The sequence below is a fragment of the Asterias rubens genome, chromosome 20 (assembly GCF_902459465.1).
Source record: "Asterias rubens chromosome 20, eAstRub1.3, whole genome shotgun sequence".
Lineage (NCBI taxonomy): Eukaryota > Metazoa > Echinodermata > Asteroidea > Forcipulatida > Asteriidae > Asterias > Asterias rubens.
Window position 1 is genome coordinate 6,389,793 of NC_047081.1, and position 144,179 is coordinate 6,533,971.

The 144,179-nt window shown below is 39.7% G+C and overlaps 3 protein-coding genes across 5 annotated transcripts; 2 read left to right on the forward strand and 1 right to left on the reverse strand.

Annotated features, from left to right (window-relative positions):
* Nucleotides 1–3,385: 3,385 nt before the first annotated feature.
* LOC117303743 (Golgi-specific brefeldin A-resistance guanine nucleotide exchange factor 1-like) lies at nucleotides 3,386–55,392 on the forward strand. 3 transcript variants are annotated; one of them, XM_033788059.1, is made up of 35 exons: nucleotides 3,386–3,513; nucleotides 7,512–7,834; nucleotides 9,757–9,823; nucleotides 21,669–21,800; nucleotides 22,457–22,575; nucleotides 23,421–23,529; nucleotides 25,403–25,506; nucleotides 25,866–26,309; nucleotides 27,270–27,441; nucleotides 30,150–30,234; nucleotides 31,385–31,520; nucleotides 32,619–32,810; nucleotides 33,571–33,672; nucleotides 34,094–34,451; nucleotides 36,590–36,714; nucleotides 37,599–37,801; nucleotides 38,423–38,546; nucleotides 39,364–39,489; nucleotides 40,407–40,489; nucleotides 41,208–41,444; nucleotides 42,066–42,165; nucleotides 42,701–42,942; nucleotides 43,720–43,843; nucleotides 44,324–44,511; nucleotides 45,498–45,651; nucleotides 46,074–46,305; nucleotides 47,185–47,339; nucleotides 48,538–48,769; nucleotides 49,777–49,973; nucleotides 50,806–50,953; nucleotides 51,413–51,645; nucleotides 52,181–52,294; nucleotides 52,589–52,769; nucleotides 53,838–53,954; nucleotides 54,354–55,392. In XM_033788059.1, the coding sequence occupies exons 2-35, from the start codon at nucleotides 7,706–7,708 to the stop codon at nucleotides 54,656–54,658; spliced, it is 5,769 nt and encodes a 1,922-aa protein (XP_033643950.1). In that variant the 5' UTR covers nucleotides 3,386–3,513; nucleotides 7,512–7,705; the 3' UTR covers nucleotides 54,659–55,392. The 3 variants fall into 3 exon arrangements, with proteins under 3 accessions (XP_033643950.1, XP_033643952.1, XP_033643953.1); XM_033788061.1 differs by having other exon boundaries at nucleotides 27,273–27,441; XM_033788062.1 differs by lacking the exons at nucleotides 3,386–3,513; nucleotides 7,512–7,834; nucleotides 9,757–9,823; ... (1 more) ...; nucleotides 22,457–22,575; nucleotides 23,421–23,529 and adding an exon at nucleotides 23,677–23,723.
* A 5,184-nt stretch (nucleotides 55,393–60,576) lies between these two features.
* LOC117304117 lies at nucleotides 60,577–64,904 on the forward strand. The gene is made up of 3 exons (XM_033788618.1): nucleotides 60,577–60,717; nucleotides 60,948–61,019; nucleotides 63,842–64,904. Exons 1-3 carry the CDS (start codon nucleotides 60,621–60,623, stop codon nucleotides 63,943–63,945), a joined length of 273 nt encoding a protein of 90 aa, XP_033644509.1. The 5' UTR covers nucleotides 60,577–60,620; the 3' UTR covers nucleotides 63,946–64,904.
* Nucleotides 64,905–64,982: 78 nt separating this feature from the next.
* LOC117303978 (carbohydrate sulfotransferase 14-like) lies at nucleotides 64,983–66,501 on the reverse strand. Its single transcript, XM_033788448.1, has one exon. The coding sequence runs from the start codon at nucleotides 66,499–66,501 to the stop codon at nucleotides 65,680–65,682; it is 822 nt and encodes a 273-aa protein (XP_033644339.1). The 3' UTR covers nucleotides 64,983–65,679.
* Nucleotides 66,502–144,179: the final 77,678 nt, after the last annotated feature.

Consider the following 144,179-nt stretch of genomic DNA (forward strand, 5'->3'; position numbering starts at 1 on the left):
ATGAAAATTGTCACACGAGTTGTGTGCTTTCAGATGTTTGATTTCGAGACCTCAAAATTCTAAATCTGAGGTTTCGAAATCAAATTCGTGGAAAATTACTTCTTTCTCGTAAACTACTTTACTTTACTTCAGATGGAGCCGTTTCTCACAATGTTTTATACTATCAACCTCTCCCTACTACTCATTACCAAGATAGGTTTTATGCTAACAATTATTTTGAGTATTTACCAATAGTGTCCACTGCCTTTAAGGCTTTACGTTTCATTCATTATGCCCGTTATTGGCCGCTAGCAAAAAATGATTCATCATAACTTGAAATATGCCTTAAATTCCGATATCTGAGAGGGGAGCACAAAACCCTTCATAGGCCTTATAGATTGCATCAGAGAGACATGCAAAATAATTATTTTCCCGGTCCCTTAAGCGGGCCCGGACCGCGCCGTAAAGGCTTAACTCGGTCACATGCTCACACTTTGAAAGATTTGCCCCCAAACAAAATGTGTGACATTTCTTCGCACCTGAAGATGCTCTTAACCCAAAAGGTATACGGCTGCTCACATTTTAAAGGCTTTTTGTTCTGTTTAATTCATGATTATGCCTGTTATTGGCCTAAGATTGCACCATCCACAGAGCATATTTCACGGGCCCTTGAGCGGACCTGGACTCCACGCCGCAAAAGACCCCCCCTAAAACTTCTTGTGGATCCATCCTTGATGATGCTGGTCATTATTGGGATGCAACGCTGACTGAGCATTAAATGCAGAAATAATAAGGATACGAAGCTAAAATTATACTAATACACTACAGCAAACAAACGGTGCATCAAAACTTGAAAAAGGCCTTAATTCGAACATCTGAGAGTGGGCACATCACCCCTCAGACTTTGCTGCACAAGAGAGCATCTACACAGCCAAACATTTTCCCCGGGCACTTAAAGCGGGCCCGGACCCCACGTCGTAAATATGATGACTTTCCCCCATTTTTCAAGACAGACAGACAGACAGACAGACAGACTGACGCCCATGAAACCCACAATATATTTGAAGTAAGTTTTGGGGGGACATTGGACCCCTCATGCACAATCTGCGGTTTCGGTGTTTTAACTCTTGGGGACACCCATGATCAACAGGCGTTTAGGTCGGCCCTACCAGACGCTTAATGAAAACTGCTGAGCAGCAGCAGCAGCAAGTCAGTTTATGCAGGGAGGATGGTTTATGGGTGCACCCCACCAAATAATCTCCCATAGCACGCAGTGCAAAATGCTGAAAATACACGAAAAATACTTAAAAGTCTCACAGCTTTTAACTTGAAATGGAAAATTATTGATTGACTCTTGAACTTTTATTCTCTGCTCAATTTTATATGGGGAGTCTCTGGGCCCGTCGAGTTATTCCCCCTCCAAGTAAAAACACCCCTTCACAGGTCTAATTTTCAAAACGTCCGAGCATCAATCTTGAAAAATATCCCTACACCTCTCAGCAAATAGGACCATTTATTTCAGGGCCTATGTCATCCAAAATACCTCAAGCTGGAAGTCAATAACCCCCAGGTCACAGTTGGGCAACATTTTTACACTGAAACACTTTCTGGGGCTCTCAAACTTGTCTAATATAGAATATTTTCAGGGCCTACACAATATTAGTTTGCTCGACGCTCTGTTTTCTCCTATTTGGTGGGGGCACCCTTATGTTTCGTGTTTGACAGTGCCCTCTATCGTCGCAATTTTCCCCATCTAAATACCTCAAGTTTGAAGTCAACGCCCGACTATAATGGGCATGGGACCGGCAATTTTAGAGCTCTCAAACCGGCTCTCAAATCTGTCTTACATCTCTCAGTGCCCGCAACATGCATGAGGCCGATGCTCTGTTTCTTCCCTATCTAGGGGAGCCGGGGATCGGGAGGGGTGCACCCCGGGGCCTATAGGGATAGAGGCAGATATGAACGAGGAGTGATGTTGCCACACCTCGAGTGAAGTAGAGGACGACGTCCAGAGAAATAATAGAGAAAGACCGTACCAACACTGTAGCGCATGCAGTGGGCTATAGGTGCTGGCGGGGTTTGGATACTCGGTAGGGTCCAAAGACTGGACTAACGCCGATAGAGAAAGAGTAAAGTAAACCATAGGCAGATAAAAAATACTGTACAACAACAGCAATAGTTAAAAGGCAATGACAACAATGAAGTCAGAATCCGACAACCACCCAAACATACAGTCACAGTAGTTATTTTATTTCTTTATTTTAAATCACTATTACAAGTTGGACAGGGCCTGTTACGGTTAAACAAAGAAGTATCAAAAACCTATCATTAATTAAATTTGAGATGTAAAACCGGACCGGGCCCTGTCAACGATATTATTCATTAATTAACAAACTCCTTGTCGATTGTTAGACGGAATTTTTGTTTATGCTTTTAGAACTATTATTATAAAGAGGTAATTTTTTGGGGAAGATTGGGATAGAACTTTTGACATAATATTGTCCTTATATAGAATATACAGGACAGTCATGCAGGGTTTTCTTCTTAGTAAATGCCTATATAGATTCATTATGTAATGCTTAAACATGTTTGATCTTGTTGCAGAGACGAGCGCATTTTTGTTTACATTTTCAATGTTTTCATCAGTGAATTAATTCTTTACAATTTTAGCACAACCTTTGACAATAAAAATTCATTTGACTGGCAAATATTTCATGTGCCACTATGAGCCGGATTATCATGTGCAGGACCCTCCAAATATTTTGAATAATACAGTTTTGGGGTCATGCAACTAATACATTCTGTAATTATAGAATGATAGGGCCTATATCACAACCTGGGGTTCTGATTTTCAACTTTTGAGGAGATGCCTAAATTTGTGTTTTAAAGTTGGTCCATCAGATCATGGATTTTATTCCTCCATGATTAGATTTGGAATTGGAGAAGTGCCTTGACCTGTAAGAAACTAGAAGTTTAGTGGTCTGAACTCAGAAGTTTAGTAGTCTGAGTATCTGATTGGTTTTTAAGTTTGAGAATTTTTTTTATTTTAATTAGCATTTCAGTATTTCTTATGATTTTTTTTTCGAGTGCACCCCCTGTTTAGGCCGTGCCCGAAACGGCGACTTCGGCTACAACTTACAGCTAGGAAGTCGGTCCGAAACACAAGGTACACACGGACTTTTTAGACAGTAATTCGAACAGCGACCTCTCTTGATTGAAACAGTTTTACATTGGTAATCAAACACCCACGTACGATTTGCATAGTTAATCTGCCGATTACCAATGCTTTAAACGTCAGCTCATTACGTCTATTCCCCGGACTTCGCTAGTAGAAAATACTCAAATATACTGCAAGATGTCCGTCTATCCGTATTTAATCGTACATGCGCACCACGTCATTGCCGACGACGTCGATTTTTCCAACGATCTGTCGACGGGAGAATCTTTTGCCGGTAAAAAATAACCACTATATCAACACATTCTTTCATAAGGAAAGTTGTTAAAATCTGGACGAGCAACTTCGTACAAAAGTTGGTAAGTTATCTGTGAATTTTCTGCTGGTTTTAACACTGCATTCATTTACATTTTTGGTTCAATTCACTCGTCAACAACACGGCGTACGGCCGAGCCGAAGCCAAGGGGGTGTACCATGATATGATGATAGGGGCCGGCGGGGGCGACGGTGTTCTGTTTTGTTTGGGAGATATGCAGTGATGAAAACGGTGGGTGGTGTGTTTTTTAAAAGGGAGTCCGTCTTTTATATTATTAAAAAACCATTTCGTCGGGAAAGACAAACATAAATGATAATTTTTGTCGAAATTTTTTAGGGATTTTGTACATCTACAGGGAGTACAGGTCCCTGTACTGTAGATGTACAAAATCCCTAAAACATTTCGACAAAAATTATCATTTACGTTTGTCTTTCCCGACGGAACCTAGCCCACCCTCCGCTTTTATTTAACATCGGTCTCATCACTGTCGCCATTATTACAGCCCACCTTCGATACATGTCTAAACGCTAAATGTAGTTTGATTGCAAATTTCTCCCTTTTTAAAAAAGTCCTTTACTACTCCAACGTACCTCATTTTATTCCTTACATTTGATGAATTACTATGACACATAACAGGCTTACTAAATGATGACTTTGTCCAGATGGGATGATTTGAAAATTGGTCAAAAACAAACGTGTACAAAAATTACATTTGTCTGACTTGTTCATGGGCGCCATGCCCAAACCAGCGACTTTGGCCACAGCTATGGCTAGATTGGCGCATCTGCCTATTCTCAAACATTGACGGACGAGCTGACCTAGCTGCTGTCTGTAGCTGCTGTCTGTAGCTGTCGCCATTTCGGAGACGCTACAGCCTAACTACTAACTAAGGGTAAAGCCTCCTATTTCTTCCCATGATCCCACAGTGCCTTGCTGCCATTCAGCAAAATCAGCCAGGCAGAAATGGTGACGGTCTTTGCCCGAGAGAGATGAGTTCTTACTTCTTTTTGATAAGGGTGGACTCTGCCTGGGGAGTAGGCCTTCCCTTGGAGACTAGGAAAATTAACTACTCAACTTGTCGCACCTATACTGTAGTCGCGACTATGACATTAAATCACTAGTCACGACTATAACTAATACACCTATCAATTGTAAGATGCACTACTTGACCCCCGGGGGGGGGGTGCGTCACTGTCCACATGTGAGTCGGATTTGCGTGTCCAAAGACCAACCTGAGTCAAAAAATTGACACACTTGTTGCAGATTTGGACGGTCCTCCGAACGATTTTTTGACTAACCAATCGCGGGAAAACCACGGACAAACATTACCTACGCACATAAAATCTCTTGTAAACTACGCAGGTGCAGTGAATACCAAGTAATTCAACCTTACACCTACGAGAGCGAGGTTCGCGGTTTTGCAAGTGCACGCACGATTTGAGGTGTTCGAGGTTGTACCGCTTGATTTTCGAGACGAGCGGTTCCCAGCGCACTAGCTATTAAAACGCAAAGAAAACAGAGAGGGGCCGGAATACACACAATTCAAAGCACAGCGCACACGTGTGTACACGATGGTGCACAATCTTCAAATTGCTCGATACACAACTGGAACTGCCTGTTCTGCATAGCACAAATTATAGTTGCGCAAATTAGTTGATTGCGCTCGACAGATGAGCGACAGCGGATGCGTGTTTTGCTGCAAAATAAACGATCGCAATCACGATCGCGGCTAATTAAATCAAGCAAAACACAGTTTGTGGCATTGAAAGGTTGGAATGTCTGCAAATACGAAGGCAGGGAGGTGAAGGTGGCTTCATTATTTCTCCACCAAATAAACAAATGTTGAAATGGACATCGACGGAACATGACGTACCTCGACGCACCTCTTAAAGATTTTTTGACTGACGACTATTGGATTTTGACGTACCCACCGTCACTTTTTTGAGAGTAAAGACGCAGACTTGACGCACCCTCCCCGGGGGTCAAGTAGTGCGTCTTACAATTGATAGGTGTATAATCTTAAAGGATTGTGTCGCTGTTGTCTGAATGTGTTTTTCAATTAAGTAATGTTGTCGTTAATAATCATGAGCGACACAATTGGTTTACCAAACAGGTATTTACTTACTATTTTTGTAGTACAGTAGCAGTGCTGGCACAATTTATCGTGCTCTCAAAACCCACCTTTTCGCCTCTTTGTAGCTGGTCGTCTTTATCTTTACTGTTATTATTATTATTATTATTATTATTTCATTTTATCACAGCATGCAAAAGAAAGATCTCATTTTCCTTTGTGCCGGTAACTCCTCGAGCCAGGCTACATCCCGTAGCCTTATATCTCAAGGGTCTTTCTCAGGATCCTCGCTGTTCCCAAAAGCGCTGCCTTCTGTAACAGATCTACCCTCACATTTGTCCCTAACTTATTAATTATTAATAACTTATTAATTATTATTATTATTATTATTATTATTATTATTATTATTTCATTTTATCACAGCATGCAAAAGAAAGATCTCATTTTCCTTTGTGCCGGTAACTCCTCGAGCCGGGCTACGTCCCATAGCCTTAGATCTCAAGGGTCTTTCTCAGGATCCTCGCTGTTCCCAAAAGCGCTGCCTTCTGTAACAGATCTACCCTCACATTTGTCCCTATTTCATCTAGATGTTTCCCCAGTGCTTTGGGAATGGTGCCAAGTGCTCCAACCACCACGGGGACTACTTTTACCTTTACCTGCCAAATCTTACGAAGTTCCCTGGCCAGGTCCTGGTACTTCTCGATCTTTTCCATCTCCTTCGAAGCTACCCTTATATCACCTGGCACAGCTATGTCAATGAGATGACACATCTTCTTCGTCTTATCTAATAGCACAACATCCGGACGCCTATGTTGTATAACATGATCGGTCTGAATGTTAAAGTCCCATAGGATCTTGACCTAGTCGTTCTCTACAACTTTCTCCGGAACATGGTCGTACCATTTCGCAAGCACTTTGACACCATACTTCTTACACAGATCCCAGTGAATCACCTTGGCCAGCTTGTCATGTCTTCCTTTGTACTCCGTCTGGGCCATCTTACTGCATTCGCTAACAATATGAAATACAGTCTCCTCTGCTTTATTATTATTATTATTATTATTATTATTATTATTATTATTATTATTATTATTATTATTATTATTTTTATTATTATTATTATTATTATTATTATTATTATTATTATTATTATTATTATTATTATTATTATTATTATTATTATTATTATTATTATTTCATTTTATCACAGCATGCAATAAGAAAGATCTCATTTTCCTTTGTGCCGGTAACTCCTCGAGCCGGGCTACGTCCCGTAGCCTTAGATCTCAAGGGTCTTTCTCAGGATCCTCGCTGTTCCCAAAAGCGCTGCCTTCTGTAATAGATCTACCCTCACATTTGTCCCTATTTCATCTAGATGTTTCCCCAGTGCTTTGGGAATGGTGCCAAGTGCTCCAACCACCACGGGGACTACTTTTACCTTTACCTGCCAAATCTTGCGAAGTTCCCTGGCCAGGTCCTGGTACTTCTCGATCTTTTCCATCTCCTTCGAAGCTACCCTTATATCACCTGGCACCGCTATGTCAATGAGATGACACATCTTCTTCGTCTTATCTAATAGCACAACATCCGGACGCCTATGTTGTATAACATGATCGGTCTGAATGTTAAAGTCCCATAGGATCTTGACCTGGTCGTTCTCTACAACTTTCTCCGGAACATGGTCGTACCATTTCGCAAGTACTTTGACACCATACTTCTTACACAGATCCCAGTGAATCACCTTGGCCAGCTTGTCATGTCCTGGTACTTCTTCTTCTTCTTATTATTATTATTATTATTATTATTATTATTATTGTTATTATTGTTATTATTATTATTATTATTATTATTATTATTATTATTATTATTATTATTATTATTATTATTATTATTATTATTACTTCATAAAAAAACAACTAGTATTAGCTTTTATTTTTAGTTGATATCATTGTGTTTTCTTTTTTATCTAGGTTCACGATGGCTATTCCAGTCAAACACACGTTCAACTTGTAAACAAAACGACCGGTGGATGAAAAGGAACTTTATTGAAAAGAGATACCATACAATTTCAAGCCGAGAACTAATGTAGAACTTTTTGCTACTTCCAAAGTAATTTGCGATTTACTTTGAAAGGGTTGATTGACGTCAAAGAATTAAAGTCAAGATGGCGAGTATGGCAACAACACCTCGGATTCAGCCTCCCACAAATGGCGTTTATATCGTCCAAGGAGAGATGTTGTTGGTTTCCACGGCAATGAGACGGAGCTCAAGATGGACTTCTCATTTACCACAGGTAAAGGTTTCTTTGGTCTGATTTTATTTGTTTGAAAATGCTTGGCGAGACTAAGCTTGGGCGATATTGATTTATTTTATTCACTATATATCGCTGACAATATATCGCGATATTCGATATAATCGCGATTAATGAAATTTGACATCATCAGTCTTCAAACTCCAAGTGAAAGTTGTAGAAGAGACAGTCATAGCATTAGAGAGGTGTTCTAATGACCTATTCTTCTGGTTTTACTCCAAACCTATGGGGTGCAAGATGTCTCAGCTAGCAAATACATTGCGATATTTAATCGATATCGCGATATATCGCGATATATCGCGATTATCGCGATTATCGCGATAAACGATATTTCGATTAAAACCAAATCCATCCGATATCGAAATTGTTTCCAAATTAATATCGCGATGTTCGATAATATCGTGATATCGCCCAAGCTTAGGCGAGACCAGGGTTTTCCCTTAGTGGTCTGCTGGCCAAATGCCAGTACACCAAGGTGCCAGTTCAGTTGAAACTCACTGCAAGTGGTCCAGGGCCCAGTTAAGTCAAGCCTGTTGTCAACACAAAAACCTGCTTAGCCGAGGCAGGTCTTGCCTTGCAAACGCAGGTTTACTAGCCAACATTCCAACAGGTTTACATTGTTGCAACTCATTTTTTTGCTTTTAAACATAGAGATTTGTTAAGCAGCATTTTATGCAAAACACCTTTATGAAATTGGGCCCATCTGCCTACAGGTAGTTCAGTATTATAAAGCAGCCCTATTTGATGTGAAATAAATACCAGAGAAAAAGCTGGCAGACTAGTGAAATGACATGTTAACTGATTTTCACAGGTTCGTCATTCAATGCATGCATTGGGATACACCAAGTAAAAATAAATAGGCCTACTGGTCTTTGACAATTACCAAACAATGAGTAGTTATTAAGCTTTTAGGTGTTTTTATTCAAGCCGACTTGAGGTGGCACACGCATGTAGGCTCAATGATCAAGCGTGCAAATTCCCGCCTTTTCATGCTTCGTAAATTGAAGTATCATTACCTAAGCATATCTGATCTTGTTGCTATATACATGTATACATGTACCTCCTTTGTGCGGCCTATTTTGGAGTATGCTGCACCCGCCTTTTCAGGTGCTTTGTAAAGTAAGCAGTGCAATGATCTGGAAAGGGTGCAAAAGCGCGCATGCAAAATTATTCTTGGTAATGTCTACGTGTGCTACTCAAACGCTCTACAATATTTTGCAATATTGAAACACTGGTATGCCGTCGTAACCACTTGTGCCAATCTTTTGCCAAAACCCTCCCTTCATCAGTGCTAAAGCGCCTATTGCCACATGGGTATGATAGTGGGTACCAACTTAGGAACTCCGGATATTTGGGTCAGTTTAAATGCCGAACAGAGCGCTATAGAAAGAGCCCTCTCCCTCACCTCACACGCCTTTTTAACAACTCAATTGCAATGGAATGCACCTTTTTATGCGCCTTTTGGCTGTGTCAGCAATATTTTTATCCAAGTTGTTTTTTCGCAACTTTTAGAACAATTTGTTTTATACATTGTAAATATTTGTCTCTCCCTAGTCAATTATTTCTTGAATGTGTAATAGTTTGATTTTTTTGTAATTTTTAATCTCTGTGCATGTATATTTTCCTGTAACTCGACCTCCGGTCGCCATGGGAATTTGTTGTTTTAAATAATAAACCAATAATGAATGAATGAATGATTGAACATGTCCAGTGCCTTCAATCAGGCATGGAACCTTTCAGCTGATCAGCTGATTTTCTCTTTTTCTTTTCCAAGACAGTCTCATAGAAAACTGAAAAACACTGTGCAAAGTTGAGTGTTATCGGCCATTTCCTCTTTTTTTTTGCAATTTATAAAGTTGCATTCTGTTTAATTGAATCATCTTGACGTGACGTTTCTTCCTCAGGAGGAAGAGCAAGACCCACTGCTTGGAAGTTTCTCTCAGCTCAAGGAAATCTTGAACTCTATCTCGGGTAAGTTCACTCATTGGTCTGAAACTACAATGTATGCCTCGAATTGTGACCTTCAAGGGTCCGGGTAATTTTTACACATACAGTAAGCTCAAACCGTTTGAAGATCAGAGCATTGATTGACTGACACTGGATCCACTGAACCCCTATAATACAGTAAGCTCAAACCGTTTGAAGATCAGAGCATTGATTGACTGACACTGGATCCACTGAACCCCTATATTCAGCCCACTCTTTTATTACCTCTTCAGTCTCCCGAGGATGACTAGAGAAAGCTAAAGCTAGTCGAAACGTTGACTTCACGGTAGTACAGTTAATCACAATCCTAAAAGCCAAAGTAGTAGTCCCAGCCTATTTTCTTTACCATCCGGCGGGTAATAAACGTAGTTAAATAGCAGGACAGTTCTTTTCAGAACTGAGAAGTCTCCCGAACCCCCGAACATCTACTCCGTGGTAGCAGAATAAAGCAAGACAGTTCTCTAAGAACAAACTCTACCTGGCAAGTAGATACACACATGGTGTTACCGCAAACCAAATATATATTGACACCTCACCATGCAATGCCTCAACTCCTATTATGATAGTAGAAAGCTTGTCTTAAAGGCAGTGGACACTATTGGCAATTGTCAAAGACTAGCCTTCACAGTTGGTGTATCTCAACATATGCATAAAATAACAAACATGTGAAAATTTGAGCTCAATTGGTCATCTAACTTGTGAGATAATAATAAAAGAAAAAACAACCTTAAGTCACACGAAGTTGATTGCGTTTAGATGGTTGATTTCGAGACCTCAAGTTCTAAACCTGAGGTCTCGAAATCAAATAGGTGGAAAATTACTTCTTTCTCAAAAACTAAGGCACTTCAGAGGGAGCCGTTTCTCACAATGTTTTATACCATCAACCTCTCCCCATTACTCATCACCAAGTAAGGTTTTATGCTAATAAATATTTTGAGTAATTACCAATAGTGTCCACTGCCTTTAAAATATGACTTGCTGAGATGCTGTAGTTTTTGAGAAATTAGTGAAATAATGTCACAAAAATACAATTTACTTGCTAAAATATTGTACATCTCATGGAGACACTAATTCTTTTTGTGTGACTTGTTTTACTCATTTCTAAAAAACTAAGGGAAGCTTTCTACCATCATCATCTTCAAACTGTGTGAGTTTATATACAATGTAAATTGTGTACATTGTGTTTTGTGTCCTACAAAAAGTACCCAGACCCTTTAAACTCACCTGGAAATAGAATTTGTTTTCTTTCAAACATAAGAGTATATGCTTACAAACAATAAAACAATTTTTTTAGTAATTGTTTGTTACGATTTATATGTTTAAAAAATATATAAAGTTGTTTGGGGGGCTGACTCCGCCTACCCCTTTTGTGACGTCAATCGAGGCAGACTTTGCCTGCAATGCGTATAGTAAACACACACAGTGTGCAAAGTACATGTGCGTCCGAGTCGTGAGTTGGTACATTTCAAAAAGTGTTATTCTGCATTCAGCAGCAATACACCTGGTCGGCATTGCCGGAAAAAAACTTGGTCCGTACATGTACTTCGCAATTGTGTTTACTCTACGCATTACAGGCAAAGTCTGCCTCAATTGTACGAACAGCGCCCTCTCGGGTCGCGATCTACTCTTAAATTTGTAAATAACATAAGAACTGATTTTTTAAAACCTTAGTTAACTGTTTATTCACATTCCACTCTAGTGACAAAAGCTTTATTTTGAAAAAATACCACTTCCAGGTGACTTTAAAGGGTTTGATACATTTTGTAGAACAAGTTTTTGGCCATGACATAAATCTTGGCGACTAATCAACCCCAGTGTTGTGGCTGTGGGAAGGTGTAGGCCTATATATCAAGGCCTAAAATCATATATTGTCAAATGTCAATGGCTCACTGCATACTACACATACCGGAAAGTTGTTTGTTGTCTAGTATATACATGTACTATAGGGGATAATAGAGTCTTTTTCCCTCAGGGCAATCAATGCTATTTTAAGCGGTACTAACTCTTTGATCGGTCAATCTAACTTTACCTTTTTTTTCACACCCTTTTTTTTTGGGGGGGGGGCGCAGGGGTTGGGGTGTCTGTAGTATCATGGAGCAATTGCTCCATGGTAGTATCACATTGTACATGTATGTGTGGACCATGTAACTAAATCAAGCCTGTAGGAGTTCATAACTCTTGTATTAAATGGCACTGTAAGAAACTTTTGGCAATTACTCAAAATAATTTTTAGCATAAAAACTTACTTGGTAGCGAGCAATGGAGAGCTGTGTTTGTGTAAAATACTGATAACCGCTCCCTCTGAAGTATTGTTTTGAGAAAGAGGTACTTGTACATGTAAATTCTCACTCAATTTAAGGATTTCAGGCCTGAAGCCTTTTTAGGCGTCATAAAGCACAAGGGTGTTTTTTCTTTCAATATTCTCTTGCAACTTTGATGACCAATTGAGTCCAAATTTTCACAGATTTGTTACGATTACACATGCTGGTAGTGTAGGCAAGTGAGAATACTGGTGTCCAATGGTGCCTCTAAACATTTGTTGGGTCACAGGTTACATATTTATCGCTTCCCATGCTAGATACTAGGCAATGGTCACACTACAATTGTACACATTGTGTTGTTGTTATTGATTGATTTCCCCCCCCTTGCATCCATTGTTTCATCTTTTATGAATTAGTGATCGTTCAATAAACAGGAAATGACCCAATAACCCGATTCGCTCAGAAGGTTATTTAACAGTGATGTGTTTTCTCCCTTTTTAATGGTAAATCAAGTTTGTGTACACCCTTCCTACTCCCTAAAAAAGAACTAGTGCAAAATAAATAAAATTCAAAAAGAAAAAAGAAAGGAAAAAGATGCTAGAACATTTGCTTGAAATGCAAAATCATGTCTCATGTCTGATCTGAAATATAAAGTGGACTTCAGAAATCTTTTGGGTTGAAAAACAAATCTGTAATCTTAGGTATTACTATTACAATAGGATTTGTTGAGCTGACAAAATAGTCGCAGACAGTGTTCAGGTTTGCTTGATCAACCATCAACATGAAACGACAAACCTGTGAAAACAATTGATTTCGTTCTAAAGTCTCCCCTAAAAAAAGGTCTCAAAATCAAGCGGAAATGTACATGTTTTGAAAATGATATTGTACATTGTAGTACATGTGTGCACAACACTAACTCCGTCAAAGACACGGCTGACTCCATTCGTGCAGTTCACCAGTTTAATTAAGTCTATATGTACACGTACTGGTTCTAAAAAAGCTGCTGAAATTTGATTACGAAGAATCTGGTGTTTACTGCCTTCAGCCCCTTTCACATGAGAGCAATTTAGCAAGGGTCCCTTGCTAAATTGTAGCATGGTTGTAAGATTTTACAAAATGCACCTCGTGTGAAAGGACAATAATTTTTGGAGTGTTCAGGGGGCCCTTGTCAAATCTTGTCCAACATTGCTACATTTTGTCGGAGGTCCGGACCTACGACAAAATCTTACACTAGCGGAAGTTTTGACCAAGGACGCGGGCTACATCATCGTGTGAAAGGAATCCTTGTTTATTGAACGACATCCTAGGTGAAGAAGCCCATACAGCGCGTGCTATTGTTGGTGCTATCTTGTCCAATCAAGTTGATCAGGATTTCCAATTCGTCATATCACTCTCCTGTGCACAAGGGTTGTTAGTTTTTTAACTTTGCAGTGGGAAAGCTCTCAAAATCAGTCACACGTGGTGATAACAAATAAACAATCCACGCTCATAAATTTTGTAGCAAGGGACCCTGGCTACATTTTGGCAGTGTGAAAATGGCCATAAAGGTATTATGAAAAAACAAACATTGTTTTTAGAGGGTCTGGGTACTTTTTGTAGGACTAAAAACACAATGCAGGCCTGATACTTCATGGAGGCAATGTGGGTGATTACCTCCATGCCCCTTGGTCATTGCCTTGGTGCCCTTGAAATGCTGCAGTAGAAATTTAAAATGTCCTCAAAGGGTGCCCTTTACCAAGGAGAAAATGCCTCGGTGCCCTTGCCCTTTCAATAAACGAAGCATACAGGCCTGCAATGGTCACTGATTTACATTAAACTTACACAGTTTGAAGATAATGATGGTAGAAAAGCTTCCCTGAAAATATAACATACAGTACGTGCTGTCTTGCTTGCTGAGGTGGTGAGTTTTTTGAGAAATGAGTAAAACAGTTATCATGAGACAAAAATTATTTTAGCATGTAAAAACGAATTTTCATAACATTGTTTTACTAATTTTTCAAAAACTTACAGCAACTAATATTTTCAGGTATGGTTTCTAATATCGTTATCTTTAAATGGTGTAAGTTTAATGTAAATCTGTGGACATTGTGTTTTGTGTTACTAAAAACACCAAATTCCTTTGAAGGCAAAGTATACCATTCGTGTATAGAACCGCTCGACTGCTTTAAAATATAGAACATGCATTTGTACATCTGTAAATTTAAAAAGGTGGTTGTGTTTTTGTTAAAAAGGTGGTTGTGTTTTTGAGATATTGCCGCAAATCCTGAGGGAACATTTGTCCACGCAGAAAGACTAATCCCTAATATAGGAATGCGCACTCTGATTTTCAGATTCAATTTTGGGGCATAAAAACTGTTATCTTTTTACATTTATATCGAGGTTACTTTGAAGTGAAATGTTTCTCAAAATGCTCCATGCTAGTAGGCTACCAAATGATGCTTAATCAATGGTTTTTTATTGCCATTAATTTTAGGAGGGATTACCAAACATTGTATTATTGTATACCTTCCCTTTAATATGAGTCTGAAAGCTGACTGATTATAAAGATCAGACTACGCTGACAATTTCTTTCGCTGAAATATGTTTCGCCAAATTATTTCCCTGAAATGTAATGAAGTCATTTTTGAGAAAACTGTATTTGAAAACTAGGGCCACTGATTTTCCGCGATCGCGGAAAACGGACGGAATTCGCGGAATCCGCCCTTTGAAACGGAAAACGGGATTTCAGAAAATTTGATTTTTTTTTTTTTTTTTCTTGACGCCAAAACTATTGAAATTGCATTCTTTATTAAGATTCTTTTTGTTAAACTAAAAATGCATCAGAAATCGACCATTAAAAAGTACGAGATCGTAACCGTGGATCATTCTGTTCTACTTCACACCATCCTCAATGTTTACACACATGATGTACACACGTTGTTAACATGGTTAAGCGAAGGGCATTATTCGCGGCACGTTTTAAACATTTTTTGTTCACCCAAATTGCACTTTCTCCCTCTCTTTTACCAACAATAATACACAAACTAGCTTACCTATGATCTATAAGAACACATACAATGTTTTTTCATCTTGGAAAGGTCTAAAATAAAACCGTAAACTGTCAACATTCTGTCGCCAAAGCGAAAACAAAATGGCTGACATTTTGTTTGTGGATGGAGAATGGTCACGTCCATAGACTTGTTCCCAAGTCTTTGATCATGCTGAAACAGCGCCCTCTTGTGGATACACTCCTGTCATTAGCCTACAATGTGGCTGATGCAGAGAATCAACTGCAGTTTTAGACTTGGAATCAAGTCTATTACATCATGTGCATTGATACTGCAGTCACAGTGCAACCTTTTTAGAACAGCAGTATACAAAATAATCCACAATTATAAAAAAAAGTATTTTTTTGAAATTTGTCAGTTCAAATGAACATTTTACGAAGTCAACAGTGCAACTTATCTCAAATTGATTTTTATAAGTGTGTCCCTGGGTATTAAACAACCTTTTATCTAATTAAAAAAACATGAAACGGAATTTTTTGTGCCTGAAACGGAATTCATGTTTTTGCCAAACGGAATTCGCACTTTTCTGAAACGGAAAATCAGTGGCCCTAGAAAACCTACCACATACGTAATGATTTGGTTGTTAAAATGAAGGACAATGTGTTTACATGTAGAAAATTTGTGCACGATTTTCGCTATTTTCTGCTAATATTACAATGTACCTGCACAATGGATTTCAGATACATCAAGGCTTAAATATTCGATTGTGAAATTAAAAACCAAAGATTTTTCCCTAAGTTGGTTTTAAAACAGCGAAAATGACACCTCGTTAATTTCAAGGACTTACAAGGGGTGGAATCAAATTTAATTCATTAATTTTGTTTACAATGAAACACAGCTACATGATGTACATGTATTCGTCCGAACTTTTCAAGACTCAAATCAAAATTTCTCGCGCACCATTTCCTGAAATCAGAAATTCAACCAAAGATTTTTCCCTTCGTTAATTATAAAGACTTACGATGAAACATCATTGTGTTTTCGTTACAACGAAGTACTACATGTATTTCTCCCAACTTCTCAAGACTTAAAGTCAATATTTCTCGCAAACATTTCATGATGAAGTAAGGAATGAAACCAAGTAACAAACAACAGACCTCATCTTATGACGTACGCTGTACTTGCCTCATATATTATATGCAAGAGGAGAGATGCAGGGAATATGCTAGGCTCAAGGGTACTAGAGCGTTATGCATCTTCCTCCTCCAGCCACCCCCCCCCCCACTCCTAACATTGCTGCAGCATCCCTATATGCAAGACGTGTGCGGCTCGTGATTCTTAATTGCCTGTCGTGGAGTTTTAGGGAACCATATGGAAACATCTGATCATCTCATATCCCGTATTAAAAATGGTGTTTGCCAAGTAGAAGGGTTGATTATGGTGTACTGTACGTGTTGGTGGCAGCATTATTGTTTGATGAGCAGTAATTAAGATTATTCATCCAAAATTTAAGCAGCGTTTTTTTCTATGTTTGTATATTGGCGCTCGATTGGCTGCCTTGTGTGATTACTGTTGAGATGCATAGTTTGTGTGATTGTATTCTTAATCTATGTCCAATTATTTTATTTCCATACTATAAACAGCAAACTGACTATTATTGCGGGTTGAAGTGATACACTTGCAGTTGAATATGGTGTAATATTGGCAGCATTAGTGTTAAAGATTATTAATCCAAATTAAGGCAGCATTTTTGTTCTATATCGGCGCTCAATTCGCTGCCTCGTGTTATTACTGTTCAGATGCATAATTTGTGTGATTGTATTCTTTAAAATCTATTTCTAATTATTTCATTTCCATACTATCATTGCTGGTTGAAGTGATACACTTGCAGTTGAATATGGTGTACTTTTGGCAGCGTTATTGTTTGATGACCAGTTTAAGATTATTCATCCAAATGATACACTTGCAGTTGAGTACGGCGCTCAGTTCGCTGACTGAGCGTTGCTCTTGCGATTACTGATCATAATATATTATTTGTATGCATAATTTGTGTGATTGTATTTTTATTGTGGTTTTAATTATTTTCCATAATTTCTGCTTGAATTTGTACACTTGAAGTTGATAGAGCTGAGCATTTGAACTAACATGTATCCTGTACACTAAATGTAAATGTTAAAACGCTCACAGGCTTCGCTACTATCTCATTTTTTATATTCAAAAATCAATTAGTTGTGCAAATTATATGAGCTTGGCTGAATTTATGCTTTGGTGTCAAAGTAAAAAAAATTCTTTGTGTCCTTCCTGGTCATTTGAGATATGATCTACTTATGTTTTGATGTTATTGTGTGATGTTAATTGTTATTATCCAGTAATAACTTTCAAATAAAATAAAAAAGACATGAAGGCCTACCATGTTATAAATTAATGAATCAATGTGCGGTCTTTGTTTGAAAGTTTGTTTTGTTTTAAAGACCCTGGACACTATTGGTAATTGTCAAAGACCAGTATCATAAAATAACAAACCTGTGAAAGATTGAGCTCAATTGGTCGTTGAAGTTGCGAGATAATAATGAAAGAAAAAAACACTGTGTCACATGAAGTTGTGTTGGCTTTCAGATCCTTCTAAATCAGAGGTCTCGAAATCAAATTCGCGGAAAATTACTTTCACATCACTTCAGAGGGAGCCGTTTCTCACAATGTTTTTTACTATCTACCGCTCCCCATTACTTGTTACCAAGTAAAGCTTTGTGCAAATAATTATTTTGAGTACATTGTAATTACCGATAGTGTCCACTGCCTTTAAACATTAATGCCAAAAACAATTAGGTATAATTTGTTTTTCCTTTCCATAAAACAAATGCTACTAATAATAAGGTTATTATTGATGAATTACTTTGAGAGATATGGTACATGTATCAACAGCTGATGAATTCAACCCATCTCCCCCCAAAAAACTACCCCACTAACACAAAACACACCAACAAAACATTAAGTAAAAATAAAATTAAAAAATTAATAAATAAATAAACAATTTAAAAAGAGAAATGTAAAATCATATCTTTAAGTCTGTGGGAACTTTCTGACGGGTGTACCAAGGGCAAGGTCAGGGGGCAACGTAGGCCATTGCCTTGGTGGCATCTGTGCATTGTTCTAGGTCTGCACAGCTATATTGTAGCATACTTAAAGGCAGTGGACACTATTGGTAATTACTCAAAATAATTATTGGCATAAAACCTTACTTGGTGACGAGTAATGGGGAGAGGTTGATGGTATAAAAACATTGTGAGAAACGGCTCCCTCTGAAGTGCCATACATTGTAGTTTTCGAGAAAGATGTAATTTTCCACGAATTTGATTTCGAGACCTCAGATTTAGAACTTGAGGTCTCGAAATCAACCATCTAAGCGCACACAACTTCGTATGACAAGGGTTATTTTTCTTTCATTATTATCTCGCAACTTCGATGACTGATTGAGCTCAAATTTTCACAGGTTTGTTATTTTATGCATAATGTTGAGATACACCAACTGTGAAGGCTAGTCTTTGACAATTCCCAATAGTGTCCACTGCCTTTAAATTCTTTTAAGGCACTGAACACTATTTGGTGATTACTCAAAACAATTGTTCGCATAAGAAACTTACTTGGTATCGAGCAAGGGAGAGCTGTTGACTAAAACGGTTCTCTTTTGATAACATAGTTTTTTTGAGAAAGAGGTAAATTCTCACTCAACTTTTAAAATACTTCAGGCCTGAATTATTTTATAATGCATCTGAAATAAAAAAAAATGATTTTTTTTTTTCCTTTATTTTTTCGTAAATTCGATGACCAATTGAGTCAACATTTTCACAGGTTTGTTATTTCATGCATGTTGGGATACACAAAAGGGCCAAAGCCAAAAGTATCGTTTGTGTGACAGGACGGAATTTGATGTGGTATTTTCAGTGCATTTAATAATTGAACGATAAAATCAGAAATTAATTTATGGTGTGTAAACAAGGAACCAACTGACCCAAGCAAGCTCCCCCAAAAAATTGAATAGTATTTAGTTTGTTGCCATAGTAACACAAATTTATTCGCGCGACAGGATGGATCGATAGAAACATGTGTTTGAAACATTCAATTAACTTTTAGATTTTTATCAAATTTAAAGCAACTAAATACATTGTTTTATTTTATAATCAAGTATACCCTCATATACTCTAACCTACAGAAAAAGAATAATTTTTGCATGTTTCTTTCTTTCAATTACTGGAGGATTAATTATGATATACATGCGACAGGACGGAAATGTGACAGGATGGAATTTCGTTCACATGGTCTTAATCAACTATAACCATTATAAAAATGGGTCTAATTAAATGTTTTTAATCTATTTTAAGCCAGTGTATAAATAACCATATAAAAACAAAACATACAATGGGAAACTGACTAAATAATTCTGTCCTGTCGCACTTGTTTTCCGTCCTGTCGCACCTATTTCCGTCCTGTCGCACTTGTTTTTGTCCTGTAATGAACACTACGGATTGCCTCATTAAGTTAATTGGAAGAATTAATTGAAAGCAAATATGCTTAAAGTGTCAAACACACTTGTCATTGATAGTTTGGAAGAATTCATACAAATAAGTTCAAAATTAAGCATTTGAATATTAATTAATAGATTAAAAAATGCAACAGGACGGAATTGATACCTTAAGATTTGCATATTCACATAAATTAAAAAAACTATTTTAAGTATTTGGTTTAGATACATGTGCTCCATGACCAGCTAGTCTATACACAAAAATAAAAAAACTGATAAATCTGTTAATTAAGTTGTTATAGTTTTAATTAGTCATTCCGTCCTGTCGCACTCTAAGCGCTCGTTTCTTTCATAATTAGCAGACTTTATTGGAGACTATATCTCATTTTCTTTTTTTAATCCTGAAACTTTAGATATTACTCTACATAGCTACATACTTATTTCACCCAAAAGAAAGACTTGAAAATGTATAGCTCAGGATGACCGCTTTTGGCTTTGGCCCAAAATGAGAATACTGGTCTTTGGCAATTACCAATAGTGTCCAGTGACGGTTAATAGAGTATTCTAAGCTATCAATAAAGACACCTGCAAGGTGGAGGTGTAGTGAGTGGGTGTATGCTTAGAGCAGGAGCCAAGTCTTTTAATCAACCTCATAAGACTTATATTCATTGGTTTTCAAGTGTAAAAACAAACAAGCAACCTGACACTGTACAGCTATGGCTAGACTGTTGCTAAGGATGTCCTACTTCAGCGCATGATGATGTGGAAATCTAGCCGTAGCCGTAGCTGTATAGCCACTAAATTGGACTCAGCCTGTGGCTGGACAGAAACCTGCCAACCGTTGGCAGTTTCTTAGAATGCAAAGGTCAAACTGAAATGAAGAAAACAAGTCACAGCGTGACCTACAATAGCACTGTGGCTGATGCACTGGACAAGAATCTGCTAACGTTTTAAAACAAGTTTTTTGGGTGTAAATCCATTCATTGCAAATACTTACATATTTTATATATTATATTTATTGGTTTATTTCATAAAAACATTACAAAGAAATGAACAGTATGACAACCGATATGGTTGAATTGCACTTAAAAAGAGCTAAAGGTTAAACAGTTAAAATACACAATAGATAATGAGCAAGTATTACAAACAATCAATACAACAAACTTAACCAAAAAGAATGAGACTTACACAAAAAGACGTAATCAAAGGGACAAATTGTGGATAAAAAGCCAGCATTAAAATCCATGTATTGTAAGTTGTGTACGGGCGTAAGTTCACTGGCCTCCGGCCTGTGGTCCAGTGTTAATTTCCAGCCCTGATTTATGCATTTTTAATTATTCCAATTAGCTAACCCAAGAGTCAGCATTGCAAGGACATTGTTAGATTAAACAAATGAGCGCAGAATTCGGTAAAAATTCATTCAATGTACATGTAGCGCTTGTGGACTGCATTCACAAAGTTTTTTTAAAATCACAACTCAAAACTTTTCATTTTAAAAGAAAGCCTTTGGTTGGGGGTAGTGAGTTTTGTATCTGTTGGTTTTATATGTTCTAGTTTATATTTGTGTGTGAACTTTTTAAATGTTTTCGTGTTCCAAAGTTGCATTGTTTTTACTGCCTTCTTTGTTTTATGGTGTTCATGCACCTTTTTTGCCTGTTAAAGTTTGAAAGCTGTTTTGCTTATATTTTTACTGGTGTACTTTTCTTAAAACTGTTAACTTAATGTATGTAATTTACTTAATCTTTAGCCATTTTTACTGTTGTATCCAATGAGCTGTCTTAGGGAAATTTGTCCCCCTGAAGTTCTGTCCCCCACATGGAAAATTAGCATGGGCTGGAGGAGGGGAAAGTCAAAAGAGGGTGCTATCAGAAGAAGTTTCATGCTTTCAAGCACTGTGTTAATATTTAATTGATTATACAACTGGGATAGCTAGTCACCTCTTGACCCACGTTTGCCATTACTTTGAATATTTGATGCTCGACTGTCTAAAATATTCTTAGTTAAGGCATAAATCACCTGTCCTCTGTATAATCAAACAAACTTTTCTTTATCTATCCCGGCAGATATAACAGAGATTGAGCCCAACGTGTTTCTCTGTCCGTTTCTTGACGTCATCCGTTCAGAGGACACTACCGGACCAATCACAGGGCTTGCTTTGTCTTCCATCAATAAATTCCTGTCTTACGGGATGCTGGGTAAGATTAGATGTTTCTTCAGAAACCTTACTGCCTCCCCACAAGACCATCATAACCATTGCCCGCTCCTTTTCCCTCCCCAATGACCATCGTCTTGTTACCTACACAACAACTCCTAACAAGTCCCAACGACTTGACACTTGAGCTTGAACATAAGATATGTGGGGGCCCAATCTCATAGAGCTGCTTTGAAGCACAACATTTGCCTGAGCACCAACAATTGTGCTAACCAGAATTATGTTTCAAACTGAAATACCATGTCATATTTATAGAGAAAGGATATATTTATTCTCGATGGCCATGCATATTTTTTACCGTTGATTTTTGCTGGGAATAAAGTTGGTAAAGCACTGTTTTCAGCTTAAAACAGCTGTACACCATTGGCACCCCCCTGCGTGGCCCAATTTCATAGTGCTCCTTAAACACAAGAATTAGCAATGTGCAACAAAATGATGCTTACTAGACTAAGCCAAATACTCTGTCAGTGTCACTAACAACTTGTGACTGGTATCCTGCTCATTTTCGCTTATCAGCAAATTAGTAAGCAATAGTTTCAGCTTAAGCAGCTTTATGAAAATGTGCTGAATGTTGGTCAGAATTCTTCGGCTACATTGAGGCATTGAGGCCTCATTCAAGATTGTTTTCTCTTCTCCCAGATACGTCTATAGAGGGCGCCACCTCGGGCATCGAGAACATCGCAGATGCTGTTACGCATGCCAGGTTCGTGGGTACTGACCCAGCATCTGATGAAGTTGTACTCATGAAGATTTTACAGGTAACGCTTTGGCGATTGATTTGGCTGTCTGTTTGTCTGTTTGTTTTGTGGGGCTGTTTTTGTCTGTCCTTGCAACAAATTTTTAAACAAAGCCTGGATTTCGCAAAAACATTGTATCGTGCACGAAAATGCTCCTTGGTTGTGCACTTGTTTTGTGCGAACTACTTTAAAGCAAGTTCAATGCCCAATAAAAGGCTTCAGGCCTGTAGTCTTTTGTTATTTGAGTGAGAACTTACTTTGTTCTCCGTTTCTCACAATGTTTTTACTATCAAACCAATGTTTTTACTATCAAAAGCTCTCCAATGCTCCTTACCAAAGTTTTTATGCTTACAGTTAGTTTGAATAATGACCAATAGTTTCCAGTGCCATTAAAGGAACACGTTGCCTTGGATTGGCCGAGTTGGTCTTTGAAAAGTGTTTGTAACCGTTTGTTATAAAATGCATTGATTAGAAAGATACTTTAAAAGTATAATATAATGATCCACACAAGTATCACTCGAAATTGCGTGGTTTTCCTTTTACCTCGTTGACAAACACGGACGGCCATTTATCGGAGTCAAACTTTTGACTCCCATAAATGGCCGACCGTGTTAGTTCGCAAAGTAAAAGGAAAACCATGTAATTTCGAGGCAAATGTGTGTGGATCATTGTATTCTACTTTTAAAACATCTTTCTACCCGTATGCATTTTATAACAAACGGTTACACACGCTTTTCAAAGACCAACTCGTCCGATCCAAGGCAACGTGTTCCTTTTATTACAAACAGAAGGGTCCTGATGGAAGAAACAACCTCAGCACAAGTTTCTGAACGTCTGTTTTGTTTTTGATTTGGATCGTTTTGCAGGTTCTAAGGACTTTATTGTTGACACCCGTCGGGGCACACCTGTCTAACGAGTCGGTCTGTGAGATCATGCAATCTTGCTTCAGAATTTGCTTTGAAATGAGACTAAGTGGTGAGATACATTATTTATAGATGTGGGTTTAGTGCAATCTGTGATCGTAGGACAACAAGCTGTAATCTTTAAAGGGACACGTCACTTGGATCGGGCGAGTTGGTCTATGAAAAGTGTTTGACACCTGTCTAACGAGTTTATCTGTGAGATCATGCAATCTTGTTTCAGAATCTGCTTTGAAATGAGACTAAGTGGTGAGATAACTTATCAGGCATGAGAACTTCCGGTTTAAACCGGAATTCCAGTTTTTTTCCTTTCAAAATTGTGGTGTCCTAGTTCGATGTGAATTTGCTATAAAATTCGGGGGGTATGTTTTTGGGGGTATACATTTGGATTTCTCTAATCCCTCTTCTCTAGTCAGACAATGTAAGTTTACCTTTGTAATTGTTATTATCGCGGATCCACACGGCGTTCATAAAAAAACGGCACCTAAACAATAAATTGCCGTCCGGCAGCTGGCCCAGTTTACGGCTTGTGGTTTTCCTGGCATCGCGCATGCATGCAGCAGCAGCGACAGATGTATAAACTTGCCTCATTCCTCATGCCTCATAGTGGTACGGTTCAATAATGTTTGCGTGTAATGCGCTTGCTGCTGCAACAAAGATAACACGTGTGGAGACTTTTGAAAGTGTACTGAAAAAACAATGCACGTGTTTTGCACCATGTGTACTATGTATGTGCAGGTTTGTACACGAACCAATGAACTGCGCGGCACGAATCTGAGATCGTCGGCAGGCCATGGAAAACTGTTACCTGTTATTACCTCACACTGTGTGTCCGGATGACGTTCTTTCTTCATTGGTTCTATTTCTATGTTGGGGTCTAATCTCAACCTCATTCCATGGTGACTAACAACCTTTTTTTTTTTTTTTAAAACACATCGCTCTCGCGAAATATATAGGCCTATATGTGCGTCACCGACGGATCGTTAAAATCACAAACATTTCATTGCAAAAGAATTTCTTTTACACGACCGAATTTCAAATCAAGAACCTATAAAAATGGTTGTTGGTGAGAAAAAAAGCATTTTCAAGGGCAGAAATAAGGGATAAGATCGTCAAACAAATAAAAATTTTATTATTATTATTTTTTGTTGTCCCTTCTTTTTCTGGAATTGTAACAAAATTGCAGGCGAACCCAAAATTGTTTGAATTGTTTGAGCTTTACATTCCTTATTTTCCCTTAAACCTATTATTTTTGTTAAAAAAAAGGAAAAATCATACAAAAGTAGCTCACTTCTACCTGGAAAAATAGGTGTCAGAAATGCATCAGAGAACCAACCCCAGAGCTTCTAAAATTCCCAGGGCCCTTAAGCAGGCCCTGGACGCCGGCCGTAAGGGACTTCGCGATGCGCGCTCGTGTTGTGTGCTTCGCACACACAAATGATGGAATTATGACATTTCCAATCAACTGAATTTTTTTCCTGTTTTTTTATCATCACCCATTCTCATGCCTGATTTATAGATGCGGGTTAAGTTGAGTCTGTGATTGTAGGTCAACAAGTTGTAATCTTTAAAGGAACATTTTGCTATGGATCAGGCGAGATGGTTTATGAAGAGTTTCAAACCGTTTGATATGAAATGCATAGGTTAGAAATATGTTTTTAAAGTAGAATATAATAATCCACCTGGTATGCCTTGAAATTGCACGGTTTTCCTTATAGACGTCGTGAACTAACACGGCACTCTAATTTGTGGAGTCCAATCCATGGCAGCGTGTCCCACTCTAGTCTTTGTTCAACCCAAAATTAGCTAAAATTTACCCAGTTCAGTTTCAGATACTTTAAATTAAAAAAGTTGTCCGTGAAGTATTTTTATTTGAAGAAATGAGTCCCTCTTTTCTCATATTATGTTGCGATGTTTCTTTTTCCTAGAATTGCTACGGCGATCAGCAGAGCACACCCTGGTGGACATGGTGCAGTTGCTTTTCTCAAGACTTCCTCAGTTTAAGGAGGAGAAACTCTCAGGGATGAGAAAGGTACGAAGATGAAAACGACCACCCCCCCCCCAGTCTTATCAACAGGGATGTGATTTCTCCATTTTTATCCAGAAATCTGTAAAATAAAAATTAGATAAAATTCATAAGAAACCATATGGAAAACCCCGGATTGCAGATTAGGGCTTTTTAAACCCAAGATAAATGTATGCAAGAAGGCTTCACACTCGGGAGTTTTCGCGCTCCAAGATATTACGCTGTTCGCTTTTCAACATCCTATCACGTCCCTGTATCAAGTTTTATCTTGTAATTTTTTTCAACCTGCATTGATAAAGGATGCCGGTCTGAAAGTAAAGGTGAGTTGAAACAACTTTCAATTTATTATTATCAATTTTTTTCAGTTGAAGATGCGAGCAGGTGGAATTCCTGATGCGTCACGCCGTCGCCGCTCTCGACCCTCTCCCAAAGTCCGTTCTAAGAAAGATCGCTCAGCCACAAGCCCGACGGATGACTTACCCTCAGTGCAATCGGGGACCCACGCTGCAAATAGCAATGCAGCGCTCTCTCCAGCATCATCTGTGACCTCATCTATTGTCACGGTAGCAACCACTGCGGCAACATCACCAAACGCCCAGTCCTCTGATTTATCTGAGGTGACTCCGCCAACCACGCCCAACATTTCATCAGATGCTGGAGTGGCATCAGAAGACCAGTCCCTGCCATCGTTATCTCAAGAGAGTGATGTTGATATGGCGACGACCTCAGATGGTGACGTTACACCAAGCCAAGGAGGTCAAGTTATCTCAATGCAGGGGGAGCAGCAAGATGAGAGTATCGTGAGCAAGGTAGATGAAAACACAAAAACTGTTAAGCTATGGAAGTTGTTGTACTAAATTGAAGTGCCAAACTGAAGTGCTAAGTTAAAGTGCAAAGTTGAAGTTCTTGGTTGAAGAACACCAGGCCTGAGAGAAGTTTCAAACTGGTGTGAGACAAATATGTGACCTACCAACATAAACTGGCCCATGAAATTTGTGCTAAAGTTACCTATAGCGCCCTCGTTTTATCATGTTGAATCACTTCTAACTGTTCACATTGTACATTTAAACATGGCCATGTGATCTCCTCTTGCTTAGTCAGAATGTAACAACTGTCCCAGCTGTCGATTTCACCAGACTCTTCCTAACTTTGGATTAATCTTAGGACTTGGGACAAGTTAAGTTCCGTATTCATAGATGGTAGGATGCATTGAACCCAAACTAAGTTAGGATGATTTACTCGTCCTAACTCGAGATAGGATTAATCCTAGCGTTTTGTGAAATCGGCTGCAGGTATTTATGAATGGTTCATTGAAACTCAGGATGCACCACTAATTCATAAGAGTGACAGCATTGGATGACGATTCAAGCGCTCTTCCTTCGTTTTCTAATCTCTTTAGCCTTTGACCTCAAAAGCGTGGCATTGCAGAACAGATCACCAATGTCGATTGATTGGACTCCTTAGACCAAAATAAATATTCTTTATTCCCGATTCAAATTTAACTCTTAAATCATTGCAGGACCCGCTGCTAACATATAGTATTCCAACTGCCTCTAGCAACCAGGCAAACTCGGTGGTCTTGTTGGTGATACACTGCTCTAGAATCGCAAAGGTCATGAGTTTGAATCCCACCTGAGTAATATGCCTGTGATTTTGTTCACAGAGCACAGGAAAGTACTGAGTATCAGTGTTAACACTCACCGATGTATGGGTAAAACCAAAACTTCATATTCTTCATCCCGATGCCAATTTCCATCTTTTAAACTCAGAAGTGTGAAGATGCAGAACAGATTGCCGACGTCGAGCGGTCGGACTCCTTAGTAGATGGAGCCGAAGACGCTGAGTCGGTGACGGAGCATTCCGACAGCGCATCAGTGCAAGATTCCGAGTACGTCAATCCACAAGGTGTCAGGTTCACTCCTCACCAGAGACATAAAAATGGTGAGTATGGAAACCAGTGTTGAGACATGGAGGGCGGTGCTAGCTGGGCCTGCCCAGGACTCACAGAGATACCAACATACACGATTTGGGCGTAGCAAATACGATTCCGAGCCGTGACTACGACGCTACGATAATACTCAATAAAACACGCTAAACAAGCCGCCCAATATAATTTTATTAAATCGTACAATACATGCAAACAACTAATGAACTATTAAGTGGAAATAAAAATTAAGAAAAAACTCAAAACAATTGTAACAGAAAAGAAAAAAAAACACTTTTAATTTTAGAACGCAGTGTTGAATAATAGCGGCGAATTCACTCGACCAATGTACGTGTCTCGACGTAATGATTGTTGCGTGCCATCCCCCGCCGCTGGCTGGCCGGTTGATTGAGTGTGCATTTTTTACGCTAGTGCATTTCTGCAAGATCGTACCCATTGATCTCTATTACACGATGGGGAATAGTGCACACGTGCGTGGGGAATGAGGTTGTGTGTGAGCTAACGTGTCACAGTAACCTCATTCCTCATGTATCCACTATTATTGTGCCCACGCTGGCTGTACATGTACTTCATCGAAGCTTGGCAAAAAAGTACGAAATAATGGCGACAAAAAGAGGAGACCTTCTGAACAAAAACACCTTCAACTGAGTGGCCTGTGAGGTCTAAGCTAGACAGTTTCCATGTTTTCCTACCAGTAATTGTAGCGCCGATGTCCAGACAATGCCCAAAATACGGACAGGTATTTTTTGCCCAAAATCCGGACACGTTTTTTTTTTTTTTTTTTTTTTTTTTTTTCTCTCTCCCAATAGCTTGTTGTTGCGTTTCTGATCATTAAAACAAAAACATTTAAGTAAAGCCACCCTTTTTTATGTTACATTTAAGTAAGGCCACTCTTTTTTATGTTACATTTATTTGAAACATAGTCAGAAGATGAGGGAAATCAGGGTTTTTTTCAATTTTTTTTTCACTGGCCACTATAAACATTTGTAGTTGTTCTGTTGATGCATACAGGTAATTGTTATTTCACAACAATGCCTGAAAATGAGCTAATTAGCATTGTAGAGAGTAATAGAAAGATCGGTTTAGGGAGCCCAAGCTGCGCTCGCCCTTAAAATTCAATGTTGGCATCTCTGGACTCACAACTTTTGCCCAGCACTCTGAGCGAAATACAATGTGCCAACAGATTTCAAAATGTTGTCCACTGTGCATTGATCTGAGCATGGAGAAAGGAAGAGAAGGAGCTCGAACGAAGGGACTTCAAAAGTCGAACCCATCCTTTAACGACACCTCGTAATCACCCACATACCTTATACAGACAATGGGGGACCTGGCGTATGTGAGTTTACGCGTGCACACTTGGTTCTTCACTCAACTATGGTGTCGTATGTCGTATGGATATAATACAGAAAAAACAGTTTTTTGAGACCTGATAAAAATTGTGTACTTTTTTGCTCACCAAATCGAAAAACACAATTGAATATCAACCACCCTCGTGTGCTAATACCCAAATTTTGAACCACCGCTAGTGACCGAAAAGTCACAAAAAATGTAAAAATATGCCATGATTTTCCGGGAAACACTGTAAACGGTAAATGAAAATGGTATATTCACAATTCTTGTCTCCAATGATTCAACTTTACACGAGAACAACGGCGCAGTCTGGCGGTGCCACACCTTCTGTACAAAGAGATCTAATCCTGCTCGTTAATCGGCCGTCCAGCTGGAGGTCTCCTATCTTTTTCCACTGGTCAGACTTGGGCATTGTCAGGGTATTCTTTTGATACTCTGCGGTTTTAATAATAATATTAATAATACTTGTAATGCGCACGTATCCACCCTGCTGGGTGTTCAAGGCGCAGTAAAACCAACAACAAACAAAACAAAAAAAAACAAAAACAAAACAAAGAAAAACAGACACAACAAAAATTAGTCCTTGAAAACCTGTGACATAAGATAAGTTTTGAAAAGAAATTTGAATGTTGTGGTACAAAGACAAGTTCTAAGATTAAGTGGTAGAGAGTTCCAGATGCGTGGCGCAGCTGAAGAAAAAGACCTGTCTCCCCATGAGTGTTGAGACTTGGGTTCAATGAGAAGAAGCATGGAACTTGATCGAAGATTTCTTGATGGAGTGTAAACTTGGAGAAGTTCAGAAATATAGAGGGGAGCCTTGCCATTAAGTAATTTTGCGGGTCGTTCGAGCTCCTTCTCTTCCTTCCTCCATGATCTGAGACACGGCTTATTATAAGGAGTATCAAATGTCACAGAGAGAGAACATAGTCAAAAGGCCATTCAACATTGCATGGCCCATAACACAAACAGTTTGGAAACTTGGCCTCACATCAGCAATATAGGCCCATACTTAATAATTCTATTGAACGGCTCACCCTTGGTAGACTTCAAAAAATTTGATGTATTGTCCACCACTAAAATTGGTCTAGCTACACTTCGCGTTCTTGATTTGTTTTCCCCGTATGCCATCTCTACACAAAAGAGATATTTAGATGATTCTACTACCAACTATAAATAAACTTCCTGTCCACTATTCTTAGGTTTACGATTGGAAACCCGTGCTTCCGTCATGTACAATGCGTACAAATTCAAATAATTTAGGGTTGAGCTACTCTCCGATATTTCTGACAAACGACTCATTTAGCTTGATGGTATCACAAATGAAACTGTTGACTTTGTCCTCTGCTTATTTCAGGTACCGGACCCATCATTCCTTATGGTCTACCCTGCGTCAGGGAACTCATGAGATTTCTCATCTCTCTAATAAATCCGTATGATAGGTAAGAATCTTGCATTGGTCTATGTAGGAGTATTTTCTGCCATCGATTTCACCAAACTTTTCTTAACTTAGGATTAGTCTTAGGACTTAGGACGGGTTCAGTTTCGTATCCAAATACGTAGGACGCATTGAACCCATCCTAAGTTAGGATTAGTTACTCGTCCTAACTCGAGTTAGGATTAATCCTAGCGTTTCGTGAAATCGACTGCAAACATCTTTGGTAATTGTCAAAGACGAGTCTTCTCCCTTGGTGTATCTCAAAACATGCATAAAATAACAAACCTGTGAGAATTTTGACTCAATTGGTCTTCAAAGTTGCGAGTGAATGATGGAAGAAAAAAAAACCTTGTCCCACAAAGTTGTGTGCTTACAGATGCCTTGAATTTGAGACATCTCGAGCTGAGGGCTCGAATTCAATTCGCATATTTTAGTGGGCAATTGACTTCTTTCTCAAAAACTACGTTACTTTAGGTGGAGCCGTTTCTCACATTGTTTTATTCTATCAACAACTCTCTATTGCTTTTAACCAAGGAAGTGTTTATGCTAACAATTATTTTGAGTAATTACCAATAGTGTCCAGTGACTTTAAAGGGAGGATCATGATTGGTGAATATGCCAACAATTAATGACCGTGAAACTTACTTGTATTAGAAAGCACTGCAGCTGTTGATATTTTGAGAAAGGATTGCTTGTTGGCTTGGAAATTTTGTTTTGACCCTAAAATTATTGAATCTGAGAATCGATTCCTTAATCGTTTCTTAGACTTCTGAGGGGTGGTGTCTGTCGTGAATGCTGCTGCAAGAGATGCAGTTTGTACCCGCTGTCACTTCGCTAAATATGGATCGGATTTGACGTTCTTGTAAAAAATACTGTCAAAGTTTGTTGCTGTTATCTCAGTTAGTAAAGACTGCATTCTGCTGAAAGTTTTCCATGTGATCTTTCATAGAAGTTTGCCTTTAGATAAGTATTGCGTTGACAAAAAAACAATCTATGACCCTTATTTTTAAAAAAATTTTGGGGAGGGGAATGAAAAATTACTTAAGATATTTTGTATCCAATGATTGAATTCAAAATGTCAAGTTAAAATATATCTGAGGGTAAACATTTACTGCAAAAAAGTTAAGTTTCAAGTTTGTTTTTTGTTTGTGCAGGCATAACACAGAACTTATGATGCACATGGGTCTGAACCTCTTGACGGTTGCCTTGGAAACGGGATGCGATCACGCCGCCCACTTCTCGTCGCTTCTCAGTCTCATCAGAGACGACATGTGCAAGAACCTCTTGGCAGTAAGTTCAATTGAAGAAGTTTGGATTAATTTAATTTCATACACTTATTTCATTTATTAATTTCACAAGTAAAAAAAAAAGCAAAGTACAAAAATAAGAACGATAAAGAAAATTTATGGCTAGCTTCACTTTGGTCCTCACGATCAATAGGAAAAATATAAGCTTATTGTAATTTTCCATTTTTTGTTCTTTTTCGGCTGAAGAGTTGCATGTCTGTAAACAGGGATGAGAAATTTCAAACTTTTATCTGAACGTTATTCTAAGGAACCTGCTCTCTGATCTTATTCTCTAGTGTTGAGGATACTGTTCCGAAAAAACTTCTGTGAAATGTAAACCCCAGGGGTTACCAAAAGGTGGAATTGCCATTATTTCAACAAACCTTCTCAAATTTGGATGCCAGTTTCAGACCTTTTTTGTCAGCAATGACTCTCACCACTGCTGTATAGACAAATCCAGGCGTGCAAGTCATGGGCGCTGCAATGGGCGCCCTGCGCAACTGCTGCGTTTTACTTGTGCCTAATTTTGTGCACAAAGACACGAGGAAAGCGTTTCCCTTTTCACATTTTATGGAAAATTAATGTATTTCTCGACAATCTATGCGATTTCCCTGACATGACTTCATGATATGACGATTCACTACATTCTTTATAATTTTTTGTTAAATTAAGCACAGAGTAAAGATACTGAAATTCTGACAAAATACTAATTTTAGTTACTATTTTATGCAGTTTCCGCGTCTTTTTCCCCAAACTCACAAGACAAGCACCGTTTTCAAGATGTTTTGATTTCTAGTTACTTGCAAATAGTTGTGGTCAGTGATCTTCATTAATATATCATGATGTCCTGTCAAGGAAATTGTGTAAGTGGTTGAGGGAAACATTTAATTTCCATAGAGAGTGAACAAGAACATGATTTCCTCATGTCTTTGTGCACAAAACTAAGCACATGTACACCGCAGCAGTGGCGCGCGGTGCTGAACACCTGTGCGCCTGGTGCGTGCCTGGATTTGTCTTTAGGAACCCAATATTATTATTATCGATACCCATATACTTCTTTGTTCAGGAGCTCTAGATGAGTCTTTCTGTTTTTTCTCAACAGCTTTTGCAAGCAGACAGGCTGTCTCTCTTCGCAGCGTCCCTCCGCGTCTGCTTCATGCTCTTCGAATCGTTGAGGACTCATCTGAAATTCCAACTTGAGATGTTTCTTCAGAAGCTGACAGAGATTATCATCTCGGAGTCGGTGAGGATTCCTTACGAGCAGCGAGAGATGGCACTGGATACCATCGTTCAGGTAAGAACTTAAGGTTAGGGTTAGGGTTGGGGTTGGGGTTGGGGTTGGGGTTGGGGTTGGGGTTGGGGTTGGGGTTGGGGTTGGGGTTGGGGTTGGGGTTGGGGTTGGGGTTGGGGTTGGGGTTGGGGTTGGGGTTGGGGTTGGGGTTGGGGTTGGGGTTAGGGTTAGGGTGTGTCAGTGAGGATTCCTTACGAGCAGCGAGAGATGGCACTGGATACCATCGTTCAGGTAAGAACTTAAGGTTAGGGTTGGGGTTGGGGTTGGGGTTGGGGTTGGGGTTGGGGTTGGGGTTTGGGTTGGGGTTGGGGTTGGGGTTGGGGTTGGGGTTGGGGTTGGGGTTAGGGTGTCAGTGAGGATTCCTTACGAGCAGCGAGAGATGGCACTGGATAACATCGTTCAGGTAAGAACTTTGGGTTAGGGTTAGGTTTGGGGTTGGGGTATGGGTTAGGGTGGGGTTAGGGTTGGGTTAGGGTTAGGGTTAGGGTGTGTCAGTGAGGATTCCTTACGAGTATCCAAAGATGGCACTGGATACCATCGTTCAGGTAAGGGTTAGGGTTGGGGTTGAGGTTAGGGTCGGGGTCAGGGTTAGGGTGATTTAATAAATCTATTTTAATCTAATCTGATCTAAACAAAAACTTTACAAAATCTGAACAGGATATTGGAAGATTTACATGTAGGCCTCATGCCAGCCAGAACTGCCTAGTTTGTATGTTACAGATCTCTTGTTTCATAATTTAATATTTTTATTTTTGTTTTACAGCTGTGGAGACTCCCATGCATGGTAACGGAACTCTACCTCAACTATGACTGTGACGTTTACTGTAGCAATCTCTTTGAAGATCTTACAAAGTTGTTATCTAAGGTAAGGTCATAATATATCATTAACCATCAGTCTATGTCTTACCTCGTGGCCGAGCAGTTTAGTTCACTGGACCAAAGCTCTGGTGGTGTCAGCTGCAGCATGTAGTTTGTGAGAAAGAGCTAATGTCTCACGCAAATATTAAAAGACTTAAGGCCTGAAGCCTTGTATTATGCATGTGAAAACAAACAATTTCCTGCAACAAGGGCGTTTTTTCTTTCATTATTCTCTTGCAACTTTGATGACCAATTGAGTCAAAATTTCCACAGATTTGGGATACACCAGGTGAGAATACTGGTTTCTGACAATATTACTGAAGGTGTCCAGTGCCTTTAAACTTGAAGTTTCTTGGTTGAATCCATCCTCAAGGGAAAGTGTTTTGTGAAGGAATTTACTTCAAGTTTTCTTGTTTTTCTGTCTTCAGAATGCCTTTCCCGTCTCCGGCTCGCTCTTCACCACCCATCTCCTCAGCCTAGATGCTCTCCTCGCCGTCGTCGATAGCATCGAGACCAACTGTCATCATCGAATCCTCAGCTCCATGGTTGCCAAGGCGTCGTCCGCCTCTGCCTCCGCCGCTGTAACAGACAGAGAGAAGTCTGACTCCGCCGTCACGATCCACGTGGAAGACGTCTCGGAGAAGAGCGACGATGGAGAGAAGGGGAAGGAGAAAGAAGGAGGAGAGGAGGCTGGGACCCAGGGAGGGGTTGGGGTTGTCCCGCCCACTACGGGGTACGCCATGGCCCAGATTATGTCGGCTAATCGGGATAAGGACATAGAGATTGGTAAGTCCAACTGAAAACTTTCTGTGAATAAAACGGCATCATGTAATAATACATCAGATCTAAGTACAGTTGGCTCTCATTATAAAGAGCATTGTTATAAAGAGGTTTTGCTTATACAGAGTATTGACCCCTTGCACGCACGACACACGCGGCGTGGAAATGCGCACTTCACTGAATAATGCACATTGACATTGCCCGACGAAACACAGTGCGGTTTCAGTGAAGGAAAGGGTACAACAGATGCCGCATATCTTCTCAAATCAGTATCGGAAGCCTACTACACTGCCAAAACTCCACTCCATCTGGTCTTTGTGGATTACAAAAAAGCCTTTGACTCACGTTAACCACGAGCTCATGTTTGCAAAACTTAGCGAACTCGGTGTTAAGGGTGATGTACTGAGACTCATTGAAGACCTGTACCTAAATGCAAATGGTCAACTCCGATGGAAGGGTCAACTCACACAGGTTTTTGACACCCCAGCTGGTGTGAGACAAGGCTGCCCACTCTCTCCAACACTTTTCAGCCTCTACACAGAATGCTTGATGAGGGAGTTGTACTTCCGTACAGCACATCTCAGAGCCCCCGATGTGAGTGGTCTCAACATCAAAGAGCTGAGATATGCTGACGATCTGGTCCTGATGGCTCTCTCCAGAAAGCATGCTGAGGACATGCTTGCCATTCTTGGAGATTTCTCAGAGGAGTATGGCCTTGTAATACATCCGGGTAAGACAGAGTACCTCGTCATCCAGAAGGTTTTAATAGATTCGACAATCACCTTTTGTGGAGCCATTATACCACGTGTCAGCAAGTTTCGCTATCTTGGCACAACAATAACTCACAATCTCAATGACAGCGCAGAAGTCCGGATAAGAATAGGGATCGGAAAGGCAGCACTTCGGAAGTGCAAATACTTGGCATCTTCGCGTGTTTCCCTTGACACAAAGTTACAGCTAGTACAGTCTTTGGTTATTGCCAAAGTGCTGTATAACTCCACCACACTCACCTTCAAAGCAGCTGACCTAAAGCGCTTCGATGCTTTTGGCCGAATGATTTGGCGAACCCTGCTGGGCATAAAGTGGTCAGACTTCATCACAAATGAAAGGCTGGCTGAACTGATTGGTGGACGGTGGTGTCTCACGAGTGATGAGGTCTTAGAGCGGAAGGGGAAATGGTGCGCTCATGTGATGAGACAGGGAGGCCTACCCAGCGCAGCTATAGATGGTCTGCCTACAGGCACAATCCGAGGCAGAGGCGGCCCTAAGCTGCGCTGGATAGACAATGTCACAAAGTGGAGTGGAAGAAGCGTCAAAGAACTGAGACGAGAAGCGATTGAAAGACACCAGGTGATGGCGGCAACTCCAGGAGTGCGCCACCATTACAACCTGAGGACGAGGCGGCCACGGACGCAAGTCTATGCCGAATGATGATGATGATGACATTGCCCACCAGTATGGCGCATCCAATATTATTTTGATGATGATGTCAGGTGAATTGGGTCAATATTCTGAAGTTCTGAATCTCATTTCTGATTTGTGTTTTTCTTTGTTTTCCTGTCCTCTTATAACAACATTCCTGTTATGTATAAAGGAAATTTTGCCAGTGCCAGGGACCTTGTTTTAATGAGAGTCACTGTATTTGTATAGCGTTCTTACACAGAAAAGGTACCACAACGCTTTACAACAATAATGTTACCACAATCAACAATTACTTATAGACCCATTGCATTTGATGTCACACTCTCAAAAAGGAGGCAGACCATTGGACAATAGCTGTTCTCTGTGCATAAAAACGTGTGCGTGACCTCAGCAAGGGGGAGCTATTGATTTTATACACAATACAGAACGCGCCTCCGAACAATGCGCGTAATTTTGGGTGTCAGCTCTCTTTCGTGCATGTTTGTATACGATTTAGGCACCCAAAATGACACCCGGGATAGGCACATGTGAGTAAGCTGCGCGTATTGCAAGGGGTCTCTACTGAAAAATTGCCATGGATCACACCCAAGTTTACAATGCAACATGTGAAGCGGTAACAGAGCGACCACCTTAAGAGGATGTGACTTTTCTTATTTCAAGTATCAAGTAACAAAACCACAGTAGAAACTGACCATGTAATATTTTTGTTTTTCTTCTCTCAGTCAAAAGTTTAAAGATGTCGGACGATCACATTGAAGGTAGTCCCAATCGAAGGATCAGTCGCTTCACTCCGTCGGCAAACTTACCCTCGTTGGAACAGCTCATGAAGATCAAGCAGAAGAAAAAGGTAGCATGAGGGAACCTTCCATTGTTACATTTTGTATCAAATGATTGTATTGCATTTAAAACTATGTTGAAAACTCACTTGTTCAAATATTTACTGGTAGTTACCCCATTCTGCAGCTTGTCATTTTCTGTTTATTAAGTTTATTTCTCATGTTTATTTCTGCTTTTGTTATGCTTCTTTTTGTTTTTGCATGTTGTTCTTTGTTTTTGGTGCTGTTGCCCTGGTTTACTATAGTCTTCACCAGGACACCAACACATGCCCTTAGAAACGTAGTATTAAGCGCGTTATAAATTTGTATTATTATTATTTTATTATTATTATCATTGACCCTGTTGACAGATTGTCTAGCTGTGATATACATGTATGGAAATAAATAAATAAACAAACAAGCAAACAAACAAACAAACAAACAAACAAACAGACAACTGAAATACAGGTACATGCTTGGCGCCAAAGATCATTTCTGTAGGGGCACACTGCAATCCAGCGGAACCCAAGAACGTTCTGCTGGACACAGTCATGATGTTCTTTCTACTTTAGTACGTTTCTGATTTGTTTTCCCTTGGAAAAAGTCAGACAAATTGTTATTAATAAGGCCTGAAAAGTCTATTACAGCCTACATGTACACCATGTCAATGGAGTTGAGCTACATAAGAGTCAATCTTATTATTATTGTGGGATTTGAGGCATTGTATGGTGAGGTATCATTGTATATTTGGTCTCCCAAATTCCCAAAAAATCTACTCCATGGCAGTAGAATAGCAAGACAAGTCTTAAAGTACATAATCTGCACAGCAAGTAGATAAACATGTACACATGGTGTTTCCGCAAACCAAATATACATTATTGTTATTATTATTATTTTCTCTCGTTGCATTTCAAAGTTGATTCATGCAGGCACGGAGCAGTTTAATATAAAGCCATCTAAAGGGATAGCCTTCCTCCTTGAGCAAGGCATCCTCCATACTCCTCTCAATCCTCACGAGGTTGCAGTCTTCTTGAAGGAGAACCCAAAATGTGATAAGAAGATGATCGGAGAATACCTCAGTAGCAGGAAAAACGAGACCGTTCTGGAAGCTTTCTTACGGTAGGTTCAAAGCTTTCCTGAGATTCAACATCTTGGTACATCAGAACATACAACGATGACTTGAGCAAGCTGGATGAAACGTTGAGACCAATTAAGAACTCACTCTGCGGTAGTGAAGTTTATAACGAGAATTCCTCTCGATCCACTAAAGCTGAAGAACATGTAGTAGTCCCGGCCGATTTCTACCTTACGCCCAGGTATAAAGCAGGACAGTTCTTTTCAGAACTGAGAAATCTCCCGAAATCCGAAAAATCTACTCCGTGGTAGTAGAATATAAAGCAAGACAAGTTCTCAAAGAACATAATCTTCCTGGCAAGTAGATACACACATAGTGCTATCACAAACCAAATGTGTATAACAAAAAAGTAACTACTTTTTTTATGGGAAATGTTTCCAACTCAAGTGAGGGACCTGTTTTGTTGCAGCGCTCCCTGTGTACGTTGTCAGCACATGCTGACAAGCGTTTTCCATAGCCTTTTAAAAGAATTTGTTTTGCAGTTGTCAATTTGCCAAGTTCCTTTGAGGGGAAGATCATGCGAACAAACAAGCAAACAAACACACAAACGAACACTCCAAGAAACAAATTTATAATTGATTGGTTTGTTTTTTGTTTGGCGGCAGGTTGTTTGTCTTTGAGGGTATTAGGATTGATGAAGCTTTGAGGATGTATCTGGAAGCATTCAGACTCCCAGGAGAGGCACCGGTTATTCAACATCTTATGGAACACTTCTCAGATTACTGGCATGTGAGTACTAAGGTGGAAATTATAGACCTTTATCAAGCTGTCACCATCTTGGTCATGTTCCCTGTTTCCATAACAGTAGTGACTGCTAACATTCATTGCGCAAACATGGCACCAGACTACTATTTCGTCCAGCCTCAGTTTGGTTACAATGAGTTTGAATGTAGTAAAATCAAGACGGCCACACCGTGAGAAAGGTCTATGGGGAAAGGGGATGGAGATGGGGGGCTATGGAGGGTGAAACTTGAGCATCTTTAGTCACTCTTATGGAACACTTCTCAGATTACTGGTATGTGAGTAACAAGATGGATCTTGAGGCAAGGGGGAAGGCGCTACGGAGGGTAAAGCTTGAGCATCTTAAGCCCATCAGCATCTTGTGAAAAACTCGGATCACAGGCATGTGAGAAACAAGATGGATCTGTAGGGAGGGGGATGGAGACCGGGGGAGGGAGATGGAGGAGGGTATAGCTTCAAGTTACATGTATCTTAAATCATTCAGCATATTATGGAACAGTTGGAAAGTAAAGAAGAATGGGGGGCAGGCCTGATACTTCATGGAGACAACAAAGGAGATTGCCTGCATGCACCCTGCTCATTGTCTTGGTGCCCTTGAAATGTTACAATAGAAATTTACAATTCCTTCATAGGGTGCCCTATAAAAAAGGAGAAAATGCCTTGGTGGCCATGCCATTTCAAAAACGAAGCATACAAGGCTGGGGGGGGGGGGGGGGGGGGGCTCATCTTGACCCCTTCTTATGTGTTAATGAGTTTCCAGATGTCTCCTAAACTGACCCATATTGCATTACTTTCTTCCCCCCAGACAAGCAACAACCTGCCCTTTGCAACTACAGATGCTGCGTTCACATTGGCTTATGCCGTCATCATGCTGAACGTTGACCAACACAACCACAATGCCAAGAAGCAGAATATCCCAATGAATGTGGATGTAAGTACATGTATATCCTCTGAGATGTCTTGAGATTATCTCCTTCAATCCGAAAATTATCTGTAGACAATGAGATATTATACAAATATTGACTGCTTCGAGTGCTATGGTTAAAACTATGACTCCCGAGGTGATCCCCGGGAGCGTTCTATTTTCCCGAGGCGAAGCCAAGGGAAAATAGAAAGCTCCGGGGATCACCGAGGGAGTCATAGTTTTAACCATTGCACGAGTAAAAGCAGTCAATATTTGTTTTATAACACCCCAACGGTTCTAAATACTGTACTATTATTATTAAGTTACAGACCTGAATGCTACAATCCACGGACGACGCGAATACAGATTGCAAAAACTGTTACTGTGCTGCATGTAGTGTCGTGCAATCCGAAATGGTTACCGACTATTAATTTATCATCCTCATACACTCAACGGACGTCTGGGTACTGCACGCCGTGTGCTAGTCTTCGGACTAGCGCACGGCAAACCGACGCACTATCACACAGCAGTCGTCTAGCAAAACTAAGACATGTCATGTGACGCGCTCTAAACCAATGACAGGCAGAATACTTGTAAGGGGTGTTATAAAAAGCTTTATCACAGCCTGAAGAGCGTTTCAAAGCACTTCCAACATAGCTTTATTTCAAGACTAGTGTGAAAAAGAATTCAAAAAAGAAGTTTTGATTTCATGTAATGTTTATGTAGCGTTTTGTAAATGTACTTTTTACCATTTATTGCCTTTTAATATGTGAGTGTTGCTATTTTTGAGATGTTCTTTGACCCTTTCAGCTTCTGCTGCTGGTAATTTTGTTGTTTGCCAATAAAAAATGTTGTCTTCGTTAGAGTTGTTTTCTTGTTTGTGTTATACAATCTGTTAGACTTGCACAGTCTGTTGAGAATCTCTTCTTTGCTTCTTGTTGCAGCAATTTAAAAGGAATCTCTCTAAAGTTAACGGGGACGCTGATTTTGAAGCAGCCATGCTGGAGGAGATCTTCACAGCCATCAAGTAAGATCACATCCTCTTTTCTTCATAATCTTATAACAATCAAAGAAGGTTTTTTGGTCTCTACGAACTGTAAAAGGGGGTAACCCTGTTTCAGCCCCAGGAGTAGGTAGCAACGTGCCCCTGGTGGCAGTTGATTTTGGTTGATAGCCGAACTCAGTTCAGTGTAGCCCTCACCTTGAAGCGGCCATCTGGCCATGTGATGTTAGGCGACATCTCAAAGTTCCGATTGGAATTAGTGCAAAGAGTTATTAAACGATGTTCCGTTTAACCAATGAGGAAAATAAATGGAAGATGTACAACTCAACTCTTATCTCACTGATCACTTAAAACCCACAAATAAGAGCACCCAACTTTAGCTCTGGTGTCTGTTCAGCAGACAAAAAAAAAAGTTTGGTTGTGACTCTTGTGTCCCTGAGCAAAACACTTAACTATAATATTTTCTCTTCACCCATGGGTAAATGGGCACCTGTGAGGACAGAGAAGGTTCTTTTGATTGATTTTGCTCAGTAGCACATGTTTGTTGCACAGGCTGCACACTCCCCAGGGCGCTGAGATGGTTTAAGGAGTGAATTAAATTACCCAGTAACCAGGGGTAATGATGTTGGAGTGCTGTGAGAAGCCCTTCGGGTGTGAAAAGTGCAATATAAAACCGATTATTATTACTATTAGTATTGTTATTATTATTATAAACTTATACAAAATTTTGTGGAATTTGCAGGAGTGAAGAGATTGTGATGCCGGCGGAGCAGACCGGTCTGGTCAGAGAGAATTATCTCTGGCGTGTCTTACTGAAGCGAGGAGCGACTTCTGAGGGCACGTTCCTCCACGCCCAGTGCGGAGATCTAGATCGAGAGCTGTTCCTACTCGCCTGGGGGCCGACTGTCGCGGCGTTGTCATTTGTGTTCGATAAAGGAATGGATGAGACCATAGTGCAGAAAGCTATTGCTGGTTTCAGGTAGGGATATAGACTTGTTGAGACGTCGTTATAAACTTGTTTATTTATTTATTTATTTATTTCAACACAAACAGTACATACAGAGAAATAACACTATTAATAAGACTACAGAGCGCAAGCCATAAGATCACAAAAAAAACGCGAAAACAATCACCATCTAAAGGCGATTCGGTCTGTTGCGGCGGTAGTCTAACAGCTCACGATACTTTCTCGGGAAACTGCTCTCGCAAGATTACTGCTCTTGTGCGAGGCTATGGGCTTCCTGACAGCTGCACCATGTAATGGGATAGTTGTCACAATTTTGGTTGATTTTGGCGCTGTAGAAAGGTTGGTGATTGATTGATTTGAAAAGAACTGGTGTCTAACGGCTCAACGTTTCAATCAGTTTGCTCTGATCGTCTTCAGGGGAATGCTGGACTCTGTTGAAGACGATCAGAGCTGATCATACTGAATGAAACATTGAGACGTTAACCACCGGTTATTTTTAGAACCAACACTACTCAAAAGAGATTTTCATATGTGTTACCGCAAATCCTTCGGATAGTTACACTTCCACCATGTTAAGTTCAAATCTTACAAATTTGTTTATTTTTAGAGAGGTTTCCTTTTTTGTTGTTGCAGGAAATGTGCCATGATATCAGCTCACTATGGATTGACGGATGTGTTTGACAACTTGGTTATATCCCTCTGCAAATTCACAACGCTTCTCAATTCAATGGAGGTAAAGCTTCAAATTTTCCTATTTAGGTTTTTATTATTTGAGGATTTTTTATTTGAGGATTGGGGATAGTATACTTTTCGTTTTTGGAACTGTTCGAAATCCAACATAAAGGTAGATATAAACGACAAAACTATCTTGTGAACATTTCATTTCAAAAGATGATAGCGTTTCTTAGATATCGTCGAAAATCCTAGAGGTTATGTCCGCTTACATATAGGAAGATTAAACCATAATTGGAATAGACCATCTGAGAAATGAATCTGACAGTAATGCTTTTCAGATTCAACTGTGGGGCAAAAATTATATCTTTTTCCACATCCACATTGCTTCGTAGTCAAATGATTCTCAAAATGCTTTATACTATTGAAAGCTGCTGTATCCTGGAAAGATATCGGCAACATAGAGACCGCCAACATAGGGGTAGATAGATCAGTTGGTAGCCCACCAGCACCTCAATCCGGCGGTCGTTGGTTCAAATCATGCTCTAGTAATTTTTCCTTCCTCAACCCCAAATGTTTTTGTTTCTGTTAACCAGACCCCTGAGAGTCTCCCGATCGTCTTCGGAGCCAACACCAAAGCCCACCTAGCGGCCAAGACAGTCTTCGGCCTCGCTCATCGGCACGGAGACATCCTAGCAGAAGGATGGAAGAATCTACTCGATTGTATGCTGCAGCTGTACCGCGCTAAGCTCCTTCCCATTGAGATGATCGAGGTGCAAGACTTTGTCGATCCCAGCGGAAGGGTGTCTCTCATCCGGGAAGAGATGCCAGCAGTCAAGTAAGTCATCTTAAGGGGTTTGGGTACATTTTGTACGACACAAAAGACAAATCTGCACACATTTACATTAAACTTACATGGTTTCAAGGTAAATTACTTGCTGAGGTGCTGTACTTTTTGAGAAATGAGTAAAACAATGTCTTGGAAAATATTTTAGTATGTACAACATATTTACCATTACTGGTATTTACGCGCCTCTCCTGAAAACATCCCTCTTTCATTTGTTTGTCTTCTCAAAAACTTGACCACACTAAAGCTGAAACTTCTACAAGTAAAGTATATTACATACATGTTCATTCATAGTGAGTAGGGATTCATGTCTTGGCCAAAAAATTTGATCTACAAAGCCGCCGCAAAATTCTTATTGTTTTGTTTCTTTACAGTGATGTTTTTCTTATATAGGATTTGAGGCATTGCATGGTATGGTATCAATATGTATTTGGTTTGGGGTAACACCATGTGTGTATCTACTTGCCAGGTGGAGTTTGTTCTTGGTGAACTGTCTTTTTTTTATTCTACTACCGCAGAGTAGATTTATCAAGGTTTTTTCAGGAGACTTCTCAGTTCCGAAAAGAACTGTCCTGCTTTTTAACTACTTCCCTGGGCGGAAGGTATAGAAAATTGGCTGGGACTGCTACTTTAGCTTATAGGATCGTAATTACTACCGCGAAGTCAGTTCTTGAATTGGTCTCAATGTTTCAACCACCTTGCTCTAGTCATCGTCAGGAGACTGATGTTTTTCTTCCTCTTTGTCTCTCTCTTTTGTCTCGTGCTCAGGTCCGATTCGTCTTTACTCGGCTCGTTCTACTCCTACTTTACACTGAACACTGAGACGTCAACGCAGAAAGGACCAACAAGTGAAGACAAGGAAGTCATCGAGCAAGCACGAAGCTGCATCGAGGTATAAAGAAACAACTCCTTTTCTTTTGATTTCATTTCATTCATTCATTTACAGGCAAAAAAGGTGCATGAACACCATAAAACAAAGAAGGCAGAAAAAAACAAAGCAACTTTGGTACAAGAAAGCATTTAAAAAGTTCACACACAAATATAAACTGAGAAAATAGAATTAGCTGTTGCAAACAACTTACCAACCAAATGGGCCGAGGGTATAAATGCAAAAAATAGTTAATGGCCTGACGTTTCGAGCCTAGCAGAGTCTTTCTTGAAGGAGAAACTATAACATTAAAAACCAACAGATACAAAACTCACTACACATTACCATAGGCTTTCTTAAAAAGAAAAGTTTTGAGATGTGATTTAAAAAGACTTTGTGAATGCAGTTTACAAATGTTTGGTGGCAAGTTGTTCCATAGATTTGGTGCTGCTGAATAAACGAACACTCTTTATCATCGTCCACCATCGTTATTGTCGTTTTCAGGATTGTCATCCAGAACATTTGATCACCGAGAGTAAATTCCTGAGAGAAGAGTCTTTACAAGAGTTGATGAAGTCCTTGACGTTTGCCTCCCAAGGGCCTGAAGCGACAGACTCCCTTGGAGTTCCTTACGAGGAGGAGGCGGCTGTCTTTAACTTAGAGCTCCTTATCAGAGTTGTCTTAGAAAACAGGTAAGAGATGTCAAAGGCACTAGACATGCTTTGTTTTGGCCTTGGCGACATGTGAAATATACTACTTGACTAGTTGTGCCTCAAATAATCGTCACTTTGACAGTAGTCGCGACTAATTTTAGTTCCCAAAATGCATGCCGTAGGCACGATATAGTAAAATTCATGCTGAAAGAATTAATTGAACGATCGTGTCACTGATGTCTGATTGTGTTTCGTAAGTAAAGTATGATTGTCGTGAACAGTCCTGAGCGACACATTAAGCCTTTTTGAGGTACATGTATGGCGGACGTGATAGGAGTGTACTGTTTGGTTTTGGTGTATACACACAAATAGTGTTGTAGCATTGTGTCTGCCATGTTTCAAAAGGCCTTATTGGGTGAGCATGAGCAACCAAGAGAACCCTGGGTTAGAGTTGCATTTACTGCTGTGTGCCTTAACCAATCGGGAAGGCAGTGAACATGGTACTTAGATCACAGCCAGCTTTGTAGGCTGCTGGATGCCACATGGACAGTTTGAGAGGGTTGCCACATGTCTACGCTTTCCAGGAAATGGGAACTTGTATTTTTCTGTGGGGATTATATTTTCTTACACGTTATGTAATCACTGGGAGGGGAACTACACATGGGAATAAGGAAAACGAATCATAGTTATTTATCTTGATTTGGGGGATTGAACAAAGAAAAATTGACTAGAGTGGGATTTGAACCAACGACTTCCAGATTAACGTGCTGGTGCTCTACCAACTTAGCTGTCTAGCCCTATGTTGGTGGTCAAAATCTTTGTTCGGGGTGCCAGTCAGAAGCCATACAACCGTCAACTGCAGTGTAGCCAGGGATCACACCCAAATTACGATACAACCTGGGAAGCAGCAGCTAGGGGATCACCTTAAGGGGATGCGACTTTTTGTTTCAGATATCCATATAAACTACAAGGGAAACTGACTGGGTAAGTTTTTAAATGATATTTAACTTGTGTGTCTTTTCTAGGGATCGTGTGGGTACGTTATGGCAAGGAATCTGTGACCATCTTTACAGTCTTATTGTCTCTACCTCGGAGTACAGTCAGCTGGTTGAGAGAGCAGTGGTGGGTCTCCTCAGGCTAGCCATTCGTCTTCTAAGAAAAGATGACATCGCTACTCAGGTAGGTTATAATAATAATAATATCACTATTAATGTTATAGAACGTAGGCGCCCGGATGTCGTAGTCTTAGACAAAGAAGATGTGTCATCTCATTGACATAGCTGTGCCGGGAGATTTAAGGGTAGCTTAGAAGGAGATGGACAAGATCCAAAAGTACCAAGACCTGGACAGCGAACTTTGTAAGATTTGGCAGGCGAAAGTGAAAGTAGTTCCTGTGGTGGTTGGAGTGCTTGGCACCTTTCCGAAAGCACTGGGGAAACATCTTGACGAAATAGTGACAAATGTGAGAATAGATCTGTTCCAGAAGACGGCGCTTTTGGGAACAGCGCGGATCCTAAGAAAGACCCTCGAGATCTAAGGCTACGACACTTGCACTTTAGAGTGGTTTGTTACTATTATAATGTTTGTTTTTCTTTCAATAGGTGTTAACGTCACTGCGGATGTTACTCCTCATGAAGAAATCTGTCTTACAGCGAGTCTGTCGTCAGGTTGCGTACGGCCTCCACGAGTTGCTCCGCACCAACGCCGCCAACATCCACACCTCTCATGATTGGTATACGCTATTTACGCTGCTGGAGTGCGTCGGCGCAGGCGCGTCTCCGGCGGTTCACTTGAGGAGTTTGAAGAGAGAGGAGGAGAATAACCAAGATGCAGGTAAGATGTCAACGACATTTTTGTTTGTTTTTAAGGATATACCTCGAACAGTGAACTCTTCAAACATAAGAAACCAAATCTAATCTAAACTAATCTAATCTCTTCTAAGAGCGCAATCAGACAGTGAGGTCTCGTTGGGTAGTGTCAGACCAAGGATATACCTCGGACAGTGAACTCTTCAAACATAAGAAATCTAATCTAATCTAATCTAATTTAATCTAATCTCTTCGAGGAGCGCAATCAGACAGTGAGGTCTCGGTGGGTAGTGTCAGCGGCTCATCAGACCAAGGATATACCTCGGACAGTGAGCTCTTCAAACATAAGAAACCAAATCTAATTTAATCTAATCTAATCTCTTCTAAGAGCGCAATCAGACAGTGAGGTCTCGTTGGGTAGTGTCAGACCAAGGATACACCTCGGACAGTGAACACTTCAAACATAAGAAATCTAATCTAATCTAATCTAATTTAATCTAATCTCTTCGAGGAGCGCAATCAGACAGTGAGGTCTCGGTGGGTAGTGTCAGCGGCTCATCAGACCAAGGATATACCTCGGACAGTGAGCTCTTCAAACATAAGAAACCAAATCTAATTTAATCTAATCTAATCTCTTCTAAGAGCGCAATCAGACAGTGAGGTCTCGTTGGGTAGTGTCAGACCAAGGATACACCTCGGACAGTGAACACTTCAAACATAAGAAATCTAATCTAATCTAATCTAATTTAATCTAATCTCTTCGAGGAGCGCAATCAGACAGTGAGGTCTCGGTGGGTAGTGTCAGCGGCTCATCAGACCAAGGATATACCTCGGACAGTGAGCTCTTCAAACATAAGAAACCAAATCTAATCAATCTAATCTAATATAATCTAATCTCTTCTAGGAGCGCAATCAGACAGTGAGGTCTCAGTGGGTAGTGTCAGCGGCGCATCAGACCAAGGATATACCTCGGACAGTGAACTCTTCAAACATAATAAACCACATCGAACCATCAGTGAGCCGGACGTCTCCACATTGTCGGATGATAGGGTCATAAAAGTAAATTTTAACAATACTATTCTTGTAGTTAAAGGCAGTGGACACTATTGGTAATTAGTCAAAATAAATATCATAAAACCTTTCTTGATTACAAATAATGGGGAGAGGTTGATGGTATAAAACATTGTGAGAAACAGCTCCCTCTGAAGTGGCGTAGTTTTCGAGAAAGAAGGTAATTTTCCATGAATTTTATTTCGAGACCTCAAATTCGAGACCTTAGAATTTGAGGTCTCGAAATCAAGCATTAGAAAGCACACAACTTCGTGTGACAAGGGTATTTTTTCTTTCATTTTTATCTCGCAAATTCGACGACCGATTGAGCTCAAATTTTCACAGGTTTGTTATTTTATGCTTTTGTTGAGATACACCAACCATGAAGTCTAGTCTTTGACAATTACCAATTGTGTCCACTGTTTTAAATAGTTAACTAATTTATTAGTTGATCAGTTTTGATAGTAAAATTTTAGTTGAGCAGGCTTTGAACCAGCAATCTCCAGTTTAATACATCGGCGCTCTACCAACTGAGCTACAGAATGTATCTAGCCCTATTTCGGCAGTCTCCCTATTTGTCAATATCTCTGTTCGGGGTGCAAGTCAGATCCCTTACCACCTTAAGCTGCGCTCCAAATGCTCTTTCATAGACAATATCAACCTCTACCCTCTGAGGTACCCATTTATACCCCCTGGGTGAGGAGAAGCAATTATAGTAACTAGCCTGGTTGCCGCAGTTCATGCGGCACCCCCGCTAAAAATTATTGCGTAAAAATTCTGCCGTTCCCCCGTCCCCCTTCCCACTGACGTACGACACTGTGTACCCCTTCCCTCTCCCTGTCACACGTGCTCTAATAACCCCACCTCCGTCTTGCCTCCGTTAATTCCCCAAAGTTCGTTCTATGACTGTGACATCACAAAGGGCGCCTGAGGGGTATTATGAAACAACGCAGACCCCCTGACAACCCGAGGGAAGCCCCCAACCCCGAAGTTACTACACGCTTGTGCTTGTGCCACTTGACGTAGAAACAATATGGTGGCGCCCACACAATTTAGGCATCATTATAGTATAGAAGCATCTTGTTGAAGGACACAAGTATCATGACCGGGATTCGAATCCACACTTCGATGACTTAAACACCAGAACTTGAACTTGAGTTATATATCGCTCGACCATGACACTCTAAATTCTTTTGCCCCCCTGTAGGTGAACCAGGACAGCTCCAACAGAAGTTCCCACTCCAAAGATGTCACCAAACCTCACAATCAGTTCAAGATTGCCCTGGACCAAACGTTGAGTCACCACGACACCAAGGCCTTGATGAAATGCTGTGAGTCTCTGGCGTTCCTCGTCAGAGATGCTGCTCACGTTACTCCGTCAAACTTTGAGTCGTGTGTCCATGCCATCAGGAGCTTTGTTGAGGCTACTGTGAATGGAGGTAGGGATCCTTTGGTTCGTAAAATACAGAAGTATTTTTAAAGGGTTTTGATACCTTTTGTAGATAAAGTTTTTTGGTCGTGACATGAATCCCTACTCATTGTAAACGATGATGTATGAACTATGATTTAATAATAATAATAATAATAATAATAATAATATTTATAACGCGCCTTTTTCAAAAGGATATAAAGCGCCAAATATCTTTACTGCAAGGTGAGTGGAACGAAGATTTCGAAATTATGAGACCTTATCCTTAGCACTCCATGTAATGGTTTACATGGTGCTACGGCGCATACAGCAGCCACAGCCAGGAACACCGGGACGAACCCCTTTTCTTGTCGATAAGTGCATGCACTGGGTTCTTTTACATGCATTACACAACACATGGGACCAACGGCTTTACGTCCCATCCGAAGGACGAAGCAAAGGTCAAGTGTATGCATAAGGACACAAGTGTCACGGCTGGGGATTCGAACCCACACTCTGCTGATCAGAAACACCAGAGTTTGAATTTGGTGCTCTTAACTGCTCGGCCACGACACTTCCACATGAAACCCTGCTCATTGTAAACAAAGATGTATGAAATATGATTTACATGTAGAAGTTTCAGCTTCATTGGTTGACAAGTTTTTGAAAAAAAACCCAGAAAGTTCACATAGCAATGTTTTCAAGAGAGTCGCGTAAATCTGTTGTACATGCTAAAATAAGTTTCGTCTCCTCAGACAAAAAAAAAGAAAAGTATGGGACATTGTTTTGCTCATTTCTCAAAAACTACAGCACGCCAGCGAGTATAGCATTTTAAGGGATGTAAAATTTCAACATCCGGTTTAAACTGGAAGTCAAGTTCAAATGGGGTCATACACTTAAAAAAAACCATCAGAACAAATACAAGAGGTGAACATATTGCGTGAACACCTTATAGAGTCACCTTCATCTCATCTAGATTATAGATAAGTACCATTTTGCCGATTGACATTTCCGCCCTGACTTTTGTTGAATTTTCAGGAAAGTTAAAACACGACAGACAGAGGAAACCCGAGCCATCCAAAGATCGGAAAAACTCCAAGTTGTCGCGGAACCAAAAGCATAAGAAGAACATGGCCAAGACGAACTCTGTCCCGGAGAAGATGTCTCTGATGTGTGACCTAGAAGACGGAGAGGATGAAGGGCCACCTGGCGGATATCATTCACTCTCAATACAGGTCAGTGATTGGTTGATTTGCTCTTAATAGTTTTATTTAATTGGTTGGATGATAACTCACGCAAATTGTGGGAGGTGATTGGTTGATTCGGTCTAGGTAATGTGATTTGATTGGTTGAACGCTTAGGAAGGGATTACTTTTTCAGAATAGTGACTGATGATTGGTTGAATTTAAAAAAGAAGGGTTTCCTCAATGATAATTGGGCTGTTGGTCGTCAATGAAAGTATTACCAGTGAGACTTTTGGACGGTCCTTTTGTACAGGTCTGCGCGCTCTCAGACCTACGTGCGCAATACTGAGCATGTGCGCGCCACTCAGAGCTGCAAAAATGGACCGTTATGGTGCTGCCACCAGCATCCTAAAAGTCTCCTTTTGAATTATATGTAGTTGACAAAGCATCCAAATGGAAACATCACACCAACTTTTTGTAAAGAAGCCAAAGAAGAAATTTCAGTTTTAGACGTGGGAGGAAAATCCCTATAGTCGGGTAGAGACTGTTAAATCCAAACTACATGCAAGGCTCAGGTTGGGGAATCGAACAGGTGATAGGCATGGAAAGAAACCACTGAGCCAACCTGACTGCCATTAACCAACTATCATTTCGTTTAAAGAAACATTACAGAATTACAGAAATATTTCATGGGATGTTTTCAACTATCATCAGAATTAGACCGTGTAAGTTTTATGTAAATCTGTGATCTTCACGATTTTTGTTTCTACCATTTCTGTAATGTTCCTTGAAAGCAAACTTGATTTTGAAATATTATCTTTGTAACTATCGATACTCAAAGCAATTTTTCTGTTATTTTTCAAATTTTCGATATTATTATCAGTTATTGGACCTGATGCACACACTTCACACGAGGGCAGCCTCTATCTTCAGCTCGTGGGCCGAGGAGGAACAGAAGGACGGAGCAGGGAGTACCATCGATGCTGGCGCAAGTGCATTATGGATAAAATGCTGGTGCCCACTACTACAAGGTCAGTAATCATGACTCTATGTAAATCTGACCATGCAATCAATCAACACTATAAGAAGAATGCAGGGTGCATTTGGGTACCTTTTGTAACACAAAACACAATGTCCTTTGATTTACGTTAAACTTTCGTTTGAAGATCATTTTAGTAGAAAGCTAACCGAAAAAAATATTACTTGCCACGGTGCTGAAGTTTTTTGAGGAATGAGTAAAACAACGTCGCGGAAATACAGTTTAAATGCTGAAATAGTTTTCGTCTCCTGAGACGAAAATTATTTTTGTGACTTGTTTTACTCATAGATTTCTCAAAAACTATCTTTATCTTCAACCCGTGTAAGTTTAATGTAAATCTGTGGACATTGTGTCTTGTGTCATACAAAAAGTACCAAGACCCTCTAATGACTAATAAAATATTGAATTGAATTGAATCAAAGGTAATTTTGATTGTTTTTCGTTTTTGAAGGTATCGCAAGGCTTTGCTGCGACATCCGTCGACAGGTCCGCATGCAGGCTCTGACCTACCTCCAGAGAGCTCTCCTAGTCCACGATCTCCAGACTCTTTCCGCCGTAGAGTGGGAGTCTTGCTTTAATAAAGTCCTCTTCCCACTCCTGGCTAAGCTCCTTGAGCAGATCAATCCTCTGGATCCGGTGGGTCTTGAGGAGACGAGAAGCAGGGCTGCTACGCTACTCTGCAAGGTAAGGCCTGTGATAACCGTAAGACTCAAAACCTCCTTGATAAAATACCTTGTCTTCCATTATCAGGCATGCAACTCTTCCGCTGACCTGAGGTTTTACCCAATTCATAAAATAGAAGTCTGCCGTTTACAAAAAACTTTGCATAAAAAAAATTACGCTGCATGAAAAAAAAAATCTGTGCTGGATGGACAAACAAGTCTCGCAGAATGAAACATTGCTTATTAAAAAGAAAATGAAGGTACAGGATTCTGGCTCAGCACAGTCTGGCTCCGTAGTGTTTTTTTTTGCTCTTTGTATAGGAGGATGTGGCGGGAACAAGACACTGTAAAGGCCAAATATGTGGCTAGCTTCTGCTATTTTGGTCCACACTATCAAAAGGAAAATGTATATTAGCTTGTTGTTTCTCACGATGTTTTATACTATCAACAGTAAGTTTGTATGCTAACAATTTTTTTGAGTAATTACCAATAGTGTCCAGTGCCTATAAAATTTGATGAAGATCTTACTTTAACCTATTCGTTTGTTTCCCCAACAGGTTTTCTTACAGCATTTGACACCCCTTCTATCTCTGGCAACATTTACCGCTTTGTGGCTTACCATTTTGGACTTCATGGACAAGTACATGCATGCTGACAAGAGTGAATTACTGGTTGGTACACTTAAAATATTTTTATCGAGTAACTTTGTGTTTCCATGGATGCCTCGGGTTCAAACCCAACTCTCGTCAGTTTGTCTCCATTCAAACCAAGCTTCTTGACAGTTTCCAGAAATCTTTGATTTCTTAACCCCCCCCCCTGAATAATGTGTTACAAAAATAGAAAGACAATCAACATAAGGGCTAGATAGCTCAGCCACCATATTAATCCGGACCCCTCAGGTTTAAAAAACAACTCTCCTCAGTTTGTCTCCGTTGAACCCCAAAGTTCTTAATTTTCTTCTACAGTATGAAGCAATACCCCAGTCACTCAAAAACATGGTCCTTGTGTTAGACACCGCCAACGTCTTCCGAACCGACCCAGGATCCGAGAGGGGGAAAGATTGTCAGCTCTGGGTCTTCACCTGGGAGAGGATCGACTGCTTTCTGCCGGGACTCAGGGATGAAGTCTTTAAATGTCACGAGCCTGGTAAGTGGTATTTTATTTTTAAAATTGTGTGGAGATTAAATTGTGAAAATAGAGTTAGCTGTTGCAAACTGCCAAATATCATGGCTCTGCTTACCGCCGAGTTCTGAGCTGAAGATCACCGTCACAATCTTCTGAGTTAACTGTGTAAGCGAAGATAGCCTGGTAACGTGGAGTACACACGCGCGCAAGCCTAAATTCCCTGATAACCCTTGAAATACGCTTGACGTAAGCGCAGAATTCTCTGCTCCTGCAATCGCAGATTCTTTGTTCCTGGGCCCAGTATCATAAAGCCTGTAAGCACAAAAACTTGCTAAGCACAGAATAGCATTGCTTAAACAGAAATTGACTGGTGTCCCACTAAATTTTTGCTTAGAAATTTGTCAAGCAGTATTTTCTGCTTAACAGCTTCATGAAATTGAGCCCCGGAGCAGATTTCACAAAGCAATAAAATTCATCATAAGACAAATTTTCAGTATTACCATAGTGATTTGTATTGTGACATCACACTTTACTTTGCAAATACGATTGATTTGCAGTTAAAGGCAGTGGACACTATTGGTATTTACTCAAAAGAATTATTAGCATAAAACCTTACTGGGTAATGAGTAATGGGAAGAGGTTGGTAGTACAAAACATTGTGAGAAATGGCTCCCTCTAAAGTGGAGTAGTTTTAGAAAGAAGTAGTTTTCCATGAGGTTGATTTTGATACCTCATATTTAGAATTTGAGGTCTCGAAATCAAGCATCTGAAAGCACACAACTCCTTGTGACAAGGGTGTTTTTTTTCCATTATTATCAGAACTTCGATGACCTATTGAGCTCAAACATTTACAGGTTTGTTATTTTATGCATATGTTGAGATGCGGCAAGTGAGAAGACTGGTCTTTGACAATTATTAATAGTGTCCAGTGTCTTTAAGATCAATCTTAGCTCTTTGTGAAATCGGCCCCCGGTAAGCAGAGCCATAAAATGTGGCCTTGTTTGGGTGCAACGCCCCACCCTTGAAATCTGGCCGAACTCATGAAGACCTTTTCTCTTTCCCTCCGAACTCAAACTTTTTTTTGAGTAGTAAACAGAGATCCAGCACCGAGTAGTGCCACTACAAACGCCCCTACACCCGACGGGATCGTCAGAGATGGGTCACCAAACGAGGAGCAGCCAAGCACAGTGGATACAAAGCCAGAGGGTAAGTAGGCCATCTTGATTTTCTTCCATTATGGCCCTTTTCAAAACCACACCCTCGGCTCTAGATTCGGCTCAGGCTAGCTTGGCCCCGTGGTTGTTATGACAGTTGCGCGTGCTTTGCAGAAGTGCTCAGAGAACAGAGCCTGAAGCCGAATCCAAAGCCGAAGTCGTGGATTCGAAAAGGGCCTATGTAACCAGACTGATGCCAAGAAAAACACTTGTTCTGGTTCCTTTATGTTTGTCTGTCCATCATCATCATCTGGGATAAATTTCATTAAGCACAAAAAGTAGCTCAGGAAAAACAATATTTAATGCTCACCAGAATAAGGTTACCAGCCAAAAAAGTATGTCACATTTTTAAAATCTTGTTCTTCTTTCTTTGATCTTGTTTTCGTCACAGAAACAGACCCTCCAACCCCAGCTGCACCTGACACAACGCCCGCTAAATCTGACCCGCCCTCGACAACAACACCCACACCCATCAATACCCCGCCCCAAACGGTAGCCAAGGACGTCAATCCGGTGACGAGCCAACCCAACATCATTCTCCAGCCGCCTCTGTCTTATCTAGGATCCCTACCGGGGGGTCAAGACGCTAAACAGGCAGGTCCTCTACCCTTCCTCCTTAACCCAGCCATCCTGAAGGGGTCACCCATACCCATTGTCACTCCAATTCTCCCTCAAACGGAACCCTCAGCTAAGTAATCAGGAAATTTGTTGAAGTCACCCCCTAGCATAACACGAAACGCTGCAGGGACGCTGAGGTAACGCGCACCTTTTTTACGCACAAAGAACATCTATCGTCCAATGATTTGCTTCCTTTGACCCCAGTGAGGGCGCATTTTGACCACCGTGAGGGTGCTTTTTGAGTGTGTGACATCAGGTGCAATGGGTTTATTGAAAGACATTGCGTCAATGCAAAACGTTGTGTCTCGATTGTGCTAAAACATTGTATTGGGCAGGAGAACGCTCCATGCACAAACTTCATCACCTTGTTCAAGCTAAATTGTTGCATCTTGCAACAAAAATATCCGTGGAAGAATATCTTATCTCACACACGCAAGTCTGTGCTAAAACATCATATCTCAACAAAATTCCTCCATTCAAAAACATTGTATTATTTATGCTGTGTGTAAAATTTGTACTTTTATGTTAATTTAAGTGAGATCTGACTTTTTGACACTTTCAAACTTGCGCATGACGTACATGTTATTTTAGGAGATGCGACGTGTTTGCACTGACGCGAAGAAGAGAAATTTAATGAAGTAGTAAGGATCACGTCACAAGATGTCTAAGACTTAAAGAAGGTTGATATTGAAGATGGAATTCAGAAGTTGAAGCCTGCATAGGAGAGACAGTTGCATTGATTTGCATTGTGACGCCATTTATTTTTCGTGCGGTAAGCAGCGGAAGTTAAGCATGCCTTTTCGTGTGCTTACGGTTAGCAGCGCGTTAAAATAGAAATTGCACAGAAAGCACAAAATCGGCCGCTAAGCAGCTCTTTAAAATTGGGCCCAGATTACTGCATGAAGAAGGACAGCAATGGATATGGTTAGCAATTGTACGGATAGAAAACATGTTGGTAAAAAAAAGCGCCAGAATTTAGGTTAGATGAATGTCGCGTGTCTGTGTAACACAGTAAAAGTGGATTAATCAGTGAAATTGTAAAAAGTTTGGATTTGTGGCAGAAATGCTGGCAAGGATAATACGAAAGAGGTAGTGTTTATAAAAAAAAAAGTATACTGAGTAGTCCGACAGTACTCTTAATGAACAAAGACGTCAAATCTCAATCTTGTTTAAAGACAATGGACACTATTGGTAATTGTCACAAACCAGTCGTCTCACTCATTGTATCTCAACATATACATGAACAAACAAACCTGTGAAAATTTGAGCTCAAGCTGTCGGCGAAGTTGCAAGATAATAATGAAAGAAGAAATACCCTTGTCACATGAAGTTTGTGTGCGCTAAGATGGTTGATTTCCAGACCTTAAATTCTAAATCTGAGGGCTCGAAATCAAATTCGTGGTAAATTACTTCTTTCTTGAAAACTACATTACTTCAGAGGGAGCCGTTTCTCACAATTTTTTATACTATCAACCTCTCCCCATTACTCGTTACCAAGTAAGGTTTTATGCTAATAATTATTTTGAGTAATTACCAATAGTGTCCACTGCCTTTAAAGGGACACGTTGCCTTGGATCGGTCGAGTTGGTCTTTGAAAAGTGTTTGAAACCAATGTTATGAAATCAATGTTATGAAATCAATATGGTTAGAAAGATGTTTTAAAAGTAGAATATAATGATCCACACAAACATGCCTTGGAATTGCATTGTTTTCCTTGAACTAACACAGCACGCCATTTTGTGGAGTCGAGCAAGGGAAACCAAGCAATTTCGAGGCATGTTTGTGTGGATCATTACATTCTACTCTCAAAACATCTTTCGAACCATATCCATTTCAAACGTTTCAAACGCTTTTCATAGACCAACTCGGCCGACCCAAGGCAACGTGTCCCTTTTAACGTCATACACAAGTCTAGGGAATGAAACCGAGGCTCTTTTCAAAAAGGCTGATGCATTTGGAATGTTATGATTATACATGCAATAGTACAATAGTACAGTCCGGGAACTAGGTTTAGATTTGTCAAAGGACCTGTTTCTCGGAAAGACAAAACGTGACGTAAACAAAAAGTGACTTTGGACGTTCGTTTATACACTAAAAAGAAATGAATGAAAATACATTTTACAAACTTTTAGACTAACAAAATTGTTTTCTTGATTAATTATCTCTGCTCAAAATTTGGAACGAGAACACAGTTTAAAAAGAAAGTTAGTGCCAGATCGTTTTTTTTTTTTAATCTTAAGAGGCGTTGTGAAAATTTTAATCTCAGTGCAATTTTTAATTGTCAAATCCAGTCCAGTGGTTTTTAGCTTTGTTATATCCAGTGCTTATGTTATTCAAGCCAAAAGTGATTTTGTTTGTCGGAAGAGTGAAAGTTTTCACTCGTTTATTATTTGCAAAAAGTATAGTGATACAAAAATAGTGTTGGTGTCTTCATAAAATATTATTTTGATTAATTTAGAAAAAAAATTATGTTTAGACTGTTGTTGAGGCATGATGGATATTAATAATATGTTATAATAGTAGGAGAGTTTCATGAAATGTTTAATAGTGTTGAGATTGAGTTAATTGTCCAAGTTATTCCCAGTCATTTATTCAGGTCATTTATTCCACAGAGCGCATTGCACACTATTGGTAATTGTCAAAGACTAGCCTTCATAGTTGGTGTATCCCAACATATGCATAAAATAACAAACCTGTGAAAATTTGAGCTCAATCCGTCTTCGAACTTGCGAGATAATAATGAAAGGAAAAAAACAACCTTGTCACACGAAGTTGTGTGTGTTTAGATGGTTGATTTTGAGACCTAAAGTTCTTAATCTGAGGTCTTGAAATCAAATTCGTGGAACATTACTTCTTTCTCAAAAACTATGGCACTTCAGAGGGAGTCGTTTCTCACAATGTTTTATACCATCAACCTCTCCCCATTACTCGTCACCAAGAAAAGTTTTATGCTAATATTTATTTTGAGTAATTACCAATAGTGTCCACTGCCTTTAACATGGTTTTGCCCTTTACAGCCCTTTAACTTGCTTCTTTAGGAAAACAATTTCATGACTTTGTTTTTCTTTTGTTTTTCCTTTAATTGTCCTAATCCTCCTCTAGAATAATGATCTGTATTTGAACTGTTTTCACATTGCCAATTAAGCATTTCATACACCTTTATTAGAAGTAGTACGAGCAAGAAGTGTTCTCACTGTCCATTTGTTTTTGTTATTTGTTAACACATTGGGTTATTAACTTGTCTGGTCATCGTCTTTTTGTGATGAACATGTATTTTCTCCAAGGAAAATTTCCAAAAAAATGTCAGACGATTCAGTTAATCTTTTTAATTATTTGAATTCCACTCAAAACAAATCTTCAAATTTCACTTGCTATGTGTTGTCTCGTCATGGTTTACGTGCACTCAGGTTCTAATATCCTTGACAATGTTAGCCTTTTGTGACGGCCTTTGTGGCTTGGAGAGCTGCGATCCCAAGAGACTGGAACGGGAGACGACGCAGGAGAGTGGCCTAGCCACTCGATCACACCCGACTCAGGTGCATGGTCTCCTATTCCAGTGCCTCTGCTGTTTACGCCACGAAGGCCTCGATAAAAGGCTTTGACAATGCAGGAAGATTATTGTTATTTTGTTAAAACATTTGAGAAATTACTCCACATCTGCCACTGAAAAGTTCCTGATAACATTGTTGAAGAAACATTTTGTAATTCACTCAATAAGTTGGACCCCAAGTCATAAATCTTCAACCAGTGGCGTTTTACATAAGCTGCGTGTTGTAAATTAATAGTAACTACTTCCTATATAGCGCATTTTACAATAACGCATCAATGCGCTTTACAAAGTGCCCTTGGGCCCAATTTCATAGAGCTGCTTAGCACGAAAATGTGCTTAGCATGAAATTTCTTTCTTGAAAAAACCGGATTACAAACCAAATTTCCGTTTGTTGCATATTGCATGTTACTGTTGTTCAGCTGTTGTTTGCTTATTCTGAAATACATGTGGAAATTTGTTGGGTAATCCTGTTTTCATCAAGGCAAAAATTTCACGCTATTAAAGCACATTTTTGTGTTTAGCAGCTCTGTGAAATTGACCCCTGGTCATTGGGCTGACAACATTCCTGTATAATAATAATAATATAATGTCAAAGCCCTCTGTTGATAAACTGGTTTGTTTTACTGCAATTGGTACAATTTGAAATGTAGGATAGAATATTTGTTAATATTTATACATTAAAACTATAATGGATGGCAGAAAAAGAAGAACAAAAAGAATAGCAGCCCAAACTAATCCAATTTGCTTTACATGATAATTATTCAATTCTTTTTCCAAATGTATCATTCATTTCAAAGAGATGCTAGGTGATTGGGATGATCTTTGGAGTTTCTCAAAGATGTAATTCTGTAAATATTTTAATAAATACAAATATTTGAGGTGTGGGATGAGGTCTTTGAGGTTTGAAGTCTGCTTAATAATTCAGTTGACAACAATCTTTCTTATTCCATCAGGTCTTGGCCCAATTTTATAGAGTTGCTTCAGCACAACAAAATAGCTAAGCATAACAAAGTTACGCTTACCAGAATAAAGGTTACCAGCTAAACAAACATATCACACATACAACTTGTGACTGGTTTGTTGCTCATTGCTGCTTAGCAGAAGTGTGCCAAGCAAAGTTTTCTGACATTGGGCACAAGTTTGCAGTTTGTTACATTTAGTGAATGTTGCAATCTCCTTGTGACAAGACTACACCAAAGCAGATCAAAAGTTCTTCGGTAATACCGGAAAGGCAAGACTAGGGTCAGTGTTAGTCTTTTTTCAAAGCCGTTATGCAGAAACTCGCTCTTATTTCATATCGTCAGACAAAGTCTTCAAACAATGCATGTATTAGGACTATCCCTTACAAAACTAATACCATTTGGTTTTTCATCCCTGTTTATTTAATACCTTATTAACTATTATCAAAATCAATCTCAAGTCTTGTTAATAAAACTGACGAAACAAAGATTTTTAGAATTGTTTTCAAAATGTTGGTGGTAGTTAATGATGGGCGTGGCACCCTATCAAGGGGAGGGGCTTCATATGGGAGGGGTCAATGTATATATTAAGATTGTATTGTACATGGTCAAATTGTATATCTGTAAATGACATGATGATTGCAAAATGTTATTAAAATGAATAATGTGGTCAAAATATCGCTGCTTCAAACTGTTTGTTATTTATAATCTTCCTTTCCAGTGTTGGTGGTAGGTCTACTTTGCAGGCATGAAATTTGGTCATTGAGCATTTTTAGTATAAGGACTGTACATGTCTACGTGTTATAAAGGCTTCAAAAAAGACATTTCATTCTTTTAACGAACAATTTTCCGATTATGTTTCTGAGGTAAAACAAAATCGAAAATCGGATTAAAAAGTGGCAAGAATATCATGCCTGTGTGTCTATGAAATAAAAAATAAAAATACCTCCATTGTAAAACGGTAACTTGTCAAGGACAAGACTTGGAACGTGACTAGGCAGCTATTTTTGAACAAAAGATGAAGAAGAGTCGGTGCTTCATTATTATTTCAATTTAGGAAGAAAATAGGGCATCCAAAAACAAGCCCGTGTGTTCTCATGTATTGCATTGCGTTTGAATAAAGGAAGGACTGTGGGAAGTTTAACATAAATACATATAGACCTTTCTTTTGCAACGTCACAGCCCGAGTTTTTGCCAACCCAGATTGGAAAACTATGGAAAGCCGTAAGTGCAAATTAAGAAAAGATCGCTATTTTGATAACAATGTAACAAAATTTGTTGATTTTGTTAAAAACAAAACAAATAATTATGAGAGGTATATTATTTAATTGAAAGTTTGCAGAAAATGCTGAATTTGGTTAAAACATCTGTTTTTAAGATTTAGTGTTTTACTAACATTCGGCCGACCATGCCAACCAAGGCGGTTTGTTTATCAACAAAAGAAAGGGCTATATAAAAAAATTGTCTTTTTTTCGGATACGTTTTCATGTGTGAAGACGTCAAAAGAGGGCGCGATTTTCATGAACAAGAAATGGCCAGTTCTTCCAGAAAGCCGGACTTTGAGAACCCCAGAAAAGCACTTTTTCGGTCACCCACAGCTGTAGAAGGCAACCAACATGATCAACCAGGTATTAAGATTATTTAAAATCATACAGTTTGTCATTAGATAAGTTGTTTTATAACTTTTATTCAACAAACAGACTGTCATTCATTGTATTCATGAATTGGCATAGCTATTGAAATAGTGTGTGTTCAATTCAGTTTACTTTCTGTGTTTAACCAGTTTCGTGAAAACAACAAATATTTAGTCCTTTTTGGTAATGATAACAAAATGTAACTTTACTGGAATTTTTTTCAGATTCTTGGAAACTGCTCAACAGAATACAGATCGAGCATGCATTTGAAGCGTGTATGAAGAATGCCCAAAAAGGTATGACTTTTTAATTTTACCTTCAATTCAATTTCATTCATTCGTTTGTATTGTTTTTCCTACTATTTTTGTAACGAATCGTATGATTCTATATGTCATTGTCTATGTATGAATATGATGATTATAAATCATTGTCTTCTTATTAATATTTTATCCTATCTATGATGTGCATTTGTGTAAGTTGTTTTATTTATGTTCAAAATTATATACCTTTTTTATGCCCCCCCCCCCCCAATCTCCTACAACCAGTGTGAAACGAGAGAGCTTGTTAACAACGCCTTTATTTTTAAAATAAGTTTTAGTTTACTCTTTTTTGTTTAATTAAGCAGTTCGGTAGTAAAGGAGGCACAGACTGAAAATAGTATATAAAATATTTGTGTTAGGGTTATCGTCAGTTTATAGGAGCTTTGTTTAGAAATACGAAATCAAAAATCGCTGGTTTTCGTAAAACGGAAACAAGTCTTTTTTTCTTCATGAGAAATATTTTCCTTGTCCGTGGGACTGGAACAGGAGGTGTAGGCAGACGGTAAAGGTGATTAAACTAAAAAACCTTGGCCGGCAAACAAAACAAATTTTGGAAGTCTACCTCCAAATACTTTCTGGATAATCCTGCCCGTCCCAGTTAACTCCAGTTGGAAAAACAGGTGTAGGGTAAGCATTGGTAGGGTTTGCATTTAGACAAAACAAACTCTTAGTCTTTAGTCTAGTCTAGTCTTAGGGAACATAGGCTAGGCCTAAAAACTATTTAGACCAATAATGCCCTTTTGCAAGATGGCCGTTTAGTATTTCAAATCAAACAGGCTACTACCGATTCTTCAGATTGATCCCACCGTAAAATTATTTTATATCTATTTGTTGCATGAGGACCCTGATTAACAGGGTTGGATTCTTACACTAAAAAGATTTGCTGGTAGGCATTCACTAATTTTGTTTTATGAAACAGACGGTTACACATGTTCGACAAGCATCACATTAGATTAAAAAAAAGCTCCTGCAGTCTTTTTGAAAGGATGGATTTAACATAAAAACTACAATAAAATAAAACACATTTCTTTTATTATACAAAAAAAAATAAAAAATAGTAATAAAAGGGTGCGCCCCCAAAAAAGGATGCGGGCGGGGACGATCAACTGGTATTTTTTTTAATTTGGTCTAAGCGCTGTTATTTTGACTGGACATTAATTTACAAACTTTGGAAGGAATTCAGGGGAAAGAGTAGGTTTAATTTTATAATTGAAGAGATTCATTGAATAATTAATAATAATAATAATACTAGGTTTCTTATATAGCGCTTTATCACATCAGGGGCGTATCTAAGCGCTCACTGTGGAACTCTGTTTTGAAGTAATATGGGACTAAGGGTCGGACCTATTTCTTTAAAGCACTACAGTGTGATAATAATAATAATAATAATAATAATAATAACCCGTTTTTATATAAAAAAGCGCTTCACATTATTACCCCTGGTCACTGGGCCTTAAATCACTCCTTAAACCATCTCAACTCCCTGGTGGGGAGTATGCAGCCTGGAACATTTATATACGCTACTATGTAATAGTTTACAAAGAAATTTGTTCTTCATTGATACTTATGCTGAGATTAGGTTAATGAAGAGTTTGATAGGATGTCAGTCACTTCGTACCTTGGTCTCTTCAGACCCTCACCTGGGTCACTGACAAAGTTGGTAATTTGTTATCGTCAGCCGAGTCACTTTGTACCGTCACTTTGTACCGTCACTTTGTACCGTCACTTTGTACCGTCGCTTTGTACCGTCGCTTTGTACCGTCACTTTGTACCGTCGCTTTGTACCGTCACTTTGTACCGTCACTTTGTATCGTACCGTCACTTTGTACCGTCACTTTGTACCGTCGCTTTGTACCGTCGCTTTGTACCGTCGCTTTGTACCGTCACTTTGTACCGTCACTTTGTACCGTCACTTTGTACCGTCACTTTGTACCGTCGCTTTGTACCGTCGCTTTGTACCGTCGCTTTGTACCGTCGCTTTGTACCGTCACTTTGTACCGTCACTTTGTATCGTACCGTCACTTTGTACCGTCACTTTGTACCGTCACTTTGTACTGTCACTTTGTACCGTCGCTTTGTACCGTCGCTTTGTACCGTCGCTTTGTACCGTCGCTTTGTACCGTCACTTTGTACCGTCACTTTGTATCGTCACTTTGTACCGTCACTTTGTACCGTCACTTTGTACCGTTACCTTTTTTCTTTCTTCAAACTAACACGTATTTTTTCATGTTTTTATACTTTTGGGGGCAAAACAAACCAGGTGAAATTGAATGTTTTTCACCTTATAAGGCCTTGAATTGTTAAAATTTTGTAAAATTCAAGCTGAAAGGACGGAAAGATTATGTCACTGACGAATGATTGTGTTTGTAAGTAAGTTATGTTGTCGGGATTAGTCCTGAGCGACACAATAATGTTTTTTTATGTAGTTAGTCGTGCGTGGTGGCACGATTAATTGAGTAGTTGAAAAACGGTAGTCGCAGCCCGACTTATGATTTAATAGTCGCGGCATGATGCTAGTCGCACTAGTCCCCAATGCCTAGTACGAAGTGTCGTAAGAAGGTTTGAAGTGTCTTTTTAAGAAGGTATGAAGTGTTCTGGCTGTGAAGTGTCCAAATTCACTTCATACCTTGCAAAAGGTTTGAAGTTTCCAGGGTATGAAGTGGTCAAGGTTCAAAGTGACCCAACAACGTTTAGTTATGTCTTACAGTTTTTGGTGTATGTTTCAAAGTTTTTTTATACTGCTTTAAATTTTCAATTATTTATATTCAATGATCAAATGTTTTTCTGTACTGCTGCAGAGTTGCACCAGCAGCGCTTGGAAGACTTAAAGAAGCGATTGGACTACCTAGCCGAAACGGACTGGAAGTACACACCAGCTCAAAAGCTGATTGGTTTAGAATGATGAGGTCATCAGAAGGAGTCCAATGGGAGAAGTGTTGCAACAAAAGAAAGCGTGTTTGAATTGTCAGTCGAGTCGAGAGTAGCTTAAAATACTGAGAGGTGAATCGATGCCATCAGGATCTTCAACATTTCAAAATGCTTCACGTTGACTCTGAGTGGTGGACTCAACTGCATGTAACCATTGTTCAGTTGATTGTGATTGGTTTGTGGAAATGAGGTAATCAAGCGACGTGAGCCAATGGGAGTTGATGTAACAAAAAGAGAATCAGCTGACATTCCATGTCAGGGATCATCTGATTGGTCAATCAAGGTCAGGTGATCGATAAGGTTCATAATAGACCGTATCAAATAACCCCCTTGTTGCTAAGAGAGTGGAAATATTGTAGGGCAGGCGGTATGCGGATGTAAGTGTGTACATGTACATCAATCAATCAAGCAGTATGCAGTGTTCCCAATTTGATTTCTATGGCACATGTACATGCACATGCTCACAGACGCCGTGTGGTTGGCAGATATTTGAATGGTAACGAATATAACAAAGAATTCAAATGAAGTGGGAAGGTATTTGAATGATAACGTCTTATTTGATACGGTCTAAACAGACCATGAAGAAAGCAAGAAAGGAAATTTATCAAAACGAACACGTAAACAGTAACACATGATCAATCAACCATTTTCCCAAATGGAACTGCCCAAACTATGTTGTAAACAAGGTTCGTGACTTCAACAACAAAGGGAGTCATTAATGATGAAAACAAAATTCATGTACATGTACATATTATTTTATGGTGTTTTATTTTTTTAACAATACATGTCTGTGTTTGCACATTTTCGCATGAAGGAAAAATAAAGTAAACATTACAATATAAATAAATATAAAGTATCCTTTATTTATTAGCGGTCTGTACATCAGAAGTTCCAGGTAACCACACTGTTTTGACCACTTTAAATAACAATAATAATAGCTTAACTTAACTTAACTTAAATGCATTTATAAAGCGCTTTAACACTGATTCAAAGCGCTATACAGCCAAGAAAAACATTAAAATACAGGATAAAAATACTAGCAAAAATAGCAATATGGTTTTAAAAATACACAACAGTTAAAAAAGTAGCACAAATTTAGTAAAGCGTAACTGAGATTTGATTAATTTAGACTTTTAAGTTGGTTATTAAATTATTTAGAATAAGAGGAGTACCTCATGAAATCTGGCAGGCAAGTCCCGTTTTGGAAAAAGTTACTCAAAGTTGAAGGCTTCTTGAAGACAACAATTTGAAAATAACTTTATTAATTATAAATCACTGATCAAAGGCAGACCCAGAGATTGAAATACAGTAATAAACAATAGTAATAAAAAGACAAAGAAAACACCTTAAGAGGGATGAACCTATGCATTGGATGAACCAAAAATGAATTTGTTTGAAACCTCAACTCAACAAAGAAAAGTGGAAAGTACCTGAAAAGCAAGTACCTGTCTTTATCCTTGCGGATGAAGACAGGGGACAAGTCTAGTCATTGCAAGTCTTGATTGGCGACCCCAATTTGTATTGGTAACCGGTAGAGGGCGCTACGTCGACTGTTTAGGAGCTGACTATAGGAAGGACTGGGGCAGGCTCTCTTTCCCAGTAATTCGTGTGCGTTGCGATATCGGTATCGTTAACAGAATGAACGTCTTCAATCAAGACTAGTAATAGTTGTGCTCCATAGATTCATAGGATAATGGTGTACGGTACATCAAACACCTTGTAGAACCTGGCTCATGACGTCATCGGGTGAATATCCAAATAATCTATAGTCCACATGGTAATAATCTATCAGTTTCCTCATCAAATCCGGCGATATCGATTTGTAATATTTCAAAAACTGTTGTTTTGCGTTTGAACTATGGTATTCTGGAAAGTGGACGATGTTGTCGACACCTAGCCATCGCAGTACGAACGGACCTTCAACTGCAAGATTTTCAAAATGGCCGATGAAATCGTATTTGACATGACAAGGCCGTGATAGTTTATACTGTGGCAGCCAGTGATCAGTCATAGGATTGATTATAAACCCACTACCCAGATCAGTGATGTATTTGATAAATTCAACGAATGTTATATCCAACCATTGTCCTTCTTTGAGCTTCTGGTTTTTAACGCCTCTGTAACGCCTGGAAATGTCGCTGCCATAACTCCGCTCCCAGATCCGTTGCGTACGAGACCTAGGGCGAAGTTTACTCAAGTACGCAGAAAGTAACCTGCTCATGGGTTCTCGTATAAACAGCACCTTACGGTAGCTCTTCAACCGGGCGTCATCTTGTTTGTAATTAAACAGTACCGGCTTTACATTTCCAGTCACATTGTTGTATAACTGTTTTAAGTCTCCAGTCTCATTGTTAAGTGTACTCAAGATTGTCTTCCAAGTCGTGCAAGACACCTTGGGGATGAAATTAAAGAGGAGTTTATGTTTGTCGTTGACGAGTAAATGTATGTGATCGCCAGTTGGTTCTGATGGGTTAATGCGGCGACATTCTTCAGCCAGCGTCCGCTTTCGACGATCCTGTTCCTGTCCCATGATATGTTCAAGTTCCAAAGCAGTTGAAGGAGTTAGTAAAGAAGTTGCTTCAGATAACTCAGTGGTAATGGAAGTGTCTGACTTTGATTCCTGTGTTTTGGGGGAAAATGGTCTTAATTACTAAAGTTGTATCAATATGCTATTCACGGAACTTCTTAAAAGGAAGTGGACACTATTGGTAATTATTCAAAATAATTATTAGCAGAAAACCTTACTTGGTGACGAGTAATGGGGAGCTGTTGATAGACTAGTATAAAACATTGTTAGAAACGGCTCCCTCTGAAGTGACGTAGTTTTCGAGAAAGAAGTAATTTTCCAAAAATTTGATTTCGAGACCTCGGGTTTAGAACTTGAGGTCTCGAAATCAACCATCTAAACAACTTCGTGTGACAAGGGTGTTTTTTCTTCTTTCGTTATTATCTTGCAACTTGGTCGACCAATTGAGCTAAAAATGTTCACAGGTTTGTTATTTTATGCATAAGTTGAGATACACCAATAGTGAGGAGACTGGTCTTTGACAAGTACCAGTAGTGTCCACTGTCTTTAAGGACAGGTGAAACGATTCAAAGGGCACAAACAAAGACTATTTTGTTCCCGCGAAATGGTATCCCAAGAGGGATCAAAATAGAATTTTGGGGAAACGAAGTAATGTATAAGGGAAATTAAATTGATTTTGAGGGATTGAAATACAGCTAGTTTTCACACAGTGTCTTTTTATTTATTTACTTATTTATTTATTTATTTATTTATAATTTTTTTTTTTATTTATAAATTTTTAATATATTTTTGGAGGGGGGGGGGGGTTACTGCATGGGGGATACGTGCACATTACAAGTCTTATTATTATTTATTATTATTTGATGTGAGGACTAATAACGGGCGCGGATCCAGGGGCGTAGGGGGCGCCCGGCCCCCTCCCCCTGTCAGGAAAAAAAAGGGGTGAGCAAAAAAGGAGAGAGACAAAAAGGGAAGGGGGGGGGGGCGACACACAAAATGAATTAAGCCGAATTTTTTTTCAAAAAAACCCTATTAATAATCCGTCGTATGCCTACCTTGTACACTTTGTTTCATTATGGGCCACTATAATTATTTCAATGACATACATTGTTTCATGAGGAATTTCACGTAAATCTGTGTTTGTGGACAGCATGTTTCCCACACCGAACATTAGCCCAAAGCATCTTGGCCCAATGTCATGGCTCTGTTTACCGTCGTGAATTCGTTACTCGCGATCACCATTCCACTTCCAGTCACGCACGGCCCAATTTCATAAAGCATGTATGTAAGCAGCCATTTTCTAATTATTATTATTATTACATGTATTTAGTATTAATGTTATCCCGCACCCTTACATTATGGAGAATTTATTTTTGAAATTGTACGTACCTCATGTTGTCCAGCAATTGCAGGGTAACGAAATGAGCGGCTGGAACGCGACATGCCTGTTTCGGTGAAAAACATAAAATAATAATAATTGCTGTCCAAAATGTTCTGACAAATAATAATAATTATAATAGTAATAACCAAATTTGTATATAGCACATTTCCCAATAACCGTATCAATGCGCTTTACATTAGTGCCCTGGTCATAGGGCCAATAACATCCCTTTTATAATGTTTCTCAGCTTCCTTGGGAGTATACAACATGGGCAACAGTTTATATCGCTCCAAAGGCTTTTTCATTCACAATATCAACCTCAGGTACCCATTTATACCCCTGGGTGAAGAGAAGCAATTATAGTAAAGTATCTTGCTCAATGACACAAGTGTCACGACCGGGATTCGAACCCACACTCTGGTGAATTAGCACCAGAACTTGAATTCGATGCTCTTAACCACTCGGCCAAAGAAGTTAGAATGTACATGTGTCTGAGGTCAAAACAGAAGCAAGAGAGAAACACTGCCAGCCACAATAAGAGGCATGGAGCTTTCAAACAAAATATCATCATTTTAAAAAGGTATCTCGCATGAAACGCCATACCTAAGCAAACGTGTAGTTGATACGGTGTAACAAGTATGGAGCTCATTAATATTTTGTAGGCCCTGAAAATATTCTATACTAGACAGATTTGAGAGCCCCCAGAAAGTGTTTCAGTGTAAAAATTTTGCCCAATTGTGATGGGGGTTGTTGACTTCCAGCTTTAGGCATTTTGGATGACATAGGCCCTGAAATAAATGGTCCTATTTGCTGAGAGGTGTAGGGACATTTTTCAAGATTGATGCTCGGACGTTTTGAAAATTAGACCTGTGAAGGGGTGTTTTTACTTGGAGGGGGAATAACTCGACGGGCCCAGGGACTCCCCATATAAAATTGAGCAGAGAATAAAAGTTGAAGAGCCAATCAATAATGTTCCCTTTCAAGTTAAAAGCACCACAGAAAACCACTACAGAAAACCATTTCAGGGCCGGTTACTTATCGCGGCAACGCATCGCTTTTATGCTATACCTTTCTGCACAAGCCCAATATTGTCAGCACAAAATTGATTTTACAACCCACCGTCTCCACGAGGACATAAGCAATTCCTTTTAGGATAGTACAACAATTCAAGATTCTAACTACCATTGTTTGAAGAAAACACTCACTTCGATTTCGATCAAGCAGAAACGACGCCATCAAGAGTAAACTGACGGTGCAGGTGCAGATTGCAATGAACAAACAGTGCCTGGTGGTGGTGGCGGTGGTGGCGGTTGCCATCTTGACGATCTATTTCTCATCAAATATTACATTTCAGAGAGAAATATTTTATGGGTTGTTTTCTATATACTGTCATCATGGTTAGACCGTGTTATAAGTTTGATCTAAATCTGTGATCTTGGACGAGATTATTTCTTACCAATTGTGTAATGTTGCTGTACAACAATAGTCTAACTAACGCAATTTTAGTCAAAACTGTAACTGATCTACCCTTTGAAGGGAGTTCATAAGTTGCTAATTTACTTACATAAAACAGTGACAAAGATGTACATCAAAACTCGGAGAAGTTGACTTGTCCCCTTCTTTCGCCGGACACTTGTTCCTTGATGACTAATGACGTGGGGCGGGGGCGTTTAGACCATGAACGTCTTTTCAGGTTCTCAAGCTTCAGTGACTTCATACAATAGAAACTTTTATATAACACCCAAGCAGATCCTTGCCATTTGATTGGAGGATTGTCCGTCACGTGATAGCAAATAAAAGTACCATTGCACGCTGAGTCACTCGCCGTGCTTTTTCGTTCCATCCGAAAAGTACCATTGCACGCTGGCACTGGTACTTTTCGGATAGAACGAAAAAGCTGAGTAAAAACATCACTGCGTGCGCGTGTCTTTGGTAACGCAGCAGGTGTTACTGCAAGAGGGCATAGTAAAATTACTAACATTCGGCTTCTACAGTTGAAATTGTTTGTTTTGAAAGTTGTTTCTTTCAATCAAAATGACAAAGTTCTACTTGGATGTTATATAAAACAAATAATGAATGTTTTTCATTCGTGCAATGGTGCGAATATGTTCATTCGTTGAAAGCTGGAATGTTCCATTCAACTCGGCTCCGCCTCGTTGAATAGAACATTCCATCTTTCAACTTATGAACATATTCGCACCATTGCACTCATAAACATTCATTATGTGTATAGTGTTCGTGAAGATAGTCAGTGGCTGGAGTGTAGACGTGGCACTATTCTTGGAAGAACTACTGCTACTATTAGCCATAACGCTCTGCAATGGTTGAGAAGTGTTCATTGAATGCGTTAGCAATGTCAATGCGGGACATTCTAAAATGCTCACCGTCTATTACTGGCTTTTTTTGTTGGGAAGGATTCTTTAATTGTTCTCCAAAAAGCATAGGAATTGCCTCTGTTCACCAGATGAACATTTCAGTGCTCAACCTAGGCAGTGACTGAAGCATCACAAACGCGTTAGGTCGTTTCAGAAGCATGTAAATTGACTATGTTCATAAATGTTGAATGCCATAATGCTACTCTCACACTTGGGCGAATATCTTGCGAAAATGAATGTTGGAAACTCGCGACGAATTCGCCCAAAAGTTGCGATTTGATAGTGAATAATGTTCTCGGTTGCCCTTAAACCTCTCCTAACCAATATCTTACGCATAATACGCACTCTTTACCAACATTACCAATGGCTTACCAATGCTTACGAAAATCAATGGCGAACTACCGTCTTCACAACATTCGCTGAATGTACGGAAGCGCTTCGTATTGCCGCTCTCACAGAGTGGCGGATGTTCTTGCGAACATGAATATTTGAATTTCGCGTTGAATTCGTCCAAAATGGCGGTTGGATAGTGAATATTTTCATCTCGGTCTCACCCATCGATCGTCCTCGGTCGGCCCTCTCCTTACCAATATCTTACGAATATATAACGAATTCTTACCAACGCTTGCCAATGCCTTTACGAACTTTGCAAACGCTTTTAACGCACGCTTTACCAACATTACCAATGCTTACGAAAATCACGCCGAATGACCGTCTTCGCAACATTCGCTGAAATTTCGACACCGGTTTGTAAATTGAGCGATCTTCGTATAAGGAGGTGGGGAATAATTTGTGAACGTTCCGAATTGGTTTCCAAAGCTTACGAAGGCACGGCGAATGTTGCGAAGTTTGAGTGATTGTCAAATATTTCCTTCCGATAACATATATTCGCTAGCATATTCGCCGTGTGAGAGCAGCATAAATTGACCGATCTTCGTACGGAGGTGGAGAATGACTTGTGAACGTAGTAAATTTGTGGCGATTGTTGCGGAGTTTGAGCGATTGTTAAATATTTCCGTTCGTAAGCACATTCGCTAGCATAGTCTCCCTAGTGTGAGAGTAGCATTAAGACCAGGCATCGTCAACGTTTTCACAATTATGGTATACTCTCACACTTGGGTGAATATCTTGCGAATACGAATGTTTGAAATTCGCGATGAATTCGCCCAAAAAGTTGAGATTTGTTAGTGAATATGTTCTCTGTCGTCATTAAACCTCTCCAAACCAATATCTTACGCATAATACGCACGCCTTACCAACAGTACCAATGGCTTACCAAATGCTTACGCAAGTCGATGGCGAATTACCGTCACAACACTCGCTGAATGTACGGAAGCGCTTCGTATTGCTGCTCTCACAGAGTGGCGAATGTTCTTGCGAAGATGAATATTTTAATTTCGCGTTGAACTGGTCCAAAATGGCGGTTGGATTGTGAATATTTTCGTATCGGTCTCACCCCTCGATCGTCCTCGGTCGGCCCTCTCCTTACCAATATATTACGAATGCTTACCAACGCTTGCCAATGCCTTTACGAACGTTGCAAACGCCTACGCATGATTTACCAATGTTACCAATGCTTACGAAAATCACGCCGAATGACCGTCTTCGCAACATTCGCTGAAATTAACAAACCGGTTTGTAAATTGAGCGATCTTCGTAAGGAGGTGGGGAATAATTTGTGAATGTTCCGAATTTGTTACCAACGCTTACGAAGACACGGCAAATGCTGCGAAGCTTGACCGATTGTCAAATATGTCCTTCCGATAGCATATTCGCTAGCATATTCGCCGTGTGAGAGCAGCATAAAGTGACCGATCTTCGTAAGGAGGTGGAGAATGACTTGTGAACGCAGAGAATTTGTGGCGAATGTTCCGAAGTTTGAGCGATCGTTAAATATTTAAATTCGTAAGCATATTCGCTAGCATAATTATTTTCCCCAGTGTGAGAGTAGCATTAAGAACATGATACCATGGGGCCGCAGAAAGATCCCCACCAAATGTTTAGTGGTTTCTCAAATGGTCTAAACTTGATACAATCACCTTTCTGTTTGGGCTTATCCCACTCATGTATACCATAAATAAGATAATGATCACTTATAACAATATGCAACACTCCCTTTTCAGTTATCAATTCTGGCTGAGAGGTGAAAATATGATCAATTGCACTTAGTGGTGTGCGTAGCCCGCGTGGGTTCTTAAATGAGTTGTGATAGTTGATAAAGATTAAAACAAGTCAATGGGAGACTTTCTGGGACGATAGAGGGCAGCAGACTTACCGGGTAAATCCATTGTTCTCAGAATTATGCGCATGTTCAGAACTACGTAAACAATGGAAATTTACCCGGTATGTCTGCTGCCGCCTAGCGTTGGAAAGTCTCCTATTATACTTTTTAATAGAAGTATTTACATTTTAACATCAATATTAAAACCACCAGAAATAAGCACTTCTTTAAATTCACTGGATGCTTTGTCAAGCATATCATTTAAATTCGATGGGGGTCTACATACAGAGCGGACAAGGAGGGGCTTTCTGTGCTTGTGTTTTATCTCCTCAACCCAAATGCATTCAATATCGTCCGTCTCCAAATCGGTACGCCGGGTATAAGATATAATTATTGCTCCGAATATACATATCCATCCACCCGGCCATGGCGGTTTCTATCGTTTCTTACTATTTCATAGCCTGGACGGTTTATTTCTTGATCCCCCAAATTGAACAGTCGCAAAAAGTTTTATTCAAACCAAGGAGGTCAAAAGGAGCTTTAGACATGATAATGTTTAGCTAGTAAAGTTTGTTCACTACGCTCCATATATTCAAATGAGCAAATATTGAAAAGGCTCTGGAAAGTTTGTTTTAAGATTTACCGTTCGTGACAGTTTACTTTGGTGTTCTTCTTCGGGGTTGAGCAGCATTTGAACTGTGGTCAGGTACTGTTTTCATTTCAGTTGTTATAAAGGGGATCCGCGGTCTAACCCCCACCTACACAAACCAATGACGCAACCGTCATAACGGCTCCCTCGGCCACCCACCACACACCCTATGGTCACAGTAACCCAACTGGCAGAGATATAAACTGACATGGGCCCCACCCATACACCTTGCAAACATTTATGTTTTGCAAACCTATGGTATCAAGTCAACAGTCTCAAAATGTCACTGTATTGGACAGCGCCATCATTTATTTTACCAGACCTCAAAATCTAATTCTGAGGTCTCGAAATTAAATTCGTGGAATATTACTTTTTTTTCTCTCGAAAACTACGTTATTTTAGAGGGAGCCGTTTATCACAATGTTGTTATACTATTAACAGCTCCCCATTACTCGTTACCAAGTAAGGTTTAATGCTAATAATTATTTTGAGTAATTAACTATTCCCTCGAACCCGCGGTGTTTTGTACACAGCGGTGGAATCGACCAACAGTGGGAACAATCAAGATGACGCACACCGGTGTACATCACTTTTCATGTTACCCAACCCCGATCCATTGCATCTGTGTGTTATATCACGTGATTGGTTCTCGACTAATCAAACTTCACAACTTGTTACCGAGGTATAACCATGGAGGAAGGAAGAGAAGGAGCTCAAACGAAGGGACTTCAAAAGCCGAACCCGTGGTACCGCGTTTAACGACACCTCGTAATCACCCACACTTATACAAACAACGGGCGACTTGGCGTCCGTGAGTTTGCGCGTGCGCACTTGGTTCTTCACTCAACTGCGGTGTCGTATGTCGTATGGGTAAAAGAAAAAACAAACTTTTTGAGACCTGATAAAATTTGTGTACACTTTCGCCCACCAAATCGAAATACCAACCACCCTCGTGTGCTAATACCCAAATTTTGAACCACCGCTATGACAGGAAAGTCGCAAAAAATGTTAATTATGCTATGATATTTCCATGTAAACACCACAACCGTAAATGAAAACGTGTATTTTCACAATTCTTGTCTCCAATGATTCAACTTTACACGAAGGCAACAGTGCAGAGTGGCGGTACCACACCTTCTGTCAAAGAGATCTAATCGTGCTCACTAATCGGCCGTCCAGCTGGAGGTCTCCTATCTTTTTCCACTGGTCGTCAGACAGGGGCATTGTCAGGGTATTCTTTTGTTACTCTGAGGTTTTGCGGGTCGTTTGAACTCCTTCTCTTCCTTCCTCCATGGTATAACAATGTCTACTGTGTCCTACAAAAAGAACCAAAACCCTTTAAGCCAAATAATAAAATATCAGTTGATGGTACCCTCACTCATCCTTTTTTGAGGCCGCATCCCTTTTTTTCTTTTCTTGTCTTTTTTTCTTTCTTCAAGAAGACAAATTTTGGGGATGCCAGCCGCGCAAAATTTGTCTGACGTTTAGGCGATGGGACTGGAAATAAAAGGATCCCTCACGCGACTTGGACTTGAGTCAATGGGAGACTTTGGAACGCTATGTGGCAGCATACTTACTAGGTAAAAATGTCCATTGCTTACGTAGTCCTGAGCATGCGCAAATTACGGAGAACAATGAATTTTACCTGGTAAGTCTGCTGCCACCAAGCGTCCCAAAAGTTCCTATTCTATGTCACCGTGCGGTCAACAACATACAGGACGGGAGCACTCAAGTGTGAGCATCCGGACCACCGCGTAAAATATCTTCCGTCCTGTGTGCCTACCGTCCCTGAATCGGAAGCTCCCTAGGCCTTTATTATTTCAAAAAAGGAAACAAAGCACTTGCGAAAATAGCCTGACCATTCGTTAACAGCTGCTTCTAGTTTGCTGAAGGGAGAGAATGGTCAGTCTACTTTCCATCGATAAAAGAGGCTGAAAAGCATCAAATGAGCGAAGTCTAGTGGTATACCAGTTACCAATGAACAGTCAAAAGGGTTTTCCTGATTACCACCCCCTCCCCAAATGAAGATTTAAAAAAAAATTATATAGAGTCGAAGTATGATAGAGCAGAGAATACTATTGCGTAAAAAAAATATCTGAAGCAATGAACTAACCGTTCCAAGATGGCGCTACCCGTAAACAAATAAAACACAATTGAATGGTCAACTGCTGTTTCATGACGTGAAAATAACAATCAATAAGCCAGTCAGTAATAGCCTTATCCCTGCCCCAAGATTAATGATTGCAAATGGATGATGAGCTAGCAGCAAAAAAATATATACAAAATTGATGTCTTGAGTCTTGTGTTGTTGTTGTACTCTGACTAAAAGCATTGCTTCTGTCCTGGAGGAGGATGGGCTGCAAAATCCGTTCGTGCTCTGTGCTTGCTGACATTGTGCTTATCAGTTTTGTTATTGTCAGTTTGTCCTGAGAGAATTGTAGCCCCATCCCTATTATAACCGACAGTGGTTCTATCTGGTACTCTTGTAGATTGGTTACAGTGACTGCAGCCAATGGTAGACTGTTCTATTCCAAACAACTCTTGGGAAAGGGCGATATGCAGCGATATGCAGCGTTATGGTTGTTGTCTCCCGTTCCTATCCAGTGTTGGATCTGAGGAGCAGGGACCTGGCTTTATCCTTGCGGAATAAAGGGGACCAGTCTACCAACGCGCCCACCTATAGGCGGACAATAGGGGGCGCTTTGCATTCCAAAGCCCGGAATGCAATTTTTTTTCTTTCATCCTCCAAAAATTGATAATGTTTTTTTTAAGAAGAGCCATGAAACTAGACCCATAGAACTATAATGTTCGATGATTAATCGGCGTTAATAATTATTTTTCCCTGCCCTTCTCTGTAGATACGCAGCAAACAAATCATGTTTGGAAATGAGGTGTATTTTATTTTCCTTGCTATTGGATTTTTCTGTTTTTTTTTTCTTCTTTAAATGGATTTCCTAAACAGTTTCATGATTTAATTGACTATCCATTTTTGGGTAAAAATCTGCTGCGTTTTACGAAAACATACATGAAAGTTGGTACAAGGATTATATTATGCTAAACGTGACGCGCCTTCACTTCCGTTCATGGTTTCAGGAAGTCCACAATATTAGTTTAGCGCCCCCTATTGTCCGCCTATAGGTGGGCGCGTTGGTAGACTGGTCCCCTTTATTCCGCAAGGATAAAGCCAGGTCCCTGCTCCTCAGATCCAGTGACTCCATTTGATACAATGATACAATTGGATAAATGCAGTGACTAAAAGCTACCGTAGCTGTTTTGATTGGTCTGAGGTCACCTCGGACGACCAATCAAAACACATGTACTTGCATATGATGTTGGTGTATGTGTAGAATTTGTGCGTATCTCTGCATGTAATGAATGTAGGTCAAAGGTGAATATACACGCCGGTCTGGAGGCCGGTCTCTTGTGTTATTCACGAGCCTCGGAGTGTGACGTCAGATGTGCAGGCTAGCGCGTAGGTGGACTGGCCCCCAGTCTTTATCCGCAATGATAAAGACAGGCACTGGACTTTATACATGCACATAGATTTCATTTGATACAATGTTTTTCGTTAGATAAACGAGCTGTGACGTAAGCTTTTAATATCTACGTTACGATTGGTCTGAGGTGATGTAGTGTGTCAGCTTGCACTTCCGATCGTCTGCGTGTAGCAATTGTGTACCTCCTGGCATGTACAGTAGTAGTCCATGGGTGCGTTCGTTTAGCTTCCGTGGTCGACCCACGGTGCTCACTCGGGTGGACCCCTGACAAGAGCTAAACGAACGATCACACTCGCCCTCTCGTGGTGACGGCATGCACCTCAGGTCACCCCCAAGTAACCCAATCCACAAGCAGGGCACTGGGGGCTAACCCGGGTGAGCCCTGTCAAAGCTATTTGAACGTACCGGGGTCGACCCAGGGAAGCTAAACGAACGCACCGATTGTACATATGTACACGTACGTGTGAATTGACTGTGAATCTCCGTGTGGAATGATTGCTAGGTCAAAGGTACATTTGTACGGACAAGTGTGACGTCAGATGTTCAGCCTAAAGCTAGGGTTGCACTAGGCCAAAATAAATGCGCCAAATTGATTATTATAATTCTGTAACCCCTTAAAAAATGTTAAATTATAATACTTTGGGGTCATTCAACTAATAGATTGTATATTTTATGACAAGTTATCAACATTCTGTTAGTTCTGTGCTTCAACTCTTAAAGAGACTTGGTGTTATGGTTCCATTTGGCTATAGAAGTGCAGAAGTGGGTCGTGGACAGCTATTTGATGGGGAAAACATTTTCGGGTGTTTTTTTCTGGGGTTTCTTAAAAAAACTCCATACAACTGACCTGCTAACATTTGAAGAGGAATCTGTAATTTCCGAAAATTAATAATGTTTGATTGCTCTTCAAGAGGCTTTAAATAATGTATTTGTAATTTGGTATTTTGTTTAGTATTTTAGCATTTATCATTGGCTGTTAGTGTGACTTTATTTAGTGTGGGGGCACCTTAGAGCAAGTTCGATCAACGACCATAGTTAACCATAGTTTGACTAACTCTGATCGACCCCGCGTTAGTCAACGATAGTTGGACCTCTCTAGTCGACTATTCGCGAGCATCCACTCGAGGTTGGTCGAGGTTGGTCACATCGTTGGTTACTTTACCAATTGCAATTAGTCATGTCACAGTGCTGCAGGCAGAGAGGACCAGTTACTATTTCACATACGGTCACTTAGACAACGACTAGAGTCGTTCGCACTTTCATTTCAGCGCGCACGCGCTTCGTACGTCGACGATTGTACACTGATCTAATTTGCTCCTATTTTGAAATTGAACCAAGGATGTTGAAACCCGCCCTCTATTGTTGAAATTGTTCAATACACAGGTCTCGGAACCCTGACTACTGGGCCCTAGGTTTTGTGAGTCCGGTACATGAGACGATATCATATTATATTAAGTTATTGATCAGACCAATGACATCCTGTGTCAATTTCAACTGGTTTCAACGGAATATGAGTTATAACGTAGTTCTTATAGAGTTCTGTCACATGGTGGTTGAGCTCTCAAAGTTGTCTACGGATGAGTTCTTGTTTATAACGTGGCTTTTATTTAGTTATGTTACTTGATTGAGTTCTCCACGTTGTCTATGATGAGTTTTGAGTTATAATGTGTTTCTTATTTTGTTCTGTCTCATGGTTATTAAGTTCGCCAAATGCTACCGTTGGTTCCTGTTGGGTTCTAGCATGCATTGGTTCTTATTTGAAAAGTAAACTAGTTTCCATACACAAAAAGTCAATGCGTGGTGTTGATTTATGGCAGAATCAGAGTTCTTAGATTTGTATCAGTGAATTATTATTATTGTCAGGGTGTACATTTTGGTAACTGCTCAACAAGTTAGGCATACTGACCATAAAATTGTCATTTGTAAAGAGCTATGGAGAGGTTTTTTTGAGAGGGTGTGTATTTTGGGAAGTGAACCCGGGAGGCAAGCTGGGGCAAGGGTTTGGAGCTGGGGTGCCACCCCCTTCGGTTTCGTCTCTGTCCTCAACATATCTTTTCCGTTTAATATAGACTTGTTGAAGCCTACTTTGGGAGGTGAACCCATTTTGCTTTTCTATTTTTTGTTCGAGTGTCTACCAGCTTGTACTATGTACATCAGTCAGAGTAGACCTTCATAAAGTACAGTCACTACCCGAAGGAGAGCAAAGAAAAGAGTCAGTGCACTTTTTCTCTTGTTGTGGGTATAGACGGAGGTGATACTGAATTGCATCCGGTGATTTCGAGCTTTTCAATCTTGCCGACTTGTTTACGCGAGTTGTTTTGGTTGAGTTGCGATGTTGTGGAAATGGCCATCTTTCATCCGAGGGGGCCCTCTGTCAATTGAGCTCCCCCTTTGTGCCACGTCTACCCTCCCTAGACTGGGGGAATAATTGAACTTGACACCCCCATCAATCAAATCAAAATAGGAGAACAGGACTTGCAAGTCCGTGAAACCTCGACAATACAAAGTGTAATATTAATACTGCGAAGTAAAGCCTTGAAAACTTACTGTATAACAATAACTCAGAAATATTGTTTCCTTCATACACTTACACAATTGTATTGCGTTAGCAAACTACATCAGTACATATCCATCATTTTGTTAATAATGACTGTTTGTTTTGTCACCTCGGATTCTGGTTTTGTTGAGACTTTTCCTGCCGTTTGATTGTAATGCCAACAAAGTCGCACCTTTTCGTGCATTTTGTGACAAGTGTTCCAAATTGGTTTGTAAAAAAAAAAAAAAATAAACTTCATGCATTATTCCTATACAGGACCAAAATAAAACCAAATGATCTGTCCTGAATTCTAGTTCCTTGTTTCGATTGTTTAAGCTTTAATTTCAAAGCTTATTTCAGCAGTATTAACGTAAAGGGAGAGGATATTTTTTCTCTCTTTTTTTCTTTTCTTTTTTGTAACCGTTTGATTGTTTCAGTCTTGTATAAATGTATCCTACTACATATATGTATACAATAAAACTATCCTGCGAACCACACAGGAAGAATAATGAGAAATTCAAAAACACAGTCCAAAGAAACATCAGATTAAAATATCTTACAAACCACATTCTTTTGAAGCGAATTGTTTCACATTGTTATACTTAATCAACAGCTGCAGTGCTCTTTATAAAGTAGGTTTTTATGGTAATTAATTGTTGAAGTAATTACCAATGTACAAAGCCCCCATATAAAGCACGTTACATAGTGTCAGCAGCAACTTAAAGTTACATCTCAGATGACAAAAGTATCCAACAACATTTACTGCATTTGTCCGGATACGGCATATCTGAACGTTTCAATCCCTGAAACCAAAAGATATACACTGCGAGATTACTCAAAGCAGGACAGTTCTTTTCAGAACTGAGAAGTCTCCTGAACCCCCGAACATCTACTCCGCGGTAGTAGAATAAAGCAAGACAGTTCTCCATGAACAATCTACCTGGCAAGTAGATATCTACACACACGGTGTTACCGCAAACCAAATATGTAGTGAAACCTCACCATGCAATGCCTCAAATCCTATATGAGATTATTCAAACCACACAACCTTGTTCAAATAATTTACGATTGCTACACTTGAGTATAGTCCTGAGTTTTATTACATTACCAAACCCCACAACTTTCCCTGATGTCTTTTCCAGAAAGTAAAAGCGCTGAAATGTCATCAACCCTGACCTTGGTGGGGCCGCCTAGGCGCCACGGCGAATCCGCACTTGCCTTTGAAGAATTAGTAACTATTCTGATCAATTGAAACCGATTGGCAGAAAAAGAAAACTACGAAGAAACACCAGCTTTCCTTTCGCACATACACTAACCAGATCAAGTCTGTCATAACAACGTTTGACGCGGGCTGTCTGTTTGTTTTTTGTTTTTTTGAGTGAGAGTTGACGTTTCTAATAAATCACAGCGAGGAAGTGACGTTATTCAATTCTTGTTCACGTATTATTGATGTAATTTTGAAAGTTTTTTTCATAACGGTTGTGTTCATTTTGTGTTCATTGTGACTCCAGACTTCTTCCCGTTAATCTTTTTTTTTTGTAAGGACTGGTTTAATTTTTAAAACTATGTCAGAACATTGCTTGATACACTTTCTGCTTTGATGAATTATTAATGAGCAGAATACCAGTCACAAATCGTTCATGTGACATACACTGCATAAACTGGGTGTTAAATTGGTTCTCATGTGACAACACCGACATGGTGTTAATTTCACAAACGATGTAGTTATGGGGATAAATAACACCATGTTGGTGTTGTCACATTTATAGATACCAGGAAGAATCCAATTAACACCCCAGTTCATGCAGTGTGTTAGTTGGCTGTTATTGTGAAACAAGCATACTACTTTCATGTGCTTAGCTACTCTTTGTGCTTAAACAGCTCTATGAAAGTTGGCCATTTTCACGAAAGCTTGACGCGTTTTGGAATTCAAAATACTTATTAGCATAAAAACCTACTTTAGGTATAGGCGAGTATGTCGTCCTTAACTTAAGACGGGTCCAATTAGTTCTGGGTACGGAACTTAACTCGTCCTTAGTCCTAAGATTAGTCCTAAGATAGGAAGAGTTTTGTGAAATCGACGGCTGTGCCTTTAAAGGAACACGTTGCCTTGGATCGGTCGAGTTGGTCTTTGAAAAGCGTCCTGTCACCGTTTGTTATAAAATCGATATGGTTAGAAAGATGTTGTAAAAGTAGAATACAAAATATGCCTCGAAATTGCGTGGTTTTTGTTTTACCTCGTCGGCAAACACGGTCGGCCATTTATGGGAGTCAAACTTTGACTCCCTAAATGGCCGACCGTGTTAGTTCGCGACGTAAAATGAAAACCGTGCAATATTGAGTGATACTGTGTGGATCATTATATTGTACTTTGAAAACATCTTTCAAACCATATGCATTTCATAACAAACGGTTTCAAACGCTTTTTATAGACCAACTCGTCCGATCCAAGGCAACGTGTTCCTTTAAGTGGGCAGGTAGGAGATTTGTAATGAAAATTGTGTCAACACCGTGCTCTGTAAATGGAACTTCTGTTAAAGTTTAACGCAACTGTGATTTGTCAATAACCATAAATTCCCCAAAAAGGGCGTATGAATTACAGGCGTAACAAATCTCCAGCGTATTTATGGTCGACAACCCGAAACGCCTGTGTCTGCCCACGCCGTAAATGCCTGGGTTTTGTTTTGTAAGTTGCCGCCAATTTCCCACATCCACTTTACAACAATGCTTTCCTTTGTGCCGATTCCCCCTTAAAACTGTTTATGAACTTCAGTGCACCACCGAAGCTTGCAACATTCCTGTATTTTTTTATGAGGGATTATTTTTCTCCAAGCGATCAAGTTCAGGCGCTCGGGTGAAACTTGTTTACACTTTTCTTGTTTCCTTTTGGTAATTTATTTTCTGGGACAAACATTTTCTAATGGAAGCATTCCAGAGTCGTTTGATGCTGTACGTTCTACTGCACATCGCTGAACACAAGCCCCGGCTTTGACTGCACTTTAAAAGGGAAAGGTGATTTCATGACTTTATGGGTTATGTTTAAAGTGAATTATGTATTTTTTATAGGTAGAGTAGGCTTTAAAAACATATATAATTTTTTTTTAAAGATCGGCAGTCAATTGAAGGTGATTCCAGGGCCCAATTTGATAAAGGCTGTAAGCACAAAATAATTTGCCAAGCACAAACAACAATTACTTAACAGAAACAGGTTACCAGCCACAACTACATTAAGTTTACAATTGACGTGACTGGCGCCGAACTCAGTTTCTGATCAGCAAAAGAAAGTTTGTCAATCAGTAGTTTCTGCTTAACAGCTTGATGAAATTGGGCCATGAACGAGGCTGTTTGGGCGATGTTAGGGGCGGGGTAATGGGGCGGGTTAGCTGCAATGTTTTTGCACATTTAGTGTGAATTCTTGTAACAAATATCATGGTTCAACGCACGCCCTCTTGCACGGTGGGTTGGACACACCAACCTGAATGAGGGCGCACTTCAACATGCACCGTTATTTCGGTGACCCCATGGTGACTCCACTGAGTGTTGCATCTTTGCAAGGGAGGCTCTTCCCTCATAGTTGATAGACCTAAAAAGTGTGTGCTTCAGTCAGTTTTGTTGGTAGGTTCAAGTCACTGGACACTATATTGGCATTTACTCAAAATAATCGTTAGCCTAAAAACTTACTTGGTAACGAGCAATGGAGAGCTGCTGATAGTTTAAAACATTCTGAGAAACGGCCCCCTCTGAAGTTATTGAGAGAGGTAATTTCTCACTAAAAAAAGACTTCTTTAGACACGAAGTCTTTTATGAGCATCTGAAAGCAAACAAAATTGTGCAACAAGGGTGTTTTTTCTTTCACTATTCTCTTGCAACTTCGATGACCAATCAAGCCTTTTATTAGCATCTGAAAGCAAACTACATTGTGCAACAAGGGTGTTCTTTTCTTTCACTATTCTCTTGCAACTTCGATGAACAGTTGAGTCAATCTTTTCACAGAACCGATTTGTTATTTTATACAATTATTTTGGGATACACCAAGAGGGAGAAAACTGGTCTTTGACAATTACCGAAGGTGTCAAGTGCCTTTAATACACACATCAGCGTGAAGGGCCTCATAACACACACACAAAACTCTATAACATGGCATAATAATGTTAAACAGTTTTATTCCTGTATGATAATTTGATGATGACGAACCCTACCGAGAAATATAACGAATACCCCCTACGGCAATTTGTCTGATAATGAAATACGAACTCACATCCGAACACAATAATCTCGGGTCATTTATCATTATTAACGACAATCCATAATGCATTGATACTTAGATTATGAACTTGTGCTATGATATGAGATCCGATTAAGCCCGGTTCATACTTCCTGCAAATATGCTATACGAATTTCGACGTCACAGTGCTGTTTTGACAGCGAAGTTTCGCAGGGGTTGGGCACAAATCAACTGAGATGCGAATTGACTGAAATGTCTTCCTCCTTTAGGTTTCTAATCTTCCAAGATTTGTATTAAGTCTTAGTAGTAGCTCTGGTCAGCCTAAACCAAGTCGACTGATTGATACAAATAATATGCCGAGAAAACTTAAAGACACTGGACACTATTGGTTATTGTCAAAGACCAGTCTTCTCAGTTGGTGTATCCCAACATGCATAAAATAACAAGCCTGTGAAAATTTGAGCTCGAAGTTGCGAGATAATAATGAAAGAAAAAACACCCTTGTCACACGAATTTGTGTGCTTTTAGATGGTTGATTTCGAGACTTCAAGTTCTAAATCTGAGGTCTCGAAATCAAATTCGTGGAAAATTACTTCTTTCTCGAAAACTATGTCACTTCAGAGAGAGCCGTTTCTCTCAACGTTTTATACTATCAACCTCTCCCCATTACTCGTTACAAAGTAAGGTTTTATGCTAATACTTATTTTGAGTATTTACCAATATTGTCCACTGCCTTTAAACCCGGTTCATACTTCCTGCAAATGCGAACGCGATACGAATTTTGGCGTCACGGGGCTGTTTTCGCAGCATAAGAAATTCCCTCTTCCTATAGGTTTCTAATCGTCCAAGAATAATTGTAAACAATCAATATTTGTATTTAGCCTTAGTGTTAGCTCTGTCCAGCCTAAACCAAGTTAAATGATCGATAAAAATAATATGCCGAGAATATTTAAGCGGAAGAACCACAATGAAGTATATATTTCTCATCCCATTTGTTTTGGCCAGTGTTCGCTGAGCAAAAACTACTTTTTATTGTAAGCAAACCTCCGTTTTTGAGTTTCATCTATTGTATTATAAAACCTCTGCACAGCCAATGAGTTTATACGCTTCCTGTGTATGATATGTCCCTATACTACTTTTATGCGTTGCGCTTTTCTCTGAACTTATTTGTACCAGTTGATTGGACCATACAGCAATGATTGGACTTATACGGGGACCAATTCCCTAAAGCTGCTTAACCAGAAAAAAATTGCTTTACAACTGCCTGCTATGAGCAGAAATTAGCAGGATACCAGTCGTAAAATGTACATGTGATCTGGTATAAACCTTATTCTGGTAAGCATATTTTTTGGTGTGCTTATCTACTTTGTGCTTAAAGGCAGTGGACACTATTGGTAATGACTCAACATAATTATCATCATAAAACCTTTCTTGATTACGGGTAATGGGGAGAGGTTGGTAGTATAAAACATAGTGAGAAACGGCTCCCTCTGAAGTAATGTAGTTTTCGAGAAAGAAGCAATTTTCCACGAATTTGATTTTGAGACCGCAGATTTGGAATTTTAGGTCTCGAAATCAAGCATCTGAAAGCACACAACTTCGTGTGACCATAGTGCGACAAGGGTGTTTTTTCTTTCATTAATATCTCGCATCTTCAACGACCGACATTTAACTCAAATACACAGGTTCTTTATATATGCATTTATTGAGATACACCAACTGTGAAGAATAGTCTTTGACAATTACCAATGGTGTCCGGTGTCTTTAAGCAGCTCTATGAAATTGGTCCCAGATTATCTCAATGGTCTTTCTTTGAGCTGGCTATTGTACACGATTGATGTTATAAGTATATATACAAATGTGGACTGAGCTCTAACTCTTGCCCCGTATTGCAAAGTTATATTATATAGCTTTTTGTATGGCACTCATATCCGTCACTCAGTGACATGTTTCTTGGAAGCTGTGGACATTATTAATTTCACAATAAATTTGCTGTTGAGAGCTAACTCCAATCGAACTCGGTGCAAATTATTAATTGCCTGAGAAAGTTCCGGTTTTCCTGTACACAGACTGCTCGTCCTAAAAAAACACCGAATTCCCTTTAACATCGCTTCCCTTTCCTTATCACCAGGTCCATCTTTTAATATCCAATCCCAACCCACTACTTGTTTCAATATCGCTTCGAGGGAAACAATCTGGCGTGTTGTTCTGACCTTTAACCCCCAAACGAATTATTACTCTAAGAGCGATACCAGGTCGCTGTACACAGAAAGAGTTTTTTCCCCTATTCAGCCTTTAGACAGGGCCCCCATCTGAATGATAAATGATATATGAATTATTGGTGCATGGTGTTTTCAATCATCCCATAGGTACTTAACCATTCATTCATCACCCACCTTGTCAGCTTCAAACCCATTACGGAAAGCGAAAAAATAACCGCTGGTGACTAATGATATATTGTGTCCCAACATTAGCATTTATCTCGGCTGCTCTCTTTTCTCCTCCGGTCGCCATATTCAAATTCACCCCTTGATAGCGGTGCCCTTTGCGCGGCCAGAAAATATTTGTTTTATGGTCTTTGAGGCGCAAAGCCGATGTTTAATTAATGATAATTTACGAGTTGCAGTTGTCGACCCAATGCCAATTTTCCACCGTCCCGAAGAAGATTTGTCATCGAGTGCAAACAATTCCGGCATATAAGAAATACTACATTAGGTTTTCCTCGAGAGCCATAAGCGGATTTTTGGGGGCCCAGAGATACACATATATAATCACTGAGGCTATAGTTGTCACTATCTGCATGGGGAAAATGGACATTACAATTTATGATGGCGCCACCGTGACCAGAACATATAAATTTTATATCATAAGTTGGCGGCGGCGTGTAACATCTTTACGACTTTCCGAGTAGATTTAATGCTTAATGTTCTAGAAAGAGACATTCGGCAGAAAGAAATATTGTCCTTAACATGCAATTTATTGTAGTCGAGAGAGGAGACACGTTTGACACTGTACGTACTTTAAATGTGAAACAGGAACACTCTTAAATCCATGTTGTTTAGAATAAAATAAGACACTCATCCATTCTGACGGTACAAATGTGTTTTCTTAATAAACGTGATCAATAAATCATACTATTATTTATTTTAATATTGTTTTTTTGGATGTCTTGGTTTTACCAAGCTGTGATTCTGCGAAGCTTGTGACAGGACGAGTGCGGTAAACAACTAAAAAGGTCATTTTTGTAACTCTGAAAACATCCGAAAATTGTACAGCAAAGAGAGAGACTTTGTTCGTTTTTGGTGCAGTGAGTGAGGCTTGGTAGAACCATGGAGCAAAGAATACTCCATGGTGGAACCATGGAGAAAGGAATACTCCATGGTGGAACCGTGGAGGAAGGGATACTCCATGGTGGAACCGTGGAGGAAGGAATACTCCATGGTGGAACCGTGGAGGAAGGGATACTCCATGGTGGAACCATGGAGAAAGGAATACTCCATGGTGGAACCGTGGAGGAAGGGATACTCCATGGTGGAACCATGGAAGAAGGAATACTCCGTCATGGTGGAACCGTGGAGAAAGGAATACTCCATGGTGGAACCGTGGAGGAAGGAATACTCCATGGTGGAACCGTGGAGGAAGGGATACTCCATGGTGGAACCATGGAGAAAGGAATACTCCATGGTGGAACCGTGGAGGAAGGGATACTCCATGGTGGAACCATGGAGGAAGGAATACTCCATGGTGGAACAGTTTGGTCGTCGAGTCAGAACCCAATTTCATAGAGCTGCTTAGCAGCCGATTTTGTGCTTACACTGCGATGTCCATTTTATAGCGCATCTAAAGCATAAGCGCACGATGCTAACCTTCCGGTGCTTACTGTAATTAACATGAATGACGTAGTAATGTAAATCCACGGTGAACACGCCAGCTGGCTTACTTATTTTCTTGCTTCTGTTACAGTTAGCATGAAACTTGGCCCCGTTCTGTCCTCCATGTTGTAGGCCTGATGGTCGGTACAGTAATGACATTGCCATTGTTGATAAACGAAGTCCGCCGGTTGACATGGATGGCCGAAAGTTACAAAACAATCAATATTATAGTGTTAAAAACAAAATTGTGAAAAAATCAACATTTTCTGTAACAATCCATGAGCTGAAAAATAGTTCTCTTGGGATTTGTTTAGTTGTGTAATTTCCATAGTTTTCTAACCTAGGTTTTCTAACCAGAAAACACGGGCTGTGACGTTGATCTATACTCGACTGCAAGAAAGTTTTCAGTTGACGATCTTCATGGTTAGATAGAGGGCGCTGTTGATGTTGTCTTTGTATCACGCCACAAGGTTCCAAGTTCAAACAAATCCCTTTTTATTGACGGACCGACCCGACAGACCACCCGTAGGCTTGAGCCCCCTCGATCCACCGGTAGTGACCACGGATCCTAAATAAAAAAGATTTTTGTTTTGATCGGTTTAGGATTTGTGTTCTTTTTCTCAAGTCATTTCCTTGGGGCCTTTGAGATGATATATGGGTGAATATTTCACTTTTATTACTTTGAATAGGGGGTAATAACATTTCATGAACCTTTCGGAATTGTATTTGACTTTATTTGTGCCACATAAAAGTTTTCAGAAGTGATAGGATATGACCCATTTTTATGTATTCTCTCGTAACTTATGCTGAAAGTCATTCATGTTTAATGATAACCAATCTGGGTCAACGTTAGACGGGGTGAGTTTCACTCAGTCTGGGCCCAATTTAATAAAGCCTCTAAGCACAAAAAAACCTTGCTAAGCACATAAAAGTATTGCATAACAGAAACAGGTTACCGGCTAAATTTACGTTTACACCCTGTTGTGACGGGTGCCCCGCTCAATTTTTGCTTAGCAAACACCTTTGTTACAAGCAGTGACAAAGATTTTCTGCTTAAAGGCACCGGACACCTTTTGTTATTTTCAAAGACCACGTAAAAGTTTTCAGACGTGATAGGATATCTCAATCGGTGCTATATCCAAACATGCATACAATAACAAAATCTGTGAAAATTTGAGCTCAATTGATCATCGAAGTTGCAGGAGAATAACTAAAGAAACAACAATTTTTGCTTCAAAGCTGTGCGTGTGCTTACTTTCAGGTGCATAATAAAAAGCTTCGGGCCTGAAGTAGTTTAATATTTAGAGAATCAACTGCTCTCCATTGCTCAGTTTGTATGCTACCAATTATTTTGAGAGCAATTATTACTAATAGTGTTCAGTGCCTTTAATTCAATGAATTTAAAGGCAGTGGACACTATTGGTAATTGTCAAAGACCAGTCTTCTCACTTGCTGTATCTCAACATATGCATAAAATAACAAACCTGTGAAAATTTGAGCTCAGTCGGTCATCGAAGTTGCGAGATATAAATGAAAGAAAAAACACCCATTGTCACACGAAGTTGTGTGCTTTCAGATGCTTGATTTCGAGACCTCAAGTCCTAATTCTGAGGTCTCGAAATCAAATTCGTGGAAAATTACTTCTTTTTTGAAAAATACTCCACTCCAGAGGGAGCTGTTTCTCACAATGTTTTATACTACTAACCTCTCCCCATTACTCGTTACCCAGTAAGGTTTTATGCTAATAATTATTTTGAGTAATTACCATTAGTGTCCACTGCCTTTAAGACAAAAAACAACTTTGAACGAGACTGATGTGTAACCAAAGCACTCCGTCCTCGCACAGGAGCACGATCCTCCTGCTGCCTCATCTATAAAATCAACTCCTCAAACCGAAAAAAGAGATAGATAGAGGGAGTGATTTAGAGCGGAGCCCTAACTGTTTATCCTCCATCTCTCCGTTTCTTGAAATCAATCCATTCTTCCCGGTCCATCGTGCCGAATAAATCTTTCAGACGGCAGTGGGCGCGATCTCTTGTCAGTGGAGCAGAGAATATTAACGGTCTGGCGATGAGTGAAGAGTCGGGTCTCCCGGTCGGTGTGTCTTGGGCGCCCTTTGATTAGTGAGACTGGTCTCAGGTCGAGTTGGTTCACAGCGTGGTGGTGAAGTAGATGTTGCTGTAGATGATAAAAACAAGAATCTATGTTGCAGAGATGCTGGTGGGCACAATAAGTAGCTATCATAATATATACGCTAACTAGAACAGGTTTACCAGCCAAAATAATATGTCACATGTAAAAAAAATTGTTACTGGTATCCTGCTCATTTATGTTAAGCATTAAATTGTTGAGCAATATTGTTTGCTTTTGCAGCTCCATGAAATTGGGACCTGCTCTTAAAATCCCGGGTGCGTTACACTGTCAGTCAGCAAATGCGAAATTAGCCCCTTTTTTTGTGTATTACTCTGTGTATGCATTTACTTAAAACCAAATTTTCTCTGACTTCCACGAAAATACGTTTTAAAAACATAATTTAAAGTTTGAATGGCCAGAGCAAGGTCGCTTACCCGCCGTATTTTTTACAATATAGACCGGTCCACTGTCTCAAATGAAATCCCCCGTTGCCTGTACACAACAGGCCTATTCTGTCGTGCAGTAATTATTATTTTTGGACACACATGACCCAGTCCGTGCAAATCTTCATGGGTCCGCCCCTGGAATCTAATAAAACGATTGAATGTTTGGTTAATATTCGGCCATCCATGCTATAACTAGGGCGCGGTTTGTTTATCAACAACAATGTCTTTTAAGACCTTTAACAAAAACAAATCTGTTGTATCATGGAGGTAGATGGTTGTATCATCACACGGAATGGTTGAGGTTGAAACCCAGCAGAAGGATACGAACTACTACGAATAGTTTGTACATCTACAGCTGTAACACACTTCTGGGTGAAGTCCGAGTCAAAGCATCATGGCGTGCCGATTAGGAAGCAGTGTGGTACATAAACTACAAAACTATGGCGTCCATATTCTTGACAGCTTGATTTTCCAAGATAGTCCTCGGGTTTTCAAACATGCAATGCGGTATATTTTTTAGTTTGCACTTGTACATAATGGACTATGGGGTATATAAACCATGTGGCACGATATTGAGAACGAGGTTGACTTAAAGTTTACAGTAATAAGGCCATGTCACATCACACGGGGCAAGTTTTCCAGGCAACTAGGAAGCAACCAACTACATACAATGCATGCTACAGGACCACTTCGATGGCATATGAGTAACTTTTCAAACAATGTCTTACTACCCCAAAATAAATATATGTGAACATTTAATTGTGAATGTCCTGGAACTGATGTTGCCTCGTGTGACATGGACCTTTAAAGTTTTCTGTACCGTGGTGACCACATTGCGTTAGTCTCAATTTAATTGTCAAACAATGTCTTACAATCCATCAGAAAGGTATGTGAACATTCAATTGTGAATGTCCTTACTTCGTGGAACTGGTTGCCTGTCAATTGGCCTTGTGTGATATGGAACTTCTAGTTTAAAGTGGCCATATTGTGTCAGTCTCAAATTAATTGCCTTCGTTGATGATTCATTGCGTCACTTGGATTCCTTGCCTAACATGCCAATCAGTCAGTCTGTAGTACAAATGTTATTTGCAAACTGTCTCTGTATATATCTAATGATATCATAATATCCAGGCAGCCATGTGCATCTCCATGATCCATCACATCTTCGCAGTCGCACGCCTGTCTTTTAATTGTTATTCTGTGTGGTAACCTTCTTGATGATGTTCATCCCACCATGTCTTCAAGGTTCGTCTGTCCGTCTGTCCACCCAGCAGGCTCTCTGCATGTCTGCCCCCACACCATACCAACCCCCACCTCCCGAACTCCACATCCGAGCGCCGCATGAGCCCCCCTACGATTGATTTAATTTCCCGCATGACGGGATCCGAGCACGGCACCGCATCCAACTCCAACCGAACCGAACCGCGTATTATACACCGCCTCTAAATTGTGTTATTTTGCCACCCAGCCGTTCCACATATGTCATATGTTGGTATTTTCTGCATCATTCATGCATAATCTGCGAGTCGAGCCTTTTCCACGTAGGTGTTAAAGGGCACCATATATTACGGGATGATTCAATGGTGACACAAGTTTCTTTGACGCCCGGGGTCTGACGATGAAAGCCGATTCCCTTATTATAATCCCCACACCACACATCTGCTAGAAATTGAACATGTTTTGAGTTACTGATTTAATGTGGAACTTTTGTTTTCTCTCCGAGTCAACTAAAGCTAGACCATGTGTGCTGTAGACATTGGTTAGGCATGATGGAAAGTCATTAGACCTAATTTGTGTTCCAGTTTTTTTCTGCTGAAACTAAGCTTTTGTGGATCATGTTCGATCATAGATACTTTATTCCACGACATAATGAAAACACATTAAGCTTAAGACTGCTCGTCACAAAATCAGTTCCAAGTTAAAGAGCAGGTTGCACATTAATGTTTCCAATGTTAAAATCTTCTTCGTTGTGACGTATTTCCGGATCAAAGCATTACTTCCGGATAGGATTCAAACTGCCTCTAGCTACCGGGCAATCTCGGTGGTCTATAATTGGTATGATGACACTACTCTAGAATTGCAAAGAACGCGTGGGTTCGAATCCCACCCGAGTAAAATGCATGTTGTTTTTTCGAGACATAACTCGGGAGAGTACTGAGTGTTATTAGCCTTAACACACATCGGTGTGTATGGGTAAAACCAAAATAAATACTCAATGGGAGACATTTGGGACGCTTGGTGGCAGCAGACTTACCACGTAAAATCCATTGTTCTCGGTAACGTGCGCATGCTCGGAACTAATAATAATAATAATAATAATTTATTCATTTATATTGCGCCCATTCCATAAAATGTACATAAGCGCATGACAAAATAATTATAAAAATATTAAAAATTTTACAACTACGTAAACAATGGAAATTTACCTGGTAAGTCTGCTGCCACCTAGCGTTCCAAAGTCTCCCATTACTTCCGGTTGAACCGTTCCTCTCTGATCCTCCTAGAAATAACACTCCCCAACCTGGAATCATCTTTCCATTAGCTTCTTTAGGACAATGCAAGGATGTTTTCCGTTTCTACCCGTCTTTTAATGAGTGTTAACATTTTCTAGAAATTAAATCTTCGGAACTTGTCGCACTCTAACATCCCTGGGGTCATAATTGACCCGGATCCTGAGGTCAACATAGGATCAGGTTGCCCCTAGAAACTGGTTTTAAAAAAAGAGATTGGAACTCGGATGGGCTGCGTCAGTTTGATCAAGTTCCGGGTCATGTTGACACATGCTCCGGGTTGTATTGACCTGGGGGCACTGCCCCATCTGAATCTGAAATCCGGGTAAATTCTGTTCTTTTTTTTATGAGAAAATTGAAATTGTTTAAACGACTTTTACCAACCAAAAGTACCGATGGTATAAATGCAACAAATAGTTAATGGCCTGACGTTTCGACCCTTGCAGAGTCTTTCTCGTAGGCTAATAGTGTTGTTTGTTTGGTCAGTGGGTTCTGTTTAGTTGAACTTCTTAAGTTTACCCCCTCCGTTTGAAACACATGCTTGATGACGTCGATAAGATACTATTCAATGCTGGAAAAACAACGCGTTCCTGCGTATACGGACTTGTTTACAGTGTTCAAGTATGGCAACACATTCGAACCTATACTGCAGCAATACGGGTTTAGTTCGTTTTTATAAAGTGATAGGCCTACAAATGTTAACTTGAAACAAATGGCAACATCTAGGTCCGGGGTGAAGCCACAGCTTTTGATCCCCAGTCTATGGACGGACAGACAAATGACGGACATACATGAAAAGACAAGGCATAAACGGGTGTAAGACAGAAAATAAAGTCGCTATTATTCTCATTATAATATACAAATTTACATAAAGTATGCAATGCAACGGCAGCCAAGAAATTTTCACCACAGTCACATTTAACCGATTTTGGTCTACCACGATTCTGTAGCCATACATATCGAATATTTTCCTCTCACAACAAAAGTTTTAAAATATTCTGATCGTCTTTGTATTTATCCCCCCCCCCCCTTCCAGGCCCGTGTGGTACCTAAACTCCCCATTAGTTTGTCCAATCACCGTGGCAAGTTTCAGAGCCTATATATACGCTTCCAAAAGATTGAGGTAAGAATCAGGTAGGCCTATTCAATACGAGTAATATATTGTTTATTCCTAACATAGCGTTTTACATTAAAAAATATCAAAACGCTGTACTTGCTAAAAATAGACAAGCAAAAATGCAGAAAGATTACAGATTACAAAAACAGAATGCTGCCATACTAGTCGATGATGTCATCGTCAGCCAATCACCGTGCAAGAAAACCATGCTGTCTTAAAGTTGATTTTTTTTTTTTCGTAATGGGAGTTTTGGATTAACGGTGGAAATCGCTGTATCCTGACTGGACTAGGTACGATCCGGTCTCGCTTTTAAACATTTTTGGGATGAATATGAAATAATCTATCCATATATACTAATTGGGGACTGTTGCTGTCATTCATAACGGGAACATTTGCCCCCTTTTTTTTTTTGACTTGTTTTCTTTCTTTTTGAAGCCATTTTTTAACGTACAAATTTCTCTTTTTAAAATTTGAGTTGCTACGATTTTGTTCATACAAAACGACAGATATGCTCTTCATTTCAATGTTCTTCTACATTATTTCTGTCAATATTTTTCAGATAAGGCCGAAAAAGACTGAATTTAGAAGCCCTTTTGTCTAATTATAAATTCAAACCGAGGTCACCCAACTCGTGCAGATAAATCACAAAGGAAACTTTGTATAGCGAGTGACCTGCGGGTAGACTGGAGTGGTTGGTAGCATTAAAACGTTGTGAGAAACGGCTCCCTCTGAAGTGCTCGGTTTTCGAGAGAAGTAATTTTCCACGAATTTGATTTCGAGACCTCAAGTTTAGAATTTGAGGTCTCGAAATCAAGCATCTGAAAGCACACAACTTCGTGTGACAAGGGTGTTTTTTCTTTCATAGTTACCTCGCAACTCCGACGACCAGTCGAGCTCAAATTTCCACAGGTTTGTTATTTTATGCATATGTTGAGATACACCAAGTGAGAAGACTGGTCTTTGACAATTACCAATAGTGTCCATTGTCTTTAAGCTATACAGAAAAAACATCAAAGGTAATGGTTTTTAAAAGGAAATGTACATCACTAATCTTAAGTCGTGTGCTATCTTCTTCCAAAATATCGAGGTAAGAATGTAAATACCTTTCCATACGAGTCCATAAAACTAGTCTTCTGTCTTGAGGTAAGAAACAAGTATTATATAATGAAAGTACGTTTTACTAGTCTTATAGATCGTGTCGTGTGCTATCTTCTTCCAAAATATCGAGGTAAGAATGTAGATACCATTCAATACGAGTAAACTCGTATGCTATCTTCACGCCGTATATCATCGGCTTATCCGTGTTTCCATTTCGCGCCTTTTCGGGCCACTGATCGTCTGCACGCGTCGGAGTTTACACCTTGCGCATGCGTCAGTTCTGGCCTACCTACGGGCACCTGTTCGGAGTCTGTCACGAAGATGGCCGTATGTGCATCGCTAAGCGACAGCTGCGGCGTAGCAAAGCTGTCATTTCTCATTCTCCATATCACTCTCGTCTCAAGCTATAGTCAAATGACAGGTCATGCCAGCGAGAGGAAAAGGAAGACAGAAAGAGAAAAAAACCGGTCAAGTTTCCGAATCCATAGACAAGCACCCTTGATCTATAACTGTTACTCACAAGTGCGCTTGATCCTGCTGGAGTCCAGGGTATCTAGGTTCGGACCTATTTATCTTGTGTTAGTCCCGTGTCTCCCCTCTCAGACGAAAAAAATATATAAGTTAATTATGGAGGAATGATGAGTGCTCAACCTATTTAATAATTTTGGAAGGTTGTCTTTTCTGGTTATTTTGATGATATGATGATTCCGAAACCAGGAATAATTTGTGTCGAGAGGGGATTTGAAGTTGAGGTTTTTGTCTGGGGCTCACACTGCTGTTATAATGGTGCAGCTGATCAAATTAATTGCATACCGTGTACTTAATCTTCCTCCAGTGTCAAACAGCATTTTGGTTAGCCCAGTATCAACCTTTTTTCACCCACCCCTCGCTTTAGAATTTTAACGAAAACAAAAAAATCATCGGTACAGCCGCGTGGTGAAGACAGTAAAGAAATTCAAATTAACGCCACTTGTAGGTTTCACAATTAGTTAAAGCATCCATCCATCCTACGACGTTATTTGGCGGCCTTCCGTCCGGGCTGGGGGGAAAGAAAGCATGATTACTGCCCCGTCCAAATGGCTTTTAGCGAGGCAACGGCACAACAAACAAACCTTATAATTCAATCTAGCGGGACTTGACGTATAGCATTCCGACTAAACAGTGGCAATCGTCATCAATTTCTCTCACTGCTAATTTGACGGATGATAAAAGTTGGCATTTTGGAGCGCGGGACCCGAGCTTGAGCTATGATACCGCGCTGCTAGCATGATCGCACCCGACATACGTCAATACACGCTCCGTATACATGGCTCATTGTCAGACGACCCTGTTATCGGATCCTTCCAGTTTTCAAATAGACGTGAAACGCGTTGTGATTGGACTATGAATTTTAAACGAGGCGGCATTCGTTAAAGATAGGGATAGCTCATGTGAGTTGACGTTGTTTATTGGATGGAGCCCGTAGTTTTCATCGAAGCTCATTTGAATATTATTACAGCAGTAGTTAGAGATTGTTACCATACAATTGTTTTGACTTTGGTAAACTACTGTTGAAAACTACTGTTGAGTCATCTCTATATTTAACGTTAATCGCACACAGGTCCATTTCTACTGGCTACTTCTTTGTCTGGACTCTCGTATATGTTGGTAAGGCCATAAACTGTATCGTAGGTTCGTTTTAAATCAATTATTTTTTTAAGGATATCAGGGCAGTGTACGTTCATTTGTAAATAGTAGAGAGTCGGAGACATTATTAATTCAATAAGTTCGTGATATGAATTATTCATAAGCCAAGATAACTAATAAGTGTTATCAATGGGAGACTTTCAGGACGCCTGGTGGCAGCAGCCATACCAGGTAAAACACATTGTTCTCGGTAATGTGCGCATGCTCAGAACTACGTAAACAATGGAAATTTATCTGGTCAGTCTGCTGCCACCTAGCGCCACAAAGTCTCCCATTGTCACGGCATAACATCCCTACATGTTACCATCTCAGCTCGTAACATCAACAAAGACTCTACAGCCATAGTACAAGGAGTTCCAAGTTGGCATTATTCATCAACCTATATCAAATAGAGAGCGATCAGTCGAACACAAACGAGCCGTGCTCCCTGAGCTTTGTATCCACGCCAAGCTTCGTCAATCCCAACCGAACACTCCCTCTACTTGATGGAGTCTGACAGCTCCCCATCTCCAATGGATTCTGCCTGCTTTTAGTCCCATCAAATCCGTCTCACTAACCAACACAAAGTGACATATTGTTTGCCCTGTGTGGAGACATGATTTCATTTTCACTGATACACCCCCCAAAAGTGCAGGGGCATCAAACACGCGCCAAATGCAGTTATGTTGGAAACTTGATATTGCCTGAATCAATTGCGAAGGCTATATTCACTTCATTTATACTCTCGTCTTGGAAATGTTGCTCACTGATAAACCCCCTTATATTCTGAAGTCATGCACCAAACTTTCCGCGTGACGTCATTGATGACGTCGCTTTTACTCTCCATCCTCCATTTTAGCCTGCAATATGTAAACATGTGTTAAAGGCACTGTTAACGTTTGGTAATATTGTCAAAGACCAGTGTTCTCACTTGGTGTATCCCATCATAAGCATAAAATAACAAGCCTGTGAAAATTTGCGCTCAATTGGTCATCTTAGTTGCGAGAAAATTATGAAAGAAAAACCACCCTTGCTGGACGAATTTGTGTTCTTTCAGATAGGAATAAAAGACTTCTAGCTAGAAATCTTTTAATATATTAGTGAGAAGTTACGTCTTTCTCAAAAACTACGTTATTTCATAGGGGGTTGTTTCCCACAATGTTTTATACTATCAACAGCTCTCCATTGCTCGATACCAACTCAGTGTTTAAGTTTGTATTTGTTTTGAGCAAGTACCAAACGCATACCTTCCCTTTAATGGTTTAGCCACAGACTTTGTAATAATATTGAGATGTACTTTGATAGGCATGGGTTCAATACTAGAAATGCTAATTCTCTTTATGTTGTTCTCCCTAAGCCTAACATGAAATTGTAAGAAATGTTTTCCTTTTTCCTTTTTTTGTAATACAGCTCTTGTGCTGATTTTTGTATCCTGTATAAAGATCTTTGAATAAATAAATAAGTAAATAAATAATCCACCACGCCATGCAAGGATTACATTGACTTTATTCTCTTGTCGTTGAAATGTTACTCACTGATGTTTCAAACCCCTTAATTTGAAGTCAAGTACCAAACCTGCCGCGTGACGTCATTGATGACGTCGCTAATACTCACCACCCAACACGTGATGCAAGGATTACATTGACTTTAAACGCTCGTCGTGGAGATGTTACTCGCTGTTTGACACCCCCTTATTCCTCTGAAGTCATATTCCAAACTGTCCGTGTGACGTCATTGATGACGTCACATTATTCATCATCCACTACTACGTGATGCAAGGATAACACTGACTTTAAAAACCTGGGTTTTTTAAAGCCATTGGACCCTTTCTGTAAACAGTATTTTCCAAGGCCCACACTTCGTGTATCACAACTTCTATATAAAATAACAAACCTGTGGAAATTTAGGCTCAATCGGTCATCGGAGTCGGGAGAAAATAACGGGAAAACCCATCCTTGTATCCGCACTTTTCGCCGTGTCATGACATGTGTTTAAAATAAAACCGTAATTGTCGCTATCGAGAATTGGTATTGTTTTACTGTTGTCTCAAAAAGTAAAGCATTTCATGGACTAATATTTCAAAAAAAGTCTTTCACCACTACCTTCTGTAAACCCTGTAAGTTATTTGTAAATCTGTGATTTTTGTATTTTTTTTTCTGTACCGAAAGGGTCCAATGGCTTTAATCTGCAATCTTGGGAAAGATTTGAAACCCCGTTATTCTGAAGTCGTGTACCAAACCGCGCGACGTCATTAATGACGTCGCTTTACTCACCATCCACCACGTGATGCAAGGATTACACTGACTTTAAAAACCCGGGTTCTGTAATCTGCAATCTCGTGAGAGATTGTCCTGCAATCAGCCACAATTAATCTCCAAGAATGTTCGTTTTGTTATCAAGTACGGGGAAAGGTATCTAGGTTTACAATAGATAAGGACAAAAAGAAAACTATAAAATGATAGGAAATGTGTGGAATTCGTTTCTGTTCAATGTCCCTCATCCACATGTCACAACATCTTAACTTCTGGGAGCGCTTATCACTCATTCTCAACATTACTTGGGGGATTTTTCATCAGCTCAGGGGCGGCTAGAATTAACCCCCAAGAGGGGACGGGTTGTGATGACACTTTGTCCGTCTGCGTCTTATATCAAACTCTCGGGTTTCCTCAGAAGCTTACCGCCCTCACCTGCTTCTAGTGATTTGTGGTGTTGCGAGGTGTGAGAGGAGAACTTGTGTGGGGTCTTCGAATCAGCCAAAGTACTTGACCGTGACACTTCTTGACTTCTTGACTTTTATTAAACCGAAGTGGGTCCAGTTGTAGATGGCAAGGGGTCGGATTTCACAAAGAGTTAAGAGTTGGCTTATCTCGAGTTAGGACAAGTTACTCGTCATAACTTAAGTACTTAGCCTTAAGTTTTTAATAATTCCTCTGACTATAGTCCTAAGTTAGGACTTTCTTTGTGAAATCAACCCCTGGACACGTTTGGTATCTACTCAAAAGATATGAAGGCATAAAAAGGTACATGAACGAGCAATGGAAAGCTTTAGATAGTATCAAACATTGTGATAAACGGCTCCCTCTGAAGTAACGTAGTTTTTAAGAAAGCGCTAATTTCTCACAATTTACACTTCTTGACCTGTGGGTACAGTTGTATTTTAAAGGCTCTGGATATTTTTTTTACTTTTCCTCAAAATGTTATGTCAGCATAAAAACTAACTTGGTAACCGTATCGAGCAATGGAGAGCTGTTGCTAGTATAAAGACATTGTGAGAAACAACTCCCTCTGAATTTACGAAAGAGATGTAAACTCTCACTAAAATATTTGAACTTGAGAAAGACCGTACTTTGCAGTTAGTGATGGTATGTTTTCCATTAAATATCAAAAGTAAAATATGCCTCCTGTTAAACTTTAAAAGACTAGGTTTTCCGTTAAAATAAATTAAGATCGTGAACAATGATGAGTTTATTTGTGGATCTAGAAGGGATGCACTGAAAAGGGAAAACCTACAATTGTCAGTGGTTGGGGGGGGGGGATCCCCCGAAGAATTTGAATTTACCATAATACATTTTCAGTTCATCGGAATAACTGTGTATAGATGTTGATATTAATTAGAAACAGAATTCTCCCCGCTCGACCTCTCTCTTCCAGTCTTCAAACAGGGGTCCCTCCCCAATTTTCTTACGGTCACATTTTCGCGATTATCGTACAAGTTTATGTGATACATTACTGTGTAGCTGAGCTTCAACGTAAACAAAAGTTATCCCAAGAACCTTTAAACTACCACCTTCAAGAAGTTGTTTCAAAAAATCTTCTAATATCCTTAAAGGCACTGTACACCCTAGGTTATAACTACTCGAAATAGTAGTTAGCGTAAAAACTTACTTGGTAACGAGCAATGGGGAGCTGTCGTTAGTATACAACATTGTGAGAAATGTGCATATTATTGGGATACCCCAAGTGAGAATACTTGACTATAACATGTCAAGGTGTCCAGTGCCTTTAAAGCACCATCTTTAGTAGTCAAGTATTCTCACTTGGGGTATCCCAATTAAATAGTCTTGTCCAACGTGGTACTACATTTTGGAATAGTCTCAGTGATTCATTAAAATCCGCACTTACTTTGTCAAATTTTGCACACAAAAAATAAAAGCATTCCTTAATTCTTTGTTAAGAATGAAAAGTTATGATATATTTTCCGGATGATGTTTTGTCTTTGTACCCATACATGTACATGTTTTTTATGTAAGTCAGTGTTGTGATAGTATGTTGGTGGGTTTGTTTGTTTGTTTGTTTGGTTTTTTTTTGTCTGTCCGTAGGTACGGGAACAAAAGCCTTGCTTCACCCTATGCCTTGATGTTGTCCTGTTTGTGATTATTTACTCAACTTCGGTGTAAATTGTTATTGTCTTGACTACATCTGTGGTTTGCCATTATTTATTCATTATCATGTATACTTTAATGATGTACACAAATGTAATATGGCAACATTGAAATCAATGTATTAAAATAAAAACAAATTAACTTGTTTGAAAAAATGTACTTCTTTAATGCAAACCGGTTTCTTCTCCTTAGGGTTTTGACGTCCGTGATCAGGTCTCTGAAATAGGTTACCCGTGTGACGTCCATCTTGTAAAACAAGAATGATAAATATCACGCTAAGAACAACACGTGGCCGTAAAAATAAAGTCTTAAACGTCCGCTTTGGCTTAACTTCAATAATTCATCTTATAAAAATAATCCTCCAAAATATTAACCTGAATATGTTCCGCCCACGTGTGCCTCTTTCAAATTTGTAGTGGGGAAAGATTGAATGATAAACTACCCAACGGATGAAATGTTTACTACGAATAGGGCCTCACATGACAAAACAGTTTGTTTGCTTTTATAACTGAATGTTTACTGGTGTAAAGGCAGTGGACACTATTGGTATTTACTCAAAATAATTTTTGCACAAAATCTTACTTTTTAACGAGTAATGGGGAGAGGTTGGTAGTATAAAACATTGTGAGAAACGACTATCTCTGAAGTGGAGTAGTTTTCGACAAAACGAGTTTGATTTCAAGACCTCAGATTTAGAATTTGAGGTCTCGAAATCAAGCATCTGAAAGCACAAAACTTCTTGTGACAAGGGTGTTTTTTTTCTTTCATTATTATCTCGCAACTTCGACGACCAATTGAGCACAAATTTTTACAGGCTTGATAATTTATGCATTTGTTGATTTACACCAAGTGGGAAGACTGGTCTTTGACAATTACCAATAGTGTCCAGTGTCTTTAAAGGCACAGGATACCTTTTGGTAATTGTAAAAGACCAGTATTCTCACTTACCCATTCCTGCACCGTCATTTATTTTAGTGATAAATCTGATCATATATGGATTATGGGCTTATTTATTGTTTATTTGTTTTCTGCAAAATGGCGGCTCCCAAAACCAGGTCACAATACCATCCCAAGAGTCCTTTTTCCTATCCTGAAAGTTGTACGTGTGGCTGTGCGATCTTATTTGTTTTCGCTTATAGCTATTTTCCTGTCGAAAGGATTTAAAGCCAGTAAAGACTGGTCGGCACATGAACAAGTTAATTATCAAATTTTATAATATGTGTTGTATTCACACAGTAAACGATCACTGCTTATTTGACTCGCTAATTATGTAAATTTATTTGTCTGTAACATGTTTAATTGTGCTCTTCCACGTTTAGAAGCAATGACTTATTTGACTAGCTATTGACTTAATTATGCAAATTGTATACATGTTTTAATACTCACAGTGTAAACGATCACTGCTTTATTGACTCGCTAATTATGTAAATGTATTCATATGTAACGTTCACACAGGAAACAATCATGTTTTCTTCACGCATATCAGACGTTTTATTTTCCAATGGAATATATAATGCATTTACTCAAACTATGACTGGTGTTTTCTCGCTATGGTGTGGGAAAACTTCTCAAAAGGTCCAAATGTATAGAATATTTATAGTGACACTTGTGGTTGACTTTTTGAAATATGGCAGAAAAGGGACATTGCATCTTTATTCGAGCAGTGTTTTATAGCAGCCTTGTAGTGTATTAATCCGATGATATCCCGTTGGAAAATTGACTTGCGTAAATTCTAAACGAGTCACATCCGTTTCAAGTCAAGAGTCAAAGTCTAATTTAATGTAATTAATAAAACCTAGGGATACTTTTCAAGAGTAATGGCCTGTCTGCTTCATCTCAGATATTATGCCATTTCACTTTGTTTCTGTTAAAGGCACTGGACACTATTGGTAGGTACTCAAAATAATTATTAGCATAAAACCTTACTCGGTAACGAGTAATGGAGAGCTTTTGGTGGTATAAAACATTGTGAGAAACGGCTCCCTCTGAAGTAACGTAGTTTTAGAGAAATAAGTAATTTTCTACTAAAATATTTAAATTTGATTTCGAGACCTAAGGATTTGATTTTGAGGTCTCGAAATCAAGGTGTCCAGTGTCTTTAAAGATACTGGACACCGTTGGTAATTTTCAGAGACCAGTCTTTCACTTTGATGTATCCCAGCATAATGCATGACATAATACCTAAATTTGGGATCAATTGGTCATTGAAGTTGCAAGAGAGTAATGAAATAAAACAAAATCAATCGATGCATAATACTTTGTGTGCTTCCAGATGCATAGTAAAAGGCTTCAGCTGAAGTATTTTACCCCTTTCTCAAAAACTATTCATTACTTCAGAGGGAGCCGTTTCTCACAATGTTTAATACTATCAACAGCTCGCCATTGCTAGAGTTACAAAGTAAGTTGTTTTACTAACAATTATTTTAAGTATTAATTACCAACAGTGTACAGTGCCTTTAAACGGCTTGCAAGTTTAGTTGCATAACATAATTACGGTCATAAAAGGTCACTTCCGGGTTAGGTCATAAATTTTGGAAGTTCGGAAGTTTCTGAAATTGTGGTGTACGGCGTGAAGTTGTCCTGGGTCTTCTCAGCGGTATGTCACGGGAAGGGTGCTTGGGGGGCAACCGCCCATTCCACCTTGGACTTGAGTTTGTGGTTTTGTTTGTATCTCGGAACCCCATGCCTTGAGGGGATGTCTATATATTACATATTACAGATTAAATCTGACATGTTTATCAATTGATGTTAATTGTTAGGACCCTTCGTCATCTCCGTGTGAACGCCCCCCTTAGACACTTGAGATTGTCAATGGCATACAAGGGCCTTTTCGAAACCACGGATTCGGCTTCAGGGCCAAATTTTAAGGAGCTGTTTAAGCAGCGAGTATTGCTTAACATATTATTTCTGCTAAAGCAGAAATGAACGGGACACATTCTCAAATTCCACTTGTGGCATGGTAGTTTGGCTTGTACCCTTAATCTGGTAAGCAGAATTTTGTTATGCTTTGCCACTTTTTTTTTGCTGAAAGTGTGCCTTGACTCGGCTAAGGCTAGCTTGTTTCCGCGGTTGTTTTGACAAGCGCGTGCTTTGCGTACGCGCTCAGGGCGTCAGACGAGTGGACGGAGCCTGAACCCGAATCCAAAGCTAGAGCCGTGGTTTCGAAAAGGGCCCAAGTAATCCAGGCCTCTGTAGACTGGTTCCAGGTCCGATGCCCTTGGTCCGTCAAAAGGTCTGGCATGTGCCTCCACACTACTGACCCATCATCCTCCGTATACGGGAAATGTTTGTTTGTTACGCCCATAATATATCACTGTTGTCAGTTAAATTGCTTTAAATCATAAATTGGACATTTTAGCTAATCCTTCTGTTTCCTTTATTTCCAACCTGAAGAATATTGATTCTATATTTGTTCTGTTTTAAGTTCACACGTCCTTTCAACTCATTTACTACCACGTCACGAGTAACATCAGTGACTGTTATCCTGCTCGTTCCTGTTCAGTGATAACTTGTTAAACTAATTATTTTCTGATTAGAGGCACTTGACACCTTTGATAAGTTTCTAAGACTAGTATTTCAAAGACCAACAGCTCGCCATTGCTCGTTACCAAGTAAGTTTTTATGCTAACAATTAATTGTAGTAGTTACCAATAGTGTCCACTGCCTTTAAGCAGCTGGAATAGTTGGGCCCTGTTGAGTGCACAACATTCTGCAAAGTGATCGTCGTTATTTTGGAACGCTCAAAATGACTCACGTATTAAACTGCTGCACCAGTATTGTGCCTACAATCTTAAAAATAATAAAGTCACTGGGTCAGAATTGAACCGGATTCAAGCTCCCGTGTAGGGCATGGGTAATTTCTGGGCCATAATGACCCATTTCTGTGTCAATATGACCCGCTTCAAAGTAACCCAGAAATGGGTCAAAATGACAAGGAATCAGAGTTAAAGACACTATATACTATTGGTAATTACTCAAAATTGTTATTAGCATAAAACCTTACTTGAGAAATGGCTCCCTCTGAAGTAACGTAGTTTTCAAGATGGGGGTAATTTTCCACGAATTTGATTCCGAGAGGTCTCGAAATCAAGCATCTGAAAGCACACAACACTTTGTGCATTGTTATCTCGCAACATCGACGACCGATTGAACTCAAATTTCCACAGATTTGTTATTTTATGCATATGTTGAGATACACAAAGTAAGAAGACTAGTCGTTGACAATTACCAAAAGTGTCCAGTGTCTTTAAAGTTTCATTTATATAACTAGGTTCCGGGTTCAGCCTCACCTAGAAAATGTTTCCCTCTGGAACGCGGAACATGGATCAGTTATATGACCCCAAAAATGGATTCAAAATGACTCAGAAGAACTCGAGTTAAAATCCCATTCAAAACAAGGTTCCGGGTTAGCCTTACATATAAATGGGCCCCTTTGAACCCAGGGGTTTGTTTTGAACCAGAAGTTTTTATAGAATGTGCTCAGTTCCGGAAACAAACCGGAGGAGAGATTGCCGTTGAATCACACCAAACCTTGCCGGATAAGTTTCAGACTTTGGTGGTAATTTATTTTGGATATCTCATCTTTTTTTTCTTCTCCCGGTGGCAAATGTCTAATCTCATCAGAGTGGCTTCTAACTGGTACCTTTGCTCACTGATAAACAGCACCCCATCCATCTCTGTTTTATAATCACGCAAGTTGGTTTTCAAACTGTCACAAGTCAAAATCGTTCTTAAAAATCATCGCAGCTAGTAAGTATTCCTCAAAGCGGCACAGCACGAAATCGGTGCATGTCATGGTGCCCTCTCGTTGATTAACAGAGTAAGTGTGGTTTTCTATCTCTCTATCGTGCGCTTCAGGCCAACCCAAATTAATTTAATTTGTTTGCTTTTAACAGTAGCGACAAGTTGAAATGAGTGATGGCTCTTTTAGACGATTGACAGATCGTTCAGTTGGATCGACCCTGACGTTGTTCAGAACTCTAAACTTGTGTCAGTCGTTCCTTCATTTTGGCTTCTTACAAAGCGCGCATGTCCGTCACTCAGTGACGCTCCTTGCGCTGTAACATACAGTTTTTCCTGTAAGATGAGGGACTATACGTTTGAATTAATGAGACCAGGTGGATTTCACAAAGAGTTAGGACTAGTCTTATCTCGAGTTAGGACCAGTTACTCGTCCTAACTTAGGACTATCCATGCAATTTGTACATCTCCTAGGACTAGTCCTAAGTTAGGACTAGTCCTAACTCTTTGTGAAATCGACCCCTTATCCTTTTATAGCACCATGTTTTGTTTTGCAAGGTGCTGTGGCGCAATCTTACAATCAGGTTTTGTACAATTCGGATACCTTTCAAAGTAACTAATGAGAGGTTTGCGGTAACATTATGTGAATGTCTCTTTTGTTGAGTAGTGTTGGTTCTGAACAGAACCGGTGGTTAACGTCTCAACGTTTCGATGAGTATGCGCTCTTGTCGTCTTCAGGATAATGATGAGGCACGCTGAGAGAAGTTGAGAAACGTGATCAGGGCTGCCCTTTAGTGACCTGCCCAGCAAGACCAGGGCCCAATTTCATGGTTCTGCTTACCGAAAGCAGGCAATTCTGTGCTTACGGCAAGCCTATTTCACGGGTTAGCGGCGAATTTTGGCTGCTGCGTGTGCGTCCTCCATGTTACTAGGCATTCTACGCTTACAAGGCTAGCGCAAAAATTCGGCGCTTGCACGTAAGCGGGGAATCGTGTTCGGAAGCGCAGAGTTCAGCGGTAAGCAGAGTCATGAAATTAGGCCCAGTTTGCTCGTCATGTCACCAGTCACGGTCAGGTTGGCGTTGTGGTGTCTTGCCTCGCCTTTCACCTCTGGGACCCCGGTTCGAATCCCACAGGGGGCACTATATGAGGATTGGGTTCTCAGTCCCTACTTGACTGCGTGGGTTTTCTTTAGAATAACTCTCTTTGATTTTCCTCCCACATCCAAACCTGACATTTCTCAATCATCTTCTCTTCTATTTGGCTCTAATTAGAGCGTTGAGAATGTTTATCCAGTTCCAGAGAGGTCCACCACCCTTTTCACTGGTCCATATTTCAAATGAGGTGATGGGAAAGCTTTTGAACTAGCCAGCCGGACCACTTGGAGTGAATTTTACTGGTCCTCATGTGTTTTAACTGGCATTTGGACAGCGGACCACTGCTTATGAGGGAGAACGCTGGTGAAGAGAAAGTTTTCATTTTGTTCGGAAGATTAATTTGACACTCGTGGCGTATTGATTGTGCTCATTTGACTTCGAGTGGGGGTGCTGTTTGGGGTGTGGCGTCAAGCAAAGGCTCCCCGCCCTTTCTGAATCGTTTAAAAGCACATGTAGAATGGAAAAATCTCATTCAAACGTCTCGTGCTCATTCAACAATCGCTCAAAAAACACTGACGTTTCCCATCCATTATTTCCCATCAATTTATCTTCATCAATTCTTGGGCAGGGACGCCTTTTTTTTTGTATACGCCTCCTCCGCGGGAATGACATTTTCAAATATCAATTAAAGAATTTCCTATATTTGATTGGAATAAATCGATCACCACTTAGCCATTTCCGTTGCAGGTTGTCAAAAAGAAATGAATGATTGGTTGAACGTGCCTCTAGTGATGTAAAAACAGACCCTACCCCATCATACCTTACCCCCCCCCTCCCCCCCAAAAAAAATAAAAAATAATAAAACAAAAAAATCAATCGCCCCTCTCAACCCTAGAAGACACACACTCTCTCTCTCTTACTTAGCAACACCCAGCCCCAGCTTACCAGCTAAAGCGGATACATGAGAGGGTATTAGCATTGGATGGAAACCAAGCCTACATCAGTATGGACTTCAAAAGGGGGTAACCCTGTTTCAGCCCCAGGAGTAGTTGGCAACGGCCCCTGGAGAAAATAGTTGATTGTAGCCCACGACTTGAAGTGGCCTTCAGGCCGTGTATGCCTGGCGACTTGCAAAAAAAAAAAAAAAAAAAAAAAAAAACGGAATGATGCTGAGCGTTTTTTTATTTATTTTTTTAATTCAGCTAAGCAAATCGATTTCCGTGGAGCGCAGGTCAGTGCGCTGAAGCGAACCCGCACGCAGGCCCGACACTCCAGTCATCATTCGCCAACTTTAATTCGTAATTATGGAAATAATTTGTGGCTTTTTCGCATTGTCCATCCGTGTTTAATCCGATTAGAACCCCCTTTTTGCCACTTAAGAGCCAGTAATGGAGGCGGCTTCAACGCAACTGGGGCGTGAACCAACCCATGATTGACAGCTTTTAATGGAAAATCAATTAATTTCTCTGCAGGGAGACTGGGCAAGTTTTGTGCATGGTAGTCCGACATTTTTTGCAACTGTGGTTCCCTGTTCGTTTGACAGTTACAAAATCGAGTGCTTTAAAGGCACTGGACACTATTGGTTATTACTCAAGACCATTCTTACCATAACACTTATTTGGTAACGAGCAATGGAGAGCTGTTGATAGTATACAACATTGTGAGAAACGGCTCCCTCTGAAGTAACGTAGTCTTTAATAAAGAGGTTATTTCTCACTCAAATATTGAAAGACTTCAGACCTGAAGCCTTTTATTAATATGCATCTAAAAACACACGAATCTTTGCAATAATGTTTTTTTTTCTTCTTTCATTATCCTCTTGCAACTTCGATGACCAATAAATGAGCCCAAATGTTCACAGATTTGTTATTTTATGTAGGCCTTTATGTTGAGATTCACAGAGTGAGAGTACCCGTCTTTTACAAGGCATTATTAAACGTGTCCAGTGCCTTTAACACGAGAAATCACAAACTTTCAAAGATAGAAACGTGATCGATGTGGAATGTGGGGAAGCCGATATTTTATATATCAGTCTCGAACGTGGAGAAATATGAGTCGGTAAAAATAGGTTTACGTGACGACAGGGGTTTTCGTCATCCCCGGTGTCGTGGGGATGTAAAGAGCACGAAGAAACCTCGTTGGTGTCCCAGATTGAAAATAAATATTTACTGACGAGTAGGAGTTTCCTCATAGTAGATGTTATTATCACAGGCATATTACTCTGGTGGGATTCGAACCCACGACCCTTGCAATTCTAGAGCAGTGTCTTAACAACTAGACTACCGAGATTGCCCGGAGTAGCTAGAGGCACTTCGGACTCTATGTTTTGTCAGCGGGGACCGCAACGATATATAATGTTACATCTGCATCGGGGATAAAGGGTATTACTTTTGGTTTTACCCTTATACCGATGTGAGTGAGCACTGTTCACCCAAAACTTCAGGTTCCTTACCATTAGGTAGAAGTACAGTTATAAGGAAAAACTAATTATCGGAACTTAATAATAGTATGGGGAGGTCGCAGACAAGAAGCCTAAGCTTGTACACGGTCTGGCCTCTTTAAAAAGAATACATGAAGTTACAATCATGAGTTTTCAAAATACATAAATAAGGAATAGTTATTACCTAAGTCATGTGAAAACAGTTTCACGGGCATAATTACTCAAAGAGTTTCCTCCTTGACTTGATTCAATCTTTGTATCTTTCCCAAGGATAAATGACTTTGTCAAAGACATCTATCTCATCGATCATAAAAACCCAGAACAAAATTTGCGTAATTAAAGCAAATTACAGGAAATTGTCTTCCCGTCTATAATTATCTCTCCTTATTTGCATTTTTGGGCTCAGATGGTAAATGACTCCCCATCAATCATGTAAATAGATATGCAAATGACCTCTCAGATTAATGACCAATTAGAATCCTCGTTATATAAGCGTTAAAAACCATCTCATCACTCAACAAGCGAGCGGGCGTCTCACTTATTGCCGTCAAGCATCCGTCCTGCCTACTAAATAAAAGTTAATACTAAAAATATATAGCATGGACAACATACCGATTTGAAGTTCATTATCTAGTATTCAATGAACCGTACTCGACGATGGGACGGCAAATGAGCTGGATTTAGTGCTAGCTATGGCCTCTGATGGCGCCCGTTAGTCTGGTAGTCGGGACTCTGGACTCGGAGAGTAACGCATCAGTGCGGACTATATCACACATAATGGCTGATGGATATGGTTAGGGCCTAGACCGACACTTTTACTGTGAGGTCGGACTTAATCTCTTGACAGTTTTATGATTTACATCTAACAAATGCTCTCATTAATATTATATTATATTTATACTTAAACACACTCATATGTCACGTGATTGCATGTTGAAATACCCCTCAACAATGTATTAAAGGTTGAAGATGTTTTGAGCATATTATGCATGGTTTTTAGCAATTTATATCCAGTTTAAAACAAAACCCTGAATAGTTCCGGAGGAAAGGTGTCATGAAAAAGCCGTTGAATTGATTGCGAACATAGTCTACTTGACCTTTGACACCTTTCAGCGCCCTGACCCCGGACATCCGTTTCAGTTGAAGGGAGAGTGATGATCACCGCCGGTATCGGTTTTCACGATTTGAAGTAGTCTTGGTACAATACGTTCTCGTTGAGTCAATAAAACCATAAAACCATAGGGCCTACCATACTCAACACTACCCGCTATAGTTGAGTGATATTGAGCACAACGTCTTGCACCACGACTGGTTTTGAGGTAGTGATCATACTATATATATATCATGTAGTTTTGTGTTTATTGAAGGTGTCATTGCTTGCCTTTTACCAACAAGTTGCAATTTAACCAGTCGTTTGACCGTTGAACCACGTCTCGTTAAAACTTCATCACGTGATTTCGACCTTCTGTCCCTGTAAAGATTCAGAGTTGCCATATCACGTGCGGTATCACGTGTTCCTGTCATGCTTTGGTTTCGCCTTCTGCCCTTCTCGAGCGGGGTCCTTCTTTTGAGTGACACAGAATTAAGAGAAGTAGCAGACTGTGAATCAAGAAGTTCCGTGTCATGAGTACTTTTGGAAAAAAGCGAAGTATCTAATCTTGAAGGTTTCCTTTTTTCCATCTGAAATCAAGAAGAAGCCTTTGTCTGTCCACCCTCATTTATCATACATCCCCTCCACCCCTGTCAAGATGTCTCCAGAAAGTTTAACCTCGCCCACGTGTCTTTCCTCTGACACCCTTTTCCCTATAATCTTGGCACCGTGTCTCACTTTTTGTCTTGTACTTATCTCATATCCGTCTTCCATATTCATTTCACCTTCTCTCTCTCTTCAATCGCACACCTTTTCATCAATCCCCAACAGACATGCAATCATCAAAACATGATTTTTGATACTCGATGTTTTTTCCTCCTGCACCTTGCGTGTTGAGCGTAGGTTTTTGCCCTTCATATCAGCCTCTGATATGACGCCAGTGATCTAGACCGGATCCCACCCCTCCCGCAAAACAGTCGATACATAAGAAGTAAAACAACACCAATTGGAAGCGTATAAATGGAATTCCGTATTTGTAAACATGTTACATCTGAAAGTGCATAAAGTTTTTTTTTCTTCTTTTAAATCAAGCACAAAGGAATTCAATTGTTTTGTAGTCATGTAATACAACTTAAAGTGTATTTTAAAGAGAACTTCTTTACTTCTTCTCCAACATGTGTGAAACAACTCATTGAAGCGAGTTAAGATGGAGCATCTCATCTTATCAATCCAGCCTTACTGTCTGTTCCCTCCTCCCTCCCTCCCTGCCTCCATGTCTACTCTTATAGTCTTAGTAATCATGATAACAGGGTCGAAGAGAGTACTTCGCTCTTTTTAGCTTCACGAGCAATTGAGCACAGTACTCGAGTAGTGGTTGCCGTCCGGTGGTGGCTCGGTCAGGCATCGACATGGAGACTCTGAGGGTCACTGAGCCGGACTTGATAATAATTTTATCCATCAATTTTTAGACATCATCAAGTCAGATGAATACTTTAGGGGTTGCGTTTTAATGGCACATCCCGCATCACTAATCATTGGGATTTAAGTATTAGTACGGTTCGTGGTGACACCATGTAAAACAAATCTCTTTAGTGAGTAGGAGTCGGTTTTCCTGCTCGACGATTCGGTCAGTGAGCTCTGACCGTCTTTATTAAAGGGATTGATATCTTCTTGACAAGTTCGACAACAGGGAGGGGTGCCTCGTTTAAGCCGTAGCCGTATGCTATGTAGCCGTAGTCGTGTTCCCTGAGATGAAAAGGCAATGAACAATAAGTAATTTGATCACATCGTAAAAGGGTCCTGGCTGTTTTAAAATCCGGTTTCACACAATTCAAATCTCTTCTCAAAACTTATGTCCAGGTTTTCAATGACTTACTCCTTGTGTCGGTTTTCTTTGTTTTGTCTTTAGTTTTACTGCGCCTTGAACACCCAGCAGGGTGGATATGAGCGCATTACAAGTCTTATTATTATTACTTTTTTATTATTATTCCAGATTTTGACTGTAAATAATTATATGATTCTATACTTTTGTTTTAATTTTATTCTTCTACTCTGAACTGGTATGTAACCATTTATAATTCTTGTAAAGTGTAAACGTGGTTTTATCAGCTACTCCTTTGTGGCTGCCTATTTCATGAATAAACCAGAATAGAAATAATACCAGCAAGATGGCGGCACGATAATTCTTCATGATTTCTACTTTTCACAAGATTTTTGATATCGTGTCATCGGGTTGTTTGAACTCCCCATGTGAGTAATGTGTACTCGCCGATATCTCCTGATGCGATGTGATTATCAAGTCACTTTAAAGTCTCCCACATACAGTTAATTGACAGGTAAATACCATAATCAGACAATATCATTGACGCTCGTAGCTCGAAACAAGTAGGCAAACCAGACAGCGGACTGACATAAATGTAGTTATAGATGAAGGAGTACACAGCACCAATGTGAGTGAACTATCTCCTAGAACGGATAGAGTGACAGTCATTATCATTATAAACGTCACTCATGTCCGAGCGTCTATAACCCAATAGACGGCGTGTTTACTGGAGACAAACTGACGTTAATTCCCGCTAATGCATGTAGTCTGACAATTAACGGGCTTTTAGCAACCTCGTGAATGTCATTGAAGGGTAGTATGTATTCCTTGAGATACGGCTGAACTTTTTCTCGTTTTTTTGATAATCTCAAACAAACTTGGTGTTTCTTTGACCTGTTATTTAAAGGGTTTTTGTACTTTGTGTACGACACAGAACAAAAACGTTCACAGATTGACATTAAATTTACACGGTTTGTAGATGAGCTTCCCTTCAAAAGTTACTTGCTGAGGTGCTGAAGTTTTTGAGAAATGAGTAAACCAATTTCACGAAAATAATTTTCTGTTCAGTGAGACGAAAATTGTTTCAGCGACTCTCTTAAAAAAAAAGACCGCTTTGTGAATTTCACCTTTTCCCAAAAAACATGACGACTAAGGAAGCTGAAACTTATACAGACAAATTGTGTAAATATTACATACATCTTTATTCACAGTGACTAGGAATTCATGTCATGGCCAAAAACTTGATAGACAAAAGGCAGTGGACATTATTGGTAATTACTCAAAATAATGATTAGCATAAAACCTTACTTGGTAACGAGTAAGGGAGGGCTGATGATAATATAAAACATCACGAGAAACGGCTTCCTCTGAAGTGACGTAGTTTTCAAGAAAAAAGTTATTTTCCACGAATTTGATTTCGAGAGCTCAGATTTAGAATTTGAGGTCTCGAAATCAAGCATCTGAAAGCACACAAAGTCGTATGACAAGGGTGTTTTTTTCTTTCATTATTATCTCGAAACTTCGACGACCAATTGAGCTCAAATTTTCACAGGTTGGTATTTTATGCATATGTTGAGATACACCAAGTGAGAAGACTGGTCTTTGACAATTACCAATAGTGTCGAGTGTCTTCAAATCCCATGTTCGACTCACGAATCCCCCCTCTGTGTGAAGTATTCTTTCCCCATTTAAAGGGAAGGTATACACGTTTGGTAGTTGTCAAAGACCATTCTTCTCACGTGATGTATCCCATCATAACCATAGAATAACAAGCCTGTGAAAATTTGGGCTCAATTGGTCATCGAAGTTGCGAGAACATGATGACAGAAAAAAACAACCTTGTTGGACGAATTTGTGTGCTTTCAGATAAAGAATGAAAGACTTCTAGCTAGAAGTCTTTATATTTTAGTGAGAAAACACCTCTTTCTCAAAAACTACGTTACTTCAGAGGGAGCCGTTTCTCACAATGTTTTATACTATCAGCAGCTCTTCAATGCTCGTTACCAAGTCAGTTTTTAAGTTAAACTATTTGGTTTGAGTAATTACCAAACGTGTACCTTCTCTTTAACAGAATACAGTGTTCCAATTCCTTGTCACCCTCACCCGTGCTAAACGTCAGACACCTCTTTCGCCCCCACCTAATTTTCATTTGTGGAATGACTCTCCTCACTCATCCCACTTCCCAATTCATTTTCTTCGTCTTCTAATGTTCTGCATCATCATCATCATCATCTACTTCTTTCCCTTCTTCTCCGTGAGACCCCGCCATGGTCTTTCGACATCTCAACATTACCGCGCGGCGCGGGCTATTTGAGCCCCGTACGGACGTGCCCCTTAGCACCCCCGGCCATCATCCCTCCAAAGCCGCCGACACGAATGAGCTATCGGCTGTTAACGTTATCCTGTCAGCGCCATCTATCTTTCTCAACCTCCGCTAAATGCTTTGTCGCCTTTCACCAAAAAAAAAACCGCACCGAGAATGTTGTTTACCCAAACACGTTATCGTCTCGGAAATCGAGAGGTATCCGGGATCGAGAGGGGAAAAACTCTGCCGTTGGATATCCGCAGATCACTGGCCTGTTACACACCGCCCGTCTTGCCTCTCATCAACTGCCCCCTTCAACAATCGAAGAGTGATGTTTGTGATTCAAACCAACCGTGAAAAGCGCACTTTGAGTTTCTCCCCATTTTGTTTTTTTCTCTCCTCTCTGCATACACGCTCAGTTACAGCGGCCCGCGTTTCTAGCCAAGGGACTGATAGTGACTGTGCACACTTCGTGCACCAATCACAGAGTAGCACCCAAAATGCGGCCCGTCTGTCCTAGCCGCATAATGAACGAGGTAATTGAGCTAAAATAATATTGGGAAAGTCACTCACCGACTGAATCATGCTGTCTGTTTTAATTGTAAGGCTTCGGCATTGCAGTTAATGCATTTTTGTAGATACAGTTTAAACAGTTACTTAAATAATCCAATGATATGGACGTTTGTTGTGGTGACCATTATGTTATAAAACAAACAAAAACATAGTCATAAATTTCTTCTTCATCGTTCCTGTCTTTGTTCAACTTGTCTGTCCGTACTCTCTTGTTTCTGCTTAATATGTAGTGTGTGTCTGTACATCAAACCCTGGCTTCTAGATGGTGCTTCCATACTTTACCAATTATGTTCTTAGCCTTGTACAAGAGCTTTGTTTATTGGCATTGATACAAATTACCGTTTTGGCTATGTACCGTTCTCATGATGTATGGAAATAAATGTGAGCTTATTTAAATTTGATAAACCGAGAAGCTCTTCTTTTGTCAACAGAAAAGAGTCAGCATCAGTGAGATTCTGAATCATGTTCCCTTTTGTTCCATTAACCCACTTCATTTAAAATGCACTGGACACTATTGGTAATTGTCAAAGACCAGTATTCTCACTTGGTGTATCCCAACATATTCATAAAAATCATAAACCTGTGAAAATTTGGGCTCAATTGGTCATCGAATTTGCAAGAGAATAATGAAAGAAAAAACACCCTTGTTGAATTACTTTGTCTGTTTGTGTGCTTTCAGATACATAATAAAAGGGCAATTCAGCTACGTGCTTATTATTTGAGTGAGTAACCACTTCTTTCTCGAAAACTACGTTACTTCGTTCAGAGGGATCCGTTTCTCACAATGTTTTATACTATCATTAGCTCTCCATTAATTCTTCGTTACTAAATAAGTTTTTGCGCTAACAATTCTTTTGAGTAATTACCAACAGTGTGTATAGTGCCTTTTAAGCTTATGTCTAGCTCAGTTTCGGGGAGTTTCTGTTCAGATCTAAAAACACCCTCATTTCGGAGAAACACTGAGTACCTGTTTCAGTAGGTTTTCATAACAACCTCCTTTCAGGCAAAATGCCTGCTAGTTTAAGCTTCCTGCTGAAGTAGACTTGACTCAAGTTCCAATCCCGTGCGTCATCGCCAGCAAACTATCGTTTTTCGATGCTCTGCATTCCCCAACCTGTTCCGATATTCTCGGAACCACGCTACATTTTAACTGCGGGCATGCTTCGAGACCTCTTGCACGAGAACGGGACTTGAATCAAGTCTACCTGCTAAGGCGCTCACCTATCCCGATTGCAGATAAAAAACACAAAATTAACGACTTCCCCACCTGACACTTTGACGACCAAACCCCTACCGTTTAGTGTCTTTCTAATATTTCTCCCATAATTAAAATTCCCTGAGTCATCGTGTGTACAGAAGACTGAACATAAAACACTTCATCCTCTCGACAGCTTCTTGGCGGGTTAATTCCCCCCTCCCAATTTTCCCGCCATATTTCTCGCGCCAATTACCCTACCCGTTTTGGCGGGTTCTGCCTATATCAGATATCATGACGAGTAAAACCAGGAGCGTACACTGTTTCTATCCGAGGTTCATCCTTCATGACTTATGGTTGACATTAGAGAAACTAATGCGCCACAACACGCGTGCTCATCGAGAAGGATTGGAAAAAATAGACTTGAACATGTCCTCCTTGTGAAATAAGTCACCATGGAGAATTGATAAGACCGACCCTTTCCTCCAGGTGCGCTATAATAAGGTTGCACCAAGAGCTGCGGTGTTGAGGGAGTTGAGACTAACTTGCTATCTATAAGACAAATCCAGGCGTGCACCGGGCGCACAGGTGCTGAGCACCGCGCGACACTGCAGCTGTGGTGTATTGTGCTTAGTTTTGTGCACAACGACATGAGGAAATCATGTTCCTTTTCACTCTTTATGGAAATTAAATGTTTTCCTCAACGACTTACACAATTTCCTTGCCAGGACATCATGATATACTAATGAAGATCACTGACCACAAATATTGTCAACTAAATAGAAACAGAATCATCTTGAAAACGGTGATTGTCTTATGTGAGTTAAGGGAAAGAGACACGTTAACTGCATTAAAAGTCGCTAAAATGCGTTTTACATTTTGTCAGAATTTCAGTATTTTACCTTATGCTTAATTTAAAAAAAAATTATCAAGAATGTAGTACATCAGTATATCATGTAGCATTGTCAGGGAAGTTGCATAGATTGTCGAGGAAGACATTCAATTTCCATAAAACGTGAAAAGGAAAACGGTTTTAGCATGTCTTTGTGCACAAAATTAGACACAAAGCCACCGCAGCAGTGGCGCGCGGCACACATGCGGCGCCCAGCACTTTCGCGACTGGATTGGTCTATAGAAGCCATTTGCGGTCCCCACAATGCATATGCGCACACAGGGTGCCAGACTAGTCTGCACATTGGGTTGTACACGATGAAGTTTGTCAAGTTCTTTTAAGTTCACAACCAATCCTAGTACACATAACATATGGCTTAAAATGTTCCATTCGAAGGACACCGCAATAATGGTCAAGTGTCTTGCTTAAGGGTCAATGTACTTTTTGTTGAACGAAAAACACAATGCTACAGATTTACACTAAACTTACAGTTTGAAGATAATGATAGTAGAAAGCTTCCCTGAAAATTAGTTGCTGAGGAGCTGTAGTTTTTGAGAAATGAGTAAAACAGTGTCATGAAAATAATTTTCGTCTCACTGATCATGAGACGAAAAGTATTTTAGCTTTTAAAAACGTGTTTTCATGACATTGTTTTACTTATTTCTCAAAAACCACAGCACCTCAGCAACTAATATTTTAAGGGAAGCTTTGTATTATCATTATCTTCAAACTGTGTAAGTTTAATGTAAATCTGTGGACATTTTGTTTTGTGTTAGAAAAAGTACCCACATTCTTTAACGCCTCATCAAGCGCCACGACCGGGACTCGAACCTTCACACTGAACAAAAACACAATAACTTAAACCCGGTGTTCTTAAACACACCACACGAGTTTAAAACAACACACAGATGTAAATGAACGTTCTACCCTATTCAGAATTATTTGTCATTACAAAATACAAGTTAATGTTTCGACCTTAGCCATGTAACGGAAAGAGTAAACGTTTAAAATACAAAAACAATATTTTTATTGCTTCGATCTTAGACCTGAAATACATCATGTCGTTACAAAATGTTGTGCTTAAGATGCTGATCGGTTGCGCGTGAAAGCAATTTAGAGACTCAAATAAGTGATGGTAGAATATAAATATGCTTTTATCTTTTAGTTGCATCAACTCTTTGGAACAAAGCTGAAAGCCGTTTATGTTTAAAGACAATGTTGTCTTTTTGCCCGGTAGCTAGAGGCAGTTCGAATCCTATGTTTTGGCAGCGGGTACCGCAACGATATAATATATGTTAAATTTGCATCGGGGATAAAGAATATTAATTTTGGTTTTTAACCCATACATCGATGTGTGTTAGCACTGTATACTCAATACTTTCCCAAGTCCTGTTAAAAAATATCACTTGCATGTTACTGGGGTGGGATTCGAACCCACGACCCTTGCGATTCTATTGTTATTGGAATGTCAACTACTGTGTGAATGGCCACAAACGACTTTCTTCCTTTTCTAAAGGGAGAGCCAAAACTCCCAATGTAACTTCATGCTCCAGAGCACTCTTAAATCCTTTAACCGTTGTACTACATAATATATAAAAAAAACATGGAGACAAGAAAAAACCACAACTCTTCTCCGGCTTGCTATACAGAAGACATGTCTAAACTCCATTTAACTGGTATTCTTACTAGTTATTCTAGAGGACATTATATTCATTTACCCAGTCTTACTCTTTTCTTTGATATTATTAATAATTTGACTGGAGTAAAACGGACCAGCGATATGTAAGCGTCACGGAAAGGCCAGCAACCACCAACAATGACGCATAAGAAACTGGTAAGAACAAGCTAGTTTCATTCCCCCTATAATTTAACGAAACTCATTTCTGGGCGTGTATTTAGTTTACCAAACCTAACTAAGCTCACGTGCATTAAGCACCAGAGTGTGGGTTCGATACCCGGTCGTGACACTTCAACTTGTGCCATTCAGCAATGCACTTTTAAAGGCAGTGGACACTATTGGTAATTACTCAAAATAATTATCGGAAAAACCTCACTTGGTAACAAGTAATGGAGAGAGGTTGGTAGTAGGCCTAATTACAAAACACTGTGAGAAACGGCTCCCGCTTAAGTAATTTTCCACGAATTTGATTTCGAGACCTCAGATTTAGAAGTTGAGGTCTCGAGACCTCAGATTTAGAAGTTGAGGTCTCGAAATCAAGCATCTCAAAGCACACAACTTCGTGTGACCATGGTGCGACAAGGGTGTTTTTTTCTTTCATTAACATCTCACAACTTCGACGACCGATTGAGCTCAAATGTTCACAGGTAGTCTTTGACAATTACCAATAGTGTCCAGTGTCTTTAAATAACCATAATTGATTCGTAACAAGTCGGGAAGGTATAGTGCATTCTTCTCGATCAGGGAGGCTCCCATGTGGATGATATCCATGCCTACATCCTTGCGGACTATAAAGGGGGTAACCCTGTTTCAGCCCCAGAAGTAGATGACAATGTGCCCCTGTTGATAATTTGAGCCCAAATCACTTGAGTGTAGCCCTCACCTTGATGTACCAACCCGGCTCTGTGATGGTAAGCGATATCTCATTTGATATGAGAGTCATTCTCGCAGACATACGGAGTACCAATAATTTCTCCCGGTTAAGAACACGAACTTTACGTTTTAAAAATAGCCCCATTCCTTGTTTTGTTAATTTACTTAATAGGTAGTACTTTCATTTGAGTGTGTTTCGATGGTGGTTTGTTCACGTCTCTTTATAAATTTTAATATAGCCTCCAGTGGCGATATTTACTTTTTACTTCAATTTGGCCGTTGGCCACGAATGTTAAAAGGAAAAAACTATCTATCTTTCTATCTATCTATCATATCATTTAAAAATACCTTTAAAAACATTCGGGCTCCTGTTTTTCCTTCCAGTTAACCATTACTGTTCCTCAACTCGTATCAATATCCGTTTACGTATGACTCGTACTTGTTATTCAAAATCCAAACTCACAACCCCACCCACACACATTAACTGCCCTCCAGAATTTGCTCACAAAACTGTGTTTTTTTCCCCCAAAAGTCCTGATTAACTAAATCTTTTGACAAAAAGCTAAGCAGCCATCATAATGAACTATAACTGCAGTGTATTTTTAACTCGTGGGCAGGTGTACGAATCACCCTCAGGTCGGTGTACTTAAGTCTTTCCGTACCTGCCGTTAATTCTAAACTATTGTTTTTTCGACCGGTTGTTGCAACTTGAGTATATTAATGGCGATGCACGCCACACAATGATGGATGAGCATCTTAACGTCAGATCGGTTCGGAAACCAGACTACCATTAGCGCGTATCCTGTATTTGTATACATCTAAATCCCCATGTGCAGCGGTACAACACCGAGTCGGGCACCAGACGGCCATCAGCATATACTTACAAGGGGCTACTACTAGCGTTTGATTGTATTAAGATTAATCGCTCACTTTAGCGTTCGCCTTGACTTTCCTCTCTATCGCTCACGGAATGAAACATTAAAGGGGTATTACAGATTTTTATTTTTTTTGCGAACAAAACAGTTGCTGGCATACAGTGCAAGTACTTCGTGTAGTCCACCATATACATAAACTGACAAACCTGTAGAAGTTTGATAACGATGGGCCATCTGGGTCACGGGAAAGAAGTGCCAAACCGATTACACATTTTGCATCACATTAATTTAAAACAAAATTACAAAACGCTCACTGAGTGACAAACGGGAAATAAGTTTTATTTATTTCTCATCAAATAATGAAATTTTTGACAGGAATATTTGAAGGGATGTTTTTGTATCTATTTTCATCATTAGACCATGTTAAAGTTTTTTGTAAATCTGTGATCTTAGACTAGTTGTTTTCTGTCAATTATGTAGTGTTCCGATAAAGGTACAATTGAGTAATGACCGCTTATGCAACCACGAAAAACTTGTATTATCTTTACTCTGAAATAATACAACGGGCAAGTATCAAACCACTTCAACAAATCCACACATATATTACTCTTAAAAGTTTATCCGTAATTATTGTAAACGTAAAGGGAAAAAAACGGAAATCATTAAGAGAGAGAAATGCGAGACACGAAATGACCCTGGACACTATTGGTAATTGTCAAAGACCAGTCTTCTCACTTCGTGTATCTCAAGATATGCATAAAATAAAAAACCCTGTGCAAATTTGAGCTTGATTGGTTGTCGGAGTTGCGAGATAACTATGAAAGAAAAAACACTCACTTGTCATACGAATTTGTGTGCTTTCAGATGCTTGATTTCGAGACCTCAAATTCTAAATCGGAGGTCTCGAAATCAAATTCGTGGAAAATAACTTCTTTCTTGAAAACTACGTCACTTCAGAGGGAGCCGTTTCTCACAATGTTTTATACTATAAACCTCTCCCCATTACTCGTTACCAAGTGAGGTTTTATGCTGATAATTATTTTGAGTATTACCAATAGTGTTCACTGCCTTTAACTTGTGAAGTAATTACACAAAGTACACACTGCCTATAATGCGACTCGTTTAAACAATATTGCGCGGTTTTTAAATACACATTTTCTCGATGCGTGCTTGTTCAAAAAGTACGGGCAGCAGATGCTTATGGTTTTGTGTAAGATCGGACATCCTATTCACTAGTAAAGTCACCTGTTCATCTGAAAAGGAAAAAGGGCTGAAAATAATGACGAGTGATCCTTTTGGACTACTCCCTCTCCTTCCATTTTTGTGGTTTACTTTAAATGTTTTATATTCCCTCCTTTTTAACAAGTTTGGCTTTTAGGGCAATTATTTATAAGCCTTTTATTGTGTAGTTTTGCTCTTTTTTAAAACTAATACTGTATTTTTTACTTGTAAAAGAGGTTATTTCATTCAATGGCTGTCAAACATGTATTTGTTTTCAATAGCAAACCAGAATGACAATAACATTTGTGTTGTGGTAACCGTTTTTTTCTGCGCTCTATTCTACTCTCTCAACCTCTCCATCACCGCCATCATATCTATCTCGCGAATCGACATCCACTCAATAAACTGCTTCTCACCATCAGGAAACTTCTGTATCAAATCCGACAGTGCCATTTTGAGCACATCTATTACACCTAAATAAGAAAAATAAATCAAAACTTAGTCCTTTTTTGTTCTCAAGGATATTTACCTTTCGGGAAAAATTGGAGGCGAGTGTTCTGATACACGTAAACCGAATTACTGTGCAGGGTGAAAATTATTGTATAGCACTGTCAGAGATGTTTATTGCGGAGAAAATGAAATGTTTACACTATCGAAACCCGTGCTGGGTAAACGTTTGTGACCACTGTTTTTTTATCTGATGTCTAAACCAATCAATGGAATATCTATCAACTCAGGGAGAACCATTACTTATAGCTCAGGCCTGTATGCTTCGTTTTTGAAAAGGGAAAGGGCCTTTTTCTCTTAAGAGAAAGGGTACCCAATGAGGAAACTGTAAGTTTCTACTGGATCATTTCAAGGGCACCAAGGCAATGGCCAGGGGGCATGGAGGCAATCGACTTTGTTGCCTCCGTGAAGCATCAGACCTGATGATACTGTCACTTGTACATTTTTCCCGCATCTCTGTTCCGTTTAGTTTTTTCTCGTTTTTTCCCCTTTTTTTTCTTCTTCTTTTCCAAATCATACTGGCTTGCTCGCTAGAATCTCCTTAATTTATTATTGATAATCATTGGACTTGGAAGTTGCTACATACATTGTTCTCCTATACATACACATTGATCTAACTAATTTGTAATACCAACCAAGTGAACGGTGATTTATTTCACAGAGAGTTTAGTCTCGTCCTAACTTAAGAATAGCCTAAGTTTTAAAGGACTATCTTTGTGAAATCGACCCCTGGTCATGGTCTCTGATATCTTTTAGAGCAAAGAATCTCTACAATCATAGTTTATTCACTCGTATCGAAAAGCACACATAAATATTAAAGGAACATTACATAAATGGTTTTGGCGTTGAACAAAGAATTGACTAGAGTGGGATTCGAACCAACGACCTCCGGATTAACGTGCCGGCGCTCTACCAACTGAGCTATCTAGCCCTATATTGGCGGTGTCCCTGTTTTGTCAATATCTTTGTTCGGGGGTGCCAGTCAGAAGCCATACAACCGTTAACTGCCGTGTAGCCAGGGATCACACCCAAATTACGATACAACCTGGGAAGCGGCTGCTAGGGGATCACCTTAAGGGGATGCGACTTTTTGTTTCAGATATCAATATAAACCACAAGGGAAACTGACTGGGTAAATTTGTAAATGATTTTTGGCGTTGAACAAAGAATTGACTAGAGTGGGATTCGAACCAACGACCTCCGGATTAACGTTAACGGTTGTATGGCTTCTGACTGGCACCCCCGAACAAAGATATTGACAAAACAGGGACACCGCCAATATAGGGCTAGATAGCTCAGTTGGTAGAGCGCCGGCACGTTAATCCGGAGGTCGTTGGTTCGAATCCCACTCTAGTCAATTCTTTGTTCAACGCCAAAAATCATTTACAAATTTACCCAGTCAGATTCCCTTGTGGTTTATATTGATAAATGGTTTTGCTAACAAAACAGCTGCTGACAGTGTAAGCACTTATGCAATCCACCATATACATAAACTGACAAACCTGGTCGAAGTTTGAGATCGATCGGCCATCTAGATCACGAGAGAATAGGAAAACACCGATTACAAATTTTGCATTGCATCGATGCCCAAACAAAAATGAATAAAACGTTCACTGAGCGATAAACTCCAAACGGGAAATTAGATTATTTATTTCTCATCAAATATGATGTTTCCGACAGCAATATTTCAAGGGATGTTTTCTACTATCATATTCATTAGACCATGTAAGTTTTATGTAAATCTGCGATCATCACGATTTTGTTTCTTACCAATTCTGTAACGTTCATTTAATGGTTGATTATTTCATGATGCGCTCCAACTGCTTTTTGTGTGTATATATTTTCGATAACACTTGCGTACATCTAGTTCTTGGCGCGCTTTAAAACACTCTTGTTTGAAGTTGTACTCCAAACCAAGTGAACTGGGCCCAATTTTTTGCTTAACGGTAAGCACATTTTCGAGCTCACTGTAGCAGAAAAATTTGCTAATGTGCAAGCGTATTTCACAATTTTTTTTTGTCACAGAAAAATTTGCATTGTGACGTCATTCATTTTCGTGCGGTAAGCACCGGAAGGTATATCATGCCTTTTCGCGCGCTTATGGAACTTCACACAGTAAGCACAACATCGGCCGCTAAGCAACGCTTTGAAATTGGGCCAATGTCTGTAATACATATTTTTTTGAGCAAAGAATATAAATTATATACAATCAATACATACAATCATTATTTAATCACCCACTCGTATCGAAACGAAATAAATATAAAATGGTTGATTATTTTATGATTCGCTCCAACTATTTCGTCCATGTATATTTGTTTTCGATTACACTTGCGTGTACGACTAGTTCTTGGCGCGCTTTTAAACCCGCTCTTTTTTATTTTAATGTTCTCGATAGCAAGCCGTGGTGGCGGGAATGAAGGATAGGTTTTGGCGGGAGATTGGATGGGATGGCGGCGCCATGGTTATCGTGCGAGACGCGTGATGGACGAACTTAATGGCGCGAGCTATGATGGATGGTTGCTCGTAAGGCCACAACAGCCCCATGCTTAATTTTCCCCCTCCTCCTTAAAGGCACTGGACATCACTGTTTGGTAACTATTGCCAAAGACCAGTTTTCTCAATTGTGTGTATCCCAATATTATGAAGCATAAAATAACAAAACCTGTGAAATTTCGGGCTCCATTGTTCATCAATTTTGCAAGAGAATAATGAAAGAAAAAACACCCTGGTTGGTGCTTTCAGATACATAATTAAAGGCTTTAGGCCTACCTGTAGTCTTTTATTATTTGAGTGTGAAATTAGCTCTTTCTCATGAACTGCGTTACCATAGAGGAAGCCGTTTCTCACAACATTTCTCCATTGCTTTTTACCAAGTAAGTTGTTACGCTAACAACTATGTTGAGTAATTACCAATAGTGTCCATCAGTGCCTTTAAAGGAGAGATGTCGAACACCCCTCTTTGCATCCTGTTCTCATCTCCTGTGACGATGAGATCCTTGGGCAAGGAGTTTCTGAGATGGAGCAGGCTTGTCAAGTTAAGATAACACGTGCTTAATTACCAATATAAATAGTAATGAGGGTGAAATAATGTATAAGAGTTGTTTATACACTGACAACATGGTGACACTGCACATGTAATGTTTAAGATGTTATTGGGCCAATCTGATCAGGCTGAGGGTGGAGAAATTGTAGTTTGTATTGTTTATTGTCTTGAAATCATTATTGATACCTCAATATACGACCAAGTATTGTACGGCTATCAGCTTTATGCATTCGTGTGTCTACCTGTTTTTCGTTGATCTGCACTCGGGTCAGAATTGACCCAGATCTGAATCTCGTTGGGGTCTGACCCGTTTTTGGTTGACCCGGAATCCGTGTCAAAAATGACCAAAGAAGTGGTCAACTGACGCATTTTTCCAGTCAAAATTTATTGTATTAACCTGTGAGTGCGCGGGCCATCTTTCACACCTCCCTCACTTACATGTTAAAGGCAGTGGACACTATTGGTAATTACTTAAAAAAAAATGATTAGCATAAAACCTTACTTGGTGACGAGTAATGGGGAAAGGTTGATGTATTGTGAGAAATGGCTCCCTCTGAAGTAGCGTAGTTTTCGAGAAAGAAGTAAATTTCCCCGAATTTGATTTCAAGACCTCAGATTTATCTCGAAATCAACCATCTAAATTCACACAACTTCGTGTGACAAGGGAGACCGTATTTTCTTTCGTTATTATCTCGCAACTTCGACGACCAATTGAGCTCAATTTTTCACAGGTGTGTTATTTCGTGCATATGTTGAGATACAGTGAGAAGACTGGTCTTTGACAATTACCAATAGTGTCCAGTGTCTTTTATCGCCGTCCTCTCCATAACATCTGAAAACACGCTCGACCCTTTCCAAACCCCGTTGGCAAAACTTTGCATGAATTAATAAATGTACCTCGTGTGTTCAAAATCCTTCACTATATTCTACATATTTACCCGATGCTAAAAACATTCTTATCGCATCGGCAAGATTATACCAGAATACTTTGCCATGCCTAGACACATAATATAATTCACAAATCATCTCATAGTTTGAAAGCTAACCGTATAATGTGGTCGCCATGAAGTTTTTCTTGCAACATCGGGCCCGCCATTATACCATACCAAACTCACACCCTGGGCTAAATTGGGAAAGAGGTATATGTGTGTGTAAGATTATAATGCGCAAATAGACCATGTGACCTTTGTTTACCATTAGTTTGACCTTTAATGCTGCACTGATCATACGGGAAAAGTGACATTTTGTGTTATAATTTCCACATAAATCCAAGAGTTATGAATTAAGTAAAAGCTGGCCAAGTTTTGAGATGTGCCCCTTTCATCATATCAAAAGTTAATTGCTAAGAATTAGACAGTGCAATCTCCATAAAATATAAGTTTTTATATTTTCTTCCATTGAGCTGTGTACAAATCTTGCCTGCAGGAAGTCCAGGCTCTGTGGCTCTTTTGTTAACTCGTACCGAGTAATTGATTTCTTTAAAAAAAATATCAACGTTGAGCCTTCTCGTCTTCCTATATACACCGATGCAATGTTGACTCTTCCAATTCAATGTTTACTTAAAAAAAAAGAACTCCACTCCCAATTCGCCAGCAGAGAGCATGCAGGAGACATTTCCTTTAAAGGCTGTCCATCTTAATGATGCTTTATCATCCTCTTCCCCTTTAGCGGTAGAGCGTTCTCTGTTTGCGAACGAGTACAAATTGACTAAGTAGACTTCTGCTCATCAAGGTGAGGGGGGGGGGGGTCTGGGTCCTCCGACCAGGGGTGATAGATGGGTAAGTTACACAGGGGAGACAACGAGCATTCATGGTCCACAGACTTGTACAAAATGCGACGCTACACCACAACGTGGTGTTTTAACGCTACATACAAAGTGTGGACATGAGAACAAAAGAGGTCCACATATGAATGTAGGGAGTTGACGTTGGATCGCTATGTGGACTTACACACGTCCACACAGTGTTATTTACGATGTTAAGGAATAAGATTTTCTGTAAGTGTAAAGAACAAATGAATGTCCACAGAGTGACTTTAACGCTACACACGAAGTGTGGACCTAAGAACAAAATAGGTCCACATATTGTTGGGAGTGATGTTAAGGTATAGAACAAATGAATGTCCGCAAAGTGACTGCAACACAGAACTGTGGCGTTTATGGTGGAGTTTGGAGTTTGCTGCTTGCCAACTTGTCATTGTGTATTATTCGTTTGGGTGGTTAGTCATCTTGGATACGAGTGAAAGGCGGCTACTGCATGCTCTGGAATATGAGAAACATTTCTCACAGTCTTTCTCGTGCATCTAAAAGCACACACTCCCCAGTCAATTCTTTGCAACAAGGGTGTTTTTCCCCCACTATTTTAGTGCAACTTGAGCCCAAATTACACAAGTTTGTTTTTTATGCTTACGTTGGGGAAACAACAAGTGGGGATACTGGCTTTGCTAAAAGTATATAATTGTTGTTATTTATGAGTAGGGTAGATTGCCTTAGCTCCGTCCGGGGTTATTATACCCACCTTTATTTTATGTATTGATATGAATAGTTGGATATCAATCTTGTTTTAGATCAATCGTTAATGTTTACGAGCTTGATAGAGCTTTAAAATGGCGTCAAAAACCCTTGATTCCGCACATGTGATAACTATGACCGTGAAGCAAGGTTTTATGCAGGCGGTGTTTTTTTTAAATTCACAACCCACTCATGTTCTGGGTCAATGCACAACGGTGATTTTTACCACACGTCTAACCCTATAAAAGTTTAAATGCCTTTTACTGCAGGTGCCGTGTACTTTGGTTTATTTCTAGACTCGTCAGTTTTTAAAACAAGATCGACACATTTAAATGGGCACACCGCAAAATGTGTATCGAATTTGTAAAACAATTGAAGGGTAAAGCATTTTTTTTTTTTTTTAACCGTACAAAAAAAATTCGCAAGTATGTAATATAAAGGCCTTCAATAAAACTAACCTGTGAAAAATACATTTGAGAAGGCGGTAGCGTTTTTGAGGTATCGCCGACAAGTTTGGAGCGATTATGTCCGCACCGAACGAAAAACCCGTCATTTGAGTACACAATCCGAGGAAAGTGTTCATGCAAAAACGTTTCTCAGATTGAAATGTTTTTGAATCTCTCTCTCTTAAAGGCAGTGGACACTATTGGTAATTGTCAAAGACAAGCCTTCACAGTTGGTGTATCTCAACGTGTGCATACAATTACAAATCTGTGAAAATTTGAGCTCAATCGGTCATCGGACTTGCGAGACAGTAATGAAAGAAAAAACACCCTTGTCACACGAAGTTGTGTGCGTTAAGATGGTTGATTTCGAGACCTCAAGTTCTAAATCTGAGGTCTCAAAATCAAATTCGTAGAAAATTACATTACTTCAGAGGGAGCCGTTTCTCACAATGTTTTATACCATCAACCTCTCCCCATTACTCGTCACCAAGAAAGGTTTTATGCCAATAATTGTTTTGAATAATTACCAATAGTGTCCACTGCCTTTAAAGCCCTGAACACTATTGGTAATTACTCAAAATAATTGTTAGCCTAAAAACTTACCAAGTTGGTAACGAGCAGGGGCGTCAATCCGTCTTGAAGTGTGGGGGGGGGGAACATAACCATTACGGCGTGGGGTCCGGGGCCCGCTTTAGGGCCCCGGAATTTTTTGGAGCCCGTAGATGCTCTCTGATGCAATCTAGTGAATCTGAGGGGTGATGTTCCCCCTCTCAGATGTTGGAATTTAATGCCTATTTCAAGCTATGATGCACCTATTTTTGCTATCATGGTTATTGTACCTAAAAAGCAACTCAATTATAGCTTCGTTATATCAATATTGTTTGTGCATTCTAATGCTCAGATGGCGTTTCATCCCTAACATCACCAGACCTAAGACACAAGTTTTATGGGGCAAATCTGTCAGAATGGAACAGAACATCTGTAAAATGTGAGTAGCAGTAGAAACTTTTGGTTTGACAGCATATTCAAGTTCGGCTCTATGAACCAAATTTTAGGGGGAAATACTCTGTCAAATAGTGAGCACGTGAGTGTGAAACCTTCACGGCATGGGTCCGGGCCCGCTGAAGGGCCCGGAAAAATTTTGTATTTTTAGATGCTCTGTGGTGCACTCTTTAGGCCATTTAGCGGCCAAATGGCAAACGAAACAGAACAATGAGCTGTGTGAATATTTGTGTTCCAGTGCTCCACAGTTCCACAGTGCAAAACACGACTTTCATAATAAAGGTGGTCAAACGACACGGGAAACATTGATACTGTGTCCCCCACCCTTCGAAAATGGGGTGGGGTGGGGTGGGGTGGGGTACACGTCCCTTCCACTCTTTCAAGGGGTAGGTGCAAATCTGTCAACGATGGAGCATGCGTGTGAGAAGCCTTTACGGCTTGGGGTGCGGGCCCGATTAAGGGCCCGGGAAAATTTTGCATTTTAGATGCTCTATGATGCAATCTGGGCCAATTACGGAGGGGATATTGTGTCATCCTTTGCCCACAGGATTGTCGCCCATATAGGGACACAGGGTTTCGTCTTACACAGTGCAAAACTTGGGCTTCATGATAAAGGTGGTCAAAAAGGAAAAAGGTGGGGGGACATTTGATATTGTGTCCCCCACCCTCCAAAAGGTGGGGGGGGGGGAGACATGTCCCCCTGCCCCCCCCCCCTGATTGACGCCCATGGTAACGAGCAATGAAGAGCTGTTGGTAGTATAATTTTCCATTACTATGAAAGAAAAAAATATCCTCGTCACACGAAGCTGTGTGCTTTCAGATGCTTGATTTCGAGACCTCAAAATCTAAATTTGAGTTCTCGAAATCAAATTCGTGGAAAATTACTTCTCTCTCGAATACTACTTTACTTCGAAAACTCGTTACCAAGTAAGTTTTTTTACTAAACATTATTTTGAGTAATTACCAAGAGTGTCCAGTAAAACTAAAACAGAAAGCCATGATCATGCACAATAATTTTTATGATTACTATTTTTTTTTATATCATTTATCTTAATATTTCAACCAGTTTGATTACTCTGTCTTTTTCACTAATAACCGTCACACGGACAGTTTCGGCCTGAATTATTGGTCTATTTCTGGTTTTAGTACTTCGTCGGAGGCGACACCAATAGGTGTGGGTATACCAGTTGATGTTAAGTTTTATGCCGGGACGGATTTAATTGTTTCAAGCGTGGAACCCAAACAAGCTCTATTAAATATTCAATGGTTTATCAAGTTTGATGTAATTATTTAAAACAACACTACCAGCTAATACGAACACATCCCGCTCTGATGGTCTGCCATAAATAAGGGTCTTTGCACTACACCAGTTGCCGAAAATAACAGCCACGTGTAATATTGGATGTTAAACTGGACACTGGACATTTGGTAATTGTCAAACCCCAGTCTTCTCACTTGGTGTATCTCAACATATGTACAAAATAACAAACCTGTGAAAATTTGAACTCAATTGGTCGTCTAAGTTGCGAGATAATAATAAATAAAATAAAACACCATTTCACACAAAGTTATGCGCTATATGATGCTCAATTTTGGGACCTCAAAATCTAATTTTGAGGTTTCGAAATCAAACTTAAATATTTTAGTGGAAATTTACTTCTTTCTCGAAAACTACGTTACTTCAGAGTGAGCCGTTTCTCACAATAATTTATACTATCAACATTGCTTGTTACCAATTAAGTTTTTATGCTAACACTTATTTTGAGTAATTACCAATAGTGTCCAGCGCCTTTAAATGACCCCTTACAAAAATGACTTGTCAAAAGATTGTTTTGAATGAACTTCTTGATTTATGAAACGTTCATTTTTTAATCAACTTATTTCCGATTTGGTGGCCAATACGACGTTCTGTTGGACAATTTGTTAATTTGTTTTTAATTTGCATATCAATGTTATTGTGGGATGTAGGTCTTTAGACCCATTGGCCCAACACCGTTGTGTGTGTGAGAGACACGTGTTGAAAGACACGTGTTAAATTGAAATTGACAGCAAGTTTTTTACAAACAATCCACAAAGTTGAAGGCAATTTATCTATCATGATCAATTGCATTTACAGGAAAGGTATACCTTTGATAATCACTCATAAAGGCAGTGGACACTATTGGTAATTACTCAAAATAATTATTAGCATAAAAACTTACTTGGTGACGAGATTGATAGTATAAAACATTGTGAGAAACGGCTCCCTCTGAAGTGACATAGCTTTCGAGAAAGAAGTACATTTGCAAGATTTTGATTTCGAGACTAATTAGAATTTAAGGTCTCAAAATCAACCATCTTAAAGCACACAACTTCGTGTGACAAGGGTTTTTTTTTCTTTTATTTATATCTCGCAACTTCGACGACCAATTGAGCTCAAATTTTCAGAGGTTTGTTAATTTATGCATGTGTTGAGATACACCAAGTGAGAAGACTGGTCTGTGACAATTACCAACAGTGTCCTCTGTCTTTAAAATTAGTGGCAGTAAAATCCTATGGTTAGAAGCATATATAGCAGCATTTGATATATACTGCATTTTAAGAAACATTTCACTACGAAGTAATGTGGTTATGTAAAATGATAACACTTTTTATGCCCCAATTTGAAGTTGAGAAACGTTACTGCGTATAACGCCTCTCAGATTGTATATTATTATTTGCTCCAAATTGTAGGCGATGTCGTGTTAACGAGCAATGGAGAGCTGTTGATAGTACAAAATATTATGAAAATGGCTCCCTCTGAAGTAACGTAGTTTTTGAGAAAGAAGTAATTGCTCACTAAAATATTTGAATTGAATTCGAGACCTACTTCTTTCTCAAAAACTTCGTTACTTCAGAGGGAGTCGATATCACAATGTTTTATACTATCAACAGCTCTCCATCATGCTCGTTACCACGTAAGTGTTTATACTAACTATTATTTTGAGTAATTACCAGAAGTGTTCATTGCCTTTAAAGTATTGGACACTTTTGGTGATTGTCAAAGACCAGTCTTCTATCTCAACATATGCATAAAATAACAAACCTTTTAAAAGTTTGAGATCAATCGGTCATCGAAGTTGCAAGATAATAACGGGGAAAAAACACCTTTGTCACACAAAGTTGTGTGCTTTCAGATGCTTGATTTCGAGACATCAAGCTCTAAATCTGAGGTCTCGAAATAAAATTCTTGGAAAATTACATCTTTCTCGACAAGTACTCCACTTCAGGGGGTGCCGTTTCTCACAATGTTTTATGCTATCAACCTCTCCCCATTACTCGTTACCAAGTAAGGTTTTATGCTTACAATTATTTTCAGTTATTACCAATAGTGTCCACTGCCTTTAGCAGATGCTCTAAGTATTAATTTGCATCATTATTATGCCCCTTTCCACAATCTTTAATACACTTTTACTGTTTCGTACCCGTAGACGATGAAAACCAAATCGACAGCAAAGTTACACATCAGCTCATCAGCAACCTTTATCAAGATCGTTCCCCATCCATCAAACCCCTGCGCACTTGACAATGTGGACTCGTCAAAGGTAAGAACCCCGGCACCAGACAGAGTATGCATTATGATTGACTCCCTTTTTATTACAGACAACTTGTAACAAGTCTAGCATTGAGTATGAATTCAAGTGGGCCAATTGAAGTCTTGACCGTGTACGAAGCATCACTCATGCCGTGTTCTCAAGCCCCCATGACGGGGCCGAGGTTTTACTTCATTCGCAATTCTTCACGTCTGGCTTCCGTTCATACTTTTGTTCTCTCTTCTTTTTTTACACAAGGTTTTGAACATGCAGTTTCATTGTTAAAAAGGAAAATGTTAAAATATATATCACGATGCAGTTCAACTTATCCTAATGGGACAGACAGACTTTCTGTAACCGTTTTCAAGATTGTGTTTTTCGAAACGTCTTGAAAGAATCGGGTTGAGGTTTTTTGTGATGGGTACTTGAAGGCGCCATGTGAGCCCAGACGGGGTTGTTACTTGGAAAGTAGTAGATGTTCAATTGAAGTGGACATGTACTACAAAGCCCTCTTTACTCTTGCAAGATTGGCTTTCCCTTGTGAGCTGTAAACTTTGTATCCGAAACGCAAACGTCCGTGATCCTTCGCCCAATCGGTGTTGTAGCCGTTTTTGTCACGCTGTTGTGTTGTGCCGGTTTGTGTCGATGGGTTTAGTCCAGGCTGTTCGTTTTCATTCATTCAGTTGTGTTGTTCCGTCGTCCCAAGCATTTCTTGCATACAAACTTTTCACGACTTAAAGGACACTGGACACTATTGGTAGTTGTCAAAGACCAGTTTTCCCACTTGTGGTATCCGAACACAATGCATAAAATAACAAACTTGTGAACATTTTTACTCAATTGGTCATCGAAGTTGGAAGAGAATAATGAATTTTTGTGCTTTCAGATGCCTAAAAATGGCTTCAGTTCATCAGGTCTGAAGTCTTAAAGGCAGTGGACACTATTGGTAATTACTCAAAATAATTATTAGCTTAAATCCTTTCTTGGTGACGAGTAATGGGGAGAGGTTGATGGTATAAAACATTGTGAGAAACAGCTCCCTCTGAAGTGCCATAGTTTTCGAGACAAATTTGATTTCGAGACCTCAGATTTAGAACTTGAGGTCTCGAAATCAAGCATCTAAACGCACACAACTTCGTGTGACACGGGTGTTTTTTCTTTCATTACTATCTCGCAAGTCCGATGACCGATTGAGCTCAAATTTTGACAGTTTTTTTATTTTATGCGTATGTTGAGATACATCAACTGTGGAGGCTAGTCTTTGACAATTTCCAATAGTGTCCACTGCCTTTAAATATGTGAGTGTGAAAAATTACCTCTTTTTAAAAGTTGCGTAACAATAGAGGGGGCCTTTTCTCACATTGTTTAACTAAACTATAAACAGCTCTCTATTGCTCGTTATCATAAAGTCTGTATGCTAACTATTCTTTTGAGTAGTTACCAATTGTGTCCAGTGCCTTTAAAAGGGAAGCTAATGCCGTTGGTTTGCATGATGTGGAGGTTCTTGTCAGAAGATTTTAGTTTGGATATTAAATGTTTGACGAAAAAGAGTGATGATGTAAGAAAATCAACCAACCTAAGTAATACATCTTTAGAACAAGATGAACGCTGAGTGTACCCAGCTGTTGTGATTAGACAGCGTGACGTCACAACGTCACACTTCGCCACTCATTTACAACATAACAAGATCTAGTCCCCGGACTTCCCGCCAGCGCTTTAACATGCCCACCGACACGAGTCGGGTAGCAATCACCTCGAGTGTTCATCGTCCCAAACCAAGTTGTCAGGACCGACTTGTTATTACATTAACGAGTCCCGTTTTTCCCGCGCCTGGCACCCGACGTATACATTATGTAGAACGATGGTGCCCAATATCCGGTCATTAATCGTGTGCCGTTTCTGTTATAGATGTGTAACACGTTCGCCAATTAATCATGGCATACTTCAGAAAATGTGGGCTAAGCGACAATATCATTCCAGCGTATACGTTTCAGCAATACAGACCGAGCGAGTCGTTTTATGAAGAGGTCTTTGGAGCCGGGTTTAGTTATTACACAGACTTACTTTCTTACACAATGAACTATGATCAATCATATTTCTTTTTAATGAGCGTAGAGTTATCAGGTGAAAATATGGCCAGACAGAGGGAACCATTAGAACTCGTTTGTCGAATCATTTGTCAATCTCATGACAGGTAAAAAAAGAACTTCATTTCTGGGTTGTTGTACAGGCAAACAAATAAAAAGACAGTCATTGTGTTCCAATAATATATCAGCCGTGTCACTCAAAGGCAATAATGACTCGGGGAAAATCTATGTTAAAAAATTACACCAGTTCTGTAATATTTTTGGTTAAAGCTGAGGTGTATGAAGCATCAGGGACTTGAACGTTGTGAAATTTGAGACGCATTTTTTTGCCAGGGTCGAATTTCATAGAGCTGCTTAAATTTAGAAAATATCTCTTAACAATTTTCTGCTCAGCAGATATGAGCAGGATACCAGTCACAAATTATACGTGTGGCATGGAATTTTGACTAGTGTCCTTATTCTGGTAAGCATTATTTTGTTTATAACTTTTTGTGCTTTAGAAGCCATATGAAATTGGGGACAGGTCTTTGGTTACAGGTGAGGTGTAATGAAACATCAGGTACTTGAAAGCTGTGGAAATTTAGACGCACTTTGTTTTTGCCCGAGCGTAGAAATAAAAACCTCAACGTTTCTCTTCTAGAAACTTGAAATTCGATAACGGCTGTAAAGTTTGAGAAGAACTATATCCACTCAGAGTATAGACAGCCTCAAGTGCGTTACATGCTATGAACAACATGTAACGCAGGCGCCGGACTTCATCACTGGCAATCTAAGCTTTAAGCGATTTATACCACATTTTGTTTTGGCTAGTGTGGTGTTAAAACATGGCTATAGAGCCATATGGACATGATGAGTTGTAACTGTCAGGCCAGTTCAGTTTCAAACTTGCCGGCCTTTCTTCTAAGTAGCAAGTTTTAATATTTTTATTTTATTTCTGAAAACCTGTAACCACCACGTCCCATGCATTTTCTTTTTAACAAGTGAAATTGGTATGTTTGTTACAGTTTGCGAACGTTGTCAGTCATTTCTTTGTAAACAAGCCCATGACTTATACAGACAAGCTGTATTTGTCTCCGTTTTTGTTTTTTGGATAATGTTTAACCCAGTATTAAGGATTTGTCACTTTAGAGCATTTGGCTCCTTCGGTTTTACCATAAAAGAATGTTATTTAAGAGTTATCAATCTTGATTGCATTTGGGAAAAATTGTCAGGAAACACAGTCCATCAATTCCAGTTCTCTGAATAAGCATTAAGGAGCGTCAAAAGTCAAAAGTGGCCAAATCGCTCTTAAAAAAATAGAATCCCCGAGTGAAGACATATTGCACGCACTGACAATCAGTCGTCATTATGACAACTCTTAACAATATCAGTCACTCTCACCCCCCATTGTGGGCTGTCACATTGCAAAAGATCTGACCCGTAACACACACGCTAGATGACAGTGTTTATCGCCATCACACAACCGAATCCTTGTTTCTGTAGAAAGACCGCATAATATTATATAGATGAGTCAACTATCTTTTTTTTTATGAATATATGTGAAAAACGAGTAGCAGCTTCTTGCATGTCACTCACCGTCATCTATCATGTTGTCTTCACTCATCACACTTTATTAGAAAGGAAATTAGGTTCCGTGTTTTCAAGTAAGTTGTCGTGATGTATTAGATGCATTTTGAGGGGGAGTGCGTCCATTTTGTTTTTGTTCTTCTTCCTTTTTCTGTGTCGTTAAATGAAGCGGGAAAATCAAACAGAACAAAAACGTCTCAATGTGTGTGTGTTTATGGATGATTATTTTTCTCTTCAAGGGAACTCGGAAAACTCGGGTTCTTGTTCTTGTTTTTGTTTGTGGATAATGTTTTAAACCAGTAAAAGGACTTGTAACTTTAGAGTAAAGGGCTAATACAAGAAAATGCAGGAGTTAAAGGCTCTGGACACTTTTGGTAATTACTCAAAATACTTATTTGATAAAAACGAGCATTGGAGAGTATAAAACGTGCGAGAAGCGGCTCCCTCAGAAGAAATGTAGTTTTTGAGACGACGTAATTTCTCACTCAATATAGTAAAAAGACTGTAGGCCTAAGCCTTTTATTAGGTATCTGAAAGCACACAAATTTGTGCAACAATTTTTTTCTTGTCTTTCATTGTTCTCTTGCAACTTTGATGACAAATTGAGCCCAAATTGTCACAGTTTTGTTATTTTATGCATGCTGGGATACACCAAGTGAGAATCATGGTATTTGACAAAACCAAAGGTGTCCTGCTGCCGATTTCACGAAACGCTAGGGTTGATCATATCTCGAGTTAGGACGAGTAACTCATCCTAACTTAGGATGGGTTCAATGCGTCTTAACATGAATATTGAACTCAACTCGTCATAAGTCCTAAGATTTATCCTTAGTTAGGAAGAGTTTGGTGAAATCGACGACAGTGCCTTTAACAGAGTGGCAAAAATGAAGGAGTTAATCAATTTAAGTGTCGCAGACGATTCAAGTAGCAATGCTTATCCGAGCTATTTAGTTGGACACATTTTGGCGCCCAAATTAGCAGTACCTAATGACAAACAGTGTACATTACATGCAAAATTTGCAGAATATATTGTTTGTGACCAGGGCCAAATTTCATAAAGCTGTTTAGCAGAAAATTCTGCACAGCAAATTCCTTTGCTCGGCAAGAAATTAGTGGGATACGACTCACAGCAGTGGTGAAATGTACGGTGTTGTGGCTGGTAACCTGATTTTGGTAAGCAAGAGTTTTCTGTGTTTAGCAAGCTTGTGTGCTGAAATTAGGCCTAGATTATGCCAATCATAAGCAGGGAAATTGGGTCTTTGTGGTTTGTCAGGAAAATATTATTGAAGTACACGAATAAAAAAATGTTTGTCCAAAGCTATTAGTCATTTTGATGGTGGTTATGATTTGTGATGTGATAAATTATGACGGGATTAGGGCACGAACTTGTACAAGTGGAGTGTAAGGTTTAGTTGTCATGGTTCAGATTCGGGTCGTAAAACCAGAAAAAAATAATTAATTTTAATTTTCGGCTGATTGTTGGCGTCGAGAGTTGAAGTCAAGCTTAGTCTCAATTCAATGCGTAGATTATAAGAGTGGTTGTAGGATGGCTTTGCGCCCAGACTTCATTCCAAAATTTGTTAAGACCATGGAAGATTTCCTTCCTCCTTTTTAAGACTAAGCTTACCGTTGAATGAGAAAAAAAAATAGTGTCCCGTAAATTCAGCGATCAGCCTTTTGTATTTCCTTGGTTGTGGGTTGTTGACACCATCTGTCAGTGGGATTAACTTCTATCTGTAAGGTTAGACAACATAAATCATATTTGTGACTTCTGAGTTATTGTTGTTGAGTTCTTGACAAATCTATTCTGTGAAGTGTGCATCTGCTTATTATGTAATTACTCCAAATATTTATCATCATAAAACCTTTCTTGATTACGAGTAATGTGGAGAGGTTGATGGTATAAAACATTGTGAGAAACAGCTCCCTCTGAAGTGACGTAGTTTCGAGAAAGAAGTAATTTTCCACGAATTTGATTTCAAGACCTCAAGTTTAGAATTTGAGGTCTCGAAATCAAGCATCAGAAAGCACACAACTTCGTGTGACAAGGGTGTTTTTTCTTTCATTATTATCTTGCAAATTCGACGACTGATTGATCTCAAACTTTCACAGGTTTGTTATTTTATGCATATGTTGAGATACACCAAGTAAGAAGACTGGTCTTTGACAATTACCAATAGTGTCCACTGTCTTTAAGTTGACTGGATACATTTAAGTTGTGTGATGATAAAATGTACACCATCCTCAAACATAAAACAAAATGAAATTCGTTTGCCACCCAAAATAGACAACCAATTAGACGTTCAATCTTGTTGCTGCAGCTGTTGTTGTTGTTGTTGTTGTTGTTGTTGTTAATGTTGTTGTTTGTCGCTGATGGTGTTGTTGTTGTTGTTGTTGTTGCTGTTGGTGTTGCTTTTGATGTTGCTGTTGTTGCTGCTTTTGATGTTGCTGTTGTTGTTGCTGTTAATGTTATTGTTGTTTATGATGTTGCTGTTGTTGTTGCTTTTGATGTTGCTGTTGCTGTTGTTGTTGCTTTTGATGTTGCTGTTGTTGTTGCTGTTGAGTTGTTGTTGTTGCTGTTGAGTTGCTGATGCTGCTGTTGCTGTTGCTGTTGCTGATGCTCCCGCTGTTGCTGTTGCTCTGCTCTTGCTGATGTTGCTGCTGTTGTTGTTGCTGATGTACTGTGCTGTTGCTGCTGATGCTGTTGCTGTTGCTGCTGATGTTGCTGCTGATGTTGCTGTTGCTGTTGCTGCTGATGCTGCTGATGCTGCTGCTGCTGTTGTTGTTGCTGATGTGCTGTTGCTGTAGATGCTGATACTGCTGCTGTGCTGTTGCTGTTGCTGTTGCTGCTGATGCTGCTGCTGCTGTTGTTGTTGCTGATGTGCTGTTGCTGTAGATGCTGATACTGCTGCTGTGCTGTTGCTGTTGCTGTTGCTGTTGATGCTGATGCTGCTGCTGTTGTTGCTGCTGATGTGCTGTTGCTATTGCTGCTGATGTTGCTGTTGCTGTTGCTGCTGATGCTGCTGCTGCTGTTGTTGTTGCTGCTGATGTGCTGTTGCTATTGCTGCTGATGTTGCTGTTGCTGATGCTGCTGCTGTTAATGCTGCTGTGCTGCTGCTGATGTCCTGTTGCTGTTGATGTTTATGTTGCTCTTGCTGTTGATGCTGCTGCTGCTGCTGTTGTTGTTGATGCTCTTGTTCGCGATCATGCTGCTGTTGCTGTGTTTTTGTTAATATCACTCCGGCTGTAGTTGTTTGTTGCTGTTGTCCCTGCTGTTAATGTTGCTACTGCTGCTGCTATTTCTGCTGTTGATGTTTATGTTGCTGATGCTGCAGCTGTTGTGTTTCAGTGCTTTTCTATAACCTGTAACATTCAGAGCCTCTTCGCTTAAAAATGTAGAAATGCTGACTTTAAAAAACGACCCAAGACAACCTCTTGAAGATGACTCTAAAAACAGCCGTATAGCTCCCGAAGATAACCTACTTAGATATTGAAAAGACCGCATGGATTGCCAACAATTGGAGTGTGACCTAAACACGTTGTGTGTCTGGGACAAATTTGTTCTTGCAACACGCTGCTTTATCTTAACAACGGAGGCAAACATCGATTGGGCAGTATGGTCGAGTTTTTGATGATAGAACCGCAACACACTCGGTGATAATCACACAGAGTTGGATGACAAGTAATTGCGTATGACACACGCAATATTGTTAATAATTGGGCCAGCTGTCAATGAACAAGAGCATACACACGATTTGCTAAATGGCTTTGCTGTATATAAGGCTATTCCATTGAACCCTTTTCACACGAAAGCAATTTTAGCAAGGGTTCCTTGCTAAACTGTAGCATGGTTGTATAATTTTACAAAAATGTACCTTGCGCGAAAGGAAACGGTTTTTTGTATTATCATGTAGAATCTTTTGTACATTTTGTTGACATTTTGTAAAAAAATGCAACCATGTTACGATTTACCGAGGGACCCTTGCTAAATTGCTTTAGTGTGAAAGGGACTAGAGTTAGCTTGTGAATGGCTGGGCGAGACAAACCAGCGGTAATGATAACTGGGGTATTATGGGGTGATACAGGGGGAGGAGGGGAAGACAATTGAGAAGCGATATCTTAAAAACACTACTGAGTGTTTATTATGTGATTAGGGTATCTTCATTATAGATGTGTGACATTTTATAGTCAGTTGTTTCTAAAGGCACTAGGGTGGATTTCACAAAGGTAGTCCTAACTTAGGACTAGTCCTAGGCAATGCTAAGAGATAGGACTGGTCCTAAGTCCTAGGCAATGCTAAGAGATAGGACTGGTCCGAAGTAACTTAGGACCAGTCCTATCTCTTAGCATTGCCTAGGACTAGTCCTAAGTTAGGACTACCTTTGTGAAATCTGGTCCTAAGTAACTTAGGACCAGTCCTATCTCTTAGCATTGCCTAGGACTAGTCCTAAGTTAGGACTACCTTTGTGAAATCCACCCCTGGACACCTTTGGTAATATTGTCAAAGACCAATATTCTCACTACGTGTATCCCACAAATGCATAATAACAAATCTGTGAAAACTTGGACTCAGTTGAAGCATGAAGTCTTTAATATTTTAGTGATAGATGACCTCTTGTTCAATAACTACGCTACTTCAGAGGGAGCCATTTCTCACAATGTTTTATACTATCAACAGCTCTCCCATTGCTCCTTACCAAGTAAGTTTTTATGCTAACATTTAAGTTGAATAATTACCAATAGTGTCCAGTGCCTTTAACAATAAACCATGGAGAAATTATTGTGAAATATGTCAAACGTGAGTCATCGGGCTGTATGCGATCCATTTCATGATCAAAATCAACATTTTCACGGAAGGGGTTCCACATTCGGGTGTTTGTGTTTAAAGTGAGATTCGAAGATACGTTGATAGATAGGGGCGTTCTTTGAGGTTTTTTCCCATGTTAATGGAGTCAATCCAAAATTGTCCCTCACCAAAAAAAAGTTGAATCGATGCACAGACAGAGTCAAACTAATTACTTGGCACATTTGTATTGTTGTCTCGTGGCCTGCAGAGCGTCATTATACTCTTGAAACTAGAAAATAGAAATAAGGCCCGGTCACACAGGCCCCGATAACGAGAACGAAAACGAGAAAAAAAAATGCACGCCTTCTATTGGTTGAATGAGCGTGTGCGTATTCTGCGTGGAGCAATTCAACCAATAGAAAGCGTTCTCCTTGCGTCGTACTCGTTATCGTTTTCTTTATCGCTGCAGTGTGACTCGGCCCTCCTTAGAGCTATTCTCCAAAAAAATAAATTATCTATTAAACGCCTTGAAAGAAGGTTATCAATACTTCGTGACGTCATTGTATAGTTCAGTCAACTTCTCTTATGATTAAGACTCCATGGATATTGAGACGATATTGCGTGATGCCAAACAATTTTCCTTAAAAAAAACAAAAAAACTCGGATTTGTTCTCAAAGAATGCTGCGGTTTTAGCTTCAAAAGTCGTCCATTCCTGGAATGAATTTGGTGCCGGCTGATATATCACATTATCATCTGACGTTGACGCTGATCTATACAGCCGTAAATTTCCTAATTGATTTACCGACTTGAAATCACAACTTGACAGATTTTTTCGATTCGTTTTTTTTCCCCCGTCAAAAACACCAAAGGAAGAAACACTGAAAGAAGAGCCCACATGCTTTCCGGTTCAGTAATGCCCGTTTCAGATGTATCAAGTTAATAATTCTGGCAGATTCTGACCACTAACCGTTTAATTATGATCTTTCGTGTGTATAAAGCCGACACTAACATGTGGCATAAAGATTTACTCATCTTTTGATGGTAGCCGAAAAGAAATTCTTTAAACTGGGAAAGTTTCTTTCGCCCATGGCTGATGGTTTTTAAAGGAAAGTTCATCAACGAGTTAACCAGATAGTAATTTTGTGTTGGATATGAATGAATGTTATACTCGTGATGATGGAGAGCGACTTTAGAACACTTTGCCAGAAGTTTGCAGGCATCATGTTCGATAAGTTTCAGCTGGGCGAACCGATAGTGCACGATAGGCCTGTGGTTCCCGATGTTGTACTGGTTACTTTTATAAGACTCGCTGCCGTTTCCATTGTCTTTTCCCCAAATTGTCAAATTTTACACAAACTTTTTATCAGAACGAAGTGATAAAATACTCTTGACTTTTGATGAAAGTCAGTTTTGTGTGATGTAATAGGCCCAAATTGACAAGCGAAGGTATTTCCAAGTGAGGTCAGATTCAATGCGTTCTTATAATAAGTTGCTTATTACAATTTCATTCCTTAAAATGGTGTGAAGTGTGGCTAAACTAAGAGCGCTAGACTCAAACTCTGAAGTGTTCAACATTACCAACAAACTCATTATTAGTAACATATGACTCCCTCCATCACCAACCCCGGTCTTGGCCTTCGTACCCCCTCAAAAGTATCACGAGTATTACCTTAACCTGACTCTTCCATTGATGCTCAGGGAAACTGACATCTATAAACCAGAAGGAAAAATTCCTTGCCTGAGAATCCATTTAATCATTATCATGAGTAAAGGTTTCATGAATGAATCTTCGTCATGACCATTGTGACAGTTCTTGGTTATCACTCGATCATTCAAAATGCAAAACGACTCTTTAGTCAATTTGAGCAGCGTATCTACTCCATCTTGAGTGAACATAAAGATACTGATCACACTTGTCTATGAATCTCACTGGGAATTCAATGGACTGTAAGTTGTAATGAGACCTTTATTATGTCGCCATTTTTGACATGTAACTTGTGTGCATCTAGGCCAAGTATTCTGCTTTCTCATTTCACAAGCTAGGCACCAGTCTACTGCTCACCATTGTCTCGGAATGTTACTGTGGGATTTCAATGGACTCCAAGTTGCAATGACATATGTTGCCGCCATTTTGGACATGTGACTAAAGGCCGTGTCCGAAACGACGACTTCGGCTACAGCTACGTCTAGATCAGCGCGTCTGTCAGTGTTCACGAATAGGCAGACGCGCGCGATCTAGCCGTAGCTGTAGCCGAAGTCGCCGTTTCGGACACGGCCTAACACTCAGTATAAGCTGATATCTCATTTCACAAACTAGGCAACAGTCTACTGCTCACTCTTTCCTCAGATAGCGACTTGGATTTCAATGGACTCACAGTTGTAATGGGACCTTTATTTTTTCGCCATGTTGGACATGCAACCTGTGTGCATCTACACTCAGTATATTGATTTCCCATTTCACACACTGGACACTAGACTACTGCACACCCTTGACCCAGAATCTGACTGAGATTTCAATGGAGTCAAACGTGCAATAAGACCTTCATTATATCGCTATTTTGGACATGTAACTTGTGTGCACCTACATTTACTATACTGATTTCTCATTTCACAAACCAGGCACCAGTCGACTGCCCACTCTTGTCTCTGAGTGTGACTGGGATTTCAATGAACTCCCAAGTTGTGATGAGGTGTTTTAATTATGTCGCCACAATGCAACGTCACAGCCCGAGATTTTGCCAACCGAGGTTGTAAAACTATGGAAAGTCATAAATGCAAATCAAAAACAGATGGCGATAGTTTGTAACAATGTTACGCAAATATAAAAAACAAAATATTGTTGAATTTGTTAGAAACAAAGCAACCGAATAAAAATGTGAGATAGGAATATATTTGTAAGTATATAGTTTGGGTCTGTGCATGTTTTTTAATTTAGTAACCGCTGATCTACAGCCAATGTCTAATGATATTCACTATGGGCATTATTTTATCTCATATCTGATATGATCACTTCGTACGCTCAACAGCTGCGTCTATTACACAAGTGGGCGGTCATTTAATCAGTCAAGTTTAGTTGAAGCTGTCACACTGCTAGCTTTATAGCTTGGAAATCTTCGCTCGTGTTTTATTGCCTGACAATTATGTTTGTCAGCTCTCTCGATCAAGCGTGCCGAAAGAAAATATGCTCATATTATAAAATAATTATGCAAATTGAGGGGTGTTTTATGATCGCCGTCTTTGAGTGCTTGATATGAAATTGCCTTCGCGGGCCTG

Excerpts from the sequence above, each read along its gene's own strand:
- LOC117303978 (XM_033788448.1), bottom strand. The coding sequence starts at position 66,501 with ATGGGACAGGAACAGGATCGTCGAAAGCGGACGCTGGCTGAAGAATGT.
- LOC117303743 (XM_033788059.1), top strand. The coding sequence starts at position 7,706 with ATGGCGAGTATGGCAACAACACCTCGGATTCAGCCTCCCACAAATGGC. Across the intron at positions 27,442-30,149 it reads TCACCAGAGACATAAAAATG|GTACCGGACCCATCATTCCT; the intron begins GTGAGTATGGAA and ends TGCTTATTTCAG. Across the intron at positions 53,955-54,353 it reads AGTGGATACAAAGCCAGAGG|AAACAGACCCTCCAACCCCA; the intron begins GTAAGTAGGCCA and ends TTTTCGTCACAG.
- LOC117304117 (XM_033788618.1), top strand. The coding sequence starts at position 60,621 with ATGGCCAGTTCTTCCAGAAAGCCGGACTTTGAGAACCCCAGAAAAGCA. Across the intron at positions 60,718-60,947 it reads CAACCAACATGATCAACCAG|ATTCTTGGAAACTGCTCAAC; the intron begins GTATTAAGATTA and ends AATTTTTTTCAG. Across the intron at positions 61,020-63,841 it reads TATGAAGAATGCCCAAAAAG|AGTTGCACCAGCAGCGCTTG; the intron begins GTATGACTTTTT and ends GTACTGCTGCAG.